This window comes from Pristiophorus japonicus, chromosome 1 (assembly GCF_044704955.1).
Source record: "Pristiophorus japonicus isolate sPriJap1 chromosome 1, sPriJap1.hap1, whole genome shotgun sequence".
In the NCBI taxonomy this organism is placed as follows: Eukaryota; Metazoa; Chordata; class Chondrichthyes; family Pristiophoridae; genus Pristiophorus; species Pristiophorus japonicus.
The window spans coordinates 215,884,353-216,028,531 of record NC_091977.1 but is presented as its reverse complement, the minus strand read 5'-3'; positions in this window follow the sequence as shown (position 1 = coordinate 216,028,531).

Genomic DNA, 144,179 nt, shown 5'->3' with positions numbered 1-144,179 from the left:
ATGTTCAGCCATGAACTCATTGAATGGCGGTGCAGGCTAGAAGGGCTGAATGGCCTGCTCCTGCACCTAGTTTCTATGTTTCTATGTTTCTATGAATGAAACACCAGATTCCCATTGCTCAGCACATCCCTATCATTCCATCCCTGTTGCAGACCATATCGCAGCGCAAAGCTGAAGTGAGACACACTACAAAAGAATTCAAACTGAATTAATAAATTTATCAAAAATCAGTAAACACATATTTATAACACAAATGTTAACTATTCATCCTTGTACAATCCCTTGGTGCTTGTCCTTTCTGTGTCTTTGCCTACTCTCGTGCTCCTACGAAGTGTTGGCCCAGTAGTTGCAGCAGGGCTGGGTGGAAGGCTGCTGAGTGATCGTGCTGGAAACTTCAGTTGGCCTTGCAGGACACCCTCAACCAGCTCTGAGCCTGGAAGAGTAGGCTGTAGACTGCACCACCTCAGCATGTGCGGCAGCAGTATGGGCTGGTTGGATGACAGGCAGCGACAGGGGCACTGGTGGAGTGCTTGTGGTGGGAGAAGGAATGCTGTCATCCTGAGAGAGGACAACAGGTTCCTGCTTCACTGACCACTGCTACTCTCCCAGAGCAACTGAAAATGCATGAGAGCAATCTGAGATTGGACGCTACCAAGCATAGACCGCACGACAGCACTAGGATGTTACGTCGCTTCCACCTGTGCTGCAATGGAAGCTGCCAGATCACCCATCACACGTAGCATGAGGTCTGGGTCGCTACGGTCTCTCTGGAAGTTTCACATCCTTTGGAAACTGGAAATCCCTCCTGAAGGCGTAAAGGCACAAGAGTCGGGTTAAGTTGAGGGGTGGGGAGCAGGAAGAGAGAAATGCAGGTGTTCAGCATGATGGAAAGTGCAAGACGCTTGTCGGATGATGGTAAAGTGGGATGTGAGAAGAAAGAGTAGGGATGAACATACCCTTATTTTCCCCAAGAGGCTGAACGTCACTGGTGGCCACAGCGCCCACCACCTGGCACCCAATAATCTGCAGCACTCGATTCTCCAGCGCAGGCAGTGGTTGGGTGTTGACTTGTCCCCGCACGTGAGCTCCTCTCCCTCCTGTTGTGAGCCACCTTGGTCTGCAAGAGAAAGGAAAGTGTGTGAGTGAGCGTGGAGCAATGTGTTTGAGTGATGTGCCTGCCATGGTTGAATAAATTTCATTGTGTGCAATGTGTGAGATGTGGGTGTGAGTGTTGGTGGGTAGGGATTGTTGGTTGGTGAGTGCTGAGGGTGTGGCGCTTTGGGCAGTGGTTGAAGATTGTGGTACAGATGGTGGTGCGTAGCATTTGCTGAAACATTCACTCACCCTGACCACCCGAATGAGGTCATTAAATTTCTTCCTGTACTGTGTGTGGGTCCTGCGGACCACTGTGCTGCCCGAAACATGCTGCGATACCTCCCTCCACGTGGTATGAAAGATTTGCAGTGAGGGCCTCCTGCCACTTGCTGGTTAGAGCACCGCTTTCCATCTCTCTAGTGGATACCAATGTCTCCAATGCTTGATCACAGAATCTGTGGGCTCTCTTCCTGGGGAGTGGATCTCCCATGAGTACAGCTGCTTCAGTCCTCAGATTCCTTCTCCTTGACCTGCTGCTGTTTGCTGAGGCAGTTGCATGGCCAGCAATGCTGAGAATGAGGTTCTGCAGCATCAATGAACCTCCCCTTTATGAACTGAATAAAGCCTGTTGCAATCATGATTTGCGATTAGACTGCACCTGATATTGGTCCACCATTTGAATGTAATGCCAATGAGCTTGGGCTTTAAGACTAGAATTAGCGCTCCGATCATTTCTTTGAGCAGTGAGCATGAATTTTGTGTGCAGTCTAAAGCATTAGTGCCTGGAGCTAATTCTTTAACTTTTCTATTTATACTGCTCATTCTTGGGCTATAGCTTGTTCACACAGGTCCAGATCCTCTGCAGAGGGCACTGCACCACTCTAATCACAACCAGTACCAGTGCAAATCCCATAGAAAGTCTGTGGGCAAGTGTAAGTGTAATGAACGTCTGTTTGTTTGCTGCTGGCCGCAAAATCCTTTGCCCCAGATTATCCCTTGCTGTTTGTGGCACCTTGCTGTATGCAAATTGACTTCTGTGTTTCCCTACATTACAACAGTGACAACACTTCAAAAGTACTTCATTGGTTGTAAAGCACTTTGGGGCATCCTGAGATCAAGATAGCTCTGATATTAATGTAAGTTTGTTCTTTCTTAAAAAATAGTGTCATAATTATACAATTATTTGATGAATGCTGGACGGTGACTGAGTTTAATTAATAAATATTATGCAAAAGAATGTTGTTCAATTTAAAAGTAATTGCAGTAGGTGTAGGTGATGTGGCAGACTGTCCTTTGACATTGCTGCACAGGCTCCTCCATGAAATATATTTCACAGAGTCCCAACCTATTTCCTAATTGGTAAAGGCAGTCAGGGAAAAGCATAATTGGCAACCTCAACCATCTGAGAGGGCAGACAGTGCTTCAGCTTTACTGGGGACATGGACATCAAAGGTGGATGTGATAGAGTGATTGAGCAGATCTACAGCTGCTGAAGTATTGTGGCAATAGAAACATAGTCTGTTATATACTTCAGTACCTTAATGTTGCTGGGGGCTAAATTCGATAGTCCCGAAAACAGGTGCGGGGATCATGATGCGCCATTAACCCATGCCCATTGCTTCTGATGCAGGCAGCATGTAAACTTCATACTGCCTGCAAATTTAAATGATTGCAGCATTGAGGAAGTGTTAATTAGCTGAGCACCCACGTTTATGTGAGGCTAGCACAACTTAAAGCTAGACTGAACTTCTTAAAGACAGCCTGCACCTCTTAAAGTGCATTCTGGCTGGAACAAGTACTGGAAGAGGGCGCGCTGCCTGCATTACAATCAACGGGTGCTGTCTAATCGCGCATCATGATCTCTGCACTCATTTTCAGGGGCTATCCAATTTAGTCCCCAGCAGATTTTAGTGTATTTTTGATAAAGTACAAAATAAGAAGACTTACCTGATTCATTTTCATTGGGAACTCATATTTCAGCTGCATTATAATTAATTCACAATTTTAAATCATATTCAGTCATTATTACGTATGTTTATTTGGCAATAGCTGCATAAAATATCGCTATTAAATTCATCAACTGTGACTTTTAATACAGGAATATCAGAATAGTTGAAGATAATTATATACTGAGCACATAAATACTAAATGTTCTAGGCATTTGACTTGTTGAAGTGATCATGTTCTGCACTTACTCATCATCCGAAATACTTTCATCTTGATTTTGCAGGTTCTGCATGGGGGCCATGTTATCATCTATTAATCAATTTTGTTTTAATATAATTGATCTTAATTAAACTGATTCTACTATTGTAGAATCCCTATTGTAGTATTCCCTATTCACTATGTAAATTAAGTTTTTCCCTTGTGTTTATTTGCGTGCGCATTTTGGCCGCTTCAGACCCGAGCCATTCACTTCTATTCCCACTTCCTTCTCCTGCTTTTTCTTTTCTCTCTATCCCTCCCTGATCAGTCTCTCCTGTCATCATGCCGCCTTTCAACTCTCCTCTCTCAGATACTCTGTCCTTCCAAATCCCTATCCCAACCCTCCATTACTCTCCAACCTTCCTACTCTCCTGCCGCTGTCCCACACTTGATTCCCTTTAAGACAAGCCTGCAGCTTCTCTCTCTGCCTCTCTTGGCATCTTCCAAAGGGCCCACCATGGCACTCGTCGCTGTCTCCTCACGAGCAGCAACCCCAACTGTCCCATCCTACTCTCTCACCGACCTTGCTGCCCAGCTTGCGGGTGGGCTAACTTTGCCAATCTCCTCCCCATCCAACTCATCCCGCCACGCGCTAACCCTGTGTATGCTGGTAGTGGATCAGCCATCATGGATCCTCTCCGGATCTCCTTGCAGAATGTCCTTTCACTTGCGAACAAGGCCCTTGCCATCCATGAGCTTATCATGGATGATTGCATCGATATCATGGCCCTGACGGAAACTTGGCTGAGGGATGATGACATCTTACCTTTAAATGAAGCCTCCCCACCTGGTTATACCTTCCACCACTTGCCCTGCCCAGGCCGCCGTGGTGGTGGTGTGGCTCTCATCACCAAATCATACCATGGTCTGATCCCTTACTCCTCTGGCACTTTCTCTTCCTTTAAACATCTCAGGTTGTTCCACCTCTCATTTTAAATTCTTATTCTCTACCGCCCACCCAAGTATGATAAAAATTTTATCATGGATATATCCTCACTGCTTTCTTCCCTCAGCCTCTGCATTGAGCGACTTCTCATCCTCGGTGATTTCAACTTCCATTTCAATTCATCATGCTCTCTCTCCTCTGAGTTCACTAGCCTCCTATCCTCCCTTAATCTCTCCTTCCATGTAAATTCCTCAACCCATATTCACGACCACACCCTTGACCTTGTCATCTCTCGTGGTTTCACTATTCCTACCGTGTCAATTAAAGGTAAGGCCATCTCTGACCATTTCCATGTATCACTCTCCACCCACATTCCCCTGCCCCAATCCAACCCTTCTGCATCCGCCCCTGGAAAAAACTCTCTCCAAACTCTCTTACAGTTGCACTTAACAACTCCAAACTGTCCAAACTTTGGCCCTCCTTTCACCATGACATCACAAATCCGTGACCATCTTTCCCGGAACGCCAACTTTAATCTGGTTTCCGCTCCTGCCACAGTACCGAAACAGCTCTCATCAAAGTCACAAATGACATCCTTAGTGTCTGTGACAAAGAAAAACTATCCCTCCTCATCCTCCTGGACCTGTCTGCAGCCTTTGACACAGTTGACCACTCCATCTTCCTCCAACGCCTCTCCACCATCCCCCAGCTGGGTGGGACTGCACTCGTCTAGTTCCATTCTTATCTATCTAATCATAACCAGAAAATCAGCTGCAATGGCTTCTCTTCCCACTCCCGCATCGTTATCTCTGGTATCCCCAAAGGATCTATCCTTGGCTCCCTCCTATTTCTCATCTATATACTGCCCCTTGGCGACATCATCGGAAAACACGGAGTCAGCTGACAATACCCAGCTTTACCTCTCCACCACTTCTCTCGACCCCTGCTTGGTCTCTAAATTGTCAGACTGCTTGTCCGACATCCAGTACTAGATGAGTAGAAATTTTCTCGAATTAATTATTGGGAAGACTGAAGCCATTGTCTTTGGTCCTCGCCACAAACTGCGTTCCCTAGTCACTGACTCTATCCCTGTCCCTAGCATCTATCTGAGGCTAAGCCAAACTGTTCGCAACCTGAAATTAACTTCCTACCACATATCCGCGGCATAACTAAAACCGTCTATTTCCACCTCCATAACATTGGCCACCTCTGCCTTTGCCTCAGCTCTTCTGCTGCTGAAATCCTCATCTATGCCTTTGTTACCTCTAGACTTGACTATTCCAAAGCTGACCTACAGTGGCTCCAGGTTAAGTAACGACTTGATTTAAAAAATTTTTATCCTTATTTACAAATCCCTCCATGGCCTTGCCCCTCCCTATCTTTGTAATCTTTTTCAGCCTCACAACCCCACGAGATGTCTGCGCTTCTTAAATTCTGCCCTCTTGAGCATCCCTGATTATAACTGCTCAACCATCGGCGGCCGTGCCTTCAGCTGCTTGGGCCTTAAACTCTGGAACTCCCTCCCTAAACCTCTCCACCTCTCTACCTTTCTTTCCTCCTTTAAAACGCATCTTAAAACCTACTGTCATGTACTCTACATAGCTACTGTTGGTACTATCTCAAGGTGTGCCACCAGAGAGCACATCAGTGGGAGACTCGTAGGTTGCCTGTACAGGTGTGCCTGGCCTAGTATAAAAGATAGGCCAGCATGTGTGATCCTCACTCTGGAGTAACTAATAAAGGACTAAGGTCACTACAGTTCAAGTACAACACACTGCCTCGTGGAATCATCACTAAAGCATCTAAGGACACAAAAACTGCCGACGAGATTACGAACTTTCACGTGGAAATGGCTACCCTTGATACATTGCAGCAGTTCGCCGATGATGAAGATTGGGACGCCTTTGTGGAGAGGCTCGAACACTTCTTCACAGCAAACGACCTGACAGGAGACGATCCAGCCGCACTGGCTGATAAGCGCCGTGCTATCCTGCTAACTAGTTGTGAGCCCAACATCTACGGCATCGTCAGGGACTTGCTGGCACCAGCGAAGACAACGACCAAGTCATACAAGGAGCTCATAACCCTGATCCAGGAGCAACTCAAGCCCAAGGAGAGCATCCTCACAGCCAGACACCGGTTCTATACCCACCAACAGCCCGAAGGCCAGGAAGTCGCGAAATATGCCGCAGACCTCAGGAGGCTGGCAGCACCGTGCGAGTTCGGCACCCACCTCAACGAAGAGCTGCGGGACATTTTTTCATTGGAATTGGCCATGAGGGCCTACTTCACAGACTACTATCTGCAGATACCACAGTCACACTGCAGAAAGCCATCTCCATGAGCCAGGCATTCATGACCTCGACCTGCGGCTCTCGGCAGATGTTTCACCCTCAGAACTCAAACCCGGCAAGTGCTGTGCACAGAGTGGCGCCGTTCAGGGGCTGGACTGTAGAGCATGAATACTCACAGGGAAGAGAGAACAGGCCCCCAAGTCCCTTAACTCAGAGTCCGCTGAGGAGGGCTAATCGAGTAGCACCATGCAGGCATTGTGGAGGGAATCACAGGGCTCACCAGTGCCATTTTAAAGACTATGTGTGCAAAGCCTGCAGCACAAAGGACCACCTCCAGCAAATGTGTAAGAGAAATAGGACTCACTGTGTCAATGAGGAGTCTGCAGATGGCCATTAATCCAGCGTGGATTATGAATTGTTAGACAGAGAGACAGCCCAGTCCCACGGGGAGGTACATAGCATGTTTATCTGCACCACCGAGTGCTCCCTACTGCAGATGGAAATCGAGATAGAGGGAAGTCCAGTCTTCATGGAAGTGGACACGGGGGTGAGCCAGTCAGTGATGAATCAAGGAGCCTTTGAGAGGCTATGGGACAATCCGGCTGAACGACCCAAGTTGGTCCCGGTTCAGGCAAAACTGCGCACCTACACCAATGAAATCATCCCAGTCGTTGGTAGAGTGAATGTAAAGGTACTCCATGATGGCGCGGTGCACAAGTTACCTCTGTGGATTGTTGCAGGTGATGGACCAAGGCTGCTCGGCAGAAGGTGGATGGAGAAGATCCATTGGAAGTGGGAAGACTTCACCCCTCCCGTGATCGAGGCCCTCTGTGCTCAGAGGCAAAGCAAGCCCTCACCTGAGAGTGGACGCTGCACCGGAGAGCAGACCAGCACAGCACCCGAGACACAGACTGCTCAGCACGACTGCGTGGAGATGATCCAGCTGAGACGACCCGAACGCACCTTCCAGGCTCCAGTGGTAGGACTCCGGAGGGAGAAAATCGGATCCAGAAGCGACTTCCCAACTGCGGAGGCAGAACCCGGGAGAAGAGGATCACTGCAGTCGACATCGTGGACGAAGGAAAGATGGCGCCCAAACCACGAGATGAGGCACTGAAGACAAAGCTGGCCGCAGCCAGACCACGAGGTGCAGCGCTGATGGAGCAACACGTGGCACCAAACGGAGAAGCGGATTGGGGTAAAGCAAGCAAGGCTCTCTTAAAGATGGCCTGCAACCCACTTCAATTAAAGGGACAGTTCCACACATTTAAACAATGTAATCGTAATTGTAAGTTAGAGAGAAAAGGTATAACAGATTATGTAAAGTGTCTAACTGATCATGTAAAATGTGTAACTGATAATCAGAATTGTATACATGCAACCAGCGAGGAAAAGTCGCGCGATCGTGATCGGATTCCCACTGCATGCAGCCAATACAGCGGGCAGACACCCATCGGGTGCACACAGATCCAGCAAGCTACCCAATGCTGTCGCCTGCATCCCGGGGACCAGATTCATGCACTACGTAGTGTGGCCATAAGCAGCCAACACACATGAGCTGCGGAGCAGGCGACCTCAGCAGGGCAATGGCAACTGTATCGATACCATGCCCTGGGTCGGCTCCATCTCTCAGGCAATTGATGGCACCTACTGCCACGAGCCTGAAGGAGCAGACTGCATCGAGGCCATACGCCTAGATGTAGGATCACCCACCAATGTTTCCCCAGAGGAAACAAGCATCAGCCAGGATTCCAAACCAAATGACGCTCAGGCCAGCGAGTCAGCAGTCCCCTGTGCACTGCTAGATGACAGCTCCTCAGGGAGCAGCTGTGACCCAGGGCATAAAGAAAGGACAGGGAGGTCACAGGCATCTGTGAACCTGCCCGATGCTAGGGACCACGGCAACAGCCCCGAGAGCAGGCTACGTGAGCCAACCGTGTTCCCACTGCCAGCACCAGGCAATGAGCCGCCACCAGACTGCAGGGACACAACCCAGCAGCTCCGGAACTAGCTTGTCCTCACGCACTGGTCACTGCAACGACAAGGCATCTAACGTACTTGTCATACTACAGAACCACAAAAAAAAAATGCAAAACCCACTTAGCTGAACTTGAATGTACATGAATGTCAGGAGCGCCCACCGCATCAGTGTGGGAAGGGGGAGAATGGAGTGGTTAGGAACACACACACACCAACAGCAACCACCAGCACGCTACTGCACCAACTACCCACCCAAGATTGAACTGACCCGCCAGAGGTCAACCAGACAAAACCCACATAGAGTTAAGCCCAGAGCACAGTCAATGCAGAGGCGATGTGCACCGAGGGTTCAGGGGGGAGTGATGTCATGTATTCTACGTTGCGACTGTTGGTACTGTCTCAAGATGTGCCACCAGAGGGCACAGCAGTGGGAGACTCGTAGGTTACCTGTACAGGTGTGCCTGGCCTAGTATAAAATGCAGGCCACCAGGTGTGATCCTCACTCTGGAGTTAACTAATAAAGGACTAAGGTCACTACAATTCAAATACAACACACTGCCTTGTGGGGTCATTGTTAGAGCATCTAAGGACACAACACCTACCTCTTTAACGAAGCTTTTGGTCATCTGCCGTAATATCTTCTTATGTGGTTTGGTGTCAAATTTAACTGTTTTTTCTCATAACACTGCTGTGAAGCTTCTTGGGACATTTTACTACTTTAAAGGCACTCTATAAATAAAAGTTGTTGTTGTTATAATTCTTGCTTTTAATTGTTGTATCTGTTTATGAATGTTGATGATTGAACTGAACACATTTCAGCCAGGATCCCACCTGGTTGTCCCATGGAGAATGGAGCGGACAATTGCAAGAAAGGATACAATATTGGAAGCTAATTTGTTGAAGAATTTATTTCAATTGGATTGAGGGAGTGTGAAAAACTCAGCAAATTACAGCTTCACTGGGAAGCTCCTTGAGGCTTTTCAATATAGGGTGTATTCAATTAGGGTGTAAATAAGGTTACCACCAAAGTTACAGTGGTGGAGCTCAGAGTAAATTTACCGATTGTGGAAGTTAATCTTCAGGCTGATGTAAGAAAATTTTAGTCTCAACCAGATCTCAACTAGGCGCAACCAAGTTTTGCTGAGATCCCGATAAACATTTAATGATGCAGTTAAAACCCCAGTGTAGCTTTATTACAGAAATATTCACCCTAGAAAATTAAAAGACCCCTTTGGAGCCCCTTTGAGATGGTCAGTCAGTCTTCTTTCCATCACCCACTGGCAGTAAAATCATAGAAAGAGGAAACATGAAGAATGCCTCAAATTCATTTGGAACATTACAATAAATTCTGATTAATTATGTCCAAAGAACGCAGGTGTGGGGCTGATTGTCAATCACACAAGGTAGATGGCTTGCACTCCTGCGGACCCCACGCGGTTGTAGAGTAATGTCACCATTTTCATGCATCAATGGGCTGATCATGCACTGTGTACACTCCGCCCATTGGTACCAAGCTCAGCTCTACGAAACAGCTGCTGGAATCTCCACACCCTCTCCCGGAGCGGTGAGCTGCTAGCTGTCACTTGCGAACTGTGATTCACCAGGTGAGATCCCAGCCTACTGTCTAACAGGACCCACCAAAGTGCTCATATCTGTGCTCATGCCTGGTTTGCATATATCCTGTGACGGTCCACCCTCAGATGGAAGCAGCTCCTCTGATAGGGCCACGGGCTGCTATCGTTCATGCCATAGCCCTGGAGGAGAGAAGAGATGGATATGATTTAGTAATTGGAATGTAAAAATGCTGCTTTTCAGAATGATTAAGATGATCATATTTCACTCAGTGCTGAAATTAAGTCACCATGACAGAGTCTTGTATGAGATGTGGGTTGGAGATATTTAATGCTGTCACCACACAGCAGCGAACACCGAGTCTCTCCATCTCTGATGCTGAGGGACTCTAATAACCCATTTATCTCCATTGACTCCTCCTTTGCAGATACCAGGTGCATAATCTGTGGTGAACCACTTCCAAACATCTCCCTAGTATTTTGTGTTCTCTTCTCTTTTAAGGGGGAATCACAAAACTATGAGTGCCTCTGAGGCATGTGTTCATCTGATGGATGCATTGGTGTGGGTGACTATAAGGCAGATGCATCATGAGTGTCACTGGCAGCAGATGTGGGGTGAGTGGCAGCGGTAGATGTAGAAATTGGAAGGTGAGGGAGTGTTTCCCCCCAGCCTCCCAAGCTCCCGCACCATTAGATCCCCCATACAATGGTCTCTGGGGATTGGACGCCTCAACTGGGATTGGACCAATCCTCAGGGTCATGAATCAGACCTACCTGGTTCTGTGGAGTGCTCCCTATTAAACTGGATACCCAGTCTGTCAATCACGCTGGCCTCTGGGTGGGGAACTTGTCAGGGTCAGAAGACGCACGCTGTGGAGTCAAGCTCCACAGCTCCATCCGATACTCCATTCCCCCCCACGGAACCTGCTCCTGTTAATATCTGGGCCTACATTAATACCATGCCCGAAGTGTCCAATTGAATTGCAAACTAACAATAGAATTCCAAGCAAATTAGAATGTTCTCATTTTGCTGGCTTCTCTGAGTGAAAGAACTTTTCAATTTTTAACATTAACCTTTCAACCCAAGGTGTCAATTTAATATTATTGGGTTTGATCCATCAAACAGTTGGCTGAGAACGTTCTGAAATCCATCACATATAGAATTCAAACCTAGAAGTGCTGTGTTGTGCGGTGAGTGCAAATTAGACAAGTAAATACGCCGAATTACCATCTGGGTGATAAAGGAGTGGATATTCCAGCATCATTTAACCTGACACATAATGAGAGTTAAAAAGCATAATCTGATGATGGGAAAGTTCAAGGGGCATTTCACCATTGGGAAATTGTCATTGCTCAAAGCAAGCGATTCACAACAAACAGCACAAGCTGGAGCATCCATTGATGCATTCATGCACACAAGACAAGAACTCCGACAGTCTCAAGCAGAATTGTAAAAGTTCACCAAGTGTAGTAGATGAGGGTGATTGCCACATTATAGGGAGGAGTGTCCAAATGAAAATATCACAAGTGGGAAAAACGAATTTGCAGTTTTTCAATCAAAGGATAGGTATATGAACATAAAGTGATGCATGATCTATAGAGTGATAATCAAGAGGAAGTATTACAAATGAACTATAGAAACATAGAAAGAAACAAAGAAAATAGGTGCAGGAGTAGGCCATTTGGCTCTTTGAGTCTGCACCACCATTCAATAAGATCATGGCTGATCATTGACCTCAATACCCCCTTTCCTGCTTTCTTTCCATACCTCTTGATCGCTTTAGTCCTAAGGGCCATATCTAACTCCCTCTTGAATATATCCAATGAACTGGCATCAACAACTCTCTGCGGTAGAGAATTCCACAGGTTAACAACTCTCTGAGTGAAGATGTTTCTCCTCATCTCAGTCCTAAATGGCCTACCCCTTATCCTTAGACTATGTCCCCTGGTTCTGGACTTCCCCAACATCGGGAACATTCTTCCTGTATCTAACCTGTCCAGTCCCGTCAGAATTTTATATGTTTCTATGAGATCCCCTCTCATTCTTCTAAATTCTAGTGAAGAATACCAGGCCCAGTCGATCCAGTCTCTCCTCATATGTCAGTTCTGCCATCCCAGGAATCAGTCTGGTGAACCTTCACCGCACTCCCTCAATAGCAAGAACGTCCTTCCTCAGATTAGGAGACCAAAACTGAACACAATATTCCAGGTGAGGCCTCACCAAGGCCCTGTGCAACTGCAGTAAGACCTCCCTGCTCCTATACTTGAATCACCTAGCTATGAAGGCCAACATACCATTTGCCGCCTTTACCGCCTTCTGTACCTGCATACCAACTTTCAATGACTGATGTACCATGACACCCAGGTCTCGTTGCACCTCCCCTTTTCCTAATCTGCCGCATTCAGATAATATTCTGCCTTCGTGTTTTTGCCACCAAAGTGGATAACCTCACATTTATTCACATTATACTGCATCTGACATGCATTTGCCCACTCACCTAACCTGTCCAAGTCCCCCTGCAGCCTTTTAGCATCCTCCTCACAGCTCACACCGCCACCCAGCTTAGTGTCATCTGAAAACTTGAAGATGTAACACTCAATTCCCTCATCAAAATCATTAACGTACATTGTAAATAGCTGCGGTCCCTGAGCCCTGAGGCACCCCACTAGTCACCACCTGCCATTCTGAAAAATACCCCTTTATCCTGACTCTCTGCTTCCTGTCTGCCAACCAGTTCTCTATCCATGTCAGTACATTACACCCAATACAATATGCTTTAATTTTGCGCACCAATCTCTTGTGTGGGACCTCGTCAAAAGCCTTTTGAAAGTCCAAATACACCACATCCATTGGTTCTCCCTTGTCCACTCTACCAGTTACAGCCTCATAAAATTCTAGAAGATTTGTCAAGCACGATTTCCCCTTCATAAATCCATGCTGACTTGAACATATCCCATCACTGCTTTCCAAATGCATGGCTATTTCATCTTTAATAATTGATTCCAACATTTTCCCCACTACCGATGTCAAGCTAATCGGTCTATAATTAGCCATTTTCTCTCTCCCTTCTTTCTTAAAAAGTGGTGTTACATTAGCTACCCTCCAGTCTATAGGAACCGATCCAGAATCGATAGATTGTTCGAAAATGATCACCAATGCATCCACTATTTCTAGGGCCACTTCCTTAAGTACTCTGGGATGCAGACTATCAGGCCCCGGGGATTTATCGGCCTTCAATCCCATCAATTTCCCTAACACAATTTCCCGCCTAATAAGGATTTTCTTCAGTTCCTCCTTCTCTCTAGACCCTCGGTCTCCTAGTATTTCCGGAAGACAGAACCAAAGTATTTTTTTAACTGGTCCGCCATTTCTTTGTTCCCTATTATAAATTCACCTGAATCTGTCTGCAAGGGACCTACGTGTGTTTTCACTAATTGTTTTCTCTTCACATATCTATCGAAGCTTTTGCAGTCAGTTTTTATGTTCCCAGCAAGCTTCCTCTCATATTCTATTTCCCCCCTCCTAATTAAACCTTTTGTCCTCCTCTGCTGTATTATAAAATTCTCCCAGTCCTCAGGTTTGCTGCTTTTTCTGGCCAATTTATATGTCTCTTCCTTGGATTTAACACTATCCTTAATTTCCCTTGTTAGCCACGGTTGAGCCACCTTCCCCATTTTATTTTTACTCCAGGCAGGGATGTACAATTGTTGAAGTTCATCCATGTGATCTTTAAATGCTTGCCATTGCCTATCCACCATCAACCCTTTAAGTATCACTTGCCAGTCTATCCTAGCCAATTCACGTCTCATACCATCCTTAAGTTCAGGACACTAGTTTCTGAATTAACTGTGTCACTCTCTATCTTCATATGGAATTCTACCATATTCTGGTCACTCTTCCCCAAGGGGCCTCGCACAACAAGATTGCTAATTAGTCCTTTCTCATTACACATCACCCAGTCTAGGATGACCAGCCCTCTAGTTGGTTCCTCGACATATTGATGTAGAAAACCATCCCTAATACACTCGGGGAAATCCTTCTCCACCGCATTGCTACCAGTTTGGTTAGCCCAATCAATATGTAGATTAAAGTCGCCCATGATAACTGCTGTACCTTTATTGCACGCATCCCTAATTTCTTGTTTGATGCTGTCCCCAACCTCACTACTACTGTTTGATGGTCTGTACACAACTCCCACTAGCGTTTTCTGCCCTTTGGTATTCCGTAGCTCCACCCATACCGATTCCACATCATCCAAGCTAATGTCCTTCCTTACTATTGCATTAATTTCCTCTTTAACCAGCAACGCCACCTCACCTCCTTTTCCTTTCTGTCTATCCTTCCTAAATGTTGAATACTCCTGGATGTTGAGTTCCCAGCCTTTGTCACACTGGAGTCATGTCTCCGTGATGCCAATTACATCATATCTGTTAACTGCTATCTGCGCAGTTAATTCGTCCACCTTATCCCGAATACTCCTCGCATTGAGGCACAGAACCTTCAAGCTTTTCTTTTTAACACACTTTGCCCCACTAGCATTTTGCTGTAATGTGGCCCTTTTTGATTTTTTGCCTTGGGTTTCTCTGCCCTCCACTTCCACTTTTCTTCTTTCTATCCTTTGCTTCTGCCCCCATTCTACTTCCCTCTGTCTCCCTGCATAGGTTCCTATCCCCCTGCCATATTAATTTAACCTCTCCCCAACAGCACTAGCAAACACTCCCCCTAGGACATTGGTTCCGGTCCTGCCCAGGTGCAGGCCGTCCGGTTTGTATGGTCCCACCTCCCCCAGAACCGGTTCCAATGTCCCAGGAATTTGAAACCCTCCCTTCTGCACCACATCTCAAGCCACGTATTCATCTGAGCTATCCTGCGATTTTTACTCTGACTAGCATGTGGCACTGGTAGTGATCCTGAGATTACTACTTTTGAGGTCCTACTTTTTAATTTAACTTTTAGCTCCCTAAATTCAGTTTGTAGGACCTCATCCCGCTTTTTACCTATATTGTTGGTACCTAGATGCACCATGACAACTGGCTGTTCACCCTCCACCTTCAAAATGCCCTGCACCCGCTCTGAGACATCCTTGACCCTTGCACCAGGAAGGCAACATACCATTCTGGAGTCTTGGTTGCGGCCGCAGAAACGTCTATCTATTCCCCTTACAATAGAATCCACTACCACTATAGCTTTCCCACTCTTTTTCCTGCCCTCCTGTGGAGCAGAGCCACCCATGGTGCCATGAACTTGGCTGTTGTTGCTCTCCCCTGATGAGTCATCCCCCTCATCAGTACCCAATGCGGTGTATATGTTTTGCAGTAGGATGACTGCAGGGGACCCCTGCACTACCTTCTTTCCATTGCTTTTCCTGTTGGTCACCCATCCCCTATCTGGCTCTGGACCCTTTACCTGTGGTGTGGCCAACTCACTAAATGTGCTATTCACGACATCCTCAGCATCACGGATGCTCCAGAGTAAATCCATCCACAGCTCCAGTGCCACAATGCGGTCTGTCAGGTGCTGCAGGTGGAAGCACTTCCCGCACATGCATTAGTTTGGATTGAAAATAGGAGCCTACACCATGGGAAACTTGTATTGTGTTTTTTATCATAATAATATCATACATAAGTGTTTGGATATGGTTGATAAGAAAATCTCCAATCAGATTTGCGTGTGTATCAATTCCAAGGATTTAAACAAAGAAATCACGTGGGAACATCACCCATCCTAACAGTTGAATGATGTTTCCTATAAACTTGTTATTGCATGAGTCCTCTCCGTCCTGGATGCAAAGTTAGGATAAGGACAGTAGCTCTTAGTGAGAGACGCTGTAAGCTAACAATGTTCAGTACCCTATTTAAACAACGAAACTTCACACACATATTTTTTAGAATATCCTCAATGCAGAAAGGATTCCAGCAAAAAGGTTCACAATGTCCTTCATGCCCATGTGAAAATCTCAGTAGCAGTCAATGGTATTTTGGTATAAAACAAAAAAATGCTGGAAAAAACTCAGCAGGTCAGGCAGCATCTTGGAGAGAGAGACAGAGTTAACGTTTCAGGTCGATGACCTTTCATCAGATTCCCAGCAACTGCAGTCTTTTGCTTTTATTTTATTGATAGTTTAGTGCTCAGAGCTGTACAAGTACACAACAGAGAAATCTTACAGCACTACTTTAAAGATGCTGGGAGAAAGGCTTGAGGCTTGATAGGAACAAAATTCAAGTCACTTTTTCAAAAGTAACGTATTTTGGACATGCAATCACTGCAAATGGTTTTGAACCAGATCCTAAAAAAGCCAAAGCTGTTTTGACAAGGTCACTCCATGACCTGAACCTTTATTCACAGGACCAAGATGTGATGACCCTGCGCGGGACCTTCCTTTATATACCTGGATGACCAGGTGAGGAGTGTCTCCCACAAGTTCACCCCCTGTGGTCAAGGTGTGCATTTCTTACGTATATACAGTATTGCAGTGTTGTTACATAAAGGTTACATACGTGACATCACCTCCCCTCAACATCTTATTGGGATCATAGGTTAAGTCTCTCGGGTGGTCTGCGCTCTCTCGTGGAGCGCCACAGTTGGGGCTCTGGTTGTTGAGCCTTGGCATGTGTGTCTGTCACCTGTGGTGATTCCGGCCTGTCCGGGCTGACTGCGGGGACTGTGCATGCTGCTGAATGTTCTTGTTGCTCGTTCACTGGCGGTGGTGTGAATACCATCTCATGATCTTCCTCAGGTTCCTCAGTGTCCATGCTGAGCCTTTTTTTTCACTTGGTCCAGATGCTTGCAGCATATCTGCCCATTGTTAAGTTTAACCACTATGACCCTATTCCCCTCTTTGTCTATTACAGTACCCTCAAGCCATTTGGACCCCAAAGTGTGATTTAGAACAAATACGGGGTCATCAATTTCTATACATCTCCCCCTTGAATTTCGGTCATGGTACTCGTTTTGGGACTGGCGCTTGCCCTCAACAATGTCGGACAGGACTGGATGAATGAGGGACAGCCGAGTTTTGAGTGTTCATTTCATGAGTAGCTCCGCGGCTGGGACCCCCGTGAGCGAGTGCGATCGGGACCTATAGGCCAGCAGGAGGCGTGATAGGCGGCATTGGAGGGAGGGTCCTTGGATTCGGAGCATGCCTTGGTTTTATGATTTGGACTGCACGTTCCGCTGGCCATTGGAGGCCGGCTTGAATGGTGCTGTCCTGACATGGTGAATGCCATTACCCGACATGAACTCCCGGAATTCGTAGCTTGTGAAACATGGACCATTGTCGCTAACAAGGATGTCCGACAAGGCGTGGGTCGCAAAGACCGCGCGCAGACTCTCCACGGTGGTGGATGTCATGCACAAATTCAAAATGATGCACTCGATCCATTTCGAGTACGCATCAACCACAATGAGAAACATTTTTCCCATGAACGGGCCCGCGTAGTCTCCGTGACCATGGCCTGGTGGGCCAGGGCCATGGGCTAAGCGGGGCCTCCCTGGGGGCATTACCTAGCTGGGCACATGTTGTGCACCTGCGAACACAGTGTACCAGGTCTGAATCAATTCCCGGCCACCACACATGTGACCGAGCAATGGCCTTCATCAGCACGATGCCTGGGTGCTCGCTGTGGAGTTCCCTGATGAATGCTTCCCTGCCCCTCTGGGGCATGACTACCCGGCTGCCCCATAGTAGGCAGTCAGCTTGAATGGAGAGCTCATCCATCCGTCTGTGAAACGGTCTGACCTCCTCAGGGCATGCTCCATGTGGGGGCGCCCATTCCCCAGTCAGGACACATTTCTTAATCAAGGATAGGAGGGGATCTCTGTTGGTCCAGATTTTGATCTGGCGGGCTGTGATGGGGGAGCCTGCGCTGTCAAAGGCATCGACAGCCATGACCACCTCAGCGCTTTGCTCTGCTGCCCCCTCAGTGGCGGCCAGTGGAAGCCTGCTGAGCGCGTCAGCGCAATTTTCAGTGCCGGGCCGGTGCCGTATGGTGTAGTCATACGCAGCCAGCATGAGGGCCCACCGCTGTATACGAGCTGACGCCTTGGCATTGACAGCTTTGCTGTCTGACAGCAGGGATGTTAACGGCTTGTGGTCCGTCTCTAATTTGAACCTCCTGCCAAAAAGATACTGATGCATCTTTTTCACCCCATAGACACATGCGAGTACTTCCTTCTCATCCACCCCATATCCCCGTTCAGCTTGAGAGAGCGACCTGGAGGCATAAGCCACAGGTTGTAGTTGGCCCTCAGCGTTACCCTGCTGCAACATGCACCCAACCCCATAGGACGATGCATCACATGTCAGAACCAATTTCTTACAGGGGTCGTACAGGGTCAACAACTTATTTGAACAAAGTAGGTTCTGCGCCTGATTGAAAGCCCGTTCCTGACAATCCCCCCAAAACCAATCGCAACCCTTACGTAGGAGCGCGTGTAGCGGCTCCAACAATGTGCTTCAGTTCGGCAGAAAATTCCCGAAATATTTCAAGAAGCCCAGAATTGAACGCAACTCTGATGTGTTGCAAGGCCTGGGCGCTCGTCTAATCGCCTCCGTTTTGGATTTGGTAGGCCGAATCCCATCTGCAGCAACCCTCCTGTCCAGAACCTCGACCTCGGGAGCCAAAAACACACATTTAGACTTCTTGAGTCGCAGGCCTACCTGGTCCAGTCGGCGTAGCACCTCCTCTAGGTTGTGGAGGTGTTCCTTGGTGTCACGACCGGTGATGAGGATGTCGTCCTGAAAAACGATTGTTCGAGGAATGGATTTGAGCAGGCTTTCCATGTTTCTTTGAAAAAGCGTGGCGACTGATCGCATGCCAAACGGACACCTGTTGTAAACAAACAGTCCCTTGTGCGTGGTGATGGTGGTCAGTAGTATCGATTCGTCAGCCAGTTCTTGGGTCATGTAGGCAGAAGTGAGGTCCAACTTGGTGAATAGCTTGCTGCCTGCCAGCGTAGCAAAAAGGTCTTCCGCTCTCGGGAGCGGGTATTGATCTTATAGGGACACCGGGTTGATAGTGGCCTTGTAATCGCCAAAGATCCTGACCGAGCCATCCGCTCTTAGGACGGGAACGATGGGGCTCGCCCAGTCGCTGAATTCAATGGGCGAGATGATGCCCTCTCTCAACAACCGGTCCAACTCGCTCTCAATTTTCTCCAGCATCACATATGGCACAGCTCTGGCTTTGTGGTTCATTGGTCTGGCGTCCGGGGTGATGCGTATCACTACTTTGGTACCTTTGAACATCCCGACGCCAGGTTGAAATAGTGGTTCAAATTGCTGTTGGACCTGTGAGCATGAACTTCGCTCCACAGATGACATGGCGTGCACATCCCCCCATTTCAAGTTCATCTCAGCTAACCAGCTCCTCCCCAACAGTGCGGGACATTGCCCGAGACAATCCAGAGTGGCAGCCGGTTCACCGATCCATTGTGTGTGACCACCAACATTGCACTGCCTAGCACTGGAATGATTTCTTTGGTGTACGACCGTATTTGTGTTTCAATGCGTTCTAGTTTGGGTCTGCTGGCTTTGAGTGGCCACAACTTTTCGAATTGTTGAACACTCATGAGTGACTGGCTGGCCCCCATGTCCAGCTCCATGCGTAAAATTTGCCGCTTAATAGGACTTTCATCATCATAGGTGGCATTTTGGTATATGAGCTGTGAATGTTTGCCACGTGAACTCGCTGAACTTCAGCGTCCATTGATTTGCCCCAAGCGTCATCCTGCCTCGCAGACCCCTCATCTGGTTCATCCGCCTCGTAAATTAGCCTGGTTACAGGCTTTCTGCACATTCTGGCTAAATGGCCATTGAGGTTACAATTTCTGTAGACGAACTGTTGAAACTTGCAATTCCTGGCAGCATATCTGACCCCACACCTTCAGCATGAACTGAGATTCCCATTGTTGTGAACAAAAGAGCTGTTACAAGTCATTCCTCGCTGATTGTCCCTTTGACTGCTCTTGAGCACCCTGTTAGTGGATGTCAATGGCCCCATCCCGGGCCACATTGTCCACTGGGGTGGCGTAAATGTCACTTCATCCTGCCATTGTCTCTGTTGGAGACTTACTCTTGGATCTATTGCTGCCTAGGGTGTGTCGAATTGCCCTTGCCTGCCTGTGGGACTCTGAGTCGCGTTTATGATATTAACTCTCTGATCCATCGCCATGTTGGAGGCAGAATTGCGCACGTATATTATCTTGGTTTCCTCCTCCCCCACCATAAAAGTCTGAGCCATCAACGCCGCCGCTTCCAAGGTCAAGTCCTTGATCTCAATTAGCTTTCTGAAAATCCCAGCATGACCGATGACCTCAATAAAGAAATCCCTTAGCATCTCCCCCCTGCAGGCGTCTGTGAACTTACAGAGGCTGGCCAAGCGCCGGAGGTCCACAACGAAATCCGCTATGCTCTGTCCTTCCCGACGTCGGTGGGTATAGAATCTGTGTCGGGCCATGTGTATGTAGCTCGCCGGTTTGAGGTGCTCACCGATTAGTTCGCTGAGCTCTTCAAAGGCTTTGTCTGCCGGCTTCTCGAGTGCTAGCAGGTCTTTCATGAGTGTGTAAATCTTAGGTCCACAGCTGGTCAGCAGATGGGCCCTTCGCTTGTCGGCCGCTGCGTCTCCCAGCCAGTCCTTCGTGACAAAACTCTGCTGGAGCCTCTCAATGAAATCGTCCCAGTCTTCACCAACACAGTACCATTCATCTGTGCTGCCAGTGGCCATTCTCGTGGGTTGTTGATTCCCGTTTCTCGTCGCCAATGAAAAGTCCTTGCACAATACCACAAATCCACACGAGGCACATTCTATGGACAAGGTCACTCCACGACCAAAACCTTTATTCATAGGACCAAGAAGTGATGATTCTGCGTGGGACCTCCCTTTATATACCTGGATGACCAGGTGAGGAGTGTCTCCCACAAGTTCACGCCCTGTGGTCAAGGTGTGTATTTCTTACGTATATACAGTATTGCAGTCTTGGTACATAAAGATTACATACATGACGCCACCAAAGACAAAAGCAGAATTTTAGATGATCGTGAGTACAATATCTTTAATCTTAAAAAATTTGCTCCAAAGTGATGGAACTGATTTGTAATCAAATGAAAAAGGATGAGCTTCTCAAATCAAATGCTACCATTGATAAAGCTTTTGCAGAAAAGGATCCAATATTAACGGGGAGTTGGGGAGGGAATGATGGGGTGGGGGGTGGGCAGTTTTATGTTCGGGAAACCTCGAAGAACGAGTTTCGAACCAGTTGCCCCGAATTAAATGGTAGGGCCTTATTTAGCATTTTTGTCTCTATTTCCTGGCTACAGTCAGCCAGACTGAGAGGCTGGTGCGATGGGGGGAGGGGTGGAGGGGGAATGGGGGAGTGGGGCACACCTTCAACACCAGGCCACAGCCAGGAAGTGGGAGGAGTGAGGGAGTGATCGGAAACCAGTGGTGGCAGGGGAGATTGGATGCTGGTGGTGGGAGTGGAAGGAGATTGGACATCGGTATTGGGGTGAGTGGGGACAAATTGGAATGATCAGAAGGGTGGATGTCAGAGAGGAGATCGGAGGCCAGTGTCATGGCGGTGGGGAGGGTGGTGGGGATCAGATCACCAGGGAGGAGATCGGATTACTAGGATTACGGGTAGGTGTCCGATCAGGGGGAGGGAAGGAGGTTAGCTTAGGGTCTGGGAGGAGGCACAAGCAGCACTGGAAAATCACTTACCTCTTCCGTGCAGCAGTCCTCACCTCCTTTTAGCTGCCAGGTTTCTCAAGGTCTGGGAAACCCAGCCTGTCAGGGTTAAACCTAAAATGGAGAAATGATCTGAGGTATGCAGCCTCATTAAAATAATTAAATGAACCACCCACCTCCTGGGAGCGGGATGATTGAGTGTCTCCCATCCTACATATATTAAAACCGGAGGTGGGTGAGTTTGAGGCGGGTTGGGTTCAGGTTTGAGACCCAAAACCCCCTGCTTGTGGGGGTTAAAACTCCCCTCAAAGCATCTGACAACAAAATGTGCAGGGCCCGAATATGGTATTTTGTCAACAGAGAAGAGGATACACTACAGGTTGTGCATCACAAGCTTAATTAGGTGCTATGGTCCTTTGGAAAGGACGTCAAAGCCTCGGAGAGGGTGGACGGAGAGTTACTGGAATGGTACCAGAGATGAGAGGTTTCAGTTATCTGGAGGGACTAGAGAAGATGCATTTGTTCTCCTTAGAGCAGAGAAGGTTAAGGGGAGATTTAATAGTTATGAGTTATGAAGGATTTTGATAGAGTACTTAGGGATAAACTGTTTCCACTGGCAGGAGAGACAGTAGTCAATGGCACAAATTTATAGTAATTGGCAAAAACGCCAGGGCGGAGGTGAGAATAATTTTTTTTACACAGCGAGTTGTTATGACCTGGAACGCATTGCCTAAAAGGATGGTAGAAGCAGATTCAATAGTACTTAAAAAGAAAAAAATGCAGGGCTATGGGGAAAGAGCAGGGGTGTGTGACGAATTGGCAGCTACTTCAGATTTCAGAAATCCGGTATCGGCATGATGGGTTAAATGAGCTCCTTCTGTGCTGTATGAATCTATGAAAAACACAATTGTCCTGAGTTACCGAAGGAGCAAATCCAGTCACAACACACCCCCACTAGTAGGGCCCCGGGTCGCCGCGCCTCCGGTGATGATGTCATCACCGTGCACGCCGACCCCATTTTGCCCCACAGCGGCGGAAATTGGGCAGTGCCCCATGAGGCTGCCATGGGCGAAGTCACCGCCGGTCCCGTAGGTCGCGAGCCGGGCCGCACAACGATCGAGGGCCGAAAGTCAAGGGGGAGATGTGTTGCACTGCGAGCTGCCATTTTTTTTCTCCAAATCACCGGTCGGGCCCTTGTGCACCAATGTCGTGGGGTCTGGGCTGCGATTGTGCAACCCGGCACTCTGTTTCGGTACTGGACTGTGGCCACGGCATCCCACACCCCCGATGATCCAGTGGGGGCCCATGAAAAGGCCTGCAGAGCTCATAGCATCCCTCCCGTTTAACAGAAGGGAAGGGCTGTTGAAAGACACCAGCGCTAAGCAGCAGCGCTCCATGATGCGCCTGCATAGCACCCCTGAGCCCGCCCTGAGAGGAAGTGAAGCACCTGATATTGTGCTCCACTTCCTCTCAGGGGCGGTGACCCCAAATTAGGTCATGGGGCGGGACTTCCTCATGAGGATTCCAACCCCCAAACAGGGCAATAACCAATTTCTATGCTTGTATTTTTTTTCCGCATACCCTGTGTCAATCCAGTATAGAGAGATGGGCTGAAAGGCTCCTCACACAAATTGTTAAACATCCTCCTTGAAATTAGTTTGCACAGTTTTGGTCAACTTCCAGTGACACGAGTCCACAGCAGGAACCTAGCCTCAGATTTCCATCTAACTGCCTCCATTTTGCGTACATTTTTTCAGTAAAAGTGAAGATGCAGAATTGAAAAACATATGAGGTGCAGCACCAAGGCTGGAATTGCAGGAATATATTCTATCAAGAAAAGCAGGCAGAAGTTTTTATTATATTCATTGTATACCCATTGATGATATAACTGGGTTCATAATGGAAAACATTCTTACTCTGAACTTCCTGGATGGTTACAAACATTCACTCAGATGTTACCAGGAATATCAAGCTTTAGTTATGAGGATACATGAGAGAAACTGGGGCTCTTTTCAATAAAGCAAAAAAAAGTTAAGAAGTGATCTGAAAGAGGTGTTGAAAATTATGAGACGTTCTGATGAAGTAAATTGGGTAAATTTATATCCACTGCTTGGTGAGTCAGTATCCAAAGATCGTAAATTTAATATCATCACCTAAAGAATGAAGGGAAGATAAGAGAACTTATTTTTATATACAGATAGTTATCAAATGGCCTACAAGAAACTGTGGGGAAGCAGAATCCATAAGAGTTATTAAAGGAGAATGAATAAATATTTGTGGAGGAAATAGAAAAAGTAGTCGTAACTGACACAAAGAAAGGAACATCAGAACCCAAAGACATTACAATAAGTAAGTAAGTATCTAGATATCCCTTTGTGTTATTAGTATCTTCAGTGGTTAATGTTAAGCTTGAGTTAGTTAGTAAGGGTTTAATATTAGTGCAAGTAAATGTAAGTCAAAAAAAAATTTGTAAGTGATTACATTCGAACTGCATTTAAAGATGCTAATAACTGATAAATAGCTAAGTAATTAATCACAGTAAATAATTACTAATTTATTTAACATCAAGCTAAATCCACCAATTTAATAAATCTAGACCTGAAGGGACCCATCAGTGGAATTGTGGTATGTGGTATGTGGGAGTTTGTGGAATACGAGACCATGCTGGACTGCCGCATATGCACAAAATATCTGCTTTGAGACACTCCGGCTCAGAGTCGAGCTGGAGTCTGAGCTAGGACACATTGACACATAAGAAAGGAGGAGGAATTACTGGATAGTTCACTTCAGAGTACAGTCAGCGACCAGAGGAAAGCAGAAGTGCAGTACGGGAGAGTGTGACTGTCAGTTAGCTGAGTAAGGGGAACGTAGGAGAGGCAGTGAAGGAGATCCAGCAGACATTGTCCACCAGGTACAAAGTATGCAATACCTGTGAGAATGAGGAGGAAGACTGTGGGAAGGACAGACAGACTGCCAATCAAGGCATCATGTCGCAGGAGGCTGTCCCAGGGGAGGAGGTGCAGAGTAGAAATGTTGTAGTTGTAGGGGATTGTATAATTAGGGGGTTAGATCGATAGTATTCTTTGCAGTCGGGATCGAGAATCCTTAAGGGTCTGTTGCCTACCCAATGCTTGGATAAGGGACATCTCGAAAAAAAATCTGGAAAGGGAGTGGGGAGGTTCCAGTTGTTGTTCTCCATGTGAAAACAAACTGATCCGGCTGAGGGAGTATCAGGAGTTAGGAGCTAAATTGAAAAGCAGGACCTCATGAGTAATAATCTCAGGATGTGCAAATTGGCATAGGGACAAACAGATTAGAAAAGCCAATACGTGGCTAAAGGAGTGGTATGTAAAGGAGTGGGACACTGGCACCAGTATTGGGACAGAAAGGAACAGTACCCCAGTGATTGCTGCACCTGAGCTGGGCTGGGACCAAGGTCTGAGCGGAAAGGATAACAAGGGCTGTAAATAAGACTTTAAACTAATAACATTGGGGGAAGGAACTGTTAGAAATTACATCAATCTAACAATAAAAGGATCAGGAAAAGAGAGTAAAGGAAAAACTAAAGGAAGGAATAAGGAAAATATGACTGGATAGAGATCAAATAAAGTAGGAGAGCATAAAGGTAAAATAACTACTAAAAACACAAAGAGAGGAATAATAAATAACAACTAGTTAAACTGGTGGTACAGCAATGCACATAGTATTCAAAACAACTGGATGAACTGGAGGCAATAATGTGTAGAGAGGAACCGGATATAGTAGGGATGACTGAAATATGGCTACATAGCGAACAGGATTGGCAACTAAATATTGCAGGAAATAACACATTTAGGAAAGAACGGGAAACATGGAGGAGAGGTGGAGTAGCTGTACTAGTTAAAGATAATATAATGGCAATAGAAAGAAAAGATGTAACTAGCAGTAAGATAGATATAGTATCCATGTGGCTTGGGATTAAAGATAAGAATGGATCCATCATCCTAATAGGGGTATACTATAGACCACCAAAGAGTGGAAGGTGATTAGAGGAAGAAGTATGTAGGCAAATCTGAGGTAAGTTGCAGAATAATAACCATGGGAAATTTCAATTACCCCCAATTAAACTGGCAGGAAGAAGTAGCAAAAGGAGAAAAGGGAATTGAGTTTTTACAGCGTATACAGGACGCTTTCCTCACTCAGTATGTAAGAAGTGCAAAAAGAAAAGAATTATTGCTCAATCTTGTAACGAGTAATGAACCAGAGCAGATAGGAGAAGTAAGAGTAGACAGCATCTTAGCAGTAGTGATCACTGTTATGGATATAAACATTGTAACTGTGTAAGACTTGCCACCAGAGGGTGCAACTGTTGGAGGCCCAAGGGTCACCTGCATAACTCGTGCAAGGGAGTATAAAAAGTTGCCTGCCAGGCTGCTTAGGCACTCTAGAGTTGTATTAAAGAGACTAAGGTTGTTGTGTATCTGTAAAGCATGTACTCCCATGTTCCGCCACCAGGGAGCGCATCACATGAAGTCCCAAGGGATCCCAGCATCCCTTGGGAGCACTGTATATAAGCCGACCCCTAAGGCCTGTTCCTCACTCTGGAGTGTCTTAATAAAGACTGAGGTCCTTGTTACCTTAACCTCCCTGTGTGCAGTCTCATCTGTGTTAGGAACACAACAACTGGCGACGATTATACGAATCCAGCGCGAAGATGCAGCAAACTGTGGGCATCTTGGAGAAGTTCTCGGAGAGTGAGGACTGGGAAGCCGATGTCGAATGGCTAGACCAGTATTTTGTAGCCAACGAGCTGGACGGAGAAGGAAGCGCTGCAAAAAGGTCTGCGGGGCACCGACCTAAAGCCTCATGAAGAATCTTCTGGCTCCGGTGAAACCCACAGATAAGTCATATGAAGAGCTGTGTACACTGGTTTGGGAGCATCTTAACCCGAGGGAGAGTGTGCTGATGGCGAGGTATCGGTTCTACATGTGCCAACGATCTGAAGGTCAGGAAGTGGTGAGCTACGTTGCCGAGCTAAGGCGACTTGCAGGACAATGTGAGTTTGATGGCTACCTGGAGCAGATGCTCAGAGACTTTTTTGTACTGGGCATTGGCCACGAGACCATCCTACGAAAACATTTGACTGTAGAGACACCAACCCTCAGTAAGCCATTGCGGTAGCACAGGCGTTTATGTCCACCAGTGATAACACCAAACAAATCTCTCAACATACAAGTGCTAGCAATGTTCATAAATTAACTGGAACTCTGTTTGCGAGCACAAATGTACAGGGAAGAAACCACAAGTTTGCAACTGCCAGCAGGCCTCAGGTGACCCAGATGAATCAGAGTCCGCAACAAAGGATGAATGCAAGGCAATTCACGCCTTGTTGGCGTTGTGAAGGTTTCTATTCAGCCTATTCATGCCGCTTCAAAGGGTATGTTGGCAAGAGCTGTGGAACAATGGGGCACCTCCAACGAGCTTGCAGATAGCTGCAAGCTCTGCAAAACCTGCTAACCACCATGTGTCAGATGAAGATCGGTCCATGGTGGATCAATGCAATTTTGAGCCTAAGAGAGGAGGCAGATGTACACGGGGTGCACACATTTTCGATGAAATGTCCACCTATAATGCTAAATGTAAAATTGAATGGCTTACCCGTAGCCCTGGAATGGGACACTGGCACTAGCCAATCCACCATGAGTAAAACGATGTTTGAGAGACTGTGGTGGAACAAGGCACTCAGATCAGCTCTGAGCCCCATCCGCACGAAACTGAGAACGTACACCAAAGAGCTCATCACTGTCCCGGGCAGCGCTGTGGTCAAGGTCATTTACGAGGGCATGGTGCATGAACTGCCACTCTGGATTGTCCCGGGCGATGGTCCCACACTGCTTGGAAGAAGCTGGCTGGGCAAAATCTGCTGGAACTGGGATGACATCCGAGCGCTATCACATATCGATGAAGCCTCATGTACCCAGGTTCTTAACAAATTTCCTTCCCTTTTTGAGCCAGGCATTGGAAACTTTTCAGGGTCGAAGGTGCGGATCCACTTGGTCCCAGAGGAATGACCCATTCACCACAAGGCGTGAGCGGTACCTCACATGATGAGGAGAGAGCGGAAATCAAGCTGGACAGGCTGCAACGCGAAGGCATCATCTCCCCAGTGGAATTCAGCGAGTGGGCCAGCCCGATTGTTCCAGTACTCAAAAGTGATGGCACGGTCAGGATTTGCGGCGATTATAAAGTAACTATTAATCGTTTCTCGCTACAGGACCAATACCCGCTACCTAAGGCAGACGCTTTATCGACGCTGGCAGGAGACGCTGGCAGGAGACAAGACGTTCACCAAGCTCGACCTGGCTTCGGCCTACATGACGCAGGAGCTGGAGGAGTCTTCGAAGGGCCTCATCTGCATCAACACGCACAAGGGACTATTCATCGACAACAGATACTCGTTTGGAATTCGGTCGGCTGCAGCGATCTTCCAGAGAAACATGGAGAGCCTACTTAAGTCGGTAACACGCACAGTGATTTTTCAGGATGACATATTGGTCACGGGTCGGGACATCGTCGAGCACCTACAAAACCTGGAGGAGGTCCTCCAGCGACTGGATCGTGTAGGGCTGCGGCTGTAGAGGTCGAAATGCGTCTTCTTGGCAACAGAAGTGGAGTTTTTGGGGAGAAAGATCACGGCGGATGCCATTCGGCCCACAGACGCCAAGATAGAGGCTATCAGGAATGGGTCCAGGCCACAGAACATCACGGCGATGCGGTCGTTCCTGGGGCACCTCATAAATTTTGGTAACTTCCTACCGGGGTTAAGCACCCTCTTAGAAACCCTACATCGGTTATTGCGTAAAGGTGAACACTGGGTATGGGGAAAAAAAACAAATAATTGCTTTTGAGAAAGCCAGAAACATTTTATGCTCCAACAAGCTGCTTGTATTGCATAACCCGTGAAAAAGACTTGTGCTAGCATGTGATGCATCATCGTAGGGAGTTGGGTGTGTGTTAGAAAAAGCTAACGTTGCAAGGAAGTTGCAACCTGTCGCCTATGCCTCCAGGAGCTTGTCTAAGGCCGAGAGGACCGACAGCATGATTGAGAAAGAGGTATTAGCGTGTGTGTTCGGGATAAAGAAAATGCATCAGTACCTGTTTGGCCTCAAATTTGAGCTGGAAACCGATCACAAGCCCCTCATATCCCTGTTCGCTGAAAACAAGGGGATAAATACTAATGCCTCAGCCCCCATACAAAGGTGGGCACTCGCACTATCAGCATATAACTATACCATCCGCCACAGGCCAGGCACCGAGAACTGTGCGGATGCTCTCAGTCGGCTACCATTGCCCAGCACGGGGGTGGAAATGGCGCAGCCTACAAACTTGTTGATTGTGGCGCAGCCCGCACACATGCTGATGGTCATGGAAGCGTTTGAAAATGATAAATCACCTGTCACGGCCCGCCAGATTAGGACTTGGTCCAGCCAAGATCCTCTGCTGTCCCAAGACAAAAACTGTGTACTGCATGGGAGCTGGGCCAGCATCCCCATTGAAATGCAAGAGCTAATCAAGCCATTCCAGCGGCGAAAGGACGAGCTGTCCATTCAGGCAGACTGCCTGTTGTGGGGTAACCGCGTAGTGCTACCCAAAAAGGACAGGGAGACATTCATCTCGGATCTCCACAGCACACACCCGGGTATAGTAATGATGAAAGCGAGAGCCAGAACCCACCTGTGGTGGCCCGGTATCGACTCTGACTTTGAGTCCTGTGCACAGCAATGCCGCGTGTGTGCTCAGTTGAGCAACGCGCCAGAGAGGTACCACTAAGTTTGTGGTCCTGGCCCTCCAGACCATGGTCGAGGATCCATGTCGACTATGCCTATCCGTTTCTCGGTAAAGTGTTCCTGGTGGTGGTGGATGCTTTTTCAAAACGGATTGAACGTGAAATAATGTCGGGAAGCACCGCCACTGTCACCATTGAAAGCCTGAGGGTCTTGTTTGCCTTCCACGGCCTGCCTGACATACTGGTCAGTGACAACAGGCCATGTTTCACCAGTGCCAAATTGAAAGAATTCATGACCCGCAATGGGATCAAACATGTCACCTTGGCCCCGTTTAAAGCATTCTCCAATGGGCAGGCAGAGTGGGCAGTACAAACAACCAAACAGAGCCTTAAACGAGTCACAGAAGGCTCACTCCAAACCCGCCTGTCCCGAGTACTGCTCAGCTACCGCACGAGACCCCACTCGCTCTCGGGGTGCCCCCGGCTGAGCTACTCATGAAAAGGACACTTAAAACCAGACTCTCGCTGGTCCACCCCAACCTGCATGATCAGGTAGAGAGCAGGCGGCAACAACAAAATGTAAATGATGGTCGCGCCACTGTGTCACGAGAAATTGATCTGAATGACCCTGTATATGTGCTAAACTATGGACATGGTCCCAAGTGGATCGCGGGCACGGTGATAGCTAAAGAAGGGAGTTGGGTGTTTTTAGTCAAACTAGACAATGGACAAATTTGCAGAAAGCACCTGGACCAAACGAGGCTGCGGTTCACAGACTGCCCTGAACAACCCACAGCAGACACCACCTTTGTCGAGCCCATAACACACACCCAAAGGATCAACGACACCACCCCGGACCAGGAAATTGAACCCATCACGCCCAACAGCCCAGCAAGGCCAGGCTCACCCAGCAGCCCTGCAGGGCCAACAACACGCCAGCCCGGCGAGGGCACAGCCAACACACCAGAACCGACATTTGTACCGAGGCGGTCCACCAGGGAAAGAAAGGCTCCCGACCACCTCACCTTGTAAATAGTTTTCACTTTGACTTTATGGGGGAGTGATGTTGTGTATCTGTAAAGCATGCATTCCCATGTTCCGCCACCAGGGAGCACATCCCCTGAAATCCCAAGGGATCCCAGCATCCCTTGGAAGCACTGTATATAAGCCGGCCCCTAAGGCCTGTTCCTCACTCTGGAGTGTCTTAATAAAGACTGAGGTCACTGTTACTTTAACCTCCCTGTGTGCAGTCTCATCTGTGTTAGGAACACAATAAAGGTCACATCAGTTTTAGCTCACAGTACTCAGTCTTGTGGCGTTCGTCCATACTTAACAATTGGCGACGATTAACAGATTACGAACTTTCACGTGGTCATGGCTGCCGTTAATATTTTAGAGATATTTGTAGAGGGTGATGATTGGGAAGCCTTCATTGAGCATCTCGACCAGTACTTCCTGGCCATTGAGCTGGATGGGGACGATAAAGCAATCAAGCGCAGGGTGATACTCCTCACCGTGTGTGGTTCCACAATATACAGCCTCATCAAGAATCTGCCAGCACGGGATAAATCAATGGAGAAGACCTATACAGAGTTGTGTACGCTGGTTCGGAACCACCTCAAGCCGAAGGAGAGTGTATTAATGGCCAGGTATCGCTTCTACACGCACCACCGCTCCGAGGGCCAGGATGTGGCGAGTTATGTCACCTACCTGAGACGCCTTGTGGGAACTTGCGAACTTGCTGGATTTTTGGGGGAAATGCTGCGGGACTTTTTTGTGCTTGGCATTGGCCACGAGGTCATTCTTCGCAAGTTGCTGTCGGCCGAATCCCTACACCTGAGCAAGGCCATCAGGATTACCCAGGCATTCATATCGATGAGCGATAATACCAGACAGATATCTTCTCAGCATCGAAGCTCACCGGCAAGTACTTTGCCAAAATAACGTCGCTAGCAGGCAGAGCTGCATATGGCAGGGCCTACATGTCTGCAGCTGCAAGACCTAGGATGACTCAGAGTCCGCCACCAGGTGTGAATGCAAATCCATTAGCACCATGTTGGTGCTGCGGGGGTAATCATCGAACCCATCAATGTTGATTCAAGCACTACGTGTGCAAATGCTGCGAAACAATGGGGTACCTCCAGCGAATGTACAAGAGTGCTGCGACTCACCACGTGGCAGAGTCGGCAGAGGATGATCGATCCGGCGCGGATCACGCAGAACAAACAAGAGCGGCAACTCAACCCGAGGGAGAAATGTATGGGGTACATACCTTCACCACCAAGCACCCTCCTATAAGTTTGAATCTCAAGTTGAACGATATTCCGGTATCAATGGAGTTGGACACATGGGCGAGACAGTCAATTATGAGCCAGAAGGCTTTTGAGAAACTGTGGGGCAATAAGGCACAAAGGCCCAAACTGAGCCCGATTCAGACAAAGCTACGCACCTACATCAAAGAGCACATACCCGTCATTGGCAGTACGGCAGTTAAGTTATCGTACGATGGAGCTGTGCATGATTTATCACTGAGGCTTTTACCAGGCGATGGCCCAACGCTATTCAGCAGAAACTGGCTGGGAAAGATTCGATGGAACTGGGACGACATCAAAGCACTATCTTCAGTGGATGATGCTTCGTGCGTCCAAGTGCTGAGCAAGTTTCCATCGCTATTTGAACCAGGTACCGGCAACTTCACAGGCGCCAAGGTGCAGATCCATCTGGTCCCCGATGCAAAGCCCATTCATCACAAGGCTTGAGCGGTTCCATATATGATGAGGGAGAAAGTCGAGATTGAACTGGACAGACTTCAATGAGAGGGAATCATATCGCCAGTCGAGTTCAACAAGTAGGCAGTCCAATTATTCCGGTGTTGAAAAGCGATGGCATGATCAGAATCTGCGGAGACTACAATGTAACGATCAACCGAATCTCGTGACAAGACCAGTACCCGCTACCCAAGGCGGATGACCTGTTCACAACGATAGCGGGGCACGGGGGGAAGTGGTGGGGGGAAGTCGTTCACCAAGTTGAATCTAACCTCCGCTTACATGACACAAAAGCTGGCTGCATCTTCGAAAAGATTGACGTGCATCAACATGCACAAAGGACTGTTTATCTGTTTATATACCACAAGTGCCCTTTTGGGATTTGCTCAGCTGCTGCCATCTTCCAGAGGAACAAGGAGAGTCTGCTTAAATCGGTTCTGCGCACCATTGTGTTTCAAGACGACATCCTGATCACAGGTCGTGACACTACCGAACACCTGGACAACCTGGAAGAGGTTCTATGTCGACTAGACATAGTGGGACTCAGGCTGAAACGCTCCAAGTGTGTTTTCCTGGTGCCAGAGGTCGAATTTTTGGGAGAAAAATTGCGGCAGACAGCATCAGACCCACGGACTCAAAGACAGAGGCCATCAAGAATGCACCCAGACCACAGAATGTGACAGAGCTGCGTTCGTTCCTGGGATTCCTGAAATATTTTTGGTAATTTTGCTGGAACCGTTGCACATGTTGCTACGTAAGGGTGATAACTAGGTTTGTGTTAAATCTCAAGAGACAGCCTTTGAGAAGGCTAGAAACCTACTTTGTTCCAATAACTTACTTGTACTGTATGACCCGTGTAAACGATTAGTGCTAGCTTGTGATGCATCTTCGTACGGGGTTGGCTGTGTGTTCCAGCAAACCAATGTATTAGGCAAACTTCAACCGATTGCATACGCATCTAGAAGTCTGTCTAAGGCTGAAAGAGACTATAGTATGGTCGATAAAGAGGTATTAGCATGTGTATATGGGGTTAAGAAATGCATCGAGTACCTATTTGGAATTCAGTTTGAGCTTGAAACCGACCACAAACCACCCATTTTGCTGTTTTCAGAAAACAAAGGTATAAACACCAATGCTTCATCCCGCATCCAAAGATGGGCATTAACATTGTCCACCTATGACTACGTTATCCGCCACAGACCAGGCACGGCTACCATTGCCCACTACCAGGGTGGAAATGGCGCAGCCTGCAAACTTGCTTCTGGTCATTGATGCTTTTGAGAGAGAGGGGTCACCTGTCACTGCTCGCCAGATCAGGACCTGGACCAGCCAGGATCCTGTGCTATCATTTGTAAAAAGCTGCGTACTCAATGGGAGCTGGTCAGCCGTTCCCGGGGAAATGCAAGATGAAATTAAACTGTTTCACCGATGCAAAGATGAAATGTCCATCCAGTCGGATTGTCTCTTATGGGGTAATTGCGTGGTTTTGCCAAAAAAAGGCAGGGAAACGTTTATACGCAACCTACACATTACCCACCCAGGCATAGTCATGATGAAGGTTATAGCCAGGTCACATGTTTGGTGGCCCGGCATTGACTCGTACTTAGAGTCATGTGTACACCAGTGCAACACGTGCTCACAATTGAGCAATGCACCAAGGGAGGCTCCATTGAGTCTGTGGTCATGGCCCTCCAAACTGTGGTTCAGGATCCACATAGACTTTGCTGGCCCCTTTCGCGGAAAGATGTTTTTAGTTGTAGTGGACGCTTAATCCAAATGGATTGAATGCGTAATCATGTGATCCAGCACATCCACTGCCACCATTGACAGCCTCCAGGCTATGTTCACCACTCATGGTTTGCCCAACGTCCTTGTCAGTGACAATGGACCGTGTTTCACCAGCTCGGAATTCAATGAGTTTATGACCCGCAATGGCATTAAACATGTCAGGTCTGCCCCGTTTAAGCCCACGTCCAACGGTCAAGCAGAATGGGCAGTCCAAACTATCAAGCAGAGCTTGAAACACGTGACGGAAGGTTCCTTGCAGACCCGTTTATCTCGGGTTCTGCTCAGCTATCGGACGCGACCCCACTCGCTCACTGGGGTTCCCCCTGCTGAATTGTTAATGAAGTGAGCACTCAAAACAAGGCTCTTCCTAGTCTTCCTGGATCTAAATGATCATGTGGAAACCTGACGTCACCGGCAAAACATGTATTACACGATCGCATGGCTGTATCGCGTGACATTGATGTTAACAACCCTGTGTTTGTCCTTAATTACGGTCATGGTCCTAAATGGGTCGCTGGCACTGTCTTGACCAAGGCAGGTAAATATAGGCTGGTTAGTTTAACATCTGTAGTGGGGAAAATGCTTGAAACTATCATTAAGGAAGAAAAAGCGGGACATCGAGATAGGAATAGTGCAATCAAGCAGACGCAGCATGGATTCATGAAGGGGAAATCATGTTTAACTAACTTACTGGAATTATTTGAGGATATAACGAGCATGGTGGATGGAGGTGTACCAATGGATGTGGTGTATTTAGATTTTCAAAAGGCATGCGATAAGGTGCCACACAAAAGATTACTGCAGAAGATAAAGGTACGCGGAGTCAGAGGAAATGTATTAGCATGGATAGATAATTGGCTGGCTAACAGAAAGCAGAGAGTCGGGATAAATGGGTCCTTTTCGGGTTGGAAATCGGTGGTTAGTGGTGTGCCACAAGGATCGGTGCTGGGACCACAACTGTTTACAATATACATAGATGACCTGGAAGAGGGGACAGAGTGTAGTGTAACAAAATTTGCAGATGACACAAAGATTAGTGGGAAAGCGGGTTGTGTAGAGGACACAGAGAGGCTGCAAAGAGATTTAGATAGGTTAAGCGAATGGGCTAAGGTTTGGCAGATGGAATACAATGTCAGAAAGTGTGAGGTCATCCACCTTGGGAAATAAAACAGTAAAAGGGAATATTATTTGAATGGGGAGAAATTACAACATGCTGCGGTGCAGAGGGACCTGGGGGTCCTTGTGCATGAATCCCAAAAAGTTAGTTTGCAGGTGCAGCAGGTAATCAGGAAGGTGAATGGAATGTTGACCTTCATTGCGAGAGGGATGGAGTACAAAAGCAGGGAGGTCCTGCTGCAACTGTACCGGGTATTGGTGAGGCCGCACCTGGAGTACTGCGTGCAGTTTTGGTCACCTTACTTAAGGAAGGATATACTGGCTTTGGAGGGGGTACAGAGACGATTCACTAGGGTGATTCCAGAGATGAGGGGGTTACCTTATGATGATAGATTGAGTAGACTTGGTCTTTACTCGTTGGAGTTCAGAAGGATGAGAGGTGATCTTATAGAAACATTTAAAATAATGAAAGGGATAGACAAGATAGAGGCAGAAAGGTTGTTTCCACTGATCAGGGAGACTAGAACTAGGGGGCACAGCCTCAAAATACGGGGGAGCCAATTTAAAACTGAGTTGAGAAGGAATTTCTTCTCCCAGAGGGTTGTGAATCTGTGGAATTCTCTGCCCAAGGAAGCAGTTGAGGCTAGCTCATTGAATGTATTCAAGTCACTGATAGATAGATTTTTAACCAATAAGGGAATTAAGGGTTACGGGGAGCGGGTGGGTAAGTGGAGCTGAGTCCACGGCCAGATCAACCATGATCTTGTTGAATGGCGGAGCAGGTTTGAGGGGCTAGATGGCCTACTCCTGTTCCTAATTCTTATGTTCTTATGTTCTTATGAGTGGAATAGAGTGTTTATAGTCAAACTATTGAATGGACAAACGTGCAGAAAGCATTTGAATCAGACCAATTTGTGGTTCACCGACAACCAGGAACAACCTGAAGAGGACATCACCATCATTGATCCACCAACCCAACCGGCAATCGACCTCACTGTCAATCAAGAGGATGAACCCACCATTCCCAACAGTCCTGTCAGATCAGACGCGCCGCAGTGCAGCAATGGTCCGACCAACCACCCATGTCAGAGTTTGAACTCAGATGATCAACCAGGGAGTGTAGGGCCCCAAATCGGCTCAATTTGTAAATAATTTGTATCAAAGACTTTGTGGGGGGAGTGATGTTATGTTTGTAAACATTGTAACTGTGTAAGACTTGCCACCAGAGGACGCAACTGTTGGAGGCCCAAGGGTCACCTGCACACCTCGTGCAAGGGAGTATAAAAGGTTGTCTGCCATGCTGCTTAGGCACTCTGGAGTTGTATTAAAGAGATTAAGGTCACATCAGTTTTAGCTCACAGTATTCAGTCTTGTGGAGTTCTTCCATACTTAACAATCACAACATAGTAAGGTTCAAGATTAGGATCGAGCGTGAAATAAGTAAGAAAAGACTCAGGGTAATAGATTCTGAGAGCTGGCACAGGTAGGTTAGGCTGAATGGATTCCCTCTGTGCTCTAAAATTCTATGGGGACAAAATTGGTACCCATTCATCATCATTATCATCATAGGCAGTCCCTCGGAATCGAGGAAGACTTGCTACCAATCTTAAAATGAGTTCTTAGGTGGCTGAACAGTCCAATACGAGGACTACAGTCTCTGTCACAGTGGGACAGATAGTCGTTGAGGGAAGGGGTTGGTGGGACAGGTTTGCCACATGCTCTTTCCGCTGCCTGCGTTTGATTTCTGCATGCTCTCGGCGATGAGACTCGAGGTGCTCAGCGCCCTCCCGGATGCACTTCCTCCACTTAGGGCGGTCTTTGGCCAGGGATTCCCAGGTGTCGGTGGGGATGTTGCACTTTATCAAGGAGGCTTGAGGGTGTCCTTGTAACATTTCCTCTGCCCATCTTTGGCTTGTTTGCCGTGAAAGAGTTCCGAGTAGAGCATTTGCTTTGGGAGTCTCGTGTCTGGCATACAAACAATGTGGCCTGCCTAGCGGAGCTGATCAAGTGTGGTCAGTGCTTCAGTGCTGGAGATGTTGGCCTGGTTAAGGACGCTAATGTTGGTGCGTCTGTCCTCCCACGGGATTTGTCGGATCTTGCGGAGACATCATTGGTGGTATTTCTCCATTGGTAAAGGCACATGAGCACCTAACGTCCACTGACAACATGTAGGGCAGGCAGATCATGATGTATAATGCTAATTTGGCACCAGTGCTGCCATTTTGTAGCTCCGACTCCAGCCTATCCCTCTCTTAACCCCGCACAGCTGGACACGTGTTCAACAGCATGCAGGAACCCCCAGCACTGCTATTTAAAGGGATTGTCAACTACTTGCAGGTTAGTTGCTGGTTTATTTCTTCTGGCTGTTGTTGCAATTCTATGAGTTATGAGTGCTGTCTGTAGTTGGTTAAAGTTTCAATAATGTACAAAGAGTGGTGTGGCAGGGACTGAAGTACTTTTTGCAGACTTAAAGGCTTGTGCACAGACCAGTTGCTCCCAGACATCAGTGGACCTGCAGGCCTTGTTCTTGGCATTGAGCATGACTGGGAGAATGAACAGAGGTCTCACAGACCAGGGCAAGCTGTTAGAAGAGGGAGGAGGAGGGGGATAAGTGCTCTTTGCAGGAGGCCATCTCTGCAGAAGCTCTTTCGGGAGCAGATCTGTTGCAGAACAGATTGCTGCTCTGACACCCTGGAAGCTGCTTTGCACAGACACAGAGCTGCTTTGGTATCCAAAGCCAAGGTGGCAGCAGACGGAGCTTTCATGGCAGAACTCAGACATTGGGTGGCTACTGCATGTGCTGCAATGGAAGCTGAGACGTCAGCCATCAGACGCTGCATCATGGTTGGTTTGACAATTGTGCTACTGGAGGTAGTCACCCATTCCATGTTGGAAAGAATGGCCACCAGGCTCTGCGCAAAACCCTGTGCCATTTTGGAGCTGGAATCCTCCATGCTGCTTGAAATTGAGTGCAGACTTTCTGGCAGGGTTCCCAGTGCACCAAGTATTTTATTCAGTGCATCCATCAGCCTGGCCCATCAAAGTCATCATCTGACTGCTCTGCAGCAGAACTAGTGTGCAATGTCACCCTCTGGTGAACGGGCACCTCACTCCCTCTGGTTAGCTCCTGCTGTCTCTAGTTATACGCCAGCTTCTTTTGCAAGAGAGAGGGAAGTATGTCAGCGAGTGTCGTGCAATATGTGTGGTTTATGTGGCTGCCATTAATGAATAGCTGCCATTGTGTGCAATCTGTGAGATGTGTGTTTGAGGCTTGCAACAGTGCTAAGTGTGTGAGGGTGATGACGCATATGAATGTTAGGTTAAGTCCTGATTGACAGAGATTGGTCGGTGAGTGATGGGGGTGTGGTGAATTGAGCAGTGGCTGAGGCTAGTGGTGCAGTTGCTAGGATATGGCATTTGATGATCCATTCACTGACCTTGACCTGTCGTGTGAGATCATTAAACTTCCTTCTCCACTGCATGCATGTTTTGGAACTATATTTCAAGACCATATCTATATCTATATTTGTATATGTATTGGGACACTGACCTCCTCCACTATCTCTTGCCTCTGTCTTCTGACCGTATGTCTGGAGGGCCTGGAGCCCCTCTGATGGTACAGGACATCACTTCTCCATTCGACCTCTTCCATCGAGACTGCTAGTGCAGCAGCTGAAAACCTTCGGGCATGCTCTCTCCCAAGGTCAGCCATTGTTGCATAGAATGATTCACAATGATCTCAGCACCTCCAGCAGCCACAATGCACTTTTCCCTTAAGTTGTGCAGGCTATTTAAGTAGTGCTAGAAAGTAACCATATTGGGCCCTCTGCATGCAGCCAATAAAAAGCGCAGATAGTTCTGGCTGCACACAGAAATGATTATAATGAGCTGGCAGCATGACGTTGGCGTGATGCCTGCATTCCACTGAATGAGTGTGGGTTTATCGCGCATCACCATCCTCAGACCCATTTTTGGAGGCTAACCAATTTAACTCTCTATGACTCTGCAACCAGACTGTGAAGGAGAAAATAGTCTTCACTGGTGATTACAGCCACTGGAAACAAACAACTGTTTTCACAGCAATTGGTCAGCATCTTAAAAATGGAAACAATACTTGAGATATCAAATAATATATGTAAAGTGACAGTGGCTATGCATTGGAAACTTCTTTTAATTTCTACACTTTCAATTACTTTCAACAGTGTCTGAGATTAACCTGTAATGCAGTCACTTTCATGAATAATTAAAAAACAACCATTAATGGAGTTTATAATTATAGTCAAATGTTAATGAAATGGACTTGATCTTCACTGTGTCGCTAACGGCTGTTGTTTTACTAGCAAAATGGGCCCTAATTATGAATGATAGATGATCCGAAATTCCAATGAGACCATTTTAAAGGTAATCAGGACAAAGGCTTTCAAAAGGCAGCCTGATACCATTCATAAAAAAGAAATGATGTGAGCCAGGATAAATCAGTTAATCTTTCTTAAGCTCTTTTAGCTTCCAGTTACCAAACCGCATTCGGTTTCTTATGAAGGTTTTTATGCGGGCTTGTTTCTTAGAGGTTTGACAAGTACTTTGAGTGTCTTTAAGCATTGAGGACAATTCGGAATGGGCAACAATTTAGCAGTACATCAGCAAACTGAAACAAAAAGTGCTACAGCATTAAGCTAGCACTGACATTTTAATAAAGATTTATACATAGTATTACTTTCAGCTTTGCACATCACTGCAACATTACTTCACATTAATTCAGGCATTGGCCGATCCATCTGCCTAAATCATATATCAAAGAGATATCTTAAGTGCACCATAAAGGATTTTAAAAATATCCGAGAATGGTTTAGAGACAATGTGCAGCAAGAAGTGACAGACAGTTGTCCAAGTTATCTTCAGTTTTATCAGAAAATGAAAAAACAGGCAGTTTACCAGTCAGCTAAATCAAAGAATATTTCTTTGCGAAAGATAATTATGATTTGATGCGGCCTGCCAGAAAAAAATCTTAAATTGAGAGGGTTTTTTTGTATATTAAATTACAAAACAAGAGAATGCCATTGGGACAATTGCCTTGACAGCTGTTGGAAGCACAAGAGGACTTGAAGACAGTTGATAAGATGTTGATTACCCATCGGTTATGCGTGTGCCAGCAAACCAATTATATCAAGTGACATCTAACTGCTGCATGCAGCGAAAAGATCTCCAAATAATAACATGTCAACGAGGGTTCGACAGATATGTAAAAGTTTGTCACAGCGTTTCTGGCAGTTTTAGGGGGACGGTGGCATAGTGGTTATGTTACTGTAATCTAGAGACCGGCAATAATAATCCAGAGACATGAGTTCAAATCCCACCATGGCAGCTGGGGATTTTAAATTCAGTTAATTAATAAATCTGAAATAAAAAGCTAGTATCAGTAATGGTGGCAATTAAACTATCAGATTGTCAAAAAAATTCATCTGGTTCACTAATGTCCTTTAGGGAAGGAATTCTGCTGTCCATACCTGGTCTGGCCTAAATGTAACTCCAGAACCACAGCAATGTGGTTTACTCTTAAGTGCCCACTGAAATGGCTAATCAAGCCATTCAGCTGTACTAAACCACTACAAAGAAGTATACAAAGAATAAAATTGGACAGAACACCCAGCATCGACCTAGGCACCAGACAGGACAAAGGCACACCCTGCCCAGTCGACCCTGCAAAATCCTCCTCACTAACATCTGAGCACTTGTCCTTGTGGAGACGAAGTTCCGTCTTCACACTGACAACACCCTCCATAAAGTTGAGTGGCATTACCACCGTGCTAAATGTGATAGATTCAGAACAGATTTAGCAGCTCAAAACTAGGCATCCATGAGGCGTGGTGGACCAGCAGCAGCAGCAGAATTGTATTCCACCACAATCTGTAAACTCACGGCCGTTACCATCAAGCCAGGGGACCAACTCTTCACCCAATTTAATTCACTCCAAAAAACGGCTGAGTGACTGGATACGCATTAGATATGGACCCTGACAACATCCCGGCTGTCGTGCTGAAGATTTGCGCTCCAGAACTAGCAACAGCTCTAGCCAAGCTGTAGCAGTACAGTTACAACATTGACATCTACTCGACAAAGTGGAAAAGTACCCAGGCATGTCCTATCGACAAGAAAGCAGGATAAAGCTATATCTGTCCAATTACCACCCCATCAGTCTACTCTCAATCACCAGCAAAGTGTCATTGACAGTGCTATCCAGTGGCATTTGCTATCCAACAATCTGCTCACCAATGCTCAATTTGGGTTCTGCCAGGAGCACTTGGCTATTGACCACATTATAGCCTTGGTCCAAACATGGACAAAAGAGCTGAATTCCAGAGGTGAGGTGAGAGTGACTGCCTTTGACATCAAGGCAGCATTTGACTGAGTGTGGCATCAAGAAGCCCGAGTAAAATTTAAGTCAATGGGAATCATGGGGCAAACTCTCCAGCAGCTTGAGTTATACCTAGCACAAAAGAAGAGGATTGTGGTTGTAGGAGGTCAACCATCTCAGCCCCAGGACATTGCTGCAAAAGTTCCTCAAGGCAATGTCCTAAGCCCAACTATCTTCAGCTGCTTCATGAATGACCTTCCCTCCATCATAAGATCAGAAGTGGGGATGTTCGCTGATGATTGCACAATGTTCAATTCCATTCGCTACGCCTCAAATAATGAAGCAGTGTATGCCCGCATGCAATAAGACCTGGACAATATTTAGTCTTGAGCTAATAAGCAGCAAAAAACATTCCTGCCACATAAATGCCAGGCAATGACCATCTCCAACAAGAGAAGGTTTACCCACCTCCCATGATACTTAATGGCATTATCTTCATCAAGGACCTCAAAGGTAGTAATCTCAGGATTGCTACCAGTGCCACATGCTAGTCAGAGTAGGAATCGCAGAATAGTTCAGATGAATACATGGCTTGAGGAGTGGTGCGGAAGGGAGTGATTCAAATTCCTGGGACATTCTGGGGAGGTGGGACCAGTACAAACCACACGGTCTGCACCTGAGCAGGACCGGAACCAATGTCCTAGGGGGAGTATTTGCTCGTGCTGTTGGGGAGGGGTTAAACTAATATGACAGGGGGATGGGAACCTATGCAGGGAGACAGAGAGAAGTAAAATAGGGGCAGAAGCAAAAGATAGAAAGAAGAAAAGTAAAAGTGGAGGGCAGAGAAACCCAAGGCAAAAATCAAAAAGGGCCACATTGCAGCAAAATTCTAAAAGGGCAAAGTGTGTTCAAAAGACAAGCCTGAAGGCTCTGTGCCTCAATGCAAGGGGTATTCATAATAAGGAGGATAAATTAACTGCACAGGCAGCAATTAATGAATATGATATAATTGGCATCACGGAGACATGGCTCCAGGGGGACCAAGGCAGGGAACTCAACAACCAGGGGTATTCAACATTCAGGAAGGATTATCAGAAAGGAAAAGGAGGTGAGGTAGTGTTGCTGGTTAAAGAGGAAATTAACGCAATAGTAAAGAAGGACATTAGCTTGGATGATGTGGAATCTGTATGGGTGCAGCTGCGGAATAACAAAGGGCAGAAAACGCTAGCGGGAGTTGTGTACAGACCACCAAACAGTAGTAGTGAGATTGGGGACAGCATCAAACAAGAAATTAGGGATGCGTGCAATAAAGGTACAGCAGTCATCATGGGTGACTTTAATCTACATATAGATTGGGCTAACCAAACTGGTAACAATACGGTGGAGGAGGATTTCCTGGTGTGTATTAGGGATGGTTTTCTGGATCAATATGTCGAGGAACCAACTAGAGGGCTGGCCATCCTAGGTGATGTGTAATGAGACAGGACCAATTAGCAATCTTGTTGTGCGAGGCCCCTTGGGGAAGAGTGACCATAATATGGTAGAATTCCTTATTAAGATGGAGAGAGACACAGTTAATTCAGAGACTAGGGTCCTGAACTTAAGGAAAGGTAACGTCGATGGTATGAGACGTGAACTGGCTAGCATAGACTGGCAAATGATACTTAGAGGGTTGACTGTGGATAGGCAATGGCAAACATTTAAACATCAACAATTGTACATCCCTGCCTGGAGTAAAAATAAAATGGGGAAGGTGGCTCAACCATAGCTAACAAGGGGAATTAAGGATAGTGTTAAATCTAAGGAAGAAGCATATAAATTGGCCAGAAAAAGCAGCAAACCTAATGACTGGGAGAAATTTAGAATTCGGCAGAGGAGAACAAAGGGTCCAATTAGGAGGGGGGAAATAAAGTATAAGAGGAAGCTTGCCAGGAACATAAAAACTGACTGCAAAAGTTTCTATAGATATGTGAAGAGAAAAAGATTAGTGAAGACAAACGTAGGTCCCTTGCAGTCAGATTCTGGTGAATTTATAATGGGGAACAAAGAAATGGCAGACCAGTTGAACAAATAGTTTGGTTCTGTCTTCACGAAGGAAGACAGAAATAACCTTCCGGATGTACTAGGGGACCGAGGGTCTAGTGAGAAGGAGGAACTGAAGGGTATCCTTACTAGGCAGGAAATTGTGTTCGGGAAATTGATGGGATTGAAGGCCGATAAATTTCCGGGGCCTGAGAGTCTACATCCCAGAGTACTTAAGGAAGTGGCCCTAGAAATAATGGATGCCTTGGTGATCATTTTCCAACAGTCTATCGACCCTGGATCAGTTTCTATGGACTGTAGGGTAGCTAATGTAACACCACTTTTTAAAAAAGGAGCGAGAGAGAAAATGGGTAATTATAGGCTGGTTAGCCTGACATCAGTAGTGAGGAAAATGTTGGAATCAATTATTAAAGATGAAATAACAGCGCATTTGGAAAGCAGTGACAGGATCGGTCCAAGTCAACATGGAATTATGAAAGGGAAATCATGCTTGATAAACCTTCTAGACGTTTTTGAGGATGTTACTAGTAGAGTGGACAAGGGAGAACCAGTGAATATGGTGTATTTGTACTTTCAAAAGGCTTTTGACAAGGTCCCACACAAGAGATTGGTGTGCAAAATTAAAGCACATGGTATTGGGGGTAATGTACTGACGTGGATAGAGAACTGGTTGGCAGACAGGAAGCAGAGAGTCGGGATAAACGGGTCCTTTTCAGAATGGCAGGCAGTGACTGGTGGGATGCTGCAGGGTTCAGTGCTGGGATCCCATCTATTTACAATATACATTAATGATTTAGATGAAGGAATTGAGTGTAATATCTCCAAGTTTGCAGATTACACTAAACTGGATGGCGGTGTGAGCTGTGAGGAGTATGCTAAGTGGCTGCAGGGTGACTTGGACAGGTTAGGTGAGTGGGCAAATGCATGGAAGATGCAGTATAATGTGGATAAATGTGAGGTTATCCACTTTGGTGGCAAAAACACGAAGGCAGAATACTATCTGAATAGCGGCAGATTAGGAAAAGGGGAGGTGCAACGAGACCTGGATGTCATGGTACATCAGTCATTGAAAGTTGACATGCAGGTATAGCAGGCGGTGAAGAAGGCAAATGGTATGTTGGCCTTCATAGCTAGGGGTTTTGATAATAGGAGGTCTTACTGCAGTTGTACAGGGCCTTGATGAGTCCTCACCTGGAATATTGTGTTCAGTTTTGTTCTCCTAATCTGAGGACGGACGTTCTTGCTATTGAGGGAGTACAGCAAAGGTCACCAGACTGATTCCCGGGATGGCTGGACTGACATATGAGGAGAGACTGGATTGACTGGGCATTTATTTACTGAAGTTTAGAAAGATGAGAGGGTATCTCATAGAAACATATAAAATTCTGAAGGAACTGGACAGGTTAGATACAGGAATAATGTTCCCGATATTGGGGGAGTCCAGAACCAGGGGACACAGTCTAAGGATAAGGGGTAAGCCATTTAGGACTGAGATGAGGAGAAACTTCTTCACCCAGAGAGTGGTGAACCTGTGGAATTGCCTACCGCAGAATTGTTGATGCCAGTTCGTTGGATATATTCAAGATGGAGTTCGATGTGGCCCTTACAGCTAAAGGGATCAAGGGGTATGGAGAGAAAGCAGGAAAGGAGTACTGAGGTGAAAGATCAGCCATGATCTTATTGAATAGTGGTGCAGGCTCGAAGGGCCGAATGGCCTACTCCTGCACCTATTTTCTATGTTTTTATGTTTCAATGTAAATCCCCCACCATCAACACTTAGGACAAAGCATCCTGCTTGACTGGTACCCCATCCACCACCTTCAACATTCACTCCCTCCTCCACTGGTGCACCATGGCTGCAGTATGATGCCATGCACTGCAGCAACTCGCCAAGGCTTCTTCCACAGCACCTCCCATACCCCTAACCTCTATCACCTAGAAGGACAAGGTTAGCAGGTGCTTGGGAACACCATGACCTCCAAGTTCCTCTCCAAATTATACAACATCCTGTGTTGGAAATATATCGCTGTTCCATCATCGTTGCTGGATCCAAGATCTCCTTCCCTAACAGCACTATAGGTGTACCTTCAACACGAGATCACAGTGGTTCAAGAAGGTGGCTCATCACCACCTCCCAAGGGCAATAAATGCTAGCCTTGCTATCGACCCCACAACTAATGAACACATTTTTTAAAAACGCTTCCACCAAAGGTCTCAGCCGTGCAGTGGAAGCTCAGTCAGTTGTCTTGCAAGCTCAGACTGCTGCCATCATGGCCCTGGATACGACTGTTCAAAGTAAGATTGCTAAGGCACTTCCCCGGGAGAGTGACAGTCGCTCCGTTGAACATAAACCTGATGTCCTTTCACAGGATGACCTCATCCCTGTTCCCAACCTTGGCACTTCACCTTGCTGTTGCCTGTCAGCCAGCCAACCCGACTGCTGCAGCCCAGGCAGAGATGGTGCAATCCAAAACCCTTGGAGGTCAGCAGCCTTCCACCACCCATGCTGCAGCCACTGAGAAAGATCCTCGTGGAGCACTAGGGTAGGTAAAGACACATGAAAGACAGGAGCTAAGGGAAATCACAAGGGTGATTAGTTTGCTTTTGTATGCATTTGGAATTGAGCATGAGCAGGTCATTAATATATAATCAACAAGCGCAGTACTCCTAATACCAACCGTTGGGGGGCACCACTGTGTACTTCCCTCCTGTTTGAATAACAACCGTTCACCGCTACGCTTTGTTTTCTGTCCATTTGCCAATTTTGTATCCATATTGCCACAGTCCCATTAACCCCATGGGCTTTAACTTTACAAACAAGTCTATTATGTGGTACTTTGTCAAAGGCCTTTTGAAAGTCCATGTATACACTGCACTACCCTCATCAACCCTCTCCGTTACTTCATCAAAGAACTCAGTCAAATTAGTCAAACACAATTTGCCGACTTTCATTTAGTAGCCCATAATTTTCCAAATGTCAATAATTATGTCCCGGATTAATATCTCTAAAATTTTCCCCACCAATGACATTAGACTGATCAGCCTGTAATTGCTGAGTTGCTCCTTCTTCCCTTTTTTGAACAAGGCTGTAACATTTGCAATCCCCTGATATGTAAGAAGGATTGGAAGATTGTGGCCAGAGCCTCTACAATTTCCACCCTTACTTCTCTCAGTAACCTTGGTTGCATCCCTTCTGGACCAACCTTTCTACTTTGAGGACTATCAACTTTTTAAATGCCTCCTCTTTATCTATTTTTAATCCAATCCAATATTGCTACTATCTTCTCCTTTACTGCTATATTGGCAACATCCTCTTCTCTAGTAAAGACAATTGCAAAGTACTCATTTAGTATCTCAGCCTCCTTTTTGGTCCCTAATCAGCCCTGCTGTTCATTTGACTACCCTTTTACTATTTATATGTTTATGAAGGACTTCGCGAATCCCTTTTATGTTAGCTGTTAAATTATTCTCATCATTTCTCTTTTCCCCTCATTCCTTTTTTAGATCTCCTCTGTACTTTCTATATTCAGCTTGGTTCTCTACTGTAATATGAACCTCCTTTTTCTGTCTCATTTTACCTTTATATATTTTGCTATTTGGGGAGCTCTAACTTTGGATGTCCTTCCTTTTCCCCTTGTGGGTATATGTCTACTCTGTACCCGAACCATCTCCACTTTGAAAGCCTCCCATTGCTCAATTACTGTAGAATTCCATGTAGACAAATGTAAGATGTTGCACATGAAAGGAAGAATATGTGACTCTATTAAAGGTGCTGAAATTGCTAATGATGAAGCTGTAAGAGACTTGGGGCTAGAACATCCACTTTTGTGCTTATCACCCCAAAATGGGTGTTATTTCCAGCGTGGGCGTTAAAAAAGTTTTTCAGATCGCCGCTTCTCGCTCATTCTCAAAACACCGAGTTTACATTTTTGAAAATGGGAGTTACCGTGAACAATATCAAATGGGCGGTAGTGTTAAATTTTTTTGACTTTCTGCCGTAAAGTGTGGCCGTCCTTAGCAACAGCATGGCAACGCTCGATTGCCGCGATTCAGGAGGTCAATGACACACAAGAGGAGACAGAGAGAGAGGGAGCTCAGAGGGACTGAAGGCGTGGCTGGGTGGGTTGTGGCTGCTTTGGGAGGAAGAAGGGAGACTTTAGAGCTTCACAGCAAGTACGAAAGAAAAATGAGCTGTTACCAGCCACATATTTGTCCGAATTTGGCCTATAATAGAGGGAGAGGAGGATGCATCATAGCACGCTGTGGAGACTGACGCTGGAGAGAACAGTGAGGTGGGAGAGGAGCACATTGGAGGCCGCAAAAGAACCAGGAGGTTCTCGGCCGAGGCAAATGCTTCCCTCCTGTAGAAGGTCCAGTCACATGGGGTGATTTGACACAGGGAGGACGTGGGAAGCCCACCCCAAAGGCCTACCAGAGGATATGGACCAAGATAGCAGAGGTGATCTCGTCGGCGACCAACGAGGTGCGTGAGGGCAAACAATGCCGCAAACAACCTTGTGGGATCTGCAAGAGTAAGTATTACATTAATTAACATGTACTTATGTATTTATATACTTTGATTTGTAACAGTCATGAGTGACTATCAGCAGATGTGAGGTCTTGCACTTTTACCGGGAATGTTTAACTCAAAGCCTGCAGTCACGGTGTACGTCTTTAGGTAATGAATGATAATAATGATAATAATCATGATAATCATGGTTACATCTGTCAGTTATGTATTGTATCTCTGGCTGTGACAGTATCTAGCAATGATATCACGCAATGATCTCATGCCATGTCATCCTGTCACCTTTTACAGAAGAAGCTATCGACTTCTTTCAGTAGTGGCAGCGAGCGTGCTAGCCGACATTATCTCACATTCAATCCACTTGGAGTACGCGTCTACAACCACAAGGAACATTTTACCCAAGAACGGGCCTGCATAGTTGAGGTGTACCCTAGACCACGGTTTGGAGGGCCAAGACCATAAGCTTAGCACGCTTCCCTGGGTACATTGCTTAAATGCTAGCATGTATTACATCTGTGACTGCAGGACTCTAAGTCCGCATCGATATCGGGCCACCACACATGTGATCTGGCCATCGCTTTCATCATTACGATGCCTGGGTGACTACTGTGGAGGTCATTGATGAAGGTGTCTCTGCCCTTCTTGGGGACCACTGCTGGATTGCCGCACAGAAGACAGTCTGCCTGTATAGACATTTCATCTTTGTGCCGCTGGAACGGCTTTATCTTTTCCTGCATTTCCACTGGGACACTGGACCAGCTCTCGTGAAGCTTACAGCTTTTGACTAGAGATAATAAGGGGTCCTGGCTTGTCCAGGTTTTGATCTGCCGGGCAGTGACGGGTGATTGCTCACTCTCAAATGCTTGCATAAACATGACTAGATCTGCGGGCTGCGCCATTTCCATCCCCATCGGCGCAGTTTTCTGTGCCTGGCCTGTGGCGGATGGCTTCGTTGTATGTGGACAACGTGAGCGCCCATCTCTGGATGCAGGCCGATGCATTGGTATTGAGCCCTTTACTCTCGGAAAACAGGGATATAAGTGGCTTATGGTCAGTTTCCAATTCGAATTTGAGCCCAAACAGATATTGATGCATTTTCTTTACCCCATAGGCGCACGCTAACGCTTCTTTTTCAATCATGCTGTAGGCTCTCTCAGCCTTAGACAGATTCCTGGATGCATAAGCAACTGGCTGCAGTTTTCTGAAATCATTAGCTTGTTGCAATACACACCCGATGCCATATAACGATGCATCACATGCTAGTACCAAACGCTTACATGGATCATACAACACAAACAATTTGTTTGAGCATAACAATTTTCTCGCTTTTACAACGGCATTTTGTTGGCTTTTGCCCCAAACCCATTCATCCCATTTTTGTACTGAGACACACAATGGTTCGAGCAGTGTGCTGAGACCCGGTAAGAAGTTACCAAAGTAGTTCAAGAGTCCTAGAAACGACCGCAGTTCTGTCACGTTCTGTGACCTCGGTGCGTTCTCGATTGTCTCCGTCTTCGCGTTGGTGGGCCTGATGCTGTCTGCCGCAAATCTTCTTCCCAAGAACTCCACTTCAGGCACCTGGAAAACACACTTCGAGCGCATTAACCTGAAGCCCATGCGGTTGAGTCAAATAAGGACCTCCTCCAGGTTCTGCAGGTGCTCGAATGTGTTCCGAACTGTGACCAATTTCGCCCTGGAAGACCACGGTGCGCGGGACCGACTTCAGTAAACTTTCCATCTTTCTTTGGAATATCGCTGCCGCTGATTGGATTCCAAACATGTATCTGTTACAAACAAAAATAACTTAGTGCGTGTTGATGCAGGTGAGGGCCTTCAATGATTCTTCCAGTTCCTGCGTCATGTAGGCTGAAGTCAGGTCCAGCTTTGTGAATGTCTTTCCTCCTGTCAGCGTTGCAAAGAGGCCGTCAGCCTTTAGTAGTGGGTATTGGTCCTGCAGCGAGAAACGATTGATAGTTACTTTGTTATTGCCACAGATTCTGACGGTGCCGTCTCCCTTGAGGACTGGGACAATAGGACTGGCCCACTCGCTGAACTCGATCGGTGAAATGATGCCCTCTCTTTGCAGCTGATTTCTACCCTTTCTCTCATCATATACGGTACTGCTCTCGCCTTGTGATGGATGGGTCACGCCCCGGAGTTAGGTGGATCTGCACTTTTGCTCCTTGGAATTTCCTGATGCTTGGTTAAAACAGCAAAGGAAATTTGTTTAAGACCTGGGCACACAAAGTGTCATCAGCGGGCAATAGCGCTCGGACGTCGTCCCAGTTCCAGCGTACCTTTCCCAGCCAGCTCCTGCCGAACAGCGTGGGACCATCGCCCGGTACCAGCCAGATTGCACCGCTTCATCATAGGAGACCTTTACGGTAGCATTGCCGATTATCGGAATCAGTTCTTTTGTGTAAGTTCTTAGTTTCATGCGAACTGGAGATAAGACTGACCTTGAGGCCTTGTTGCACCACAACCTTTCAAAAGTCTTTTTTGCCCATGATGGAATGGCTCGTGCCCGTGTCCAGCTCCATTGACACCGGGAGTCCATTTAGTTCAACATTCAGCATTATCGGGAGACAATTCATGGTGAATGTGTGCACCCCATGTACCTCGGCCTCCTCGATCTGAGGCTCTGGTTCGTCGTGATCCTCAGTGGATCTGTCCTCCTCTGCAACATGGTGGTTTGCAGGTTTAACAGTCTTTGCACCTCGCCTGCACACTCGTTGGAGGTGTCCCATTGTTCCACAGTCCTTGTAAACGCATTCTTTGAATTGACATGAATGGAAATGACCATCACCCCTGCAGCACCAACAAGGCATTCATCACCCTTGATAGTGGACTCTGATACATCTGCGAATGTGCAACTGCAGGCATGTGTGACCTGCCCTGTACGTTACGATTCGAAAGCAACATCACTTTGTTCACAGTACTTGTAGCAGCACTTGTGTGCTGAGAGATTTGCTTCTTTAACCTACTTTAACACACATTACTTTAACGCCTGGGCTATCGCTATGACCTTGCTCAAGGTTGGGGTCTCTACAGTCAAAAGTTTGCGACGTATGGTTTCATGGCCAAAGCCAAGTATGAAAAAGTCTCTGAGCATGTGCTCCAAATGTCCTTCAAATCTGAAATGTCCTGCATGGCTTCTTAACTTGGCGACATAACTCACCACTTCCTGGCCTTCTGACCTTTTGTCGGTGTAGAACTGGTACCTCACCATCAGAACGCTTCCCTTCGGGTTCAAATGCTCTCCAGCCAGTGTGCACAAATCGTCATACGATTTCTCCGTGGCTTTCGCTGGAGTGAGCAGATTCTTCATGAGGCCATACGTTAGTGCCCCATAGACAGTGAGGAGGATCGCCCTTCGTTTGGCAATGCTCTCTTCCGCATCTAGCTCGTTGGCCACGAAGTAGTGGTCAAGTCGCTCCACAAAAGTTTCCCAATCATCTCCCTCTGAGAATTTCTCCAGGATGCCCATTGTTCTCTGTGTCTTTGAGTTCGCTATCTGTATCTCGTCGCCAGTTGTTGTGTATGGAGAAAGAGTCAGACTGAACACTGTGAGCTCCATGTAAAGTGTGACCTTTGTCTTTTATTGCAGGTCTCCAAGGTCTCCAGAGTGCCTCTCCAGCTTGTGAAGCCTCCTTAAATACCTGTGCTCCCAAGGGATTACGGGATCCCTTGGGACTCCAGGGGATGAACCCTCTGGTGGCTGCACAGGGTATATACAAGTCCACATATATAACACCTTTCAGTTCCAAAAAGCCTCTGCATCCTGAAAAGGTGCCCGCATCATGATGTGCGTACAGTCTATTGCTCCCTGCACCTTGGGGATGTTAGCAATTCGGTAGAATCCTAGAGCCCTCTCAGTCTGAGCCTCCCTGGTCATAGTGAAGCTGATAAAGTCCATCCTGCATGCGTAAAGGGCTTCAGTGACCTGTCGAATGCAGCAATGTGTGGCATGCTGAGATATAGCGCAAATGTCGCCAGCTGAAGCCTGAAAGGGACCCGATATGTAGAACGAAAGTACCACGGTGACCATGACCTCGACGGACAGTGCAGTCCCGATGGTGCTGGCAGGCTGCAGATCTCCCCTGATGAGCTGGCATATCTCACTGTTAACCCCTTTGTGTAATATATTAGCATGGATAGAGGATTGGCTAACCAACAGAAAACAGAGAGTCAAATAAATGGGTAATTTTCCAGTTGGCAAACAGTGACTAGTGGGGTGCCGCAGGAATTGGTGCTGGGTCCTCAACTATTTCCAATCTATATTAATGACTTGGATGATGGGACCGAGTGTAATGTAGCTAAGTTTGCTGATGATACAAAGATGAGTGGGAAAGCAAATTGTGAGGACACAAAAAATCTGCAAAGTGATATTGACAGGCTAAGTGAGTGGGCAAAGATTTGGCAGATGGGAGTAAAATGTGGGAAAATGAGAGGTTATCCACTTTGGCAGAAATAATAGAAAAGCAAGTTTTAATTTAAATTGAGAAAAATTGCAAAGTACTGCAGTGCAGAAGGACCTGGGGATCCTTGTGCATGAAACACAAAATGTTAGTATGCTGGTACAACAATAATCAGGAAGGCAAATAGAATGTTGGCCTTTATTGCAAAGGGGAAAGAGTATAAAAGCAGAGAAGTCCTGCTACTGTACAGGGTATTGGTGAAGCCACACCTGGAGTACTGCGTATTTAAGGAGATATATACTTTCATTGGAGGGTGTTCAGCGAAGGTTCACTAGGTTGATTCCGGAGATGAGGGGGTTGATGGATGAAGATAGGTTTAGTAGGCTGTGCCTATACACATTGGAATTCAGTAGAATTAGAGGAGATCTTATAGAACCATATAAGATAATGAGGGGGCTTGACAAGGTGGATGCTGAGAGGATATTTCCACTCATAGGGAAACTAAAACTAGGGGGCATAGTCTCAGAATAAGGGGCCGACCATTACTGAGGAGGCTGGGTCATTGAATATATTTAAGGTGGATAGAGACAGATTTTTGATTGATAAGGGTATAAAGGGTTATGGGGAGCGGGAAGGGAAATGGAGCTTAATCCATGATCAGATTAGCCATGATCTTATCAGCCATTGAAGGTTGGCATGCAGGTGCAGCAGGCGGTTAAGAAAGCAAATGGCATGTTGGCCTTCATAGCAAGGGGATTTGAGTACAGGGGCAGGGAGGTGTTGCTACAGTTGTACAGGGCATTGGTGAGGCCACACCTGGAGTATTGTGTACAGTTTTGGTCTCCTAACCTGAGGAAGGACATTCTTGCTATTGAGGGAGTGCAGCGAAGGTTCACCAGACTGATTCCCGGGATGGCGGGACTGACCTATCAAGAAAGACTGGATCAACTGGGCTTGTATTCACTGGAGTTCAGAAGAATGAGAGGGGACCTCATAGAAACATATAAAATTCTGACGGGGTTAGACAGGTTAGATGCAGGAAGAATGTTCCCAATGTTGGGGAAGTCCAGAACCAGGGGTCACAGTCTAAGGATAAGGGGTAAGCCATTTAGGACCGAGATGCGGAGGAACTTCTTCACCCAGAGAGTGGTGAACCTGTGGAATTCTCTACCACAGAAAGTTGTTGAGGCCAATTCACTAAATATATTCAAAAAGGAGTTAGATGAGGTCCTTACTGCTAGGGGGATCAAGGGGTATGGCGAGAAAGCAGGAATGGGGTACTGAAGTTGAATGTTCAGCCATGAACTCATTGAATGGCGGTGCAGGCTAGAAGGGCCGAATGGCCTACTCCTGCACCTATTTTCTATGTTTTCTATGTTTTCTATATTAAATGATGGAACAGACTCAAGGGGCCAAATGGCCTACTCTTGCTTCTGTTTCTTAGGTTCTTATGTTCTGATGTAAATTTCGTTTCCACACGAAAAATCTCATTCCAATCCAGCTTCAGTGATCCCAACCAATTTCTACCTATCAAGGCAGGCTTGTCTGCTGCCACTACTATGAGAGTTAAGCTCTGAAACCGATCCTTGTAATTCACCGGTATGGTGATACATCCTCCCACAGGGATTTGCTCTCCTGAGTAGCCTCACAGCTCAAACTTCGATTTTCCCAGTTGATAATCACTCAACCTGTCGAGATATAGCGATTCTGATATTATACTCACAGATGCACCAGTGTCGACTTCCATGAGTATCCTGGTTCCCGCAACATTGACTTGGATGTCGATACTTTGTAATTTTTTGTTAGGTACCCATCGTGCTCCTGATGACTTTTATCTCCAGAACCTTCTTGTCCTGTTGCTTCTCTTCAATACTGTGTACTGTCTAGCAACTTCTGCTTCTAGCATGGAACATTGCTTTACACTTCAGTCGGCACGCCTTCACAAGATGCCCACTTTTCCTGCAGAAGAAACACTCTGCCTTCACATATGGACAGCTTTGAGCGAGCTGAGACACTGATAGCACAACTTTAATGTACTGTTACCTTGGCCAGTTGCTGAGGCTTTGGGTCCCAACTGCCTTTTACTTTTAACCTGTAGGCGATTGATCTCAGTTGTTTGATAACAGGAAATGATGTGAAATTCTAGGGTGTATTGGTCGGCCATATCCATCAACATAGCTGTCTGACAAGCTAAATCAAAAGTCAAGTTAGGGGTTGTCAACAACTTTCTTCTGATTGTTTCATTATTCATCCCACAAACAAAGCGGTCACACAATGCTTGGTCCTGAAAGTTTCCAAAATGACAATGAATGGATACTTTTTTAAAGCTCACTGATACTCTCATCATTTAAATGATCTTGTATTCCAAAGCGATGACTTTCAGCAATTTCCAGGGGCTCAGGACTGTCGTACTGGAATCTCTGAGCGGCTTGACAGGAACAAGCACATTTTTCAGGGTTTCATACACCTCGAGGCCTGTTTCAGTTAAGAAAATAGCCCGTTTTCTTTCTAAAATCATTTTCATCAGCAGGGACTTCGACGATACTTATTTGCGGTGAAAAACATTTCTAGCTGCTTCACATATGCTCCGAAAGTCTCTTGGCCTTGATGGAACTCACCTAAAAATCCTATTATTCCCATAGGCACAGCCATCTGGACACTTCTGTTCAGCCAAGTGTGCTTGTAATTTACCTTGGGTTTTTAGCTGTTCTGCAAAACAATGAACCTCTTAAAATCTCTCTGTTGGTTGGCTTCATCATCCACCAACAAAAATTTCAGCGAGAGAATCCAATTATCTCATTCTTGTCGCCATTGTGATATATTCTTATGACATCACTAACAAATACACTCTACACGATGCCTCCAACGACTTTGTCACATGATGCTTTTATTGTATTTACATCAGTAGTTACATTACCACAGTAGTCCACAAGGTGGAGCAGTAGTCCACTAGCAGGAACTCTCTATTACAGTGACCACCTGGAAAGGCAGCTTCCAGTGCTCCACTGGGATTTTTGGTGCTGGTTTTGTGGCGGCACTGAGCAGTATTGCCTGGTAGCATTGTGCAATGCCCCAGGTTTCGACAGCAGTGTGAAACTTGGTTGGAGCAGCACCCGTAGTGCCCGAAGTAAGACCACCAGGAAAAGCTGGCGATCAGAGCTGTTCCAGCGGCGGTGAAGGAAGGAATGATTGCACGAGTTAAGTGTGATTGTTTTTTTTTTGTTTTCTTTTTGTGATTTTTCTTTAGTTGGGGTCCATACTATATTGGGAATGTTTTCTGTGTTTTGGGACGCGATGTTTTCATTTGCAGGAAGGCCTTTCTTAGAGCACTCCGAAGTCAGCTCTTCAGCAACAGATTTTCAGTTGCTCACCTGGCCTCGCTCCACATTCAGGGCCTAGCTGCTGAATTTTGTGGACCATTTCCCAGCACAAAATTTACCGTCCTGCCGCCATTCATGCCCTAATAAGCCTCCAGCCGAAAATCCAGCCCAGTAACTATCAAGGTTAGAGAGTCAAGATAATGAAGTAGTAAATGGGTTGCAAGCTTGGATTTGAAAAGCCTGCAGATCATAGGAGGTGGTAACAGTTTTAAGGACCTGTTAAAGAATGAGTTAAAGGTTTAAGTCACCGCATTTGATATTGCATCAACTCTGTACCTTAGACTGCCACCTTGTCGGCCCCAAAGCTGTCGTATAATGGGACAGAATATGTCATTATATACTGCACTAATATGTAAAGACACGAAGCAGATGTGGCATGAAGCCATGTAACCAGAAAGTTCTAGTTTCAATTTTTGGTTTGTCTGAACTTAGCTGATCCCAGTCAGGTGAGTAGTTTGGCTTTAATTGCCTCATTGACCCTGAGTGAGAATGGAAAAAGCAGCCAGTGTTCGTACTCCTGATCACTATCCAAAGATCCCTGTTGGAAATGGTGTTGCATGGACTTTGGGTAAGGGAAGGACTGGGATCATCCGTAATACCCCCATAAGTCATCTAGCTTACTAACACACACAGGGGAGAATTTGCCCTCCACCCCAAACGGGGTGGATAATTTAAATGAACTGATTATTCTCTGCCCAAATTTTGGGGGTGGAGAATAGAGTGATTTTGCTCTCTTTTCGTGTGCGATTTCATCGAAGCAGTGTTTCGGGCAGCTGCAGGGTGGAAGTGGGTCTGGAACAGGGCGGAAGGTGGGTGGTGCCATCAGCGCCATGCTAACACGTAGCAACCTCCCTCCCATCATTTAAAGGGGAGGGCCACTGCGAGCTATGCAGCCACTTTAGTGGCACCCATTGGGCCACCAGGGAGAGCTTTGGCCAGGCCAGTGGTCCGTGTATCCAAGAGGGGGTGCCGAGCTGCCTGTTGGCTGCCTGGCCGAACCCATGGTCACCATTGTTGGGCCGACTTCTGAGTCGGCCAACAATCAAAATAAAATGGCGGCCATGGCGGAGTACCCTCCCCTTAGCAGCTTCCCACCGGGAAATGCTGTCGGGGGCACCAAGCGACGGCCGCTCCGCTCCCACGGGGCAATTTCCCGCGCGGGATGGAAAAGGATCGCTGCCGTGCAGCAAAGGGTTGGTGCGTGCCCGATGGGATGGGCATACTGGGCTGGATGGAAATCCCTTTCCGCTGCCACTGGCCAGGGGGCAATTTCTGATGGATCGGACCATTCGCTTGCCTCCCGGTTAGAAAGGCCTTACCATCCCATTACTGCTTCTTAGAGGCAGTAATGGACCATAAGGAGGGGGGAAATTTCATCCCCGTACAGTCTAGGCACATATGAATTCTGGCAACTTGGGTAAAGGACTCAAGACAATCAGTGCCTTTGGAACCAGACCATAACAAAGATATAATCCCTTCAGGAGATTTTGGAAGAAAGTTCGTGAGAAAATTTGCCAAAAAAACGCAACGAAAAGTGCCTGGTGATACAATCAGAAAAAGGCTTAAAGAACCCGAACCTCACAAAGGATAATTAGAACCGTGTGATTTAACAAATATTGAAATAGGGATTGAAAGTATGAGCACTGCGAGAGAATCACATGGCTGGTCCCAGCATGAGTTTCAATATGCCAAACAATTTCCCTTTCACTCACATTGAATTGAATTCCTGATCCAAACATATGCCCCTCAATTATTTGCTTCTCAATACCTGGAGCACTAATTACTGTAAACCTGCTGCCAAATTTCTGTTCAAGGCAACAGAATGTATTAGAAGTTCAACCACATTAATGTAAAATACATGTATTTGCTAAGCGTTTTCTTTTGTGATTTTGGTGTCCATTGAATTGCTGAATGGATAATTCAACTAGGCTGCAGTATAAAGATTGCAAATTAGCAATTTTATCTGTAATTTATAGAATCTCTGGTCCAAGCATAAACTTGGAATGAAACCTAACAAATCTTGGCAGAGTAGGTGTTCATCTATTAGGAATTTATTCTGTTCCTCACACAGATGAGACTGCACACAGGGAGGTTAAAGTAACAGTGACCTCAGTCTTTATTAAGACACTCCAGAGTGAGGAATAGGCATTAGGGGCCAGCTTATATACAGTGCTCCCAAGGGATGCTGGGAACCTTTGGGACTTCAGAGGATGTGCTCCCTGGTGGAGGAATATGGGAGTGCATGCTTTACAGATATATAACATCACTCCCCCCCAAAGTCAAAGTGAAAACTATTTACAAGATGAGACAGTCGGGAGCCTTTCTTTCCCTGGTGGACCGCCTCGGTACAAATGTCTGTTCTGGTGTGTTGGCTGTGCCTTCGCTGGGCTGGCGTGTTGTTGGCCCTGCAGGGCTGCTGGGTGAGCCTGGCCTTGCTGAACTGTTGGGCGTGATGGGTTCGATTTCCTGGTCCAGGATGGTGTCGTTGATCCTTTGGATGTGTGTTGTGGGTTCAAAAAAGGAGGTGTCTGCTGTGGGTTGTTCAGAGCAGTCTGTGAACTGCAGCCTCGTTTGGTCCAGGCGCTTTCTGCAAATTTGTCCATTGTCTAGTTTGACTACAAACAGCCTACTCCATTCTTTAGCTATCACCGTGCCTGTGATCCTCTTGGGACCATGTCCATAGTTTAGCGCATACACAGGGTCATTCAGATCAATTTCCCGTGACACAGTGGTGAGTCCATCGTTTACATTTTGTTGCTGCTGCCTGCTCTCTACCTGATCATGCAGGTTGGTGTGGACCAGCGAGAGTCTGGTTTTAAGTGTCCTTTTCAGAAGTAGCTCAGCCGTGGGCACCTACTTGAGCGGTCTCGTGCGGTAGCTGAGCAGTAGTCGCGACAGGCGGGTTTGGAGTGAGCCTTCTGTGACTCTTTAAGGCTCTGTTTGATTGTTTGTACTGCCCGCTCTGCCTGCCCATTTGGAGGCTGGTTTAAATGGGGCCGAGGTGACATGTTTGAGCCCATTGCAGGTCATGAATTCTTCAAATTCGGCACTGGTGAAACATGGCCCGTTGTCACTGACCAGTATGTCAGGCAGGCCGTGGGTGGCAAACATGGCCCTCAGGCTTTCAATGGTGGTGGTGCTTCCCGACATTATTTCACATTCAATCCATTTTGAAAAAGCATCCACCACCACAAGGAACAGTTTACCAAGAAACGGGCCAGCATAGTCGACATGGATCCTTGACCATGGAGGGCCAGGACCACAAACTTAGTGGTGCCTCTCTGGGCGCGTTGCTCAACTGAGCACACACGCTGCATTGCCATACACAGGACTCTAAGTGAGAGTCGATACCGGGCCACCACACATGGGATCTGGCTATCGCTTTCATCATTACTATACCCGGGTGTGTGCTGTGGAGATCCGAGATGAACGTCTCCCTGCCCTTTTTAGGTAGCACTATGCGGTTACCCCACAACAGACAATCTGCCTGAATGGACAGCTCGTCCTTTCGCCGCTGGAATGGCTTGATTAGCTCTTGCATTTCAACGGCGATGCTGGCCCAGCTCCCATGCAGTACACAGTTTTTTACTAGGGACAGCAGAGGATCTTGGCTGGTCCAAGTCCTAATCTGGTGGGCCGTGACAGGTGATTTATCATTTTGAAACGCTTCCATGACCATCAACAAGTCTGCGGGCTGTGCTACCATCAACAAGTTTGCAGGCTGCACCATTTCCATCCCCGTGGTGGGCAATGGTAGCCGACTGAGAGCATCTGCACAGTTCTTGGTGCCTGGCCTGTGGCAGATGGTATAGTTATACGCTGATAGCGCAAGTGCCCACCTTTGTATGTGGGCTGAGGCATTAATATTTACCCCTTGTTTTCAGCGAACAGGGATATGAGGGGCTTGTGATCGGTTTCCAGCTCAAATTTGAGTCCAAACAGGTACTGATGCATTTTCTTTACCCCGAACACACACTCTAATGCCTCTTTCTCAATAATGCTGTCGGCCCTCTCAGCCTTAGACAAGCTCCTGGAGGCATGGGCGACAGGTTGCAACTTCCCCGCAACTTTAGCTTGTTGTAATACACACCCGACTCCGTACGACGATGCATCACATGCTCGCACAAGTTTTTTACACGGGTTATACAATACAAGCAGCTTGTTGGAGCATAAAATGTTCCTGGCTTTCTCTAAAGCAATTATTTGGTTTTTACCCCATACCCAGTTCTCAACTTTACGCAATAACACATATAGGGGCTCTTAAAGGGTGCTTAACCCCAGTAGGAAGTTACCAAAATAGTTGAGAAGTCCCAGGAATGACCGCAGCTCCTTGACATTCTGTGGCCTGGGCACGTACCTGATAGCCTCTGTCTTGGCGCCTGAGGGCCGAATGTCGCCCGCCGCGATCTTTCTTCCCAAAAACTCCACTCCTGTTGCCATGAAGACGCATTTCAACCTCTTCAGCTGCAGCCCTACGCAATCCAGACGCTGGAGGACCTCCTCCAGTTTTTGTAGGTGCTCGACGGTGTCCCGACCCGTGACCAATATATCGTGCTGAAAAACTACCGTGCGTGGTACCGACTTGAGTAGGCTCACCATGTTTCTTTGGAAGATCGCTGCAGCCGACCGAATTCTAAACGGGCATCTGTTGTAGATGAGCAGTCGCTTGTGCGTGTTGATGCAGATGAGGCCCGTCGAAGACTCCTGCAGTTCCTGCGTCATGTAGACTGAAGTCAGGTCGAGCTTGGTGAACATCTTGCCTCCTGCCAGCGTCGCAAATAAGTCGTCTGCCTTAGGTAGCGGGTATTGGTCCTGTAGCGAGAAACGATTAATAGTTACTTTATAATCACCGCAAATCCTGACCGTGCAATCACTTTTGCGTACTGGAACAATCGGGCTGGCCCACTCGCTGAATTACACTTGGGAGATGATGCCCTCGCGTTGCCCAGCCCAATTTCCACTCTCTCCCTTATCATGTGAGGCACCGCTCGCGCCTTGTGGTGAATGGGTCGTGCCTCTGGGACCAAGTGGATCCGCAACTTCGACCCTGAAAAGTTTCCAATGCCTGGCTCAAAAAGGGAAGGAAATTTGTTAAGAACCTGGGTACATGAGGCCTCATTGACATGTGATAGCGCTCGGATGTCATCCCAGTTCCATCGGACTTTGCCCAGCCAGCTCCTTCCAAGCAGTGTGGGGCCATCGCCCGGGACAATCCAGAGTGGCAGTTCGTGCATCGTGCCCTCATAGGTGACCTTGACCATGCCACTGCCAAGGACAGTGATAAGCTCTTTGGTGTATGTTCTCATTTTCGTGTGGATGAGGCTCAGGGCTGGTCTAAGTGCCTTGTTGTCTGTCAAACATCTTTTTACTCATGATGGATTGGTAGCGCCAGTGTCCAGTTCCAGGGCTACGGGTAAGCCATTCAATTTTACATTTAGCATTATAGGTGGACATTTAGTTGAAAATGTGTGCACCCCGTGTACTTCAGCATCTGCCTCCTCTCTCTGAATCTCGAAATTGCTTTGATCCACCATGGACCGATCTTCCTCTGCCGCGTGGTTGTTAGCAGGTTTTGCAGTGCTTACAGCTCGTCTGCAAGCTCGTTGGAGGTGCCCCATTGTTCCACAGTTCTTGCAAACATATCCTTTGAATCGGCATGAATAGGCTGAATGGAAGCCTCCACAACGCCAACAAGATGTGAATTGCTTTGCATTCATCCTTTGTTGCGGACTCTGAATCATTTGGGTGACCTGAGGCCTGCTGGCAGTTGCAGACTCGTGGTTTCTGCCCTGTACATTTCTGCTCGCAAACACAGTTGCAGCTAATTTATGAACATTGCTAGCACTTGTGTGCTGAGAGATTTGTTTGGTGTTATCACTGGTGGATATCAACGCCTGTGCTATCGCAATGGCCTTACTGAGGGTCGGTGTCTCTACAGTCAAAAGTTTTCGTAGGATGGTCTCGTGGCCAATGCCCAGTACAAAAAAGTCTCTGAGCTTCTGCTCCAGGTAGCCATCAAACTCACACTGTCCTGCAAGTCGCCTTAGCTCGTCTACGTAGCTCACCACTTCCTAACCTTCAGATCACTGGTACGTGTAGAACTGATACATCGCCATCAGCACGCTCTCTCTCAGGTTAAGATGCTCCAGAACCAGTGTACACAGCTCCTCATACGACTTATCTGTGGGTTTCACCGGAGCCAGAAGATTCTTCATGAGGTTGTAGGTCGGTGCCCCGCAGACCGTGAGGAGGACCGCTCTCCTTTTTGCAGCGCTTCCTTCTCTGTCCAGCTCGTTGGCTACAAAGTACTGGTCTAGCCGTTCGACATAGGCTTTCCAGTCCTCACCCTCCGAGAACTTCTCCAGGATGCCCACAGTTTGCTGCATCTTTGCATTGGATTCGTATTCTCGTCGCCAGTTATTGTGTTCCTAAAATAGATGAGACTGCACACAGGAAGGTTAAAGTAACAGTGACCTCAGTCTTCATTAAGACACTCCAGTGTAAGTAACAGGCCTTAGGGGCCGGCTTATATACAGTGCTCCCAAGGGATGCTGGGATCCCTTGGGATTTCAGGGGATGCACTCCCTGATGGCGGAACATGGAACACACAACAGAATTAACTATACTTTATGATATCTCCTTATAAACTGACTTTGTTTGGTGCTTTATTGTTGCTTATATAATGCAATCCTTGCAGCAATGTTTTATATATATATGTGTAATGTAAATCTGTTTTACTGCAATCCTGATACACCTGTCTAATCTCATTGCAGAATGCATAATCACTGATTCATATGTATTCTTTAAATTAAACCATTGCTACAATATGGGGTCTGTAGACAATTGCCCACTTCCTTTTAGAATATTCTGCATTGTGACCTATGCACAATCAGTTCAGTGAAACTTTCGCTGTGTTTGCCAATTAATATAAACTGAACAGGACCACTGCAGCCTCATTATTCTGAAGAAAGATTCAAGATGGAGAGAAAATCAAGAACAAAGCAGAGAGTAAAATAAACTTCAAAATACCCACCCCGCTTCCTTAACAAAAACAAAGGAATTTGTATGGTGCCTTTCCAATTGGAAAGGTTAAGGGGCAATGCACACACTGGATAGCAGCAATAAAGCTACCATACGATTTCCTATATTATCATGCAGCACTGCTATTTAAAATACAATCATAAAGCTCCGTGTATGTTTGAATTGAATTCATCCTGGACTTAAATGTTTTAAAATTCACAGCAGCATGTGGTTCGCATCCTTCTTTAGATGCCTCTCAGTGCTTTCTATTGCCCTTCTGTATTAAGGGCTAGACTTTCCATCGGATTCGGCTAGTTACCGCCCAGTTACTGCCCATTTAACCGCTGAGATTGAGTTTAAAATCCATATTTGATTAAATATGGAAACTAATGCACAATTAGTGCCCATTTATTGCCAACGTAACTTTCAGTATACAGTTAATGCCGAGAATTAGCTGAACCGCACGCCCATATATTTTTTTTAATTCTGATGTTATCACTTGTGCACCGCCCCGAAGACTGTTTATAATGGAAACTAATGCCCAAAAACCGCCCAGAATATCGGCAAGCGTTACTTTTGGCATCTCACCCATATACCGCCCAAATGAACGCTCGCCAAAAAGACACTGAAAAAAATCTGCACTCACCTGACCATAACCCAGCGGTATGGGCGCCATTTTGTAATTCGGAGGACTTTTCATAAAAGTTTGCTTCAAGTTCATGGGAGCTTTGAAGTAATTTGTGAATGCTTTTAAGGTGGTTTTAAAATCTCTTGACAACCATCTAATCATATTGTGGTGAATTTTGATTTTTTTATTGAGTTTTTAGAGGACAATTTAATAATTTTGAATACATATAAATAGGGCATTTAGTAATAGTAATGGGGCTTGCAATTTCTGAGCCGGTATTGATGACTATTCACATGCTGCAGATTAGATGGGAGAAGGTTTATGTGCCCAATCAAAGAGATGGCAGACTGCTAAGGAGGAGTAGACTTTACACCCAACACATTCACAGGGATAAGCGATCATACCTGGACTAGTCCGATAACACATGCCTTAGGAGGCTGCGCTCCCGAAAGGAGGTCATCAGTGAGCTCTACCAGCTCATTAAGGGGGATCTGCAGCCGAACAGCACCATCAGGACCGCACTGCCCATTGAGGTCAAGGTTACTGCGGCACTTTCCTTCTACACATCGGGCTCCTTTCAGGCCCCAGCTGGCGACATTTGCGGTATCTCTCAGCATGCCACACATTGCTCCATTCAACAGGTGACTGAAGCCCTTTACGTACACAGGGTAGACTTTATAAGCTTCCCTATGATCAGAGAGGCACAGAGTAAGAGGGCTTTGGGTTACTCGAGAATAGCAAATTTTCCCAAAGTACAGGGAGCTCTAGACTGTCCGCATATCGCCCTGCAAGCACCTTTTCAGGATGCAGAGCTGTTTCGGAACTGAAAGGGATTCCACTCCCTGAATCTGCAACTCATTGTCGGCCACAAGCAAATAATCATGGCAGTAAATGAAAAATTTCCAGGCAGCATTCATGATGCACACATCTTACGTGAGAGCACTGTCTCTGACCTGTTTAAGAGTCAGCCACAAGGTCATGGTTGGATTCTGGGGGCGAAAGGATGTGGCCTTGCCAGCTGGCTCATGAGCCCCCTGCCTAAGCCCCAGACGGAAGCCGAGAAGCGCTACAACAAAAGCCACATAGCCACACGCAATATCGTCAAAAAGACAGTTGGAGTGCTTAAGCAGTGCTTCAGATGCCTGGACCATTCAGGAGGCGAGTTACAATACCACCCTGAGCAAGTTGCTCAGTTCATTGTGGTGTGTTGCATGTTGCATAACTTAGCTATCAGGAGGGGACAGGATTTGCCAGATGGGACTGCCGGTCCACCTCTGGAGAGAGGAGTGGCAGAAGAGGAAGATGAGGAGGTGGACGAGGACCGTGGGTAGGACAATGAGGTTGAAACCATGGCCCCACCCCACCCTAAACCGCAGGAAAAGCCCTGTAGTAGTTACACAGCTGCAAAAGTGGTGTGTCCGCAGCATCTAAATGAACGCTTTGCGTTACGTTGGTGACAATTACAGTTGTGATACATTCCATTTCATCTTTGCCTTTCCTGGCCTGTTCTCGCCATTGTTTGCAAACTTTTTATATGCTTAACATTTCTGCTATTGGAAGACACTGCACAACAATGTTAAGTTAAATTTAAAAAATTTAATGCATAGAAAAGTTTTAAACAAATTGTTTTTACAACAAACACCCATGTACCCGCCCCCCCACCCTCACCCCAACAGTGCCATTTTTTTAAATAACAAGAAATAACAATAACAATAAAAACAACAACAACCTTTCAAAAACAATTATAAATATAACAAACACCCACCCACCGAAACAGTCAACAAAGTTATTAATAACAACAATAAGAATAATCCCCACCCTTCCTACCTGTGGCCATGGCTCTCCTTTCCTTTACCCCACCTCTTCCCCTTGTACAAACTCCAAGCTGCCTTGTAGCAAGGCATCTCGAGCACTGCTGTTTTGTGGGGGGTGACGGTAAATTCAAAGATGGAGATGGAGAGGCAAGAGCTTCCTCCTGACTCACATGTGTCGGTGGCAATGGCGGTACGGCACCTTGGGGTGCAGTGCCGTAATCCGGGACACAGGCATCCATGGACTCGGCTATTCTCTCCATCACCATTACTATCTGCGACATCTCCTGCAAGACTATCGCGGTCAGAGCGGCAACGTGGCTAGTTAACCTGGCCATTGCCTGGAGGAGCTCTCGACCTATGTCGACGTTCATCCTGGACAGTTCAACCATGTCCATGCTTACATCTGCCAGACTTTGAGCAGGGCAACCTCGCCGAACCAACCTCTGTGGGGTCGACCCAGGCATGGAATCACTCGGGACGCCCTGCTGCAAGGAGCTTGGCCCCGCTGCTTCCTCGGTGGATGAGGACGTGGCCGCAGGAACACAAGAAGACCCCGCTGCAGGCTCCTCCTCCACCTCCTCATTGAACTCGGTGGATAGGAGCACCTGTAAAAGGACAGGAGAGGCTCTTGCCTCCTCGCCTCCAGAGACAACCTGGGGAACCTGCAGAACCTGGGGAGCCTGTGAAGGCTGGTGACCGAGAAAACATAAATGAGGTTAGTAGAAGAGAGGGAAGGCCAGGGTCACATGAGAATGCTTACGCTATGCAGTCATATGTACGAGGAGCTACACTACTGCTATAAATATAAATATCAATGACAGATTTCACATATAATTAACATCATGTTAGTACAGTATCTGCATTGCATTATAATGATATTTCATGATCCCATCATGAATTACATAACATTACATAACATTGCATCAATCATATGTTGTACTGAAATGGCACTAAATTACTTTAAATCACCAATGGTTTTTACATTACTCATGTGGCACAAGAACTGGTTCAGTACCACCACGGGAACCCCACTATGGCCAACGCCCGGTCTTCAAGGGGTGATATCTGCCGGTCCTCCCCCAGTACGGCCCTGTTCTGCCCTATTCTTGGAAAGATCTTCTGCAAAGGTGACAAGTGTCTGGCATAAGATCATTGCCTAGGTACTATTACAGATATGACAAATATCACAGCTATTAATAGATACTATTACTATTACACAACACACACAGCACAACACACAGAACACACAATCTCCCATGCTATTCATTGTTAACATTACATGCTAATACGCTTCATATGCAATTGAATGCATGGTTATATCTACGGTCTGAGAATAAATTTAATAAGACTGAGGTTCGGAACTAACACATGACACCAAGATTACCAGCCTAATTACAATCCAGCAGATCTACATTTGAATTAATCATTGCATCATTACAATTTATTTAATAAATGTAATACTTACTCTTCCGGAACCAACGAGGTTGTTCCAGTGCTTGAAGCACTGGTTAGGCTCTTTAACCTCATGCGTCGTGGAAGAGACCACTTCGGCGATCTCCGCCCAGATTCTTTGGTACACCTTGTGGGGTGGTTTCCCACCACCATCCCGGGTCAATTGGGCCCAACGATTTTTCACCTCCACGACTCGGGTAACATTGGTCTCGTCGGAAAAGCGCTTGGCATGCCTTCGTCCGCCCATCTCCTCTCCCACCTCATCCACTTCAGCCACCTCCTCCCCCTCTACATCACTCGTTACTTCATCAATTATTTCCATTGTATAATACAACCACTAATGCAATACTCCAAACAAATAATCCACACCAGCTTCTCAGTACAACTCCTCTCTCCCTCTCTTGCTATCTCTCTCTCCACTCTTTCTCTTCTGCACATGTGCAGATGACCCCCAATTCGCAGGAAAAACCCGTTGCTATGGACGCCAGCCTTGCACGATGGAATAAATTGCTAACGCCCATTTCACATCGTTACAGCTACAGCCCAAATAAAAAAATGGAAACCAACGGGTGTTAAAATAGGCGATATTCTGCCGATCACGAAAAAAGATATTACCACTAATGCCGGAAATATCATCCATTTTTGGACAACAATGCGAAGTCCCGCCCTTAGTCTTTTTGCATTCTGAGTAAATCCTTTTTAATATTTTTCAGCTTTGAACAAAGTCTTGATGCAATAACACTGAATCCTGAGTTTCAACCATTGTGTGTAAATGCCAACACATAAAAGCCCATGTATTCTTAAGGTAAGGAGATTTTCTAGAAATTCACTCATAAAATATTAAAGAGGCAATTAGGAGATAGCCTTGTGGTTTGGTCATTTTGTATGTATCCAAGGTCTGGGTACAAGTGGCCTTGGCTGGGTAAATAAAATTGTCTCATGTATCTTTCACAACTTTTGGAATGACATAACTTGGGCTTGTTTGTCAAAGTGTGCACAGTTGTAAAGCAATCTATCAGCCTCATTTAAAGTCTTCAATTATGGATTTCTCAGAAAAGCAATTTGAGGCGGAAATTAATAGTTCGAACAGTACTTCAGAACATCCTCTGTTGTGTACTTTTTTGTTAGGGTGTTATAATGAGGTTGAAATAAACTTGAAAAAACCTATAGTCTGTTGGTCAGTTTTAATTAGGGTGGCCAGTAATGATACCACATTTCTGATTACACCTGCATTTCATTGGGTCATCAATAAAATACAGCCAGGCATCACTGGTAATATCATATTGTTTATTGTTTCATCATTTTTCTTTACTCTTCAATAACATTAGCCATGATTTTGCTGATCTCGGCGGGTCCATGGCAGGCGACATTGGTGGCAGGTCCCGACCCTGCTGCTGGCTCTATCCTGCTGTGTGAAATGAATTTTCATTGATTGGACTTGTTAAGCCAGTCCTGCGCATTTCCCGGCCAATTAGAGGAAGCAGGTCTAGTGACATCATTTGATGAAGTGACATCAGCCAGTTTCCTTAAAGGGACAATGTCCAAATTTATTTTGACATTTGTGCTGTCAGTGTTCTACAGCATTGAGGTGCTGCAAGCACTGGGAATGATTGCACAAAGGCACAGGGCAACACCCGGGCTCTCACTTGACTCCCTCCATATGCTTATGCAGGAAATTACAGCACACAGGGAGGATCTCTTCCCTTCCCATGTGTAGGAGACCTCCCCAGGAGATCAACACAATCTGGTTGCACATTGCAGAGGAGTGCACAAGCAGGGATGTGGTCAGGAAGGCCTGGGTGCAGTGCCACAAACATTTCAATGATCTCAGTAGATTATGAAACTTTAGTATAAAGCCACACTCAACCTCATCCTGCTCTGCCTCTCATCACATCCCCATCACTCTGCCTTCCCTACCCTACTACTGCACATCCTTATACAATCGACTTACCTTGCACCTCCACCTATTACTCTCTATTGATATTATCACATCGCCATCTCACTAGCCACCTTTCGCACTTGCCCTCATCCTAGTGCAATCATACAAAATAACAACACAAAAAGAGGGTGAATTTCCCCTCTTCTGCGCCGTGAACCCATTTTCGCCTGGGGCAAGGGGGTGCTACCAGTTCCCTCAAAATTGCACGGGAGTTAGCGGAGGCGCGAACACGATAGCACTGCACCCCATCAGTCGTGCCCCGGGCCGCCGCACAACCCCTTTGTGCCCCACGTTGCCCATGCAGGCCGGAATTTAAAGGAGACATGCGCTGCGCCGCGAGACGTCATTATGTAGTTTTGGTTGACTGTCCGTTTGGCCCGCCTTGGTATTCCATGGCATGGTCTAGCCCGGCACTCCGTCTCAGTGCTGGGCTGCAGCCACAGCACCACATCATGCTGGTGGCCGAGTGGAAGCCATCAGAGACCATGCAGACTTTGTGGTGGCCATTCTCTTTAACAGGAGGGAAGGGTTGTTGAAACGTGCCAGCATTACGCAGAGAGGCCTCGTAGAGCTGCCCATCCCGCCTGCATAGCATCCCGGATACTGCCCCAAAAGGAAGTGGTGCGCATGACATTGTGATCCACTTCTTGTGAGGGGTGGTAACCCAATTTTGCGGCTGGGGTGGGGTTTCTGCGCCAGTTGCAGGAAGTCCCTCCCCGCTGACTGACCCGACATTGGGAAAGTCGGGTGCTGGCGAGTTTACAGCAGCTTACCGAGCAGCTGTAAAACAAAACACCGTCCCACCCGACCCCCACCAATCGCACCAAGGAAAAATGCAAAGGCTAGAAAGTTCAAATAAAAGCACAAAATCCTTAGGTTAGTCGGCATCAGAAGAAGAAACTCTATCAGGTACAATTGGCATATCGATGAAGAGACACACCAGAAATGTTAACCCATATCTTTTTCTTCTCGATTCCAGCCAGCATTTAAGAATTTCCAACATTTTCTGCTTTTATGTTAGAAGCAGCTTGAATTTCAAGTGATAGCAGCTGAAGTAAATGGATTGGTGGAGGTATTCTGCTGGATCAGGGGCGACTTACTATACTGTGCTGGCACCGTGCTGCTGGTGAAGTGAGCAGTGGTGGTTCTGCCCTTCATTACTCACTTTAAACATGCCGCTGTCGGGTGGTATTCATTTCCTCCTTTTTCTTTTGCTGTGCAGTCTTTTTGGAGTCACACAACAGAAACCAGATGCTGCACATAATCGGAACACCACTTGTAAGGAAGTTTTTACTTAACTGAATGAATGGTTTCACCCAGCAGACTGTAGGCATATTGCATGGCCATTATAAACACTATAAAAAGCTGCTCACACTGTGAAAAAAGGACCTCTTATTTCACTGGACTATATTCTTTGTTAATTCAATTAAGCAAACAACAAACCTGATATTGAAATTGCTCTGCAGTAATGAGATCCATACAACATGTCCTATATTAAGAGTAACAGATCTCCCCATATCTGAAATGTGTACTTTGATGCCTTAGATTTTAGAAACATAGAAACATAGAAAATAGGTGCAGGAGTAGGCCATTCGGCCCTTCGAGCCTGCACCACCATTCAATATGATCATGGCTGATCAAGCAACTTCAGTACCCAATTCCTGCTTTCTCTCCATACCCCTTGATCCCTTTAGCCGTAAGGGCTATATCTAACTCCCTTTTGAATATATCTAATGAACTGGCTTCAACAACTTTCTGTGGTAGAGAATTCCACAGGTTCACAATTCTCTGAGTGAAGAAGTTTCTCCTCATCTTGCTCCTAAATGGCTTACCCCTTATCCTTAGATTGTGACCCCTGGTTCTGGACTTCCCCAACATCGGGAACATTCTTCCTGCATCTAACCTGTCCAATCTCGTCAGAATTTTATATTTCTATGAGATCCCCTCTCATTCTTTGATATATATAGGGCTCAAGAAACAAATTGTAACTCGTTCACCTGACAATAAATGCAGAGCAGTAAAGAAAGCGAGGCTTCCCTGCTGCCTGCAGAGAATGTGCACACAACTGAAAGAGATGATTTCCTTAGGTAGTACCAGAGGCAACTGCACCCCTGATAGTTTGGCTTTGGAGGCACGAGCAGCTATATTTTCTGCCCACTGGTGAGCTGACTATCACAGCCTGCCTACACAAGCAGTTTTACATTTGATATGCTTGGCCCTTGAGGAAGATCTAGCAACCAGATTGTTTGTTTCTATATACATTTCTCTAACTTTCACTGGCAGTGTGTATGTGTAGCTTGGCCTTAATATGGCAGCTAAGCAAGAGAAAGCTTATTTATATATCCTTCCTGAAGAACTATTTGTCAAAACCTTCTTTCTTTGAGGGCGGTTGAGGGGGTGGGGGCGTGGGGGGGGTGTTGGTGGTGGAGGAGAAGTGCGAGTCAGCTGTCTTTTTCATCAGATCACATTTCAATCAGTCAGAATTCTGCTGGTGTGGTGACAGGTACCACAGTGGCCCAGGGTTTGCTACTTTTCCATTTTTCCTTCTGTCTCCTTGTGGTTAGGTATCTGTACTCTCCGCAGCATCTGCCCCACAGTAACACAATTGATATCAGCAACTGAGCAGCAGAGAGGCTTGGATCAGTGAGACCCCTTTTGTGGAACTGCACACTGCACCACCAGAAATCACACCTATATGTGTGAAATTCTGAGTTGTGTCAACAGGCACAGTGGGCCGATTGCCCTCCTTTTGTACTGTGTGATTCTATGCTTCTATGTGACTTGCCCTAATTTGTTGATGTTCATTTCTCCCTTCACCTAGAATAGCTGCTGTTTTATAAACCCTGAACATTTCTCAAGCGCAAAAAGCCGACAAAGGACTCACTCTGGAGTTTACAACTTAATTGCCCCTGTCCCTTTCATTAAAGATGTATGATTCTTCACAATCCATCAAAATGAGTATTATGACTTTTTGAGCACTGAATACAGATCCACACACACAGCATGCTGCTCTGTAAGGGCTATTTGTATTGTGACTAATCAGCACATGACTCACTTCAGTGCAGTCTCCTGTCGATTCTGATTAAATGGCTCAGGCACTGTCTGGTTCTGATGAGCTGCCTGTACAGCATTTCAATTTATAGGGCTCAATTTTGCCCAATGCCATTTTTTGGCGTATTGCCAGAGTTACGACCGGTTTCTTTGGCCCCAATTACTTCAAAAAAAACCAAGCAAGTTTCCCCGTTTTATTTTTTGAAATTGGCACCTGCAGCCTGTCTTTTAACTTTGGGGAGCAGTGGAGCCTAATGTCTGCACTGAAAAAAAGATGACCCCACTTCTGCTTGTGCGCAGAAAAAAAAGGAAGTTTTTGACGTGATTGCTATGGGCGTACGTGCCCAGTATAGCTCCCGGTATCCGGTCTGCCAGTTGTGCATGAGAACTTTAATTCTCATTGGAAGATCGAGGAGAGGGTTGGCGCGATGACGCAGCCCTGCTTGACCCCCAATCCAGACATTGATTGGGTCTGTGATCGATCCGTTGGTCAGGATCACTGCTTGCATGTCGTGGTGGAGCAGACGGAGGATGGTGACAAACCTTTGGGGGCAGCCGAAACGGAGGAGGATGCTCCATAGTCTATCGCGGTTCACAGTGTCAAAGGCCTTTGTAAGGTCAAAGAAGGCCATGTACAAGGGTTGGTGCTGTTCCCTGCATTTTTCTTGCAGCTGTCAGGCTGTAAAGATCAAGTCCGTTGTATCCTGCAGTAGACAAAATCCACACTATGACTCCGGGTGGAGCTCCTCAGCCACAGGAAGAAGATGGTTGAGGAGGATTGTAGTGATGACTTTCCCAGTGGCTGATAACAGGGAGATTCCTCTGTAGCTGCCACAGTTGGACATCCCTTTTTTAAAGATGGTCACGATGGCTCAGAGACGTGGACCATATACAGTAGACACCTGAAATCTTTGGAGAAATACCACCAACGATGTCTCCGCAAGATCCTGCAAATCCCCTGGGAGGACAGACGCACCAATGTTAGCCTCCTCGATCAGGCCAACATCCCCAGCATCGAAGCACTGACCACACTTGACCAGCTCAGTTGGGCGCATGCCTGACACAAGAATCCCAAAACAAGCTCTCTACTTGGGACTCCTACATGGCAAGCGAGCCCCAGGTGGACAGAGGGAACATTTCAAGGACACCCTCAAAGCTGTTAAGTATAGAATAACTCCACGAGGCTAAGTACGGTGAGCTAGTTCAGACATGACCTTACTCCAGTTTATTTACTCTCAAAGTGAGGATTTAACATGGCTGCCAACATTATATACACGGCTTGCATGTGTCTGCCAGTGACCATTAGGACTCCGACAGTCGCACCCTCTGGTGGCAGGTAAAACCCAGTTAACATACATAACATCGTTTTCCCCAAAGTCCTTGGTACAGGTTGTATTTACAAATTGAGATGGTCCAGGGCCTTCCACTCCTTGGTTGATCTTCTCAGTTCGAACCCAAGCTTGGATGAGTTAGTAGGACCATTGCTGCATTGAGGAGCAGTCGGTCTGACAGGACTGTCGGGGATGGTAGGTTCGTCTTTGTGAATGACACAAGGGTCAACTGATGGTTGGATGTGTGTTGGTTGGTCGATGATGATGTCATCTTCAATTTGTTCTGGATTGTCTGTGAATCGCAGTTTGGTTTGGTCGATGTGTTTCTTGCATGTTTGGCCATTTAACAGCTTGACTGCAAACACCCTGTTCCCCTCCTTGGCCAAAACTTTGCCAGCAACCCACTTTGGACCATGACCATAATTCAGGACAAACACAAGGTCATGAACAGCAATGTCACGTGATACGGCTGGGCGATTGTGGTACTATTGCTGCCGTTGCCTTCTGGTTTTGACATGACCATTGAGATCCGGGTGTACAAGAGAGAGCCTGGTTTTGAGGATTTCTCTTCATTAACAGCTCGGCAGGAGGGACCCCTGTGAGCGAGTGGGATCTCGTCCGGTAACTGAGTAGAATGCGGGACATGCGGGTCTGTAGGGAGCCATGAGTCACGTGGTTTAGGCTCTGCTTAATGGTTTGGACAGCCCGCTCCGCTTGACCGTTAGATGCAGGTTTGAAAGGGGCAGACCTGACATGCTTGATGCCATTACGGGTCATAAACTTGTGGAATTCCGAACTGGTGAAACACGGTTCGTTGTCGCTGACAAAGACGTCGGGCAGGCCATGGGTGGTGAACATGGCCCGGAGGCTTTCAATAATGGCTGTGGATGTGCTGGATGACATGATTACGCATTCAAACCATTTGGATTTAGCGTCCACTACCACTAAAAACATTTTGCCGATAAAGGGGCCGGCAAAGTCTATGTGGATCCTTGACCACGGTTTGGATGGCCATGACCACAGACTCAGCGGAGTCTCCATAGGTGCGTTACTCAGTTGCATGCAAGTGTTGCACTGATGCACGCATGACTCCAAGTCCGAGTCAATGCCGGGCCACCAAATGTGAGACCTGGCAATGGCCTTCATCATGACAATGCCTGGGTGGGTACTGTCTAAATCTCTCAGAAAAGTTTCCCTGCCTTTTTTTGGCATAACAATACGATTAACCCATAACAGACAATCAGACTGAATAGACAATTCATCTTTGCGGCAGCTATAAGGCTTAATTTAATCCTGCATTTTCCTGGGAATGGCAGACCAATTTCCATTTAGGACACACCTTTTTACGCTTGACAGTACAGGATCCTGGCTGGTCCAGGTCCTAATTTGGCGAGCCGTGACTGGTGACCCCTTGCTCTCAAAGGCATCCATTACCAGCAACAAGTCTGCGGGCTACGGCATTTCCACCCTGGTTGTGGGCAATGGTAGCCGGCTAAGCGCATCAGCACAGTTTTCAGTGCCTGGTCTGTGGCGGATGTCATAATCATAAGCGGATAATATCAACGCCAATCTTTGGATGTGGGACGAGGCATTGGCCACGAGGTCATTCTTCGAAAGCTGCTGGCTGCTGAATCTCTAGACCTGAGCAGGGTCATCACGATCGCCTAGGCATGCATGTCCACGGACGAAAACTCAAAACAGATATCTTCCCAACATCGAAACTCACTGGCAAGAACATGGCATAAAATAATATCATCAGGCAGAGCTGCACATGGCAGGGCCTACTCGTCCGCGTTCGTACGACCTGTAACTGCTCAAAGTCCGCCATCGGGGGTGAATCAAATCTCACCTTGTTGGCGTTGCGGGGGCTATCATCGGGCCCATCAATGCCGATTCAAGCAATACGTGTGCAAAGGCTGTGCAACAATGGGGCACCTTCAGCGAATGTGTCCGCAACTGAGCAAGCATGCTGTGACACACCACGTGGCTGAGGATGATCGATTCAGCGTGGATCAAGCTGCACAGGCAACTCACCCCAAGGTACAGGACGAAGAAGTGTATGGGGTACATTCTTTTACCAAAAGTCATCCAATAATGCTGGAAGTTACATTTAATGGGGTTCTAGTATCCATGAAATTAGACATGGGTGCGAGTCAGTCAATAATGAGCCAGAAGGCTTTCGAGCAGCTGTGGGACACTAAGGCAAAAAGACCCAAACTGAGTCCAATCAATGCGAAGCTGCGTACCAACACCAAATAGCTCATACCAGTCATTGGCAGCATGGCTGTAAAGGTATCGTATGATGGAGCTGTGCATGATTTATTGTTGTGGGTCGTTCCAGGCAATGGCCCAATGTTGTTCATCATGACATGCGCAGAAGAGGAGAGAGTGAAAGGGAGCTCGGAGGGACTGAAGGCGTGTCTGGCTGTTGTGTGGCTGCTTTCAGAGGAAGGAGGGAGGCTTTAGAGCTTCACAGCAAGTAGGGAAAGAAAAATTAGATGTTACCAGCCACATATTTGCCCGAATTTGGCCTATAATGGAAAGAGAGGAGGAGGCATCATAGCACGCTGTGGAGAGTGAAGCTGGAGAGAGCAGTGAGAGGGCGAGGAGCACATTGGAGGCAGCAAAAGAGCCAGGAGGTTCTCGGAGAAGGTTAGTGCCTCTTCCTGCAAGAGGTCGAGTCATGCTGGGGTAATTTTGACACAGGGAGGGCGTGGGAAGCCCATCTCAAAGGCCTATCAGAGGATATGGACCGAAATAGCAGAGGTGGTCTCGTCGGCGACCAACGAGGTTCGTGAGGGCAACCAATGCTGCAAACGATGGAACGACCTTGCGGTATCTGCAAGAGTAAATATTACATTTATTTACATGTACTTATGTATTTATATAATTTGATTTGTAACAGTCATGAGTGACTATCAGCAGATGTGAGGTCTTTCACTTTTACCGGGAATGTTTTACTTAAAGCCTGCGGTTACGATGCATGTCTTTAGGTAAAGAATGATAATTTTTGTAATAATCATGATTACATCTGTTGGTTATGCATTGTATCAGTCTCGGTGACAGTACCTAGCAATGATATCACACAATGATCTCATGCCATGTCATCCTGTGACCTTTTACAGAAGAAGCTATCGACGATGAGGTTCGTGCAGAGGCCACCAGTCCCCAGCAACATCACTGAGATGGAGGAGCGGGTGCTCGCACTCATGAGGAAGCACACCCGGACAGCCATGGACACATCTGCAGACCCTGAAGTGATGCCACGTGAATAAAGCTTACACCATTGCCTGATGTGAAGTCTATAGATGCCACACCCACTCATATCCGAACAATCATATATGATAGATGATTTCTACAATTGTCATAGAAATAATGCTGGCCTAATGAAAATCATTGCAATGCAAATGTGTTGATGGTCAAGAAATGTGATGTCTGTGATGATTTTGAGAGCGGTGGTGCTTTTGTCATGCATATGCTGTGTGTAGTGCTGGACTCACCTTGTGACCCTAGCATCCCCTTCTACACTAATAACCTCAATTGTGTTTTGCAGCTCAGCCAGCAGCACGTCCCCAGGCAAGACCACAGAGACCAGAAGGTGGTCGAGTGGGGCACAACTCTCCAGATGATCCTACATCTGATGCTGAGGAGCGCCGATTCTCGCACATCAATTCGCTGGGTCTGTTCTCCACGGATGAGAGCGCGGACTTTGAGGAACCTGCATCACCAGGCTCCAGAAGCCATTTCACTCCAAGGCCATCTAGTGGTCCTCCAGTCATTCCTGCCTCCACTTTGGAGGTACTGACACCAAGCACCATGCCACAGGGCACCCCATTTGTTCCCAGGATGGCGCTGACCCAACGGAGGTTTTGAGGATGCGGCAGGTCTGGTCCACAAGCGCTACATGACAGTGGAGAGATGGTCCAGGAGGACTGTAGACCTTGGTGACCAGCTCATCGAAGCATTGGGGGCATATCCCGACAGATGGCCACCATGACCGAGTACATTCCACGGATGGCAGAGTCCCTGGATGCTATAGCCAGGAACACTGCTGGCAGAGGCCTCCCAGTGGTCCCCGAGCGTTCCGCACCATACTGCGGATGACAGATGAGAGCAAGGACCAAGATCCTGCTTCTGCATCAGAGAATGTTGCCCCCTCGGCACCCCCCTACTCCCGTACCCGTGCAACCACCGCCCCTGCCTTCATCCCCCACAATGAGGCACTGCCTGAAGAGCTCCTCGGTCAGGCACTGTGGAGCGAGTAGGTGAAGTAGTAGAGGTGGGGAGAAGAAGGGGAGGGGGGAAGGAAAGTGAGGTGCATGTCCGCAGGTGATGACTGTGTTATATCTCCATCTGGGTGTACGCAATTTGTTGTAATGTTCGGGGGCTGGGGATAACCCTTCTGCTTTGCCCTTGTATTCTGTGTTGCTGAACATGTTGAATATTTGATTGATGTCAATGGTGGTAAAAGTGGGTTGTGGGCGGGGTTTGGGTGTTATTGCCTGTGATACTTATGATTTCAGACCAATGTTGATATAACATTTTTTTTATTGAACATTACCTTGTTGCGCATTGTCTCAGATAACTGGACCATTACACACTGGTGATTCCTTAACATAAAAGAGTTAAATACAACTTAACTGGCACCAAGGTGATGGGCACCATTGATGTCTGAGCTGCACACACACAGCAGTGTGTCAGCGTTGTCACTCACATCAACGTTCTTTTAGGCAAATCATTCAGTTATGAGCTCCTGACGTAAGAGTCTTGCAGCTATGTAGCCACCATGGGCCCTTTCTTGCAGTCTTGAGGAGGGCATGGGTATGGTTGCATAGCCAGCCTGATTGTCTCCCCTAGGTCAGCATCCAGTCCCTCATCATCCTCTTCCTCTCCCTCCTGAGGTGGAGCATTAGTGCCATCTGGCAATTATTGGCCCCTCCTGATAGCCAGGTTGTGCAGCATGAAGCACACGACCACGAATTTACCTACTTGCTCAGGGTTGTATTGTAGCTCCACTCCTGAGTGATCAAGACATCTGAGGCGCTGCTTAAGAAGTTATTGTTTTCTGGGCCATATTGCGTGTGTCTCTGTGGCTCCGGTTGTATTGCTTCTCAGCCTCAGTGTGGGTGTCACGAAGGGGTTCATCAGCCAAGTGGCTCGGTCATATCGGTTATCACCAAGCATCCAGCATTGTCCTTGTGGCTGATTCTTAAAGATGTCAGAGACAGCGCTCTCATGCAGGATGTGAGGCTTATCGAAGGTGCCCGGACATTTGGCATTCACTGCCAGTATGATCTGGTTGTGGTCGACAACTAGTTGGACCTTCAGGGAGTGAAATCCTTTTGTGTTACGGAAACACTCCGGGTCCTGAGAAGTTGGCTGTATGGCGATGTGAGTGCACTGCATAGCTCCCTACACCCTGGGGAACTGAGCAATGCGGCAGAATGCTCCAGCCCTGTCAATCTGAGCCTCTGTGGTCATGGGGAAGCTGAGAAAGCCCATCCTTCTCGCGTACAGGGCCTCTGTGACCTGTCTAATACAGCGATCGGTTGATCGATGCAGACTTAGAGTCCTGCATGCACAAATGTAACACATGTTCTCAGTTAAGCAATGCACCCAGGGAGGTACCACTAAGCTTATGGTCCTGGCCCTCCAAACTGTGGTCCAGGGTCCATATTTACCATGCAGGCGCATTCTTAGAAAAAATGTTCTTTGTGGTTGTAGATGCGTACTCCAATTGGATTGAATGTGAGATAATGTCGGCAACCACATCCGCTGCCACCACTGAAAGCCTGTGGGCCATGTTTGCCACGCAGGCCTGCCTGATGTCCTTGTGAGTGACAATGGGCCGTGCTTCACCAGTGCCGAATTCAAAGAGATCATGACCCGCAATGGGATCAAACATGTCACTTCTGCCCCGTTCAAACCAGCGTCCAATGGTCAGGCAGAGCGAGCAGTGCAAACAATCAAGCAGAGCTTGAAGAGAGTAACTGAAGGCTCACTGCAGACTCGCCTATCCTGAGTCCTGCTTACTTACCGCACAAGACCCCACTCGCTCACTAGGGCTCCCCCCGCTGGACTGCTCATGAAAAGGACACTTAAGACAAGGTTCTCGTTAGTCCACCCTGATCTACACGAACAGGTAGAGAGCAGACGGCTTCAACAAACTACATATCATGATCGCGCAAATGTGTCACGCAAAATTAAGGTTAATGATCCTGTATTTGTGTTAATCAATGGAGAAGGTCCCAAGTGGCTTCCCGTCACTGTCATGGCCAAAGAGGAGAGTAGGGTGTTTCAGGTCAAACTTTCAAATGGACTCACCTGCAGGAATCACTTGGACCAAACCAAACTCAGATTCACGGACTATCCAGAACAACCCACAATAGAGTCGGCGAGAGGCGGGAGCAGCATGAGTGAGGCCTATAAAGGCCCAGCGGGTGTTCCTGAGGCGACGGCAGTCGGCGAGAGCCGGGAGCAGCATGAGTGAGGCCTATAAAGGCCCAGCGGGTGTTCCTGAGGCGACGGCAGTCGGCGAGAGCCGGGAGCAGCATGAGTGAGGCCTATAAAGGCCCAGCGGGTGTTCCTGAGGTGACGGCAGTCGGCGAGAGCCAGGAGCAGCATGAGTGAGGCCTATAAAGGCCCAGCGGTTGTTCCTGAGGTGACGGCAGTCGGCGAGAGCCGGGAGCAGCATGAGTGAGGCCTATGAAGGCCCAGCGGGTGTTCCTGAGGCGACGGCAGTCGGCGAGAGCCGGGAGCAGCATGAGTGAGGTCTATAAAGGCCCAGCGGGTGTTCCTGAGGCGACGGCAGTCGGCGAGAGCCGGGAGCAGCATGAGTGAGGCCTATGAAGGCCAGCTTGTGCAGCTTCAGCGGGGAGAGAAAGCAAAAAAAGAAGTGGAAAGAAATCAAAAGGTGACTTCACAGCCAAAGGGGTAAGTGATTGGCTGATGATTGGTAAGTAGATTTTCTTTTTCTTTTTTATATCAGTAAGTAACCTGTTAACATTGTTGTCACCAAATTAAGTGTATCTAAGGTTGAAGTCATGGCAGGAGAGCTCGGACACGTGATATGTTCCTCCTGTACGATGTGGAAACTCAGGAACACTTCCGGTGTCCCTGACGACTACGTCTGCGGGAAATGTATCCGCCTCCAGCTCCTGATGGACCGCATTGCGGAATTGGAGCTGAAGGTGGATTCACTCTGGAGCATCCACGATGCGGAGAATGACGTGATTAGCACGTGTAGCGAGTTGGTCTTACTGCAGGTACAGCCAGATAGGGAATGGAAGACCAACAGGAAGAGCAGTGCAAGGAAGGTAGTGCAGGGGTTCCCTGCGGTCATCCCCCTGCAAAACAGATACACCGCTTTGAGTACTGTTGAGGGGAATGACTCATCAGGGGAGGGCAGCAGCAGCCAAGTTCATGGCACCGTGGCTGGCTCTGGTGCACAGGAGGGCAGGAAAAAGAGTGGGAGAGCGATAGTGATAGGAGATTCAATTGTAAGGGGAATGGATAGGAGTTTCTGCGGCCGCAACCGAGACTCCAGGATGGTATGTTGCCTCCCTGGTGCAAGGGTCAAGGATGTCTCGGAGCGGGTGCAGGACATTCTGAAAAGGGAGGGCATTTTGGTACCAACGATATAGGTAAAAAACGAGACGAATTTAAGGAGCTATGAGCTAAATTAAAAAGTAGAACCTCAAAAGTAGTAATCTCTGGATTGCTACCAGTGCCACGTGCTAGTCAGAGTAGGAATCGCAGGATAGCTCAGATGAATACGTGGCTTGAGCGGTGGTGCAGCAGGGAGGGATTCAAATTCCTGGGGCATTGGAACCGGTTCTGGGGGAGGTGGGACCAGTACAAACCGGACGGTCTGCACCGAGGCAGGACCGGAACCAATGTCCTAGGGGGAGCGTTTGCTAGTGCTGTTGAGGAGGAGTTAAACTAATATGGCAGGGGGATGGGAACCAATGAAGGGAGATAGAGGGAGACAAAATGCAAAAGACAGAAAGGAGATGAGTAAAAGTGGAGGGCAGAGAAACCCAAGGCAAAAACCAAAAAGGGCCACTTTACAGCCAAATTCTAAAGGGTCAAAGTGTGTTAAAAAGGCAAGCCTGAAGGTTCTGTGCCTCAATGTGAGGAGTATTCGGAATAAGGAGAACGAATTAACTGTGCAGATAGCAGTTAACAGAAACGATGTGGTTGGCAGCACGGAAACATGGCTCCAGGGTGACCAAGGCTGGGAACTCAACATCCAAGGGTAGTCAATATTTAGGCAGGATAGACAGAAAGGAAAAGGAGGCGGGGTGGCGTTGCTAGTTAAAGAGGAAATTAATGCAATTGTAAGGAAAGACATCAGCTTGGATGATGTGGAATCAGTATGGGTGGAGCTACGGAATACCAAAGGGCAGAAAACGCTAGTGGGAGTTGTGTACAGACCTCCAAACAGTAGTAGTGATGTTGGGGAGGGCATCAAACAGGAAATTAGGGGTGCATGCAGTAAAGGTGCAGCAGTTATCATGGGTGACTTTAATATGCATATAGATTGGGCTAACCAAACTGGAAACAATACGGTGGAGGAGGATTTCCTGGAGTGCATAAGGGATGGTTTTCTAGACCAATATGTCGAGGAACCAACTAGGGGGAGGCCATCTTAGACTGGGTGTTGTGTAATGAAAGAGGATTAATTAACAATCTCGTTGTGTGAGGCCCCTTGAGGAAGAGTGACCATAATTTGGTGGAATTCTACATTAGGATGGAGAATGAAACAGTTAATTCAGAGACCATGGTCCAGAACTTAAAGAAGGGTAACTTTGAAGGTATAAGGCATGAATTGGCTATGATAGCTTGGCGAATGATACTTAAGGGGTTGACAGTGGATGGGCAATGGCAGACATTTAGAGACCGCATGGATGAACTACAACAATTGTACATCCCTGTCTGGTGTAAAAATAAAAAAGGAAGGTGGCTCAACCGTGGCTATCAACGGAAATCAGGGATAGTATTAAAGCCAAGGAAGTGGCATACAAATGGGCCAGAAATAGCAGCGAACCCAGGGACTGGGAGAAATTTAGAACTCAGCAGAGGAGGACAAAGGGTTTGATTAGGGCAGGGAAAATAGAGTACGAGAGGAAGCTTGCAGGGAACATTAAAATGGACTGCAAAAGCTTCTATAGATATGTAAAGAGAAAAAGGTTAGTGAAGACAAACGTAGGACCCCTGCAGTCAGAATCAGGGGAAGTCATAACTGGGAACAAAGAAATGGCAGACCAATTGAACAAGTACTTTGGTTCGGTATTCATTAAGGAGTACACAAACAATCTTTCGAATATAAAATGGGTCAGAGGGTCTAGTAAGAAGGAGGAACTGAGGGAAATCCTTATTAGTCGGGAAATTGTGTTGGGGAAATTGATGGGAGTGATGGCCAATAAATCCCCAGGGCCTGATGGTCTGCATCCCAGATTACTTAAGGAGGTGGCCTTGAAAATAGCGGATGCATTGACAGTCATTTTCCAACATTCCATAGACTCTGGATCAGTTCCTATGGAGTGGAGGGTAGCCAATGTAACCCCACTTTTTAAAAAAGGAGGGAGAGAGAAAACAGGGAATTATAGACCGGTCAGCCTGACATCCGTTGTGAGTAAAATGATGAAATCAATTATTAAGGATGTCATAGCAGCGCATTTGGAAAGAGGTGACATGATAGGTCCAAGTCAGCATGGATTTGTGAAAGGGAAATCATGCTTGACAAATCTTCTGGAATTTTTTGAGGATGTTTCCAGCAGAGTGGACAAGGGAGAACCAGTTGGACTTTCAGAAGGCTTTCGACAAGATCCCACACAAGAGATTAATGTGCAAAGGTAAAGCACATGGGATTGGGGGTAGTGTGCTGACGTGGACTGAGGACTGTTTGGCAGACAGGAAGCAAAAAGTAGGAGTAAATGGGTACTTTTCAGAACGGCAGGCAGTGACTAGTAGGGTACCGTAAGGTTCTGTGCTGGGGCCACAGCTGTTTACATTGTACATTAATGATTTAGACGAGGGGATTAAATGTAGTATCTCCAAATTTGCGGATGACACTAAGTTGGGTGGCAGTGTGAGCTGCGAGCAGGATGCTATGAGGCTGCAGCGTAACTTGGATAGGTTAGGTGAGTGGGCAAATGCATGGCAGATGAAGTATAATGTGGATAAATGTGAGTTTATCCACTTTGGTGGTAAAAACAGACTATTATCTGAATGGTGACAAATTAGGAAAAGGGGAGGTGCAACGAGACCTGGGTGTCATGGTACATCAGTCATTGAAGGTTGGCAAGCAGGTACAGCAGGCGGTTAAGAAATCAAATGGCATGTTGGCCTTCATAGCGAGGTGATTTGAGTACAGGGGCAGGGAGGTGTTACTACAGTTGTACAGGGCCTTGGTGAGGCCACACCTGGAGTATTGTGTACAGTTTTGGTCTCCTAACTTGAGGAAGGACATTCTTGCTATTGAGGGAGTGCAGCGAAGGTTCACCAGATTGATTCCCGGCATGGCGGGACTGACATATCAAGAAAGATTGGATCAACTGGGCTTGTATTCACAGGAATTCAGAAGAATGAGAGGGGATCTCATAGAAACGTTTAAAATTTTGACGGGTTTAGACAGGGTAGATGCAGGAAGAATGTTCCCAAAGTTGGGGAAGTCCAGAACCAGGGGTCACAGTCTAAGGATAAGGGGTAAGCCATTTAGGACCGAGATGAGGAGAAACTTCTTCACCCAAAGAGTGGTGAACCTGTGGAATTCTCTACCACAGGAAGCTGTTGAGGCCAATTCATTAAATATATTTAAAAAGGAGTTATATGTAGTCCTTACTACTAGGGGGATCAAGGGGTATGGCGAGAAAGCAGGAATGGGGTACTGAAGTTGCATGTTCAGCCATGAACTCATTGAATGGCGGTGCAGGCTCGAAGGGCCGAATGGCCTACTCCTGCACCTATTTTCTATATTTCTATGTTTCTATGTTTCTTGACTCTACCTATTTCGACCCCCCAACACACACACAAGCGGCAACTGACCCAGCGGTTGAACACGAAGCAGAACTCATCACCTGCAGCAGGCCAGCAGGACTCACCACACCCAGCAGCATGGCAAGGCCAGCTGCGCAGCAGCCCAGTGAGGGCCCAACAAATGACTCACCAAAACCAGCATTTGCACCGAGACGATCAACCAGGGAAAGGAAGGGACCAGATCGACTCACATTGTAAATAGTTACACTATTGACTTAGTGGCGGGGGGGGGGGGGGGCGGCGGGGCGGGAATGTTGTTATATATGTAAACCTGTAAATACCTTGTTTCACCACAAGAGGGCTCATCCCCTGGAGTCCCAAGGGATCCCACAATCCATTGGGAGCACCTGTACATAAAGAGGCTTCACAGGCTGGAGAGACACTCTGGAGACCTGAATAAAGGACTGCTGTCACACATTACTTTGAGCTCACAATATCTGGTCAGATTCTTTATGCAAGACACAACAGTACTCTTGCTACATGCATCTCTAATTTCCTGTTTGTTACCACTAAGGTTTGGAGGCCTATAGACAACTCCCACCAATGTTTTGTGTCCCTCAGTGCTCCTTAGCTCCACCCTGACTGAATTTATATCTTGATTTTCTGAGCCAATATCTTTTCTTGCTATTGCTCTGATTTCATCTTTTACTAACAACGCCACACCACCCCCTCTTCCTTTTTACCTGTCCTTCCTAAATATCGATAATCATGCTTCGGTTCCTGGGGATGTCTCCATCAGCTATGCTTTGGTTGATGCAATGTGCAACCATTCATCGTGGTCCTTCAAATCAGCCTGCTGCCTGCACTGTGTATACCTACTCATGCCACCCACCCTGCCCCCTCCTCTGCTGCTAACCATTTGTCTGTTCTGTTATATTTTGCAGCAAATGAGGCCAACTCTGACAATGCAGAAGAACATTCAGCACGGACGAGCCTGAAGAGGAAAACCATCTTCTAATCCCACCTTCCAGATCTAGAGCATGGTGGTGAGGGGGAGGGGGAGTGGGGAGGTGATGGATGAAACCTCCCTCCACTTTGATATTCACTTTGGAGGAGGTGCAGGTGCAGCCCATTGAGGTGCCAAACCCTTTCCTGAGTGGTACGAGTGTTGCTGGGACATTCCATAGTTTCCCACAGTCCGAGGCTGTGGGTCCCAGTGGGATACAGCTAGCCACACTCAGCATGAGGAGGGGAAAGAGAGCTTGACAGCACTCTCCTGAGGTGCAGGATGTAACAGATGTAGTTCAGAAGATATCAATGAATGTGGAAAGCATTGACCTTACACGATCACTCCTGGACACCATCAGTGGGGTGGGTGATGAGATAACGGGATGTCGGGAGAAGGAACAAACCTCTCACGAGAAATGGGAACACTGTCCGGGAACATGAGTTGGGGAGGGGTTAAACTAATATGGCAGATGGATGGGAATCTATGCAGGGAGACAGAGGGAAGTAAAATGGGGGCAGAAGCAAAAGATAGAAAGAAGGAAAGTAAAATTGGAGGGGAGAGAAACCCAAGGCAAAAATCAAAAAGGGCCACATGACAGCAAAATTCTGAAGGGCAAAGTTTGTTAAAAAGACAAGCCTGAAGGCTCTGTGCCTCAATGCGAGGAGTAGTCATAATAAGGTGGACAAATTAACTGCACAGGAAGCAATTAACGAATATGATATAATTGGCATCACGGAGACATGGCTCCAGGATGACCAAGGCTGGGAACTCAACATCCAGGGGTATTCAACATTCAGGAAGGATAGACAGAATGGAAAAGGAGGTGGGGTAGCATTGTTGGTTAAAGAGGAAATTAACGCAATAGTCAGGAAGGACATTAGCTTGGATGATGTGGAATCTGTATGGGTAGAGCTGTGGAATACCAAAGGGCAGAAAACTCTAGTGGGAGTTATGTACAGACAACCAAACAGTAGTAGGGAGGTCAGGGATGGGATCAAACAAAAAATTAGGGATGCGTGCAATAAAGGTACAGCAGTTATCATGGGCTAACCAAACTGGTAGCAATACGGTAGAGGAGGATTTCCTGTATTAGGGATGGTTTTCCAGACCAATATGTCGAGGAACCAACTAGAGGGCTGGCCATCCTAGACTGGGTGATGTGTCATGAGAAAGGACTTATTAGCAATCTTGTTGTGCGAGGTCCCTTGAGGAAGAGTGATCATAATATAATAGAATTCTTTATTAAGATGGAGAGTGACACAGTTAATTCAGATTCTAAGGTCCTGAACTTAAGGAAAGGTAACTTCGATGGTATGATGGTATGAGATGTGAATTGGCTAGGATAGACTGGCGAATGATACTTAATGGGTTGATGGTGGATAGGGAATGGCAAACATTTAAAGATCACATGGATGAACTTCAACAATTGTACATCCCTGTCTGGAGTAAAAATAAAATGGGAAAGGTGGCTCAACCGTGGCTACTAAGGGAAATTAAGGATAGTATTAAATCCAAGGAAGAGGCATATAAATTGGCCAGATAAAGCAGCAAACCTGAAGACTGGGAGAAATTTAGAATTCAGCAGAGGAGGACGAAGGGTTTAATTATGAGGGGAAAATAGAGTATGAGGGGAAAATAGAGTATGCTGGGAACATAAAAACTGACTGCAAAAGCTTCTATCGATATGTGAAGAGAAAAAGATGAGTGAATACAAACGTAAGTACCCTTGCAGTCAGATTCAGGTGAATTTATAATGGGGAACAAAGAAATGGCAGACCAGTTGAACAAATACTTTGGTTCTGTCTTCGCAAAGAAAGACACAAATAACCTTCTGGAAATACGAGGGGACCGAGGGTCGAGTGAGAAGGAGGAACTGAAAAAAATCCTTACTGGGCAGGAAATTGTGTTAGGGAAATTGATGGGATTGAAGGCCGATAAATCCCCAGGGCCTGATAGTCTGCATCCCAGAGTACTTAAGGAAGTGGCCCAAGAAATAGTGGATGCATCGGTGATCATGATCGACTCTGGATCAGTTCCTATAGACTGGAGGGTAGCAAATGTAACACCACTTTTTAAAAAAGGAGGGAGAAAGAAAACGGGTAATTATAGACCGGTTAGCCTGACATGAGTAGTGGGGAAAATGTTGGAATCAATTATTAAAGATGAAATAGCAGCACATTTGGAAAGCAGTGACAGGATCAGTCCAAGTCAGCATGGATTTTTGAAAGGGAAATCATGCTTGACAAATCTAGAATTTTTTGAGGAAGCAACTAGTAGAGTGGACAAGGGAGAACCAGTGGATGTGGTGTATTTGGACTTTCAAAAGGCTTTTGACAATGACCCACACAAGCGATTGGTGTGCAAAATCAAAGCACATGGTATTGGGGGTAAGAGATAGAGAACTGGTTTGCAGACAGGAAGCAGAGAGTTGGGATAAACGTGTCCTTTTCAAAATGGCAGGCAGTGACTTGTGGGTTGCTGCAAAAGGTTACAAAAGACATTAATGAATTAGATGAGGGAATTGAGTGTAATATCTCCAAGTTTGCAGATGACACTAAGCTGGGTGGCGGTGTGAGCTATGAGGAGGATGCCATGAGGCTGCAGGATGACTTGGACAGGTTAGGGGAGTGGACAAATGCATGGCAGATGCAGTATAATGTGAATAAACATAGAAACATAGAAACAGAGAATAGGTGCAGGAGTATGCCATTCGGCCCTTCGAGCCTGCACCGCCATTCAATGAGTTCATGGCTGAACATGCAACTTCAGTACCCCTTTCCTGCTTTCTTGCCATACCCCTTGATCCCCCAAGTATTAAGGACGACATATAACTCCTTTTTGAATATATTTAATGAATTGGCCTCAACAACTTTCTGTGGGAGAGAATTCCACAGGTTTACCACTCTCTGGGTGAAGAAGTTTCTCCTCATCTCGGTCCTAAATGGCTTACACCTTATCCTTAGACTGTGACTACTGTTTCTGGACTTCCCAAACATTGGGAACATTCTTCCTGTATCTAACCTGTCTAAACCCATCAGAATTTTAAACGTTTCTATGAGATCCCCTCTCCTTCTTCTGAACTACAGTGAATACAAGCCCAGTTGATTCAGTCTTTCTTGATATGTCAGTCCCGCCATCCCAGGAATCAGTCTGGTGAATCTTTGCTGCACTCCCTCAATAGCAAGAATGTCCTTCCTCAAGTTAGGAGACCAAAACTGTACACAATACTCCAGGTGTGGCCTCACCAAGGCCCTGTACAACTGTAGTAACACCTCCCTGCCCCTGTACTCAAATCCCCTCGCTATGAAGGCCAACATGTCATTTGCTTTCTTAACCGCCTGCTGTACCTGCATGCCAACCTTCAATGATTGATGTACCATGACACCCAGGTCTCGTTGCACCTCCCCTTTTCCTAATCTGTCACCATTCAGATAATAGTCTGTCTCTCTGTTTTTACGACCAAAGTGGATAACCTCACATTTATCCACATTATACTTCATCTGCCATGCATTTGCCCACTCACCTAACCTATCCAAGTCACTCTGCAGCCTCATAGCATCCTCCTCGCAGCTCACACTGCCACCCAACTTAGCGTCATCCGCAAATTTGGAGATACTACATTTAATCCCCTCATCTAAATCATTAATGTACAGTGTAAACAGCTGGGGCCCCAGCACAGAACCTTGCGGTACCCCACTAGTCACAGCCTGTCATTCTGAAAAGTACCCATTTACTCCTATTCTTTGCTTCCTGTCTGACAATCAGTTCTCAATCCATGTCAGCACACTACCCCCAATCCCATGTGCTTTAATTTTGCACATTAATCTCTTGTGTGGGACCTTGTCGAAAGCTTTCTGAAAGTCCAAATACACCACATCAACTGGTTCTCCCTTGTCCACTCTACTGGAAACATCCTCAAAAAATTCCAGAAGATTTGTCAAGCATGATTTCCCTTTCACAAATCCATGCTGACTTGGACCTATCATGTCACCTCTTTCCAAATGCGCTGCTATGACATCCTTAATAAGTGATTCCATCATTTTACCCACTACTGATGTCAGGCTGATTGGTCTATAATTCCCTGTTTTCTCTTCCTCCTTTTTTAAAAAGTGGGGTTACATTGCCTACCCTCCACTCCATAGGAACTGATCCAGATTCTATGGAATGTTGGAAAATGACTGTCAATGCATCCGCTATTTCCAAGGCCACCTCCTTAAATAATCTGGGATGCAGACCATCAGGCCCTGGGGATTTATCGGCCTTCAATCCCATCAATTTCCCCAACAAAATTTCCCGACGAATAAGGATTTCCCTCAGTTCCTCCTTATTACTAGACCCTCTGACCCCTTTTGTCATGTATGCAACCAGCATTGTAACCCATGTATAAACTGACCTAAGTTGTACACCGTGAGAACACTGACCATTAGGTAGGAGACACTCCTAACCTGGACCTTCAGGTAGAAAAGGGGAAGCTCCACCCACCTTCATCACTTGAGTGCTAAGGAATAAAGGACAGGTCACAGACTGACCTTCTCTCAAGCATGGGCCTCGTGTGCATTTATACTGTGTAGTAAGGACATATCAATGGCGACAAGAAACTGGGATTTAAACCACGCGAGCATGGCCACTAGCAGAGCAGACAAGAGGTACTGTGTTAAGGAATGGTTGGGACAGAGATTCAACATTGTTAAAGCAGCACACAGTTCTCCAGGCAGACAAGGGCAGTCAGGCATGCCCCAACATGTAGTCGAACCCAGAGGGGGTGTTCGACAGAGACAATGGCAAGCTGAACAGCAATTAACGCCATTGCAAGGGACAATGCGGCCAGTGGGCCATCAATACCTGTTAATGGTGCACTCAAGGACAATAATAGGGGCAGTCAGGGATGATCGACTGGCAAGGGACCTTTTGTTTCAAACCGCAACTCATGCTGGAGGCGTGGAGGCAGACATTCAGCCGGAGTTTGCAGAGATGAGCAAAATACCTGCAGAAATTGCAGAAATAGACACTGGGGGAAATCGCTGGAAGCTGAAGTTCAGCGAGTTCATGTGGAGCACGTATACAGTTCATACACCAGGACGCCACCGATAATGATGAAAGTGCTCCTCAATGGCATCCCAGTATCAATGGAGTTAGAAACGGGTGCCAGCCAGTCCCTGATGGGTATCAAACAGTTCGAAAAGTTGTGGGCATCCAAGGCCAGGAGGCCAAAATTATCACCGATTGACGCACAGCTACGGACCTACACAAAGCAGATCATTCCGGTGCTAGGCAGCGCCACGGTAGTCATGACCCACAAAGATTCGGAGAACAGGTTGCCACTCTGGATTGTCAGGGGATGGTCCCGCACTACTGGGGAGGAGTTGGCTTGCTGTCATGAACTGGAAATGGGGCGATGTCAATGCAATTTCCTCTGTGGAGCAAGTATCATGCTCACAGGTCCTGGACAAATTTGACTCATTATTTCAACCCGGCATTGGCACTTTCATGGGGGCCAAGGTAGTGATTCACATAAACCCAGACGCCAGACCAGTACACCACAAGGCCAGAGTGGTGCCGTATGTAATGCAGGAAATTTGAGCTGGAGACAGATCACAAACCCCTAACGTCCCTTTTGGCCGACAACAAGGCCATAAATGCAAACGCATCGGCCCGCATACAGAGGTGGGCACTCACGTTAGCTGCCTATGATTACACAATTCGGCACAGACCGGGCACCGAAAACTGCGCCGATGCACTCAGCAGGCTCCCACTAGCCACCACTGAGGGGGCTACCGAGCATGGTGCTGAGATGGTCATGGCTGTTGAAGCTTTCAGAAGCGAAGGCTCACCCGTGACAGCCCGTCAGATTAAAGTCTGGACAAATAGAGACCCGCTATTGTCTCTAGTCAAGAAATGTGTCCTGAATGGGGACTGGGCAGCCACGTACAGGGCATGCCCTGAGAAATTTAAACCATTTCACAGGTGCAAGGATGAACTCTCGATTCAGGCCGATTGCCTACTGTGGGGAAACCGCGTAGTCATGCCCCAGATGGGCAGAGAGGTGTTCATCAGAGAACTCCACAATGGGCACCCGGGCATTGTCACGATGAAGGCAATTGCCAGGTCACACGTGTGGTGGCCAGGGATAGACGCAGATCTGGAACTTTGTGTTCGCAGGTGCAACACGTGTGCCCAGCTGGGCCATGCGCCCAGGGAAGCCCCCCTTAGCCCCTGGCCATGGCCCGCCAAGCCTTGGTCACGCATCCATGTGGACTACGCAGGTCCTTTCATGGGGAAAATGTTTTTGGTTGTAGTAGACGCCTACTCCAAATGGATCGAATGTGACATTTTAAAAAGAAGCACATCCTCTGCCACGGTAGAAAGTCTATGGGCAATGTTCGCCGCCCACGGTCTACCAGACATCTTGGTCAGCGACAATGGCCCATGCTTCACAAGCACTGAATTCCAGGACTTCATGGCAGGCAATGGAATTAACCATGTTAGAACGGCACCGTTCAAGCCGGCCTCAAACAGCCAGGCAGAACGAGCAGTGCAGATAATCAAACAGGGGATGCTCAGATTCCAAGGGTGTTCCCTACAAACCCGCTTATCACGCCTCCTGTTGGCCTATAGATCCCGACCACACTTGCTCACAGGGGTTCCACCCGCAGAGCTACTAATGAAAAGGACGCTCAAAACCCGACTATCCCTTATACACCCGACCATGAAAGAAATTGTCAAGAGCAGGCGCCAGTCACAATATGACTACCATGACAGGAATGCGAGGGCGCGATGTATTGATGTAAATGATCCTGTTTTTGTCCTCAACTACGCTGCAGAGCCCAGATGGCTCGCAGGCACTGTGGTTGCCAAAGAGGGAAATAGGATTCTGGTAGTTAAACTTACCAATGGACAAATCTGCCGCAAACATGTGGATCAAACAAAAAGGAGTTTCAGCAACCCCATAGAAAAAGCAGAGGAAGAACACAATATAGATTTCACTCCACCACAGGTGACCGAACACCGGAACCAAAGGGAGGAGAGCCCAGTCACTGTGGGCAGTCCGGACAGGCCTGAGGCACTGCAAACAGCAGACACTTAGGCCAGCAACCAACATCCGGAGCCCCAACTCAGGCGCTCTACAAGGGAGCGTAAACCACCAGAGAGACTCAACCTGTGATCCCAATAAGACTTTGGGGGGGGGGGGGGGAGGTGATGTCATGTATTTAACCAGCATTGTAATCCATGTATAAACTGACCTAAGTTGTGCACCGTGAGAACACTGACCACTAGGTGGGAGACATTCCTAACCTGGATCTTCAGGTATAAAAGGGGAAGCTCCACCCACCTTCAGCACTGCAGTGCTAAGGAATAAAGGACAGGTCACAAACTGACCTTCTCTCAAGCATGGGCCTCTTGTGCATTTATACTGTGTAGTAAGGACGTATCACCTTTTATATCCGGAAGGTTGTTTGTGTCCTCCTTAGTGAATACCGAACCAAAGTACTTGTTCAATTGGTCTGCCGTTTCTTTGTTCCCCGTTATGACTTCCCCTGATTCTGACTGCAGTGGACCTATATTTGCCTTCACTAACCTTTTTCTCTTTACATATCGATAGAAACTTTTGCAGTCCATTTTAATTTTCCCTGCAAGCTTCCTCTCGTACTTTATTTTCCCTGCCCTAATCAAAGTCTTTGTCCTCCTCTACTGAGTTCTAAATTTCTCCCAGTCCCCGGGTTCACTGCTATTTCTGGCCAATTTGTATGCCACTTCCTTGGCTTTAATACTATCCCTTATTTCCCTTGATAGCCACGGTTGAGCCACCTTCCCTTTTTTATTTTTACGCCAGACAGGGATGTACAATTGTTGTAGTTCATCCATGCAGTGTGATGTCGATTTTGACTTTAGCCCTTTTGAAGGTGTCCACACCTGACTGAAAGAGATGTTCGAATCGACTTAGAACTGTTGAGCAGGAGGTCCGTTCCTCTGACGACATGGCGTGAAAATCATCCCATTTCCAGTTTAGTTTTGCCAGCCAGCTTCTCCCCAGCAGTGCTAGGAGATCTCCGGGGACAATCCACAGGGGAAGTCGGTTCACTGTCCCTTTGTGTGTGACTGAGAGCATGGCACTGCCAAGGACTGGGATGATTTCTTTGGTAAGGTCCTTAGTTTGGTCTTGACCCTTGTGAGCTTTGGTCTGTCTCTTTTGTGCGGCCACAGCTGTTCAAATTGTTGAGCACTCATGAGAGATTGACTCGCTCCTGTATCTAGCTCCATGTTGACGGGAATCCCGTTGAGTAGGACCCTCATCATTATTGGCGGCGTCTTGTTGTAGGAGCAGTGGCCATTGATCGTGTTGACCCGCTGTACCTCGGTGTCCAGGTACTGTCCCCACTGTCTTCTGGTCTGATTTCCGACCCTTCCGATTCATATACCAGCCCAGCTGCCATTTTTCTGCACATGCAAGCCAGATGCCCTGTATAGTCGCAGTTTCTGCAAACAGCATGCTGAAATCGACACCCCCTTGATGAGTGCCTTCCCCCACATCTCCAGCACAGACCGCTTCCATTGTTTCCAAAGAATGAGCTGCGTCTGGCTGATCTCTCTTGAGCTTCTCCCAGTTTGTAGTTGATTGCTCGCATTGTGGGTTGATGAGGTGTGAACGGCCGTTCATGTGGCCCTTGATGGCTTCTGGCACCACTGCCTGCTGTTGAGGGCCTGCTCTCCTGCCTTTGTTTGTGTGTGGGAGTAGCAGCTTGTTTCATTCTGTGAATCCCTTGTTCTGATGTTTCGTTAGTTGTCGTACCCGCAGTGTAGATCAACCTCGTTTCTTCTTCTCCTGCCAAGGATGTCTGTGCAACCAGTGCTGCTGCCTCTAGGGTCAAGTTCTTGGTTTCTATTAGCTTTCAGAATATGCCTGCATGGCCTACTCCTTCAATAAAAAAGTCTCTCAGTACTTCTCTCCTTAGTTTTAACCAATAAGGGAATTAAGGGTTATGGGGAGCGGGCGGGTAAGTGGAGCTGAGTCCACGGCCAGATCAGCCATGATCTTGTTGAATAGCGGAGCAGGCTCGAGGAGCTAGATGGCCGACTCCTGTTCCTAATTCTTATGTTCTTATGTAGTTCATCGGAGAACTCACATAAGCTAGCCAACCTCCGAAGTTCCGCCACGAAGTCGGGTATGCTCTGGCCCACACAGCATCTGTAGTTGTAGAACCTGTGTCTGGCCATGTGTAGGCTGCTCGCTGGCTTCAGGTGGTCTCTTACTAGTGTGCTCAACTCTTCAAATGACTTGCTTGCTGGTTTCTCAGGTGCCAGCAGGTCCTTCATTAAAGCGTATGTTTTCAAGCCACAGCTGGTCAAGAGATGGGCTCTTCTCTTGTCTGCCATATCATCACCTAACCAGTCTTTGGTTACAAAGCTTTGCTGGAGCCTTTCTATAAAGTCCTCCCAATTATCTCCAGCATTGTATTTTTCATCTGAGCTGTTGTTCGCCATTCTGTGGATTATGTAATCCCGTAACTCGTCGCCACTGTAAAGTCCTGTCCCTGCAGTACAGATTCACACGAGGCACATACTGAAGTCAAGGTCACTTAGGACCTGCACCTTTATTACACAGCTCTCAAATGCCACACTTGCCTGAGACCTGTCCTTATATACCTGTCTGGGACAGGTATCCAGTGTCTCCTGCAAGTGCACACCTGGTGGTAAGGTAAGCTTGTGGTTACAGGTCATCTATAGTTACAGTCATGTATAGCATAGAAAGATACAGTTATGTACAGTAGTGTGAGATACATGACAAAAGCTACTTTTGAATTTGTTTCCACCACCCTGTGAGGCACTGCATCCCAAATCTTAACCATTCGTTGCATAAAACAAAGTTTTTTCTTGTCGCCAATGGTTCTTTTTTCAATTAACTTGAATTTGTGCCCTCTAGTTATCGACCTATCGACAATTGGAAACAGTTTATCTTTATTTACTCTATCTAAACCCTTCATGATTTTAAACACCTCTATCAAATCTTCTCTTAACCTTCTCTGCTCTGAGGAGAACAACCCCAGCTTCTCCAGTCTATCCACGTAACTGTAATCTCTCATCCTGGAACCAATCTAGTAAATCTCCTCCAAAGTCATCACGTCCTTCCTGACGTGTGGTGCCCAGAATTGGGCATAGTATTCCAGCTGGGGTCAAACTAATGTTCTATATCGGTTTAGCATAACTTCCTGGCTTTTGTACGCTATGCCTCTATTTATAAAGCCCAGGATTCCAAAAGTTTTATCAACAGCTTTGTTAACCTGTCCTGCCATCTTCAAAGATTTGTGCACAAGCACCCCTGAGGTCGTTTTGTTCTTGCACCCCTCTAAAATTGTACCATTTAGCTTAAATTGTCTCTTCTCAATCTTCCTACTAAAATCTATCATCTCATACGGTCAACAAGAGCAGACATTGACGACAAGATTCAACACCTCCTCTACTGCGCCAGTGCAGCCTTCGGCCACCTGAGGAAAAGAGTGTATGAAGATCAGGCCCTCAAAACTGCCACTAAGCTCATGGTCTACAGGGCTGTATGGCTCAGAGACACGAGACTCCCAAAGCAAGCACTCTACTCGAAACTCCTTCATGGCAAATGAGCCAAAGGTGGGCAGAGGAAACATTAGAAGGACACCCTCAAAGCCTCCCTGATAAAGTGCAACATCCCCACTGACACTTGGGAGTCCGTGGCCAAAGATTGCCCTAAGTAGAGGAAGTGCATCCGGGAGGGCACTGAGCACCTCGAGTCTCATCGTCGAAAGCATGCAGAAATCAAGTGCAGGCAGCGGAAAGAGCGTGCGGCAAACCTGTCCCACCCACCCCTTCCCTCAACGCCTATCTGTCCCACCTGTGACAGGGACTGTGGCGCTTGTATTGGACTGTTCAGCCACCTAAGGACTCATGTTTAGAGTGGAAGCAAGTCTTGCTCGATTCCGAGGGACTGCCTATGATGATGATGAGTTACGATTAGATTTACTTATTTCAATCAATTCAACTTGTCTTTGTGTAACATCACAGCAAATCCTCTACATTCTGTCCTTCAACCCAGGGCAGAATCTTCTTTCCACGCAGTCTCTTGACTTTCCACACCCTGTCTGACTCCGACAACAACAACTTGCATTTATATACGATAGAAAAAAATACCATGATGATTCACAGATTTGTTATCCAACAAAAATGGATGCTGAGCCAAAGAAGAGGATTTAGGAGGGGTGACTAAAAGCTTCCTCAAAGAGTCGGGTTTTAAGAAGGGTCTTTAAGGTGGAAAGGGAGAGAGAGAAGTTTAGGAAGGGAAGTCCAGAGCATAGAGCCGAGACAGCTGATGGCATGGCCAGAATTGGAGGAAGACAAAGTTTTCAGCGTGTTGTAAAGTTGGAGAAGATTTCAGAAATGGGGAGGAGTGAGAACATGACAGATTTGAACACAAGGATGAGAATTTTAAATTTGTGACATTGGTTGATTAGAGACAATGTCGGTCAGTAAGTCCAGGGGGGATGGGTATGCAGGAATTGGACTCCAGTGTCAGCTTTTAGTCAAACTGATTACTCTGCTACCATAGAACAGAATCCACTCAGCATTGACCCCTGCTGAATTCAAATGAACAGGCTTGTCATAGCAACAATGAGTATGAATGATCATTAGAATATTAAACTATCTTTCACTGATTTCCAGCAAGCTGATTCAGATGGGGTGTCCTGTGTCTTAACCTAAATCTCGCAGCCCTACTGTTGTGTGAATTAACTCCTTGAGAGCTAAGTTTAGCTCAATAGTAGCATTTTAACAGGCACAAAGATCTACCTCATGGCAGCATAGGCTGAAAGCCTGAAATGCCACCTATTTCCATTCCCACCTTGCATGTGAGCCTGTGAAACCATGCACAGCTCACCATATAGGAATCTTCAATGCTGCCAATCCTCCTACATCCCAGGGGCTCACGAGCTGCATAGAAACCTGCCCAAGATTTATGCAACCCCTGTGCCTGGCGCCTGACCCCTTGCACCAATTATTGATCCATTTACTGTGGAGGGGTACAGCTGTGTGATTTGGTGAATCCAAATTGGCTATGTGGCCCCTGCAGGCATACCATCGGGTACTCAGTTTTATCTCAGGACTGTGCTTGGGGTTGCCAAATCTGATTGGAGGTATTCCTGGATTTTTGATCATGTGACTTTCTGACCACAGTTTCCAACAGTAAATTCCCCAGGTTTCAGTCAATCCTGTATTGCTCCTCTCCTCTGTTAGTGCCATTCCCGCTCAGCATGTTGCTGCTGCTCTTGGCTCGACAGGAAGTAAAGGTTTACAAACTCATCCTAATCTCTAGTCTTCCGCTTTCCTCTGACCCTCTACCCCAGTCTCTCTTGCTCTCTCTCCTTCCCGTCTGAACCCCAATCCAGCAAGTAATCAGGAAGGCAAATGGAATGTTGGCCTTTATTGTAATAGAGTATAAAAGCAGAGAAGTCCTGCTACAACTGTATAGGGTATTGGTGAGCACTGAGTAGAGATTTGATCTCCGTATTTAAGGAAGGATATACTTGCATTGGAGGCTGTTCAGAGAAGGTTCACTAGGTTGATTCCGGAGATGAGGAGATTGACTTATGAGGATATGTTGAGTAGGTTGGGCCTATACACATTGGAGTTCAGAAGAATGAGAGGTGATCTTATTGAAACTTCTAAGATAATGAGGGGGCTCAACAAGGTGGATGCAGAGAGGATATTTCCACTCATAGGGGAAACTAAAACTAGGAGATCGATTAGAAAAAGGGGACGCCCATTTAAAACTGAGATAGAAACATAGAAACATAGAAAATAGGTGCAGGAGTAGGCCATTCGGCCCTTCGAGCCTACACCACCATTCAATAAGATCATGGCTGATCATTCACCTCAGTACCCCTTTCCTGCTTTCTCTCCATACCCCTTGATACCTTTATCCATAAGGGCCATATCTAACTTCCTCTTCAATATATCCAACAAACTGGCATCAACAACTCTCTGCAGTAGGGAATTCCACAGGTTAACAACTCTCTGAGTGAAGACGTTTTTCCTCATCTCAGTCCTAAATGGCTTACCCGTTATCCTTAGACTATGTCCCCTGGTTCTGGACTTCCCCAACATCGGGAACATTCTTCCTGCATCTAACCTGACCAGTCCTGTCAGAATTTTATATGTTTCTATGAGATCCCCTCTCATCCTTCAAAACTCCAGTGAATAAAGGTCCAGTCAATCCAGTCTCCTCTCATATGTCAATCCAGCCATCCCGGGAATCAGTCTGGTGAATCTTCGCTGCACTCCCTCAATAGCAAGAACGTCCTTCCTCAGATTAGGAGACCAAAACTGTACACAATATTCCAAGGCCCTGTACAACTGCAGTATGACCTCCCTGCTCCATACTCAAAACCTAGCTATGAAGGCCAACATATATTTGCCTTTTTCACCACCTGCTGTACCTGCATGCCAACTTTCAATAACTGATGTACCATAACACCCAGGTCTTGTTTCACTTCCTCTTTTCTTAATCTGCCGCCATTCAGATAATATTCTGCCTTCGTGTTTTTGCCATCAAAGTGGATAACCTCACATTTATCCACATTATACTGCATCTGCCATGCATTTGCCCACTCACCTAACCTGCCCAAGTCACCTTGCAGCCTCTTAGCGTCCCCCCTGACAGCTCACACCGCCACCCAGTTTAGTGTCTTCTGCAAACTTGGAGATATTACACTCAATTCCTTCATCCAAGTCATTAATGTATATTGTAAATAGTTGGGATCCCAGCACTGAGCCCTGCAGCACCCCACTAGTCACTGCCTGCCATTCTGAAAAGGACCCGTTTATCCCGACTTCCTGCTTCCTGTCTGCTAACCAGTTCTCTATCCACGTCAGTACATTACCCCCAATACCATGTGCTAATTACATCTTCAAAAAAATTCCAGAAGATTTGTCAAGCATGATTTCCCTTTCATAAATCCATGTTGACATGGACCAATCCTATCACTGCTGTTCAAATTTGCTGTTATTTCATCTTTAATAATTGATTCCAACATTTTCTCCACTACTGATGTCATGTTAACCAGTCTATAATTACCCATTTTTTCTCTCCCTCCTTTTTTAAAAAGTGGTGTTACATTAGCTACCCTTCAGTCCATAGGAACTGATCCAGAGTCGATGGACTGTTGGAAAATGCTCACCAATGCATCCACTATTTCTAGGGCCACTTCCTTAATACTCTGGGATGCAGACTATAGGCCATGGGCATTTATCGGCCTTCAATCTCATCAATTTTCCGAACAGAATTTCCCACCTAATAAGGATATCCTTCAGTTCCTCCTTCTCATTAGACTCTCAGCCCCCTAGTACTTCCGGAAGGTTATTTGTGTCTTCCTTCGTGAAGACAGAACCAAAGTATTTGTTCAACTGGTCTGCCATTTCTTTGTTCCCCATTATAAATTCACCTGAATCTGACTGCAAGGGACCTACGTTTGTCTTCACTAATCTTTTTCTCTTCACATATCTATAGAAGATTTTGCAATCAGTTTTTATGTTCCCGGCAAGCTTCCTCTCATACTCGATTTACCCCCTCCTAATTAAACCCTTTGTCCTCCTCTGCTGAATTCTAAATTTCTCCCAGCCCTCAGGTTTGCTGCTTTTTCTGGCCAATTTATATGCCTCTTCCTTGGAATTAATACTATCCTTAATTTCCCTTGTTAGCCACTGTTGAGCCAACTTCCCCGTTTTAATTTTACTCCAGACAAGGATGTACAATTGTTGAAGTTCATCCATGTGATCTTTAAATGTTTGCCATTGCCTATCTACTGTCAATCCTCTAAGTATCATTTTCCAGAGAGGAGGAGAAATTTTTTCTCTCAGAGGGTTGTAAATCTATGGAATTCTCTGCACCAGAGAGTTGTGGAGGCTGGGTCATTGAATATATTTAAGGCAGAGATAGACAAATTTTTGAGTGCTAATGGAGTCATTATCATCATAGGCAGTCCCTCGAAATCGAGGAAAACTTGCTGCATTTTAAAAATGAGTTCTTAGGTGACTGAACAGTCGAATACCGGAATTACAGTCTCTATCACAGGTGGGACAGACAGTCGTTGAAGTTAAGGGTGGTTGGGACTGGTTTGCCGCACGCTCCTTCTGCTATCTGCACTTGGCTTCTGCATGCGCTCGGCGATGAGACTCGAGGTGCTCAGTGCCCTCACAGATGCACTTCCTCCACCTAGGGCGGTCTTTGGCCAGGGACTCCCAGGTGTTGGTGGGGATATTGCACTTTATCAAGGAGGCTTTGAGGGTGTCCTTGAAATGTTTCCTCTGCCCACCTTGGGCCCACCTGTTGCGTAGGAGTTCCGAGTAGAGCCCTTGCTTTGGGAGTCTTGTGTCAGGCATGCAAACTTGTGGAGCTGTTCGAGTGTGGTCAGTGCCTCGATGCTGGGGATGTTGGCCTGGTCAAGGATGCTAATGTTGGTGCTTCTGTCCTCCCAAGGGATTTGCAGAATCTTGCGTCGACATTGTTGGTGGTATTTCTCCAGCGAGTTGTGGTGTCTGCTCTATATGGTCCACATCTCTGAGCCATACAGGAAGGCGGGTATCACTACAGCCCTGTCGACCATGAGCTTGATGGCAGATTTGAGGCAGATCTTACATAGAAACATAGAAAATAGGTGCAGGATTGGGCCATTCAGCTCTTCTAGCCTGCACCACCATTCAATGAGTTCATGGCTGAACATGCAACTTCAGTACCCCCTTCCTGCTTTCTCGCCATACCCCTTGATCCCCCTAGTAGTAAGGACTTCATCTAACTCCCTTTTGAATATATATCTTCGAACACTTTTTTACTCAGGCAGCCAAAGAGGCAGTGTTGAATCTCGTCGTTGATGTCTGCCCTTGCTGATAATAGGCTCCCAAGGTATGGGAAATGGTCCAAGTTGTCCAGGGCTGTGCTGTGGATCTTGATGACTAGAGGGCAGTGTTGTGTGATGGGGACAGGCTCATGGAGGACCTTTGTCTTACAGGTGCTTAGTGTAAGGCCCATGCTTTCGTATGCCTCAGTAAAGATGTTGACTATGACTTGGAGTTCAGTCTCTGAATGTGCGCAGACACATGCATCGTACGTTTACTGTAGCTTGATGACAGAGTTTGGGACAGTCTTGGATCTGGTCTGGAGACAGCAAAGGTTGAACAGGTTCCCACTGGTTCTGTAGTTTAGTTCCACTCCAGCGGGGAGCTTGCTGAGTATGAGGTGGAGCATTGCAGCTAGGAAGTTTGAAAAGATGGTTGGCGCGATGATGCAGCCCTGCTTAACCCCGGTCTGGACATGGATTGGGCTTGTAATGGATCCGTTGGTCAGGATCATGGCTTGCATGACATTGTGGAGCAGGCAGAGGATGGTGACGAACTTTTGGGGGCAGCCGAGACGGAGGAGAACGCTCCATAGTCCCTGACGATTGACAGTGTCAAATGCCTTTGTAAGGTCAAAGAAGGCCATGTACAAGGGTTGGTGCTGCTCCCTGCGTTTTTCTTGCAGCTGTCGCGCTGTAAAAATCATGTTCGTTGTACCCCGAAGAGGACAGAATCCACACTGTGACTCCGGGAGGAGCTCCTCAGCCACAGCGGGAAGACGGTTGAGGAGGATTCTAGTGATGATTTTCCCAGTGACTGGGAGATCCCTCTGTCGTTGCTGCAGTCGGATTGTCCCCCTTTTTAAAAGATGGTCAGGATTACTGCATTTCTGAGATCTCCCGGCATGATCTCCTCCTTCCAGATGAGAGAGATGAGGTCATGCATTCGAGCCAATAGTGCCTCTCCATCATACTTTAGTGCCTCAGCGTGGATTCCATCCGCTCCCATTGCCTTGTTGTTCTTCAGCTGACAGATGGCCTTTTCTACTTCGTACTGTGCTGGGGTTTTGCTGAGATGGTGGCGGGTAGCATGCTGTGGGATGGAGTCGAGGACACTCAAGTCAAAGGAGATCTTCGAAGTGCTCCTTCCAGCGAGTCCTAACTGCCTTGGTGTCCTTGATGAGTGTCTCTCCATTCTTGGCCAGCAGTGGGGTGGGGCCTTGTGTGTTTGGGCCGTAGGTGGTCTTGACTGTGGTGAAGAATCCTCACACATCATGGCCGTCGGCCACCTGCTGAATCTCCTGTGCACTCTCCACCCACCATCTATTCTTTAGGTCGCGGGTTTTTGTTGAACCTCAGCCTTGAGCCGTCGGTAATGCTGTTTTGCTGCTCCCGAGTTGGGTTGTTGTTTCAGGCTCAGAAATGCCCTGCACTTGCAATTTATTAACTCTTGGCTCTGCTTGTCATTCTCATCAAACCAGTCCTGGTGTTTCCTGGTTGAGTGACCGAGCGTCTCTTTGCAGACACTGGTTATGGAGGTCTGGAGGGCAGACCAAGCGATGTGAGCATTCTGCGTCTAGGGGTCATCAAGTCACGCCAGATTAGCAGTGAGGCATTGACTGTAAAGGGCTCTCTTAGCTGGGTCTTTGAATGCCCCGGCATTGAGCTGTTTGCGACACTGCTTCTGCTGTCCCCTCTACTTTGGGGCTATGTTGATGTTGATGATGGATTGGATTTGGCGGTGGTCCGTCCAGCAGTCATTGGCTCCTGTCATGGTGCGGGTAATGCGCACATCCTTGCGATCCCTGGCTCGGATGATGATATAGTCGAGCAGGTGCTAGTGTTTGGAGTGATGTTGTCACAATGCCTTGTACTTTCCCTCTGGCGGAACAAGGTGCTGGTGATGACAAGTTCATGCTCTAGGCATTTTGTCAGGAGTAGGATACCGCTGGAGTTGGCTTTCCCTACCCCCTCTCTGCCAATCACGCCTCCCCAGAGGGCTGTGTCCTTGCCGACCCTGGCGTTGAAGTCACCGAGGAGGATCAGTTTGTTGTCCGCGGGGACATGGGACAGGAATTTTTCGAGGTTGGAGTAAAAACCCTCTTTGGTTTCATCAGTTGCATCGAGTGTTGGGGCATACGCACTGATGACTGTGGCGCATGGTTCTGGGGTTCTGGGGATAGGGTGAGTTGGAGGGTCATGAGACGTTCATTAATCCCGCAGGGGGAGTCTCTGAGGCGGTCGACCAGCTTGAAAGTGAAACCGACTCCCTGGAGGCGGCATTCTTCCTCTGGTTTGCCTTTCCAGAAGAAAGTGTAACCTCCACCTTGTTCCTTGAGCTGGCCTTCCCCTGTCCGCCGGGTCTCACTTGGCGATGTCGACATCGAAGCGCCTAAGTTCCCGGGCAACTATGGCAGTGCTGCGTTCCGGCCTATCGCTGATGGAGTTGTCCATGAGGGTCCTGACGTTCCAGGTCCTGAACTTCATATTGAAGGGTGGAAAATGCCTGTGCGTGAGTTCTTTTAACGTGGGGTGGCCTTTGCACACCAGCTACCACACGGGCTTAGCTGAGCAAGGTCTTGGTCCAGTGGCATGGGGGTCCAAGACGACTGGAGACCAGGCACTGCTGTATGGGCCTAGTTACCTACGGCGCGATGTGGGCCGTAAGCTCGGCGCTGAGTAGCACCCTTCGGTGAGATGGTAGGTGATCCGAGGCTTGGCTGGGGGCAGGCATTGGGAAGTCAGAGGTCCATTTTGTGGGGTGGGGGTCAGAGTGCTCAGAGTGGAGGGAGGAGAGGTCAAGCTGTTCAGAGTGGAGGGAGAAGAGGTCAATGTGTTCAGAGTGGAGGGAGGAGAGGTCAGAATGGTCACAGCCGCTGTGTTCACCGCGTGCTGGAAGAGCGAGCCCAGGACATCGTCAGTGGATGAAGGAAGGCCAGGGATGTCGCCGGAGGGAGAGAGGCCAGGATTTCATCGGAGGTCGCCTGTGGTCATTGGGGGTCGCTTGGAGCAGTTGAGTCGACCACTGCAGGTTGGTCGGGAGCTCCCCGGACATCGATGGTGTCTATGAGGAGTAGCTGAGTTGGCCACAGCTGGTGCGGGAGCGAGGTCTTGGCAGCAGGAAAGTTCGGTAGGTTGAATTTTCTATCTGAGTGGAGATCCAGCACTCACTGCTGAAGGTGAAGAGCAGTCACGGTTGGGGGATGGGCAGTAGGCTCAGGTAGCTGCCCTTGCAGCATGGATTTGTGTTTTAGGGTAAGAAATGCACCCCATATTATGGCCAGGGGAAGCTTAAACAGTAGGAGGGAGGAGATTGGGGGAGAGAGGATGTCAGATGGCAACAGATAGCAAAGGATAAAGTTGTTCAGCAGAGGAGCTCCCTAGGGAGCTGCCACCCTGGCGGCCATCTTGTGTACCCTAAGGGAGTAAAGGGTTATGGGGAGCGGGTAGGGAAGTGGAGCTGAGTCCATGATCAGATCAGCCATGATCTCATTGAATGATGGAGCAGGCTCGAGGGGCCAGATGGCCTACTCCCGCTCCTATTTCTTTTGTTTTTATGTTCTTATGTTCACTCAACCCAATCTACCTCTCTCACCATGATGCCCCACCCTGTCTCCCTTTCTCTCCGACCACCTGCTCTCTGCCAACCCGCCATCCTCTGAGCCCCCAGCCTCCCTCTCTCTCCGACACCCATCCTATCACCCCAATCTTCAGTCTCCCCCTCTCCGCATAATGTCCCACCCTGTCTCCCTTTCTCTCCGACCCCCTGCCACCAGTATCCTTCTCTGCCAACCCCCCCATACTCTGACTCCCAGTCTCTCTCTCTCTCTGACCCCCATTCCATCACCCCATTCCCCAGTCTCCCTCTCTCTCTGTTACCCTATACCTTGACCCCCAAGTCTTGCCACGTCCCCTTACCCTGAGTCCCAGTCTGTCTCTCTCCCCATTCTCCCATTCCCAGTCTCCCTCTCCTATGCAACCCTCATCTTCCTCTCTCCCCTGCGCCTGTGCCCCAATACCCCCACCGCATTCTCCCTCTATCCCTCTGAACCCCATTCTCAGTCTTGCTCTCTAGCATGGTTTTGGTAGCCATTTTAATTTAACAGTTGCGTGCCGGGTCTCTCAAGGCTCAGGAAACCTGAAAGCTGAAGGAAGAGGGAGCTGCCAGATCCAGTAGGTATTTGCTTTTCCAGCACTGCTTGTGGTCCAGGAGGAGCAGGAATGCTTCCCTCCAAACCCTCAAGCACGTCTCCTCCCATGATTGCTCCCCTCCGAGCTGATCTCATCCACCGAGATTTTTTTCCCTGAAATCTCTCCCCCTCCATGATCTCTCCCCCACTATCTCTCCCCCCACACCCCCACAATCATTCCCTCCCTCCTCTTTGCCGCAATCAGATCCCAACCCACCAACCTCTGATCTTCTCAATTGCCTGAGACCATCCAGAGCGGTCTCTGGCTGCTGCCTTGTACTATAGGTTATTTCACCCGGCAGCCAACCTGCTGTTAAATTTGACTGGACTCAGCCTTCCTGGTATCTCCTGTCTGCTGACATGTCCCGGCTCCCACCCTGGCTCCCTGTAATTATTGGGCCCTTGTGTTACATTGTGTGACGGAACATATTGAAGCGCCTGTTTAAATTCAGTCTGCAATGTGAGGAATGAGCTTTCTGTCTGCCTTTTGATGTGTACATAAATAAACAGACTAACTGAAACAGGAGTAATGTAACTAACTGTGTCCTTTATAGCAACTCCCAAAATGGTGTCCCAAAACCAGCATGAACCAGAATGTTTCCAGCAATTGTGAGTAGCTCCCACAGGGTCCTACTGCCTGTCTAGTGAGAGTTTGTGTAACAAACAAATAGAGTATGAATACAACATAATAGAGTATGAACACAACATATATTCCCCTTTCTGAAAAAATAGTCTATGTACAGACAAAGTCCTTGAGATAGACAGGCCGTGTTATGATACGCTGAGACCGGCGTGGATCTTGCGGTGTTTGATCGAGGTTATCCGTTGGGAACCAGAACGGTGCTTGTGTTCCATCCTGCTGGTCTGTTGGCCTGTGAGTTGGGATCAGTCTACGAGCATTCCATCGAGTTCCATCATTCAGCTCGTAGGTGTGAGGGCTGAACTTTTGCCCAATCTGTTTTGGAGGCGAAAGTGAAGATGCGAGCTTATGACTCCGGTTTGGGCGCTTAACTCTGACCCAATCTCCATTCTTCAGTGGGGGCTTTTGAGCACGTCATTTTGTGTCAGTGTATGACTTCGTTTTTTGTTGGTGTTCCGAAATCTGGGATGCGAGTGCGGTTATCTTCGCGCTAGGTTTGGCTGGGGGTTTGAGAATGGGGTTTGAGAATCTCGTAGCCAGCGAAGATTCCGCCCAATCATGAGCTCAGCGGGTTTCTTCCCCATTAGCGAGTGCTTTGTCGAACGGCATTTACGGAGAATGGCTTGAACCGTTTTGTCAAATGTTTTGCCTGCTGCGAGGTTGGATTTCAAACCCTCTTTGATGATGCGATTAAATTGCTCAACACCTCTGTTGCTTTGAGGATTGTACCGAGCAGTAAGGCGATGCCCGATAGCATGATGAGTGAGGAAATCCGCGAATTAGTTGGACACAAACTGTGGTCCATTGTCAGTGATTATGACCTCTGGGAGGCCCCACTTCATGAACATACACTGCAGAATAGTGATGATCATTGATGAGGTCACTGAACTTGAAGCGATTTCTGGCTATTTGGAATGCAGGTCATGCACTACAACAAGGAACCTCTGGTGCTGTGGTGCTGCTTCAACTGGACCGAAGATATCCAACAGTAGTTGTTGCCATGGTCTATGTGGCCATGGAATGGGCTTCATTGGTGCTGGTCAGATGTTGGTGGCCTTTTTGCTCAGACTGCATGCTTCGCAATGTGAGACAAGCTCCTCAATGCAAGTGACAATCCTAGGCCACCATACTGAATCATGACATCTCTGCTTCATGCGGACATTGCCAGAGGGTCCATTGTGTGCCAATGCGAGAACGCGCTGTTGAAGCGACTTGGGAATTATTGCTCTATCACCACGAGCTAGGCAGCCATCGTTCCAAATGGAAAATTAATCGCAAAGTCTGTAGAAGGTTTCCAGTCCTTCTGGAATTTGCTTAGGCCACTCAGTCTGGAGGAAGTGTTACACATGCTGGAGTGCAGCATCACTCTGTGATTCGGTTATGAGTTTGTCGCAGGAGACAAGGTTTCTGATGGACTGATTGATGATCAACGTGACATATGTGTCATCATCTGTGAACAAGTCAGCACCAGAGTCTGAAGCAGGTGTTAAGCAGCTGAGCATGTCAGCTACGTGGTTGCGACTGCCAGCGATGTACTGTATATCAAAGTTGCTGCGTAACTAGTTTGATGGCAGGGTCAACATGGGGACGATGGCAGAATTTTGTTGTCACTCCAAACCCTGTGAAGATTGAGGGATACTGCTTGTCAAAGTCGATTGTGTACACAGGTGTGCCGGCTGGGTCATAAAGTTTTAACCCAAGCTTGTCAAAAAGGTCAACATCCACGAGGCTTTGTCCCTTCGTGACATGAAAGGAAAAGTTCTCCAATGTTATGTCCTTGTAGTATATCGGGACAGATATGACCCCAAGTACCTCAATTTTGGAGTCGAAGTACACATGTAGAATGGAAGCTGCGGGCTGCAGTTGACAGTGCGTGAAGTGGGTTTTGTACACAGCCTCACTCAATATGGAGACTTTGGCTCCAAGGTCAATGAGGAGGCATTGCTTTCTCAATAATTTTATCCCTGCTCATTTCCTCTGTGAGTGCTCCAAAGTTACACGTAGTGGCCAGTTCAGTTAATTAAATGATATACTGTTTGATTGGTTCACCATTCCCTTCTGCCCTTTGACGAAATTTGTATCTCTCCATCATGATACTTTTCTTTGGTCCAAAATATTTCTCTAGGGCACTTACCGCTTTGTCGTATGACTCCGTGTCGTTGAGTTGGCCAAAGATGCGTTGGCCATCAGTGCCGAGGCAGTGGATAAGTATTGCACGGCGGCGAGCTGGTGTTATGTTGTCGCTGGCTAACTCACTCGCCATGAAGTACGTAGAAAAGCTTTTTATCCATCTCGGTCACGGAATTGGAGAGTGCCCGGGTGTGGAGAGGGAAGGCAGGGATTAGGGAGGTTAATTTGATTCATCCTCGTTGCCAAATTATGTTGTGTACGTAAATAAACAGACTAACTGAAACAGGAGTAATGTAACTAACTGTGTCCTTTATAGCAACTCTCAAAATTGTGTCCCAAAACCAGCATGAACCAGAATGTTTCCAGCAACTGTGAATAGCTCTTGCAAGGTCCTAATGTCTGTCTAGTGAGACTTTGTATAACAAACAAATACGGTATGAACACAACATAATAGAGTATGAACACAACACCTTTCCCTGAGCGCTTGGTGTGGGTGGCCAGCTGCATTTTCTCCAACCCCCATTAGTGAGCAATCAATGCCTCCTTGGACTGTGAAATCTCCACCTTGCCCACCTCTAATCTGCCATGAAGGGAATCTATTTTATGGCCTCGAGCTTGCTAGTTCAGTATCATAACTACTAGGTTACTGTATCAATAGAAGTATTTTAAAGTGACTGCGAAATGAATGATTTTGGGTTTATAATAGTATACAATAGCTGCTGTTTTTTGATATAGTTTGGTTACTGGTGAAACTGAAGCAATCCCATGAGCATCTTACCACTTCAACGCTGTGTGCAGTTGAAACTTGCTTTTCTCAAGTAAATAAACAGACCTCACTTATTCTGCACAAATGCAGCACTATGGGGCCAAAATTCCCTGTCGCCCTGGTTGGAGGTGGTAACCTCATCGGTGACGGACACTCTGCTTCCAGTTCATAAGTCCTGGCCGAGATTCGAAATTCGGAATACTGCCCCTCACAGGAAGTGAAGCGCAATTTCACGCACTCCATTTCCTTTCGGGGGAGGATCGGGGGCATCGCGGAGCGCTACACAGCCTCTCCGTGCGCTGACCCATTTCAACGCTCTCCTCTTCCATTAAAGGGGAAGAGTCCTGCGAGCACTGGGCCACCAGGGCTAAGGGGTGCTGTGGCTGCAGCCCAGCACCAAAACAGAGTGCCGGGCTGCACGATCGCGGCACTGACTCTGCGAAAGGAGCAGACAATGGCCCGACCGGTAAAGGGGGGGTTGAAAAAAAGATGGTGGCATGCAGCGCGCCTCCCCTTTAAGTTTTGCCCCGCGATGGGTGTCCGGCTTGGTTGGCAACCCACGAGCAGCCTCATGCTGGCCAATTTCTGCCTCCGCTAACTCCTGCGCAATTTCGCGGGAGCTGGTAGCCCACCCCAAACCCTCCCCGGGCGAAAAAACTCCGCCGGAGACGCTAACAGGAGGCGCACAACAGGGGAATTCCGCCCACATATGTCTGAAGTCAGTAGAGAAGCTCGAATGGCCTTATTAATCTAAAACCACTGGTGTTGCCAAGTTCATTTTGTAGCAGATGTAGCAAATGTGCAAATGAATGATAACCCAGGCAAACCTCAAAACCACAGAGATATAATCTGTAACTGGCAGGTTGGTAAACCACATTATAAACTGAATAGGAGGCTTTTGAGATCCACCAAAACCATTTGAATGATATTGTAACCTTCTTTCTATATAGGTTCAGCTTCACTTGGTAACAGACTGACACTCTGTAGTAATTTGTATTCTGTCTTCATTTCCCAAGAGTTTCTGAATATCTAGCAAATGGCTTTATAGCTGAGATATGAATCTGGGCCAGTCAGTTTCTCTACTACATTTTCTTTAAATCTACTGTGATCAGAGGCAGCATGATTGTTTATACAAATTTTTCTTGGAAGCTACCACTTTGCCCCAATGATGCAAGTTACCCCTCTCCTCCCGCCGTCATCCCCGCCCCCTCCGCCCCCCACAGTTTATATTCCCTTTTCACCACTTAAGTCTCATAGGGGGAGGAATTTGGTTGGATATTGCCCTCGCGAGGGGCACTCCAGTGGTGCTAAAGAGTTTGCAGCCGCGAGCACCGACATTTGCGCCGTTCGGCAAATTCAGTGTGCCAGTACCGGCGGCACTGTGAAGTATTGCTCGGCCAAATAGTGCCGGTGTGCAACGCCCACAGCCACCCCCCTGCCTCCTCCCCCGGTATCGACACAGATGCAAAATTTGATTTGCGTGGCACCCAGAGCACCCCGTAGTGACCCCCCCAGAGAAAGCTGGCGTGCACTGCTGTCCCGGGGCGCGAAGCGAAGGAATGACTGAGGTCAGTGTGATTGATATATATTTTTTTGTGATTTGACTTTATTTGGGGTGAGTAATGTATAGGGAATATTTCTTGTGTTTTTTGATCCGACGTTTTTTTTTTGCAGGGAGGCCTCTCTTAGGTTGCTACAAAGCAGGCTTTTTAGCATGGGATAGTCAGTTGCTCGCCCAGCCTAGTGCCCACTCCACTCCACCCTCAGGGCGCAAAAACGACATTTTGCTTTTCCTGTCGCTAAAGATTTTCCATCTCTAAATTTGGCGCCAGCCCGACTTTAGCTCCTTTGGGACCCTCCAACCAAATTTCTAGCCGACACGGAGTTATGAATCTACAAATGTTTCCAACTTTGTGGGGTCTCAACAATTTGCCCATTCTTTCGGCATGAGCCCAGAGATAATGGGTAAATCATGCAAGGCTTGCTTGCCGACACAGAGTGTAGATTGAAGATTCGGGGGTGAGGGTCAGCACACCTGCTTCGAGGTGCTCCTGATCTCCCAGTGATCAATGTTCATTTTGATCACTGGAAAATTGGGAGCATCGTGAATTGGCTGCATTGATCTCCGTACCTGATTCTCCGATCTGCTCTGCACCAGAAGCGAAAAACTGCGCAATATTTAATGGTGTCGAGAGGCTACTTGACTATGGGGGTTATTACAGTTGAGACTAATCCTGTCAGAAACTGATAATTAGGTGCATATACTTTCCAGATGGGATAATTGGAAATTCCTTCTGAATTCCACTTCCACGTTCAGAGGTACTGAGGCCAAAGATAGTGCCCTCTCTGAAACCCTGGCTGAGATCATCTGACTCAGCACAGCCCAGGAGTCAAACTTGTGACTAGCACTAGGACAGCCAAAGTCAAAGAAATGATAGGAGTGAGATTTATGATCACAATGAATGATGCAGTTTGCAAACCCATTTAAGAAAACAGAGCCACATTAATTTGCGTGACATGTATGACAATAGGTCACACTTTTAATGTAAATGAATGTCTGCCACTGCTAATCAGTGAAACAAGACAGATCTGTTTTTTTTTATTAGTTCGTAGGATATGAGTGTCTTTGGCAAGGCTGGCATTTATTGTCCAGCCCAATTGCCCTTGAACAGGTGGTGGTGAGCCACCTTCTTGAACCGCTGCAGTCCGTGTGGCAAAGGTACTTCCATAGTGCTGTAAGGGAGGGAGTTCCAGGATTTTGACCGAGCGACGATGAAGGACCGGTCATGCCCTTATCATTCTAGGTGGTAGAGGTCATGGGTTTGGGAGGTGCTGCCAAAGAAGTCTTGGCAATTTGCTGCAGTGCATCTTGTAGATAGTACACACTGCAACCACGGTGCGCTGGTGGTGGAGGGAGTGAATGTTAAAGGTGGGGGATGGGGTGCCGATCAAGCGAGCTGCTTTGTCCTGGATGGTGTCGAGTTTCTTGAGTGTTGTTGGAGCTGCATTCATCCAGGCGAGTGGAGATCATTCCATCACACTCCTGACTTGTGCCTTGTAGATGGTGGCAAAACTTTGGGGAGTCAGGAGGTGAGACACTCACCGCAGGATACCAGCCTCTGACCTGCTCTTGTAGCTACAGTATTTATGTGGCTGGACCAGTTAAGTTTCTGGTCAATGGAGACCCCCTGGATGTTGATGGTGGAGGACTCGGCAATAATAATGCCGTTGAATGTAAAGGGGTAGTGGTTAGACTCTCAGTTGTTGGAGTCATTGCCTGGCACTTGCGTGGCACGAATGTTACTTGCCACTTATTACCCCAAATCTGAATGTCGTCCTGGTCTTGCTCCATGCGGGCACGAACTGCTTCATTTTCTGAGGAGTTGTGAATGGCACTGAATGCTGTGCAGACATCAGATGGAGGGAAGGTCATTGATGAAGCAGCTGAAGATGGTTGGGCCTAGGACACTGCCCTGAGGAACTGCTGCAGTGATGTCCTGGGGCTGAGATGATTGATGTCCAACCACCACAACCATCTTCCATTGTGCTGGGTATGACTCCAGCCATTGGAGAGTTTTCCCCCTGATTTCCATTTACTTGAATTTTACTAGGGCTCTTGATGTCATACTCAGTCAAATTTTGTCTTTATGTCAAGGGCAGATATTTTCACCTCACCTCTGGAATTCACCTCTTTTGTCCATGTTTGGACCAAGGCTGTAATGAGGACTGGAGCCGAGCGGAACCCAAACTGAGCATTAGTGAGCAGGTTATTGGTGAGCAAGTGTCAATTGATAGCACTGTCAATGACACCTTCCATCACTTTGCTGATGAATGAGAGTAGACTGATGGGGCGGTAATTGCCCAGATTGGATTTGTCCTGCTTTTTGTGGACAGGACACACCTCGGATGTTTTCCACATTGTAACTGTACTGGAATAGCTTGGCTAGAGGTGAGGCTAATTCTGGGGCACAAGTCTTCAGCATAACAGCCGGGATGTTGTCGGGGCTCATAGCCTTTGCTGTACCCAGTGCACTCAGCCATTTCTCGATATCACGTGGAGTGAATTGAATTGGTTGAAGACTGGCTTCTGTGATGGTGGGGACCTCAAGAGAAAGCTGATATGGATCAGCCACTTGGCACTTATGGTTGAAGATGGGTGCAAAACCCTTCAGCCTTGTCTTTTGCACTCACGTGTTGGGCTCCGCCATCATTGAGCATGGGGATATTCATGGAGTCTCCTCCTCCTGTTAGCTGTTTAATGTTTCACCACCATTCACAACTGGATGTGCAGGACTGCAGAGCTTTGATCTGATCCGTTGATTGTGGGATCACTTAGCCCTGTCTATAGCATGCTGCTTTCCCTTTTTAGCATGCATATAGTCCTGTGTTGCAGCTTCCCCAAGTTTGCACCGCATTTTTAGGTACACCTGGTTCTGCTCCTGCCATGCTCTTCTGCACTCCTCATTGGACCAGGGTTGGTCCCCTGGCTTGATGGTAATGATAGATTGAGGGGTATGCCGGGTCTTGAGGTTAGATATTTGGTGGAATACAATTCTGCTGCTGTTGATGGCCCACAGTGCCTCATGGGTGCCCAGTTTTGAGCTGCTAGATCTGTTCTGAATCTATCCCATTTGTCACGGTGGTAGTGCCACACAACACGATGGAGGATGTCCTCAGTGTGGAGACAGGACTTTGTCTCCACAGGGACTCTGCAGTGGTCATTCCTACCAATGCTGTCATGGACAGATGCATCTGTGACAAATAGACTTGTGAGGACGAGGTCAAGTAGGTTTTTCACTCGTGTTGTTTCTCTCACCACCTGTCGCAGGCCCAGTCTGGCAGCAATGTTATACATTTACTCTTCAGGAGAGCCTTAACTTTATTTTAACAACTACTCACAAATGTTTCACGTGAGAGATAGAAAACTGGAAATGAAGGGAGGAAAAAGGATCAAGGGAGACAGGCAGTGATAGAAAGAAATGCATCCATGTTTCACTTAGAGCAGCAGTTTGATAACACATCAGTGTAAGAAAGTCACTGGACATTCAGCGCCAGTGCCTAAATTCTGAATTCAGCCCTAGGGTGAGTGACAAAATAATCTCACTGCTCCTTTGATGGGTGCTTTGCTGAAGCCTGTATGAGACCTTGGCTAATGGAGGAAGCAATGACACAAGCAGCACTGTACATTTAGTGCAAAGCGTGGTTAATTCAAAACTATGTAGCTGCACATGCTGCTGACAGAAACCCCAAGAGAGTCTGTGCAGGGAAGTGAGAATTGTACTGCAACTCACTTTCAACCCATTCAAATAAATGAAAAGTGAAATTTTGGAAAGTGTAATGCCACTGTTATACTTGGGAATGTTCCAAGCCTTGCTTCAGGTTTTAAAGGACTTTCTCAGTGTGAGAGGAAAGTGCAAAATTCTCACATAAATGTGTTTGTGTGTGTTTTATTTTTATAAAAGAGAAATCTATATTAGTTGATAACCTGTGATGTTGCTCATGCACATTCTGAAGCACAGTGTGACATTTTCAACAGTAACTTCGATTTATATGGTGCCTTTACCATACAAAACGTCCCTTCGGCACTTTACAGGAAATAATAGGAACAGAAGCTGAGAAGAGTTTACGAAGTGTGACTGAAGGCTTGGCTGAAAAAATGGATTTTGAGAAACATCTTAAAGGTGGAGAGAGCAGTAGAGATATTGGCCCCAAGTTTCGGCCCGTGCTGAAAACGGCGCACCTCCGAGCTGGACGCCTGTACTTCGCGCCTAAAAGTGCGCAAGAAAAAAACTTCGATATTCTCCGGCTCCTCGGAGCTCGATCTCAGCTTGGCGCGGCGCGCTCTTCACAGCGGGGGGCGGAGCTAAACACTCGCGCTGATTCTGTAAGTAGTGGGGGGCGGGTCCAATTTAAATGAGCCAATGTGGTGCTGGCAACCCTGCGCATACGTGTTGGAGCGTGCGCGCACGCGCAGTGTCAAACAAACATTGGCACTCGGCCATTTTTAAAAGGACTCGGCTGCTGTCGAGCCACTGACGCCGCCCCTTAAGCGTGGCCGAATGGCCTCAACCCCCTTGAAAAACTGCGTGCATCTGGTATTGATCCTTCGGCTGCCGGCCAGCCACTGACGCTGCTCCTATTCCATGGCTGAATGGCCTCAGCCCCCTTGAAAAGCTGCGTGCGTCCGGTGTTGATCCTTCGGCTGCCGGCCAGCCACTGACGCCGCTCCTATTCCATGGCCGAATGGCCTCAGCCCCCTTGAAAAGCTGCCTGCGTCCGGTGTTGATCCTTTGACTGCCGGCCAGCCACTGACGCTGCTCCTATCCCATGGCTGAATGGCCACAACCCCCTTGAAAAGCTGCATGCCTCTGGTGTTGATCCTTCGGCTGCTGGCCAGCCACTAACAGAATGAAGGTCTGCCTGCAGCACAGCAGCTCAGCTCGAAGGTTGCTTGCTGCCACTGTTGGGGCTGCCATCGAGACACTGACGCCACACTCCTGCCTGTCTCCAACATGAAAGGCCTGCCTGGAGCACAGCAGCTCGAAGGCTGCTAATGTTTCACACAGGTAGGAACATGGTTTATTTAATCTTTTCTTTGCTTATAAATTTTTATTCAGGTTGGATTTATTTGTATAATATTTGTATAAGTATAACTAAGGATTGATTTTAGAATTTAATGACTTCCTTTCCCCCCCCCTGCCCCTCCCCACCTCGTTCCCTACACCTGATTTGTAACCTACGCCTGATTTTCTAAAGTGTAGACAAGGTTTTTTCGAACGTACTAAAATCTTCACTTACTCCATTCTAAGTTAGTTTGGAGTAAGTTTTCACTGCCGAAACTTTAAAAACAGGCGTAAGTGGCTGGACACACCCCCTTTTGAAAAAGAAATTCTGTTCCAAAGTGAAACTGTTCTAACTGACTCGAACTGGAGCAAACTAAATGCCGAGAATTTGAATTTCTAAGATACTCCGTTCTACACCAGTTGCTCCAAAAAATCAGGAGCAACTGAGGCCGAAACTTGGGCCCATTGGGTTTAAGGAAGGGGTTCCAGGGAGTTCAAAATGGCTGAAATCCCAGCCACCAATGCAAGGGAGGCGGGGGGGGGGGGGGGGGCAAGCACAAGAGGCCAGAGACTGAAAGGTGTGGGAAGAGCAGTAACTCTAAAGGAGGTGGTAGACGTAGCATGGAGTCAGACCCTTTAAGAATCGTATTGTCCCTTTAAGACCACTTCACGAGTGGTCTAATTCGAAGAATTTATTAATTACAGCTGCATCTAAATTCCTGATGTCCGGCTCCTGGTCAGAAAAAAAAGTATTCACATCGGAATATAGGAACAGGAGTAGATCCTTCAACCCCTTGAGCCTGTTGTGACATTCAGTTAGATCATGGCTAATCTGTACCTCAATGCCTTTGTTCCACATCCCTTGACTCCCTTACCAACAAAATATATATCTATCCAAGTCTTGAAAATGTCAATTGACCCACAGCATTTTGGTGGGAGCGAGTTCCAGGTTTCCACTACCCTTTGTGTGAAAAAGCGCTTTCTAATTTCAGTCCTAAATGGCCTACCTTGAATTTTAAGATTATGCCCCCTTATTCTGGATTCCCTCCCCAGAGAAAATGTTTTTTCTGTATCTAGCCTGTTATATTTTTCATAATTTTTTTGAAAATCTCAATTAGATCACCCCTCATCCTTCTAATCTCAAGGCAGGAAAGCCAAGTTTATGCAACCTATCCTCATTAGTTAACCTTTTTAAGCCCCGGAATCATTCTGGTAAATCCCCTTCCAAGGCCAATATATCTTTCCTGGGGATTGGTGTGCAGAATTGAACACAGTAATCCTAATGAGATCTTGCCAAGGCATTGTAGAACTTCAGCATCACCTCCTCACTTTTATATTTCAGTCCCCTTGAGATAAAGGTCTACATTCTATTGGTCTTTTTGATTAATTTTGTACCTATTCACTAGCTTTTAGTAATTTATGTACCTGGACACCTAATATCCTTTACTCCTCCACAGCTTCTAATAGTTCACAATTATGAAAATATTCTGATTTGTCTTTCTCAGATCCAAGGTGGATGACCTCACTTTTCCCACTATTGAACTCCATCTGCCATAGTTTTGTCCACTCACTTAGTCCGTCCATGTCCCATTGTATCATCCTTCTCCCATTTACACAACGTGCTGTGCCTTTTAACTCAGTGCCATCTGCAAACTTGAATATACAACTCTCTAATCCTTCATTCAAATCATTAATAAATATGGCAAACAGCTGAGGCCCTAGTGCCGATTGCTGGGGAACACCATTTATCATATTCCAATTAGAAAACACACTCTTTATCCCCACTCTCTATTCTCTACCTCCGAACCAATTGCCAACCCATGTCACAATGTTAACTCCAATTCAGTGAGCTCTCATTTTTGCTGATACTTTCTCGTGCGAAACCTTATCAAGTGACTTCTGTAAGTACAGAAAGACATCCAGAGGCACTCCTCTCTCTCTCTCCAACATGCTAGTGAACTCCTCAAAAAATTCACTAGATTAGATAAAAAAAATATGACCTACCTTTCACGAATCCACACTGATTCTCTGATCAACTAATACTTGTCTAATGATCGGCATACATGCTCTTTTCATATTTGCATCCAGGATACTTGAGGGTAGAAATTGCATTTTGCTGAGTTTTTGAGCACAAAATCGGTATTCCACGTACAAATTTCGTGGTGGCTGCTACCATATTGACTAAGATGCACATTAAGTGCCCTAGCGGCCACTTGAAATGAATGCTGGCCTCATTAAAGTATGTAAATATAGGAACATAGGAACAGGACTTGGCCCTTCAGCACCTCAAGCATGTTCCGCCATTCAATGAGATCATTGCTGATCTGTATCCTAACTCCAAATGTGTCATATAACTTAACACTCTGGACTAGAAAAAATCTATCGATATTAGATTTGAAATTATTAATTGAGCTTGCATCCACTGCTTTTTGTGGGAGAGAGTTCCACATTTCTACCATCCTTTACGTGAAGAAGTGTTTCCAAACCTTACTCCTAAATGGCCTGTGCTTGAATTAGGACCCTTTGTAGAAATTGTTGCCTGGGAGCTTTACATTCCCTCATTCTTATAACCGCCCAGAAAAACATGCCGCAAAGCTAGCTGAAGTACCAATATTGAAAGAAATACCCACCTCCTTTAAGGTAAGTCTCTGGAAAGTAAGATTTTAGGCTTTTATGGCTGCATTTTTGCAGTTTTAGTGATTACGCAGCTGTTGGTTTACAGCAGACATTTGGCTGCAGCTGTACTGCTTGACATCACTGGCTGCAAGAGTACCAGAAAAGATGGGAATATTGCTGGGGTTACCACTGAAGGCGCCACAGCAGCGGCAATAGGAGCAGCACAAAAGACCTGTAGAGGGTCAAAGAAGACAGCGAAGGAGGCAAAGGCGAAGGTGGCATTACAGCATGTGGATATTTCACAACAGAATGTCACACCTCAACAGAAGAGCAGTGTGGGAGGAGGCTGTGCTTCAGCAGGCAGACAGTCACTGACCTACATCACCTGTTGCAGCAGGATTTGGAGTCATACACCAGGGCACACACAGCACTTCCTGTGGCTGTGTAGGTTATGGTAGCGCTCAACTTCATTCCAGGTGACATCAGCAACATCAGACAATTTGCTGTCCGTATAACCATCAAACAGGTGACAGATGCCATCTTTACAAGGAGACAGCAATACATCACCTTCACACTGCAGGTTTAAGATCAGAAGGAGAATTCTCAGATTTTCCCACATTGCTGGATTTTCCCATTGACTGCACACACGTTGCTCTGCATGCTCTCTGTTGTGTATCTGTAAAGCATGCATTCCTATGTTCCGCCGACAGGGAGCGCATCTCCTGAAGTCCCAATGGGTTTCCTAGCATCCCTTGGGAGCACTGTATATAAGCCGGCCCCTAAGGCCTGTTCCTCACTCTGGGGTGTCTTATTAAAGACTGAGGTCACTGTTACTTTAACCTCCCTGTGTGCAGTCTCAACTGTTAGGAACACAACAACTGGCAATGAGTATACGAATCCAACGCAAAGATGCAGCAAACTGTGGGCATCCTGGAGAAGTTCTCGGAGGATGAGGACTGGGAAGCCTATGTCCAACGGCTAGACCAGTACTTTGTAGCCAACGAGCTGGACGGAGAAGGAAGTACTGCAAAAAGGAGAGCGGTCCTCCTCACAGTCTGCGGGGCACCGGCCTACAGCCTCATGAAGAATCTTCTGGCTCCGGTGAAACCCACAGATAAGTCGTATAAGGAGCTGTGTACACTGGTTCGGGAGCATCTTAATCCGAGGGAGAGCGTGCTGATGGCGAGGTATCTTCGATAGGTCTATTGTTATCAGCGAAGTTACATTGATTTGTCGACTCTTATCAGACAGACTCTGAGTGGTACATGCAACTGTCCATCTCTCATCATTGTTTTGTTCCTTACGGCCAAAGGGATCAAGGGGTATGAAGAGAAAGCAGGAATGGGATACTGAGGTTGAATGATCAGCCATGATCTTATTGAATGGTGGTGCAGGCTCAAAGGGCCGAATGGCCTGCTCATGCACCTAATTTCTAAGTTTTTTTTTATCAGTTCTACACGTGTCAGCGATCTGAAGGTCAGGAAGTGGCGAGCTACGTCGCCGAGCTAAGGCGACTTGCAGGACAATGTGAGTTTGATGGCTACCTGGAGCAAATACTCAGAGACTTTTTTGTACTGGGCATTGGCCACGAGACCATCCTACGAAAACTTTTGACTGTAGAGACACCGATCCTCAGTAAGGCCATTGCGATTTATGTCCACCAGTGATAACACCAAACAAATCTCTCAGCACACAAGTGCGAGCAATGTTCATAAATTAAATGGAACTGTATTAGTGAGCAGAAATGTACAGGCAGAAATCACGAGTCTGTAACTGCCAGCAGGCCTCAGGTGACCCAGATGACTCAGAGTCCGTAACAAAGGATGAATGCAGGGCAATTCACACCTTGTTGGCGTTGTGGAGGCTTCCATTCAGACTATTCATGCCGCTTCAAAGGGTATGTTTGCAAGAGCTGTGGAACAATGGGGCACCTCCAACGAGCTTGCAGACAAGCTGCAAGCTCTGCAAAACCTGCTAACCACCATGTGGCAGATGAGGATCGGTCCATGGTGGCTCAAAGCAATTTCGATCCTCAGAGAGAGGAGGCAGATGCTGAAGTACATGGGGTGCACACAATTTTGAAGAAATGTCCACCTATAATGCTAAATGTAAAATTGAATGGCTTACCTGTAGCCATGGAACTGAACACTGGCGCTGAGTAAAAAGATGTTTGAGAGACTCTGGTGCAACAAAGCACTCAGACCAGCACTGAGCCCCATCCTCACGAAACTGAGAACGTACATCAAAGAGCTTATCACTGTCCTGGGCAGCGCCATGGTCAAGGTCACCTACGAGGGCACGGTGCATGAACTGCCACTCTGGATTATCCCGTGCGATGGCCCCACACTGCTTGGAAGGAGCTGGCTTGGCAAAATCCACTGGAACTGGATGAGATCCGAGCGCTGTCACATGTCGATGAGGGCTCATGTACCCAGGTTCTGAACAAATTTCCTTCCCTTTTTGAGCCAGGCATTGGAAACTTTTCCTGGGCGAAGGTGCAGATCCACTTGGTCCCAGAGGCACGACCCATTCAGCACAAAGCGCGAGCGGTATCTCACATGATGAGGGAGAGAGTGGAAATCGAGCTAGACAGGCTGCAATGCGAGGGCCAGTGGAATTCAGCGAGTGGGCCAGCCCAATTGTTCCAGTACTCAAAAGTGATGGCACGGTCAGGATTTGCGGCGGTTATAAAGTAACTATTAATCGTTTCTCGTTACAGGACTAATACCCGCCACCTAAGGCAGACGACCTATTTGCGACGCTGACAGGAGACAAGACGTTCACCAAGCTCGATCTGACTTCGGCCTACATGATGCAAGTGCTGGAGGAGTCTTCGAAGGGCCTCACCTGCATCAACACGCACAAGGGACTGTTCATCTACAACAGATGCCCGTTTGGAATTTGGTCGGCTGCAGCGATCTTCCAGAGAAACATGGAGAGCCTACTCAAGTCGGTACCACACACGGTGGTCTTTTAGGATGATATATTGGTCACAGGTCGGGACATCGCCGAGCACCTACAAAACCTGGGGGAGGTCCTCCAGCGACTGGATCGCATAGGGCTGCGGCTGAAGAGGTCGAAATGCGTTTTCATGATAACAGAAGTGGAGTTTTTGGGGAGAAAGATCGTGGCAGATGGCATTCAGCCCTCAGACGCCAATACAGAGGCTATCAGGAACGTGTTCAGGCCACAGAATGTCACGGAGCTGCGGTAGTTCCTGGAACTCCTCAACTATTTTGGTAACTACCTATCGGGGTTAAGCACCCTCTGAGAGCCCCTACATGTGTTATAGCATGAAGGTGAGAACTGGGTATGGGGAAAAAAACAAATAATTGCTTTTGAGAAAGCCAAAAACATTTTATGCTCCAACAAGCTGCTTGTATTGTATAACCTGTATAAAAGACTTGTGATTGCATGTGATGCGTCGTCGTATGGAGTCGGGTGTGTATTACAACAAGCTAACGTTGCGGGGAAGTTGCAATCTGTCGCCTATGCCTCCAGGAGCTTGTCTAAGGCCGAGAGGGCCAACAGCATGATTGAGAAAGAGGCATTAGCGTGTGTGTTCGGGGTAAAGAAAATGCATCAGTACCTGTTTGGCCTCAAATTTGAGCTGGAAACGGATCACAAGCCCCTCATGTCCCTGTTCGCTGAAAACAAGGGGATAAATATTAATGCCTCAGCCCGCATACAAAAGTGGGCACTCCCGCGATCAGCGTATAACTATACCATCCGCCACAACCAGGCACCAGGAACTGTGCGGATGCTCTCAGTCGGCTACCATTGCCCACCATGGTGGTGGAAATGGCGCAGCCTGCAAACTTGTTGATGGTGGCGCAGCCCGCAGGCTTGTTGATGGTCATGGAAGCGTTTGAAAAGGATAAATCACCTGTCACAGCACGCCAGATTAAGACTTAGACCAGCCAAGATCCTCTGCTGTGCCTAGTAACAAACTGTGTATCACATGGGAGCTGGGCCAGCATCCCCGTTGAAATGCGAGAGTTAATCAAGCCATTCCAGTGGCAAAAGGACGAGCTGTCCATTCAGGCAGACTGCCTGTTGTGGGGTAACCGTGTAGTGCTACCCAAAAAGGGCAGGGAGATGTTCATCTCGGATTTCCACAGCACACACCCGGGTATAGTAATGATGAAAGCGATAGCTAGATCCCACGTGTGGTGGCTCGGTATCGACTCTGACTTAGAGTCCTGTGTATGGCAATGCAGCAAGTATACTCAGTTGAGCAACGAGCTCAGAGAGGCACCACTAAGTTTGTGGTCCTGGCCCTCCAGACAATGGTCGAGGATCCATGTCGACTATGCGGGCCCGTTTCTCGGTAAAATGTTCCTGGTGGTGGTGGATGCTTTTTCAAAATGGATTGAAGGTGAAATAATGTCGGGAAGCACCGCCACCACCACCATTGAAAGCCTGAGGGTCATGTTTGCCACCCACAGCCTGCCTGACATATTGGTCAGTGACAACGGGCCATGTTTCACCAGTGACGAATTTAAAGAATTCATGACCCGCAATGAGATCAAACATGTCACCTCAGCTCCGTTTAAACCAGCCTCCAATGGGCAGGCAGAGCGGGCAATACAAACAATCAAACAGAACCTCAAACGAGTCACAGAAGGCTCACTCCAAACCCACCTGTCCCGAGTACTGCTCAACTACCGCACGAGACCCCAATCACTCACAGAGGTTCCCCCAGCTGAGCTACTCATGAAAAAGACACTTAAAACCAGACTCTTGCTGGTTCACTCCAACCTGCATGATCAGGTAGAGAGCAGGTGGCAGCAACAAAATGTAAACGATGGTCGCGCCACTGTGTCACGGGAAATTGATCTGAATGACCCCGTGTATGCGCTAAACTATGGACATGGTCCCAAGTGGACCACGAGCACGGTGATAGCTAAAGAAGGGAGTAGGGTATTTGTAGTCAAACTAGACAATGGACAAATTTGCAGAAAGCACCTGGACCAATCGAGGCTGTAGTTCACAGACTGCCCTGAACAACCCACAGCAGACACCACCTTTGTTGCGCCCACAACACACACCCAAAGGATCAACAATACCACCCCGGACCAGGAAATCGAACCCATCACGCCCAACAGCCCAGCAGGGCCAACAACACACCAGCCCAGCGAGGGCACAGCCAACACACCAGAGCAGACATTTGTACCGAGGCGGTCCACCAGGGAAAGAAAGGCTCCCGATCGCCTCACCTTGTAAATAGTTTTCACTTTGACTTTGGCAGGGAGTGCTGTTGTGTATCTGTAAAGCATGCACTCCCATGTTCCGCCACCAGGGAGCACATCCCCTGAAGTCCCAAGGGATCCCAGCATCTCTTGGGAGCACTGTATATAAGTGGCCCCTAAGGCCTGTTCCTCACTCTGGAATATCTTAATAAAGACTAAGGTCAGTGTTACTTTAACCTCCCTGTGTGCAGTCTCATCTGTGTTAGGAACACAATACTCTCCTTCAAGAAGCAGCCATGCTATATAACGGGAAACATACATAGAAACAGAGAAAATAGGTGCAGGTGTCGGCTATATGGCCCTTCGAGCCTGCACCATCATTCGATAAGATCATGGCTGATCATTCCCTCAGTAACCATTTCCTGTTTTCTCTCCATACCCCTTGATCCCCTTAGCTGTAAGGGCTATATCTAACTCCCTCTTGAATATATCCAATGAACTGACATCAACAACTCTCTGCGGTAGAGAATTCCACAGGTTAACAACTCTCTGAGTGAAGAAGTTTCTCCTCATCTCAGTCCTAAATGGCCTACCCCTTATCCTAACACTGTGTCCCCAGGTTCTGGACTTCCCCAACATCGGGAACAATCTACCCGCATCTAACCTGTCCCGTCCTGTCAGAATTTTGTATGTTTCTATGAGATCCCCTCTCATCCTTCGAAACTCCAATGTATAAAGGTCCAGTTGAAACATTCTCTCCTCATATGTCAGTCCAGCCATCCCGGGAATCAGTCTGGTGAACCTTTGCTGCACTCCCTCAATAGCAAGAACGTCCTTCCTCAGATTAGAAGACCGAAACTGAACACAATATTCCAGGTGAGGCCTCACCAAGGTCCTGTATAACTGCAGTAAGACCTCCCTTCTCCGATACACAAATCACCTAGCTATGAAGGCCAACATACTATTTGCCAATTTGCCGACTGCTGTACCTGTATGCCAACTTTCAATGACTGATGAACCATGACACCCAGGTCTCGTTGCACCTCCCATTTTCCTACCATTCAAATAATATTCTGTATTCAGCTTTTTGCCCCCAAAGTGGATAACCTCAAATTTTCCACATTATACTGCATCTGCCATGCATTTGCCCACTCACCTAACCTGTCTAAGTCACCCTGCAGCCTCTTAGCATCCCCCCGACAGCTCACACCGCCACCCAGTTTAATGTCTTCTGCAAACTTGGAGATATTACACTCAATTCCTTCATCCAAATCATTGATGTATATTGTAAAGAGCTGGGGTCCCATCACTGAGCCCTGCGGCACTCCACTAGTCTCTGCTTGCCATTCTAAAAAAGGAACCATTTACCCCGACTGCTTCCTGTCTGCCAACCAGTTCTCTATCAACGTCAGTTCATTACCCCCAATACCATGTGCTTTGATTTTGCACACCAATCTCTTGTTTAGACCCTGTCAAAAGCCTTTTGACAATCCAAATACACCACATCCACTGGTTCTCCCTTGTCCACTCTACTCGTTACATCCTCAAAAAATTCCAGAAGATTTGTCAAGCATGATTTCCCCTTCATAAATCCATGCTGACTTGGACCGATCCTATCACTGCTTTCCAAATGCGCTGCTATTTCATCCTTAATTATTGATTCCAACATTTTCTCCACGACTGATGTCAGGCTAACCGATCTATAATTACCCGCTTTCTCTTTCCCTCCATTTTTAAAAAGTGGTGTTACAGTAGCTACTCTCCAGTCCATAGAAACTGATCCCGAGTCGATAGACTGTTGGAAAATGATCACCAATGCATCAACTATTTCTAGGGCCACTTCCTCAATACTCTGGGATGCAGATTATCAGGCCCCGGAATTTATCGGCCTTCAATCCCATCAATTTCCCAACACAATTTCCCGCCTAGTAAGGATATCCTTCAAATCCTCCTTCTCATAAGACCCTCGGTCCCCTTGTACTTCCGGAAGGTTATTTGTGTCTTCCTTCGTGAAGACAGAACCAAAGTATTTGATCAATTGGTCTGCCATTTCTTTGTTCCCCATCATAAATTCACCTGAATCTGACTGCAAGGGACCTACTTTTTTCTTCACTAATCTTTTTCTCTTCACATATCTATGGAAGCTTTTGCAGTTAGTTTTTATGTTCCCTGCAAGCTTCTTCTCGTACTCTATTTTCCCCCTCTTAATTAAACCCTTTATCCTCCTCTGCTGAATTCTAAATTTCTCCCAGTCCTCAGGTTTGCTGCTTTTTCTGGCCAATTTATATGCCTCTTCCTTGGATTTAACACTATCCTTAATTTCCCTTGCCAGCCACGGTTGTGCCACCTTCCCCGTTTTATTTTTAATCCAGACAGGGATGTACAATTGCTGAAGTTCATCCATGTGTTCTTTAAATGTTTTCCATTGTCTATCCACCGTCAACCCTGTAAATATCATTTGCCAGTCTATTCTAGCCAATTCACACCTCAAACCATCGAAGTTACCTTTCCTTAAGTTCAGGACCCTAGTTTCTGAATTAATTGCGTGAGTCTCTTTCTTAATGAAGAATTCTACCATGTTATGGTCTCTCTTTCCCAAGGGGTCACGCACAACAAGATTGCTAATTTTTCCTTTCTCATTATATATCACCCAGTCTAGGATGGCCAGCTCCCTGGTTGGTTCCTCGACATGTTGGTCTAGAAAACCATCCTTAATACACGCCATGGAATCCTCCTCGACCGCATTGCTACCAGTTTGGTTAGCCCAATCAATATATAAATTAAAGTCACCCATGATAACTGCTGTACCTTTATTGCATGCATCCCTAACTTGTTGTTTGATGCTGCCCCCAACCTTACTACTACTACTGTTTGGTGGTATGTACACAACTCTCACTAGCGTTTTCTGCCCCTTGATATTCCGCAGCTCCACCCATATCGATTCTACATCATCCAAGCTCATGTCCTTTCTTACTATTGTGTTAATTTTCTCCTTAACCAGCAATGCCACCCCGCCGCATTTTCCTTTCTGTCCGTCGTTCCTAAATGTTGAATACCCCTGGATGTTGAGTTCCCAACCTTGGTCACCCTAAAGCCATGTCTCCGTGATGCCAATTACAACATACCCGTTAACTGCTATCTGTGCAGTTAATTCGTCCACCTTATTCCGAATGCTACTCGCATTGTGGCACAGAGCCTTCAGGCTTTTCTTTCTAACACACTTTGCATCTTTAGAATTTTGCTGTAATGTGGCCCTTTTTGCTCTTTGTCTTAAGTTTTTCTGCCCTCCACTTTTACGTTTCTTCTTTCTATCTTTTGCTTTTGCCGCTATTCTACTTCCCTCTGTCTCCCTGCATAGGTTCTCATCCCCCTGCCTTATTAGTTTAACTCCTCCCCAACAGCACTTGCAAACACTTCCCCTCAGACATTGGTTCCGGTCCTGGCCAGGTGCAAACCATCTGGTTTGTACTGGTCCCATCTCCCCCAGAACCGGTTCCAAAGTCCCAGGAATTTGAATCCCTCCCTGCTGCATCACGCCACAAGCCATGTATTCATCTGTGCTGTATTGCGATTCCTACTCTGACTAGCATGTGGCACTGGTAGCAATCCTGAGGTTACTACTTTTGAGGTCCTACTTTTTAAATTTAGCTCCTAGCTCTCTAAATTTGCCTTGTAGGATCTCACCCCTTTTTTTACTTATATCGTTGGTACCTATACGCAACACAACAACTGGCTGTTCACACTTCCTTTTCAGTATGCCCTGCACCCGCTCCGAGACATCCTTGACCCTTGCACCAAGGAGGTAACATACCATCCTGGAGTCTCAGTTGTGGCCGCAGAAATGTCTATCTATTCCCCTTATATTTGTATCCCCGATCACTATAGCTCTCCCACACTTTTTCCTGCCCCCCTGTGCAACAGAGCCACCCACGGTGCCATGAACTTCACTGCTGCTGCCCTCCCCTGGTGAGTCATCCCCCCCAACAGTACTCAATGTGGTGTATCTGTTTTTCAGGGGGATTATTGTGTTCCTAACACAGATGAGGCTGCACACAGGAAGGTTAAAGTAACAGTGACCTCAGTCTTTAGTAAGACACTCCAGAGTGAGGAACAGGCCTTAGGGGCCGACTTACATACAGTGCTCCCAAGGGATGCTGGGATCCCTTGGGGCTTCTGGGATGAGCTCCCTGGTGGCAGAACATGGAAGTGCATGCTTTACAGATATACAACATCACTGCCCCCCCCAATGTCAAAGTGAAAACTATTTACAAGGCGAGGCAGTCGGGAGCCTTTCTTTCCCTGGTGGGTACCGTCTCGGTACAAATGTCTGTTCTGGTGTGTTGGCTATGCCCTCGCTGGGCTGGTGTGTTGTTGGACCTGCAGGGCTGCTAGGTGAGCCTGGCCTTGCTGGGCTGTTGGGCGTGATGGGTTCGATTTCCTGGTCCGGCGTGGTGTCATTGATTCTTTGGGTGTGTGTTGTGGGCTCGACAAAGGTGGTGTCTGCTGTGGGTTGTTCAGGTCAGTCTGTGAACCGCAGCCACGTTTGGTCCAGGTGCTTTCTGCAAATTTGACCGTGGTCTAGTTTGACTAAAACATCCTACTCCCTTCTTTAGCTATCACCGTGCCCGTGATGCACTTGGGACCATGTCCATAGTTTAGCACATACACAGGGTCATTCAAATCAATTTCCCGTGACACAGTGGTGCGACCATCGTTTACATTTTGTTGATGCCGCCTGCTCTCTACCTGATCATGCAGGTTGGGGTGAACCAGCGAGAGTCTGGTTTTAAGTGTCCTTTTCATGAGTAGCTCAACCGGGGGCACCCCTGTGAGCGAGTGGGGTCTCGTGCGGTAGCTGAGCAGTAGTCGGGACAGGCGAGTTTGGAGTGAGCCTTCTGTGACTCATTTAATGCTCTGTTTGATTGTTTGTACTGCCCACTGTCCTGCCCATTGGAAGCTGGTTTAAACGGGACCGAGGTGACATGTTTGATCCCGCTGCGGGTCATGAATTCTTTAAATTCGACACTGGTGAAACATGGCCCATTGTCACTGACCAGTATGTCAGGCAGGCCGTGGGTGGCAAACATGACCCTCAGGCTTTCAATGGTGGCGATGGCGGTGCTTCCCGACATTATTTCACATTCAATCCATTTTGAAAAAGCATCCACCACCACCACCAGGAACATTTTACCGAGAAACGGGCCCGCATAGTCAACATGGATCCTCGACCATTGTCTGGAGGGCCACGACCTCAAATTTAGTGGTGCCTCTCTGGGCCTGTTGCTCAACTGAGCACATACGCTGCATTGCTGTACACAGGACTCTAAGTCAGAGTCGATGTCAGACCACCACAGGTTGGATATGGCTATCGCTTTCATCATTACTGTACCCGGGTGTGTGCTGTGAAGATCCGAGAAGAACGTCACCCTGCCCTTTTTTGGTAGCACTACATGGTTACCCCACAACAGGCAGTCTGCCTGAATGGACAGCTCATCCTTTCGCCGCTGGAATGGCTTGATTGACTCTTGCATTTCAAGGGGATGCTGGCCCAGCTCCCATGCAGTAAACGTTTTTTTTACTAAGGACAGCAGAGGATCTTGGCTGGCTCAAATCCTAATCTGGCGAGCCGTGACAGGTGATTTATCCTTTTCAAACTCTTCCATGACCATCAACAAGTCTGCGGGCTGCGCCACCATCAACAAGTTTGCAGGCTGCGCCATTTCCACCCCATGGTGGGCAATGGTAGCTGACTGAGAGCATCCGTGCAGTTCTCGGTGCCTGGCCTGTGGCGGATGGTATAGTTATACACTGATAGCGCGAGTGCCCACTTTTGTATGCGGGCTGAGGCATTAGTATTTATCCCTTTGTTTTCAGCGAACAGGGATGTGAGGGGTCTTTGATCGGTTTCCAGCTCAAATTTGAGGTCAAACAGGTACTGATGCATTTTCTTTACCCTGAACACACACGCTAATGCCTTTTTCTCAATCATGCTGTCAGACCTCTCGGCCTTAGACTAGCTCCTGGAAGCATAGGCGAAAGGTTGCAACTTCCCCGCAATGTAAGCTTGTTGTAATACACACCCGACACCGTACAACGATGCGTCACATGCTAGCACAAGTCTTTTACACGGGTTATACAACACAAGCAGCTTGTTGGAGCATAAAATGTTTTTGGCTTTATTAAAAGCAATTACTTGGTTTGATCCCCATACCCAGTTCTCACCTTTACGCAATAACACATGTCGGGGCTATACAAGGGTGCTTAACCCTGGTAGGAAGTTCCCAAAATAGTTGAGGAGTCCCAGGAACGACCGCAGCTCCTTGACATTCTGTAGCCTGGGTGCGTTCCTGATAGCCTCTGTCTCGGCGTCTGTTTGACGAATGCTGTCCACCGCGATCTTTCTCCCCAAAAACTCCACTTCTGTTGTCATGAAGACGCATTTTGACCTCTTCAGCCGCAGCCCTACGCGATCCAGTCGCTGGACGACCTCCTCCAGGTTTTGTAGGTGCTCGGCGATGTCCCGACCCATGACCAATATGTCATCCTGAAAGAGCAATGTGTGTGGTACCGACTTGAGTAGTCTCTCCATGTTTCTCTGGAAGATCACTGCAGCCGACCGAATTCCAAACGGGCATCTATTTTAGATGGACAGTCCCTTGTGCGTGTTGCTGCAGGTGAGGCCCTTCGAAGACTCCTTCAGCTCCTGCATCATGTAGGCCGAAGTCAGGTCGAGCTTGGTGAATGTCTTGCCTCCAGCCAGCATCGCAAATAGGTCGTCTGCCTTCGGTAGCGGGCATTGGTCCTTTAGCGAGAAACGATTAATAGTTACTTTATAATCACTGCAAATCTTGACCGTGCCATCACTTTTGAGTACGGGAACAATCGGGCTGGCCCACTCACTGAATTCCATTGGGGAGATGATGCCCTCGCGTTGCAGCCTGTCCAGCTCGATTTCCATTCTCTCCCTCATCATGTGAGGTACTGCTCGCGCCTTGTGGTGAATGGGTTGTGCCTTTGGGACCAAGTGGATCCGCATCTTCGCCCCGGTAAAGTTTCCAATGCCTGGGTCAAAAAGGGAAGGAAATTTGTTGAGAACCTGGGTACATGAGGCCTCATCAACATGTGATAGCGCTTGAATGTCATCCCAGTTCCAGCGGATTTTGCCCAGCCAGCTCCTTCCAAGCAGTGTGGGGCCATCGCCCGGGACAATCCAGAGTGGCTGTTCGTGCACCGTGCCCTCGCAGGTGACCTTGACCATGGCGCTGCCCAGGACAGTGGTGAGCTCTTTGGTGTACGTTCTCAGTTTCATGTGGATTTGGCTCAGGGCTGGTCTGAATGCCTTGTTGCACCAGTCTCTCAAACATCTTTTTACTCATGATGGATTGGATAGCGCTAGTGTCCAGTTCCATGGCTATGGGTAAGACATTCAATTTTACGTTGAGCATTATAGGTGGACATTTCGCCGAAAATGTGTGCACCCAGTGTACTTCAGCATCTGCCTCCTCTCTCTGAGGCTCGCAATTGCTTTGATCCGCCATGGACCGATCTTCCTCTGCCACGTGGTGGTTAGCAGGTTTTGCAGAGCTTGCAGCTCATTTGCAAACTCGTTGGAGGTGCCCCATTGTTCCACAGCTCTTGCAAACATACCCTTTGAAGCGGCATGAATAGGCTGAATGGAAGCCTCCACAACGCCAACAAGTTGTGAATTGCCTTGTATTCATCCTTTGTTTCGGACTCTGATCATCTGGGACATCTGAGACCTGCTGGCAGTTGCATACTCATGGTTTCTGCCCTGTAGATTTCTGCTCACAACCACAGTTCCAGTTAATTTATGAACATTGCTAGCACTTGTGTGCTGAGAGATTTGTTTGGTGTTATCACTGATGGACATAAATGCCTGTGTTATCACAATGGCCTTACTGAGGGTCGGTGTCTCTACAGACAAAAGTTTTCGTAGAATGGTCTAGTGGCCAATGCCCAGTACAAAAAAGCCTCTGAGCATCTTCTCCAGGTAGCCATCAAACTCACATTGTCCTGCAAGTCGCCCTAGCTCGGCGACATAGCTCACCACTTCCTGACCTTCAGATCGCTGGTACATATAGAACCGATACCTCGCCATCAGCACGCTCTCCCTCGGGTTAAGATGCTCCCGAATCTGTGTACGCAGCGCCTCATACGACTTATCTGTGGGTTTCACCGTGGAAGATTCTTCATGAGGCTGTAGGTCGGTGCCCCACAGACTGAGGAGGACTGCTCTCCTTTTTGCAGCGCTTCCTTCTCCGTCCAGCTTGTTGACTACAAAGTACTGGTCTAGCCGTTCGACATAGACTTCCCAGTCCTCACCCCCCGAGAACTTCTCCAGGATGCCCACAGTTTGCTGCATCTTTGCGTTGGATTCGTATTCTCGTCGTCAGTTATTGTGTTCCTAACACAGATGAGGTTGCACACAGTGAGGTTAAAGTAACAGTGACTTCAATCTTTAATAAGACACTCCAGAGTGAGGAACAGGCCTTAGGGTCCGTCTTATATACAGTGCTCCCAAGAGATGCTGGGATCCCTTGGGACTTCAACGGATGAGCTCCCCCTGGTGGCGGAACATAGGAGTGCATGCTTTACAGATACACAACAGGGATGATTTCAGGGGACCCCTGCACTACCTTCCTAGCACTGCTCTTCCTGTTATTCATCCATTGCCTATCTGGCTGTGTACTCTTTTCCTGCGGTAAGACCAACTCACTCAACGTGCTTTTCAGGAATGTTCAGTTGGTATGTGACCACAGGCAGCAAATAATGTAAGTTTGTGCCGGGTCTCCTGGCAGTAGCCACGATGCCTTCATACTGTGCACCCCTAAATTCCAGCTGTCTTTGACCCACACCAGCGGGTATCAGGTTGGCTTCTTGGGTTATTCCCTCTGCTCCTGGCTGATCATTCCTGCCAGGATACCTAGCACAGATGCAGAATGTTAATACAATGAGAGCCACACTCAAACCAGAGCTCTCATTGTGCAAACCACAGGAAATCCTCAAACAAAGTTTCCAAAGCCTTGAACAAGTCCAGCATTATCCCCCAAACGGTTCTCCAGATTTGTAATATTTTGCCGCATACTACCCAACTATACCATTCAGAGGGGCCAAGCCTTTCAGCTGCCACAAGAGTAAGATCAAGGCCGAACTTATTGAGGAGAGATTCTCCTAAGCTAACACTCCCCCCAGGATACCAACAGTCCCACCGTGAGACTGTTACGTATACAATAAAGGTACAAACTGAGTACTGTTTAACTGAACAAGGTACACCCTTGGCTTTGCATTTTTACGACCCAAATTGCATGACTCACAAAATGGCTGGCCTTTTATACCAGAGCAGCACCATGTGCCTGCTGTTCAGTGATCTCCAACAATGACACCATCTGGTGGCTCCAAACAGCATGTACATACATGACAATGCCCTCCTCTGAGATCTTATCACAGTCTTTCACAGGTTGAGACGGTCTGGTGCTTTACGCTCCTGGGTTGACCGTCTCAGTTCGATTCCGGCCTTGGGTGAATGTTCGGAGTGTGTTGTGGCTGGTGGCTGGATGGTTGACTTGTTGGGGGTGGCAGTGGCTATGTCAGGAATTGAAAGTCCACTTTTATTGAACAAGTCCGTGATGGAAATTTAGGGTTCGCTGATGACCCTTGAGTCCATTGAAGACGCTGGTCGGTTGGTTGGTCATCGACGGTTTCTTCGTCTGACTGTTCTGGCTCATCTGTGTGCCTCAGCTTTATTTGATCCGTGTGTTTCGTGCAAGTTTGCTCATTCTTGAGCTTAATAACAAATACTCTGTTGCCCTCCTTTGCCATGACCGTACCAGCGATCCATTTGGGACCCTGACCATAGTTCAACATATATACAGGATCATTAACAGAAATCTCGTGTGATACAGTTGCACGATCATGGTATCCTTCTTGACCCTGTCTTCTGTATTCAACATGATTCCTTAAATCCGGCTGTACAAAGATAACCTAGTCTTAAGACCTCTTTTCATCATGAGTTCAGCAGGCAAGACCCCTGTGAGTGTGTGGGGTCTTGTCCTGTAACTCAGCAGTATGCAAGACAAGCGGGTCTGCAGTGACACTTGGGTTACTCTCCTCATGCTTTGCTTGATAATTTGTACTGCATGTTCTGCTTGCTCGTTGGATGCAGGATTGAACGGTGCTGACCTTACATGTTTTGTGCCGTTACGTTTTACAAACTCCTGAAACTCCTGACTGGTGAAGCATGACCCATTGTCGCTCACAACTATGTCAGGCAGACCATGTGTCGCGAACATGACATTGAGATTCTCTATGGTTGCTGTGGACGTACTGGATGATATGATTATGCATTCTATCGACTTCGAATAAGCTTCCACCACCACTAAAAACATCTTGCCCAGGAAGGGACCTGCAAAATCTACATGGATCCTGGACCAAGGTTTGGATGGCCATGACCACAGACTCAGCGGCGATTCTGCTGGTGCTTTGCTGAGCTGCATGCAGGTGTTGCACTGATGCACGCATGCTTCCAGCTCAGAATCAATTCCTGGCCACCATACATAGGACCTGGCGATGGCCTTCATCATCGCTATACCAGGATGTGTGCTGTGTAACTCACGCACAAACTTCTCTCTCCCTTTCTTAGGCATTGCAACATGATTGCCCCACAATATGCAATCTGCTTGAATAGACAGTTCATCCTTGCGACAAATGTACGGTTTGGCCTCCTCGCACATTTGCTTTGGTATGGAAGACCAATTCTCTTTGAGGATGCAACCCTTTGCCACTGATTATATCGGGTCCTGGTTGGTCCAGATCTTAACTTGTGACAGGAGTACCTTCGCTCTCAAAAGCATCCATGATTAACATTAAATCTGGTGGTTGTGACGTTTCCACCTCCGGTGTGGGCAACGGCAACCGGCTCAAAACATCGGCACAATGCCCTGTGCCAGGTATGCGGCGAATGACATAATCATAGGCAGAAAATGTCAGCGCCCATCTTCGATGCCGGATGAAGCGTTGGTATTGATATCTTTGCTCTCGGAAAACAACAAAATGAGCGGCTTGTACTTGGTCTCTAATTCGAACCTCAGACCGAACAGGTATTGATGCATCTTTTTAACACCATACACACACACTAAAGCTTCTTTTTCTAACATACTATCGGCTCTTTCTGCTTTAGACAAACTTTTGGGTGCATACGCGACAGGTTGAACTTTCCCCGACTCATTGGCTTGTTGTAACACGCAACCAATTCCATATGACGATGCATCACAGGCCAAAACTAAACATTTACATGGGTCATAATGCACCAGCAGCTTGTTCGAGCAAAGCAGATTGGTGGCTTTCTCAAAAGCTTTGTCTTGAACTGCGCCCCACACCCAGTTGTTGCCTTTTCTCAATCGCATGTGCAGTGGTTCAAGTTAGGTGCTCAATTTAGGTAGGAAGTTACCAAAGTAGTTGAGTAGACCCAGGAATGAACGCAGCTCCGTCACATTCTGTGGTTTGGGTGCATTCTTGATGGCTTTGGTTTTCCTGTCAGTAGATCTGATGCCATCAGCGGCGATTTTCCTCATGAGGAATTCGACCTCTGGTGCCATGAAGATGCACTTTGAGTGTTTAAGTCCGAGTCCCACTCTGTCAAAATGCAGTAGAACCTCTTCCAGGTTGTTCAGGTGTTCCTTGGAGTCATGACCAGTGATCAGGATGTCATTTTGGAACATGACGGATTGCATATCCGGATCCGCGCTAGTCTGACTCTCGTCCTCCACGTGGTGTGTCGCAGCTCGCTTGCTCATCTGCGGACACTTGCGCTGGAGTTGCCCCACTCTCAGACAGACTTTGCAAATATATTGCTTAAATCGACACTACTGGTGCCGATGATTTCCTCCACAACGCCGACGCGGAGAAGTCGGATACAATCCCGCTGGCGGACTTTGAGCAGCCACATGTTTCGCGAACGCAGCCGGATAGGCCCTGCCATGTGCCGCTCTGCCAAACGCTAAATCAATCGCATTTACAGTACTAGCCGAGGTTCGGTTCTTCACCGACATTTGCTTTAAACTCCTGTCCGTCGTCATAACTGATTGAGCAATCTCGATGGCCCTTTTAAAATTCAACTCCTCCACCGCCAGAAGTTTGCGCAGGATCACCTCATGGTTGATACCGATAAAAAAGAAGTCGCGCAACATGTCTGCCAACACCGTCCCGAACTTGCACGGCCCCTCTAGACATCTCAGGTCGGCAACAAATTCCACCACGCTCTGGCCCTCTGATCGAACGTGTGTATAAAATCTATATCTTGAGATGATGATGCCGTCATCTGGCTTGAGGTGCTCCCGTACCAATGTACACAACTCCTCGTACGTTTTCTCTGTTGGATCACTAGGCATGAGTAGATTCTTTATCAGACCGTAGATCTTTGAACCGCACACAGTGAGGAACATGGCCCGGCGCCGATCTGCATCGCCAACCTCCTTCATTTTGTTGGCCACGAAGTACTGGTTCAAATGACTCACAAAGTCTTCCCAATCTTCTCCCTCCACGAATCGCTCTAAAAATTCAATCGTGCTCATTTTGCAAACAAAGGCTCTTGTATTCTCGTCGCCAAATTTTATGTATGCAATAAAGTTACAAACTGAGTACTGTTTAACTGAACAAGGTACAACCTTGGCTCTGCTTTATTACAGCCCAAAGTGCCTGACTCACAAAATGGCTGGCCTTTTATACCAGAGCAGCACCATATGCGTGCTGCTCAGAGGCCTCCAACAATGATACCATCTGGTGGCTATAAACAGCATGTACATACATGACAGAGACCAAGTCCTTCAACCCATCTTCTGAACACTCTCCGACACTACTACCTTATTGGTCTTCCTCTTGCATAACTACAAATATGAAGACCAACATCAATGCTAAACAAATGTAATATCTTTATTTAATGTTGGCTAATTGTTGATTTAACAACTTCCTTTTCTTATTTGTAACTGAAATCACCCTAATATAATCCCTCAGTGCCTGATCTCTGAACTACTTTACATACTGTAATGCTCCTCCAAGATGCTGAAAGGCCGTCGATCATTGACTAAAGGCACTTGAAATGGGCGTGGTGGGTAATTTTGAGTATCTCTGGGTGTTGAGGGCCTAGCGGCAGACTGCTGTGTCTCAGCATTGGCCAGGGCAGTCTGAGCCTGCTGGCTGTATGGAAGCAACAAAGGCACTAGGTCAGAGGCTGGCAGGGGAGCAGCTGTGCAGTCACCCTAAGATAGCAGGACACGAGCCTCTCCCATAGAACCAATGTCACCAAAATGGGGCTGCATCTCTATACTCCCTCTACCCTGCAGGTGAACAAAATGACGGAGCGCAATGATGCTCTGGAAGCCCCTAGCCATGCTCTCCACACTCCCCTCCATGCTCTCCTTGATGGATTGAAAGGCTGAGGAGATGCTGGACTCCAATCAGGACTGTCAGCAGAGGCTCCATCATTGTGGGCCCCATTGCATGTTCATAGAGCTGACAACTCACTCCAAGCTTGACTGCTTCAACTGAATACCTTGCTGGATGATTGCAAACAAGCTAGAGCTGGATTCCTCCATACTCTTTATTATTTTGCACAAGCTCTCTGTCAGGCTAGCCAGTGCACTTAAAATGCCCTAATGTATTGCGATCAGTCTTTGGGGTAGCTCTCGACTTTGTGCGATAGTGTAAAATTGGTGATAGCGATTCAACAGCCCATTTCACATGTCACAATTTTTACTTTCATAATGGATTAAAAAAGTGTAAGATTGTAATACTAAGAGGATTAACTCAGTCAGCTTGACACAGTTGATAGCACTTTCACCTCTGAGCCCCTTTCCAGAACATGTACACATTGTGTGGCCTGACATTTCAATGCAGAATTGCGGGAGTGCTGCATGGTCCTTTGAATGAGATGATAAACCACAGCATTTTACTTCGGTGACTCAGGTGGATATTAAAGACCTGGGCCCCAGAATTCCTGGGGATCTGCTCCAAAGGCACAAGTGGTATGGAGAACAATGCTCATTCACCTTATCCCAAAGCTGAACAAGGGGGATTTTAACTTCCAAGAAGAACAAGTGAGTTTGGGAGCGGGTGAGGGGCTTAAAAGCGCTGAAATTGACAGCGCCTCGGGAAGCTGGCTCCAACCTGCCGACTTCGGCATTTAACTGCAGTGCACTAGGCTGCGTGTGCGAAACCCCCTTGGAAGAGGTGGGTTGCCAATTTAAATATGTTAATAGCTGATTAAGAGCTTTTTAATAATGGTTTTCAACTTTAACTGTGGGTGCACGGGTTTCCCATGCCTTTTGGACCTTGCCAGTGAAAGCAAGGCGAGAGTGCAGCGACAATTGAGGGGCTGAAGGAATGACAGCATAAATTTCCATAAGCACTGAGACCTCACAGCTGCATCCTTGAATAATTGTGTTTCAGTATTTATTCGGAGAGTTTACATTCACTACTTTATAGGTGATTTTTACTACTTTGGACGTGACTTTGGAGGTCACTTTCACTGCTGAGTTGCTCTTAGCCGACGTCGTCCGGGTTTTGGAGCCCATGAGGGCCCCAGCAAAGACTGCTCCACCTGCTCCTGTGCACATGTGGAGTACTGACTGAGGGGGGAGGGGGTAAAGGGTGAGAAGCGGAAGCACTTTGAGCAGAGTCCCCCACTTCCATGCCCCCTTTCACCATCTTACCTCTCACGTCCCACTTGCACTTCTCTGTTAGCAAGGATCTTGAGAGCACCTTGCTGCTGATCAGTGGGGCGCTGAACAACCAAGGCTAGGGTTTCATCAATCCCATTTAAGGTGGCATTCAGAGCATACAGGACGTTGGTGAGGACCTGCATGCACTTGTTTGACTGCCGCGTTTGATACTCCATGTAGGTGGCCACCCTTTCCACGGATGAAGACCTGTGACATCATGCCAGTCATGCTTGAGATGAACTCTTCCAATCTCTCTGCAGGTGTGCCAGTATCTCGCACATTCTTCGCCGCTGCTCCAGAAGTATCCTCGACGTCCCCCAAGGTTCAACATCTGCGTCCAGCTGAGCAGAGTTTGGAGTGTCCTGCAGCCTCCGACAAGGACTCTCCACTGCATTTCCTGTCAGCACCATCTGCTGTTGCTCACTTATGATACGTGAGACACCAGGTGAAAACTCAACTACTTGTCTTATTGGTCTCAGCACAATATGTGTTTCTGAGCTGGTGCTTGGTGTGTATATGCCCTGTGATGGTGCATCCTCAGAGTGTGTGACGTCGTGTGAGTAGTCATCATCGTCCTCCTGCGGGAAGCAGGATGGCCCTGAGGGAGATGAAAGACATGAACTGTCATGGTAAGAATTTTTTAAGTGAACATTATGCACATGATCATATTTCACTGGTTGCTGACAACATGAGTGAGTGTTGTCTGTCATGTGGCTGTGTGATATTTAATTCTGTCACCATGTAGCTGGGAGGCCCCCAATTCTCCAGCTCCGATGGCCAGGCACGCGGAGACTCTGCTTATCTCCAGTGCCTCCTCCTCTGCAGCTGTCAGTATCAAGTTTACTGGAGGACCACCTCTAGTTCTCTGCCTCTCCCTGGTTCTCTGCCCTCTTCTCCTGCAAGGAGGCAAAAAAAGAGACCTATGATTGAAAGTAAAGGAATGTGTTGAATGGATGGATGGACAACATTTATTGAGGGTGACTATGAGGGAGAGGCGTGACATTGCACTAAGGTGAGGGTGAGTGTCAGTGGTGGATGCACTGATGGCGATGTGAGGAATTGCATAGACAGAGAGGGATGGGTGTGCCTGCAAGGTAAGTTGGTGTGAGCAATGATGTGCAGGGATAGGCTTGGGAAAGCAGAGTGAGGGGGTTGACATGATACACATAGCAGGATGCAGTTGTGTGTGCCATTGCACTCACCTTTCCTGCCCAGATTACACTGCTTCTGGCACTTTATCGAGGAGCATGACACCACACTCCTGCTGCTCACCTCCTGAGCAATTTCCAGCCATGCCTTCTTGTTCTCTGTGGCAAGGAAGAGCATTTCCTTGTGGTCCCTTACAGACCACAGCATCAGCTCTAGGGAGGCATCTGTGAAACAAGGTGCAGACTTTCCACGTTGGGACTCCATATCGACAGTTGCTTCCTTTGTTCCCCCACCTCCACTATCCATCAACTGGCATCTTTGGAGTGTCGCTTTAAATAGTTCAGTTGAAATAGACTCCTGCGTGTCATCATCACGCCCGCCCACGCTATTTGATTGAGAAACCTGGAAGTTGGATGCTAATACAATGGTTGGGTTAAAAAGCCACTGACAGACACACTGCATTTACTTCCGGGTTCGCCGCACGCTACCAGTCCTCCCCGCTCCCTGCGTGTCAGCGGATAAAAATTCCCCAGCCTGTCTCAAATCCTAGGTGCAGGGTAACTTGCATAAATGGGTCAGGAAAATCATGTCTGCAATAGTGCATCAGCAGACCCTACCCCAATAACATGTACCAGAGGCAGGGCAACCCACTCTCACACCATCAAAGATGTCCCTAGACCCAGTTAGGCTGAAGAAAGAAAATCCTCTACACAATTCGTGACTCCCAGCAGAGCTTCTGTCCCTCCTGAGTAAGGTAATCAATCCTCTCCAAGATACATTACCTTGGTCTAGGCCCCAATAGGACTCATCCCTGGTCTCAGCATAATAAGCAGAATTCCCCCATAATTTAAAGGAGCACGCCACAACCCGGTTCCATCCCAAAGTTCAGTCTCCCCTCTTCACACAGCCCATCCCACTCCCCCATCTTAGGTGGAAATTATATTTTCTGTCCTGTCCAGTCCAAGGATATTCAGGACCTACATGTCACTAGACAAAGACAAGCAGACAGTGCCTTGAGCAACATTTCTCCCTTAAACAATCCCACAAAAAATACATTCACTGAACATTCATTTCATTGCCGTTTTGGGAATTGAATTATTGTTAAAAATTAAAAAATTGAATTATATAATAATCTGAATTCAGTAAGTGCTAAATAAAATTAGAATTATCAGACAATTCAAGTTGTGATTTTGATCTAAGGAATAGATGGTATCAGGAAAGAATTCCTCTGGTCACTACACATTAGTGAGATCAAAGTGAGAAGATTTTCTATATTCACTAATTCAAGTAAATCGTAAAAAATTTCAAAAAGAACAGCTTTATCATTTTGTTTGAAACAATGCCCAAAAGAAATCATTTCACTACAATTACATCATTAATGTATTACGATCAGAAGATACATTCACCACAGAGAATTTTTAAGGCTAAAGTTTCCAGACCCAACTGTATTGAATAATAGTTAATTTCAGGAGTGCCAATAATGCATGTACTGTGAATGAAAAATAGGAAGGGAATCATTCAGTTGCAAATGAGTGTAAAATCTGTTTGTTTTAAAGGGTGAAAAAAAGAAGAAAAGATGTAATGATACATCAGTTTGCATTTGAGAGTTTTGAGACCTTACCAACACATCAGTAAATGCTGCATTATTGGGCCAGATTTTGCTATGAGTGGCAAATAAACAGCACTTACCATTCTTAATACTTGCAGTTACCCATAGACTTTCCATGGAGTTTTCCAACCCAGGTTGCTGTCAGTGGGATATCCAAAGAGCATGGCATCCTGACCTGACACCTGGAGCCTTTGTGAACCAGACACGCAACTGTGTATCTCCTTAACCATTCAGATTGAAGAATCGTTAATGAGCAGCGCAGAGTCTGAACGATGAAGTGTCAGTTAGAATAGTGAATACGATTTACAGAAAGCAAAACAATTGTGAGGGAAAAAAAGATTGGATTAAAAGAGAGAGATAAAAGAGACCGAAAGAAGAAGTTAAAAACATTACTTTTCTTTATTTTTAAAAATCTCCAACAATAATTAAAATCTGAAGGAATGAGACTCCACACTTGTAACAGTGGATTTTGAGCACGAAAGAGGTTGTTTAGCAATAATTAACACTTAGCATGTTGTTAATAGGATACTTAAACTGGAAGGGACAAGCCCTAACTTTCTGTGGCGAGTTTCACCTGTATCTATGACATCAGTACAGGAACTTCACCCCGTTAAATACATTTGAATGGGGAGCCATACAACTTTCAGAGAAGTGACACACCTCGGACAGCAACTTTCGGATTTTCACTTTTAACATCGCATAAGCGCTCTCCGGAAGTTGCTGTCCAGTTTGCGCATAAATAACAGTGAGCACTGTTAAAATCTGGCCCAATGTTTCAATTAAACAACTGTGGTGTCCATTATCAAAATGGATGACAGAAACCAGATAACTGCCTCACTTGAATACTGTTTAAAATAATTGAATTAATTATCAGGATTAATATTCCCGAGGATAAACATCTTAGTAAATAGCTACAAATGTGTATTTATAAAGGGGAGATCCTGTCCGGCTGAAACAACTTGACTTCTTGAGGACATAACATTTCAAGTGGTCTCTGACAAGGCGTATGTTGACTTCCAAAAACCTTTTGCAAAGTTCTGCATGAAAAACTACATATTAAGCTGAAAACAGTGGGGATTTAGAATGATAGAATGCATAATAAATTCGCTGAAGGGTAGAAACAGCAGGTATGACTTGGAAGAGTGAAGGTGGAGACGAGTTAACTGGATTGCTCTGGGCTTAGTGCTAAGAAGTCCTATTATTTCTAAATTTACATTAACAACCAAACCTGCAGCCTGAGAGCAGGGTGACACAGCTCTCCCAGTAACCTCAAGGTCACTGTGGCCCTCAATTTCTTTGCCAGCGGATCCTTCCAGTCTGCAGGAGACATAGCTAACATCTCCCTGTTCGCCATCCATCGCTGCATCTTGGAGGTCACAGTGGCTCTCGACACTAGGAGAAAGGATTACGTTGTCTTCTCCTTGAACAGAGAGAAGCATGAGGAGCACGCATGTGGCTTTGCCAGGATAGCAGGCTTCCCCATGGTGCAGGGTGGCATCGACTGCACCCACGTGGCTTTGCGGTCGGCGTATATCAATCCTGAGATCTTCCGTAACCCTAAAGGCTACCACTCACTAAATATACAGTTTTTTTGCGACCATACCCAGCACATCTGATGGTCAATGTCCGCTATCCTGGAAACAGTCATCCTGCGTCAATCCCATGTGCCATCACTCTTCCAGCCACCATGTCAAATTCACGGCTGGCTGATCGGAGACAAGGGCTATCCGCTCTCCACCTAGCTGATGACTCCGCTCCGCAACCCCACCACTCTTGCCAAGTATTCATATAATGAGAACCATGCTGCCACCAAGATCATCATCAAGCAGACCATCAGGCTGTTGAAGCAACGGTTCCTCTGCCTTGACTGCTCGGGAGGTGCCCTCCTGTACTCACCAGAGCGGGTGTCCCATTTTGTGGTGGTCTGCTGCATGCTCCACAACTTGACCATCATAAGGGCGCAGCCCTTGCCACCAAGGATTATGGAACCACCTCAAGAAGAGGGTGAAGGAAAATAAAAGGAAGAGGAGAAGGAGGAAGAGGAAGAGGAAGAGGAGAAGGACGAGAAGGAAGGGAGGAGGGAGGCAGAATATTCCCCTTCTGTACGGGCTGTGAACACCTCATCAGAATCAGATTCGAGTGAATGAAACCCCAGATCACAGTTTCTTATCAGATCCCCTTCATACCATCCCTCTATCATGGAACATTACTACATCCTCTTGGGCACAAAGCTGAAATGAGAGCCTTCACAAAACAAACATTCCAAACAAAATTAATACATTTATAAGTATTCAATTTACATTACGATATGAACTAATCACCCTTGTGTCATGTATCTTACATTATTATATATAATTGTATCCTAACATGCTATACATGATGGTAATAAGATATGACCTGTAACCACCAGCATACCTTACCACCAGGGGTGCACTTGCAAGAGACAGGTATATAAGGACAGGTCGCAGGCAAGTGCAGCATTCCATAACTGTGAAATAAAGGTGCAGGTCCAGAGTGACCTTGACTTCACTACATGTCTCGTGTGAATCTGTACTGCGGGGACAGGACTTTACAGTGGCGATGAGTTACGGGATTGCAGAATCCACAGAATGGCGAACAACGGATCAGATGAAAAGTACAATGCGGGAGACAATTGGGAGGACTTTATAGAAAGGCTCCAGCAAAGCTTTGTAACCAAAGACTAGTTGGGCGACAATAAGGCAGACAAGAGAAGAGCCCATCTCTTGACCAGCTGTGGCTCGAAAACATACGCTTTAATGAAGGATCTGTTGGCACCCGTGAAACCAGCAAGCAAGTCGTTTGAAGAATTGAGCACACTGGTAAGGGACCACCTGAAACCAGCGAGCAGCCTACACATGGCCAGACACAGGTTCTACAACTACAGACGCTATGTGGGCCAGAGCATACCCGACTTCGTGGCGGAACTTCGGAGGTTGGCTAGTTTATGTGAGTTCTCCGATGAACTGAGGAGAGAAATGCTGAGAGACTTTTTCATTGAAGGAATAGGCCAAGCAGGCATATTCCAAAAGCTCATAGAGACCAAAAACCTGACCTTAGAGGCAGCAGCACTGGTTGCACAGACAATCTTGGTAGGGGAAGAAGAAACGAGGTTGATTTACAATGCAGGTATGACAACTAACGAAATATTGGAACAAGAAGTTCACAGCACTAAACAAGCTGCTACCCCCACACACAGACAAAACTGGGAGAACAGGTAGGTTCTCGACAGCAGGCAGAAACCATCAAGGGCCACAGGAATGGCCGTTCACACCTCATCAACCCACAATGCGAGCAATCAACTACAAGCTGAGAGAAGCTCAAGAGAGATCAGCCAGACGCAGCTCATTCTTTGGGAACTCTTTGAACAATGGAACAGGTCTGTGCTGGAGGTGTGGGGGTGAGCACTTGTCAAGGGGATGTCGATTTCAGCAGGTTGTTTGCAGAAATTGTGAATATACAGGGCATTTGGCCCGCATGTGCAAAGAAACGGCAGCCCGGCTGGTATACAAATCGGATGGGTCGGAAAGCGGACCAGAAGATGGTGGGGACAGTACCCGGGACACCGATGTACAGTGGGTCAACACGATCAATGGCCGCTGCTCCTACAACAGGATGCCTC